Source organism: Stenella coeruleoalba (genome assembly GCF_951394435.1).
Source record: "Stenella coeruleoalba genome assembly, chromosome: 5".
NCBI lineage: Eukaryota > Metazoa > Chordata > Mammalia > Artiodactyla > Delphinidae > Stenella > Stenella coeruleoalba.
Window position 1 is genome coordinate 26,127,035 of NC_137150.1, and position 121,896 is coordinate 26,248,930.

General features: G+C 50.1%; 1 protein-coding gene and 1 pseudogene across 3 annotated transcripts; one reads left to right on the forward strand and one right to left on the reverse strand.

Annotated features, from left to right (window-relative positions):
• Nucleotides 1–30,315: 30,315 nt before the first annotated feature.
• SPSB4 (splA/ryanodine receptor domain and SOCS box containing 4) lies at nucleotides 30,316–113,022 on the reverse strand (the record flags this gene model as incomplete). Of its 2 annotated transcripts, XM_079922487.1 has the most annotated exons (3): nucleotides 112,961–113,022; nucleotides 91,218–92,064; nucleotides 30,316–30,443 (listed from the first exon to the last, which is right to left on the reverse strand). In XM_079922487.1, exons 2-3 carry the CDS (start codon nucleotides 91,909–91,911, stop codon nucleotides 30,316–30,318), a joined length of 822 nt encoding a protein of 273 aa, XP_079778613.1. In that variant the 5' UTR covers nucleotides 91,912–92,064; nucleotides 112,961–113,022. The 2 variants fall into 2 exon arrangements, with proteins under 2 accessions (XP_079778613.1, XP_079778614.1); XM_079922488.1 differs by lacking the exon at nucleotides 112,961–113,022 and having other exon boundaries at nucleotides 91,218–92,612.
• Nucleotides 101,893–102,985, forward strand: LOC307187093 (PDZ and LIM domain protein 1-like; annotated as a pseudogene). Its single transcript has one exon. The product of its transcript is annotated as a PDZ and LIM domain protein 1-like (transcript).
• Nucleotides 113,023–121,896: the final 8,874 nt, after the last annotated feature.

Sequence of the window (121,896 nt, forward strand, 5' to 3'; positions counted from 1 at the left end):
ATGCTGACAACCTCCGCCACCCTCTGGGAGAGTTTTTCATGCCTATTTTGTAGGTGGGACCCTGGGACTCAGAGTGATGAAGTGACTTGCCCAGGGCAGCCAGGGCAGCACAGCTCGAAAAGAATGGGCCTGAGATTGGCCCCTGGGTCTGTCTGACTCCAAACCACTCCTTTTCTCCTGTTCACCAATTATCCGAAGCCGGGATAAGGATCTCCATCACCTGCAGAGCTATTAAGAATTCGGATTCTGGAGCCAAACCCCAGAGATTCGGCTTCAGCTGTTTTAGGCTAGAGCTGGGGAGTCTGTGTTTCCTCAAGGGCACCATGTCTCCCAGGTGATCCTGACACTCAGCAGGCCCAGGACTGGCCCTGCATCAGGTCCCGCTGCCTCTAGGTGATAGAAGCTGCCGCTTCCCCAGTGCAGCAGGGAGGGAAAGCCACTTGGTTGGCCTTGACGAGGCAGCTGCTGCCCTGCACAGGGGTCCGGCCAAGTAGGAAAGAAGTGTACTCAGCAGTAGGCCCAGAAGAGCCTGCTGAAAAGGGCAGGTGCCAGGAGACAGCTGTGTCCCTTTGTTATTCCTCCCCAGTACCGGGCTCAGGGATTGTTGCTTTGAATTCTTTGTGCACTTGACCAAATCTGTCTCTCTTCTTTCTATCCCCCCTACAAAGAGGTGCCAAGTTAAGCTGCTGGGCACAACACTGCCCGTATCAGCCCATTTGAACATTTTCATGGGCTCCTCTGCAACCAGAGGGTCCAGGTGAAGCTCCTGGCCCCCGGGTGGTCTGACCTGACCTCCTGCTCCTGCCTTCTCTCTGGCTGGTCTCCTTCAGGAAGATGCTGGACCCTTTGCTCTGCTTCCCCCTTCTCCCCCTCCCTGGCCTGGAATACCCCCCTAGAGCCCTTCTTCACTCCCCAGATCCCCCTCCAGCTTGAATAACCCCTCCTCCAGGGAGCCCTTCATGACTGCCCTGGCCCATGTTCCTTCCTGGAAGACTTGCTGTCATTTATGCCTCGGATTCTGCTGTGTCCTGTGATCTCTACATGTTTGTGTCCTAACAACACAAGCAGAGGTCACTTATCAAGGTCACTGGCTGGGTCTTGAATGTCTTCTTGACTCTGCACCTGCACTCCCCAGCTGTGCCCCAAGCCTTGGATTTTCCTAACAATCTCCTTTTCCCTCCTTCCCCTGTCCTCAAAACTGACCTTCCCTGTGGCCCTTTACTCTGTCGTAAAATCAATAAGCCAGTTTGTGATAACTCAATCATATATTTAATTTTTTCATTTTATTAGAAGAGCTAAATTTTACAGCACATCTGCCTTTTTCTAGGTTTTTGGCCCCAGTTATTTATTCATCACAAAAACTCCCTGAGGTAGGTGTAGTACCCATTTTATTGATGCGGAAACTAACGCTCGGGAAAGCTAAGCGATGTGCCCAACGTCTCACAGCGAGTGAGAGATGGAGCCCGGGAGGGAGGTCCAGGCAAGGCCTGTTCAATCATTTCCGTAACAGCACAAACTCCTTTACCGCTCTGCAGTGTTAACAAAAGCCGCTAGGTGGCGTCAGAAGGCAGTCTCGAGTTTGGCTGGCCTGCATGGCACGTTGGTGGCATGCCGAACCTGTGGTGCCCACATTTACCACTAGGGGGCAGGAGGGGGGAAAGAAATGGCACATAGGGCCACACGAGGGGCGGCTCAGCCCCTAGACTATAGAACCCCCTTATCAAATGACTAGTGAACCCCATTACCTTAGGACTGGGGAAGGCCACGGAAGCTCATTGATTATTTTAGCTTTTACAAACATTACAAGTTTAAAAATGTGTTAACTGAAATCTTCCTTGCGTATAATTGAAGCACCATAGCCTAAGCAGAACTGTAATCTTTTTTGTTGACTTAAAGGCATCAGCATGGTTGGTAGAAAGAACAGAATTCCATCTCTGCAACTTCCTGGCTTGGCCAACAAAGAGAACCACCATTAATTGTCTCCTGTGTGCCGGGCGCTTTACATGCTTTATCTCATTTCATCTTTACATCTTTGAGGGGTTCTGAGAGGTGAGGTAACTCGCCCAAGTTTACACAGCAGAGCCAGTGGATCCAAGTTCAGAGTTTCTTAAGCTCTCTGAGCCTCAGTCACCTCATCTGTTAAAGGGGTATAATTATAATACCTAGCCCAGTGTTGAATAAGGTAATGTACGTGAAGTGCTTCAGACAGGACAAAGATGTGGAGTGCTAACATGGGTGAAGTAAAAGATGCTGATACCTGAGTGAGGTCTGTCACATAGTGAATTCTAAAATAGGTACCCAAGCACAGTCTCCCTTCTCTAGCACCAATAGCATTAGAAAGTCCAGTGGCAGGTGTTTTCATATCTGATTTACATAAGAAACTGAGGCCAAAAGGGGGATGAGATCTGGCTGAACCCTGTGAACTGGCTGGTGTTCATTCATTCTCATTGATTCACGTACTTGACAAACATTTATTGAATACTTAACACGTATCAGGCCTGTGCTAGGCATGAAGATATTGCCCCAACCTTCAGGTATTCACATTCTAGGGAAATCGGGACTGTGCTCTCATCCCCACTGCATTCTGTGAAGTCACCTCACCCATACATTCACTCATAGACCCACCCACCAATTCACCCATTCAGTCACTCACCCATCCACCAAACTAGCCATCCATCCATCCACCTATCTGCCCACATATTCATCCACCGATCTATCCACCCACTTATCTATCAATTCATCCACTCACCCATCCACCCATCCACCCATCCAAACATCCAACCATGAATGTACCCATTTATCTGTACATCCATCTAAACAACTGTTTAGATGTTCCTTCCTCTGGGTGAAGGAACACCCACTTTAGTGCTCCTACAGTCATTTGTGTTCCCTTTATCACATCACTGATCACTCTGTTGTAATGGTCTATTCTCTAGCCTGTATTCCCTTCTAAACAGCGAGTTCCCTGAGAACAGGAAACCGGAGAAGGGAAACTGTAAGACATTCAGTAAATGCTTGTTAATAAAACAGTGATGTCCAAAGCGGGAGCTGGGCACTCGAGATTTGTCTAAGATGATCCACTGGAATGCAGGAAGACCATTTTAAAACTTCTGTTTGCATTTTAATTTTTAATTAAATAGCAAGAACATAATTAATCCTCTCCTGATATTTGATATCCAGATTGACAGTGGTGTCACTGATGTACTGGGTAGTCCTGCCTCACTCCTAGTAGGTGAAGCATCCTGAGAGGAGGATGGGAGTTTCCACCTGTGGGTGGACTACTGGGAAGCCCTCTCTCTTGTTCGCTAGTTTTCAGGCAATTGCAAATACAGCCATTCTTCAACTGTGGTGTCACTGATGTTCATCTATATAAGCGAGATCTTCAAGTATCAAAATCTTTGTGTGACTTTGTACAAGATATTGAGTGACTAAAAGTTTTGAATTAGTTGGTGGTTAAATATGTTTAATATCATCCCCTGAATTGGATATCAAACGGCAAAACTGGGCTTTATGGTTAGCAAAACAAGGGGGTCAACCAAGAAAAGAGACATGGGATTTGGGACACGGGGGATCCCCCATAGCACAGCAGGGCAGGAGATGTCAGAATAGCTGCTGGGCATCAGGCCTAGAAATCAGCCAGCTCAGATGGAGCTGATGGCTGGAGGACTCTGGGGAAAACGACTTGCTGGCAGGCCTCGTGTTTAGCCAGGATGTGCTCGTTTAAGTACTTCTGAACTGGTTGTTAAATAGTAGCTAACATGAGCCACCCTTCTTCCACCGCCCAGCCTCTTTCCAGCAGCTGGACCTCACCACGATCCAGACCCAGACCCCAGGAGTATGCCTGGCACAACAGGGGACTTCTAGCATCTGCCCCAGGCTTTGGTGGCTAGTGCTTTGTCCACTCTGGTTGCTACCTGCTGTGAACGATCCCCATACACTGAACTAAATTGGCTTCGCTGGTGACTGAATCTTTTCAGCATAATTCTCTGCTCGTTAGAATATCTGATATGAAGGAAAGTTTGGAAACAAAAGTGAGGAGATGATATAGACAAACAGTACAAAGAAAAGAAAGGCAAGTAGAAACTCCAGGACAAACAAAAGGCTTACCAGGAAGATAGTTTGCTCATAGTATATTACAGTAGCTGGCTGAGCCACCGTCAATATTTGCCTTCTCATAATCACGTAAACATTGCTTCCCGATTTTCGGTTTTTAGACTCGGCCTGTAAACAAAGAACAGAAACCTTATTTGTAGTTGTGGAACAGAACAGTAATCGTGAAGAAATAAAGTAAAGCTTACCAGTGCAGGGAGGAAGGAATAGAGAGGGAAATTGATATTTTCATCTCACCAAGGGAAAGTCAAAAGACACTGGGGAAGGATGGTGGTGGGCTTAGCAGTAGAAATACAAAGGTAGTATTTATACTGACAAAGTCATCCAAACAAGGAATGCATATGAGTATCTGAACTCAGATTAATCAGGAAGCTAATAGATAACACCTAAAATTAATAATTCTAGAAAGCATGTTAAAATCACGTTATCTTGAGACACAGAGTGAACCACCAGCAAAGCAGCTGGAAGAATTCGGGGTGGCCCCACTGGGAGCCCGGGAGGGTGACTGGGGCCTTTCCTTACAAGCTCCTCTATGCTCGTTGACTTTTTAACCAACCACGTGCATGTGCTAAAAACTCCAAAGTAAATGGAGGTTTTTTGTGATTAAAATGTACGAGGTGAGGACTGTTTGACAATACTCCATTCCATGGCAGGTCATGAGATCTAAAATTTATTGACAGACAGCTTTGATGAGACATCTGTTGCCATTCAGCCTCTCCCCAAAGAAACTGGGCTTCTCTCCTCTGTTGGACCTCATTGAAGGAGGCCCGAGAGAGGTGACCAGGTGGGGTCCCAGGGCTGGAAGGCTGCCGATGGGGTCAGAAGGGGACTGAGGGTTCTTCAGGTGGGACTCCCAGGTGGGGTGTGGCGGGGAAAGAACCAGACCAGATCCCAGACAGCAGGAGATTGGCCATCCAGGGCCCCCATGCCTCCTGCACATCCCTGACTGGGATGGAGGACAAAGGGATGGTGGGGGAGGGGTCATTCCTGCCCGATGAACTGGGTCTCAGGGCCACTCGCCTGCTGGGCCAGCTGCCCCCAGCCCCTGGGCCATTCTGCATTCCTCCCCGAGGACAGATGGAGGCAGTGTTGGCCGCCAGACACGTGCACAGGTGGGAGGGCGGGTCCCAGGAAGGGTGGCCTGTCCTTCTCATTCTCCTCCTCCCCCTCTGCCCCAATCTGAAGAGCTGAGAATACCGGTCGTCAGGGTACCCTCCTGTCCCTCCTACCACTCCGCTTTCTGCCCACTCCAGACCCCGCCTGGACCCCCAGATTCCTCCCACCTTGCACGGGGCCCTTGATTCCATAACAATGCACCACTCCTCTCCATCAGCCCCCGACTCTCAAGGTCCTGCTCCTCACTGCCCGGATCCTTGCTACTCAAAGCGAGGTTCTTGGACCAGCAGCACGGGCATCACCCGGAAGCTTATTGGAAATGCAGAGTCTTGGGGCTCCACTTCAGACCTCCTGCTTCGGGAGGCGCATTTTAAGAAAACTCCCAAGGAATTCACGTGTGCTTTAAAGTCTGAGAGGCAGTGAGTAGATTACACCATCTGACAAATCAATTTATCCAACACTACTAGTTGACAATAAAAAAAAAATCCTTCCTATGATCCAGGCTGTGTGCTAAGACTTTGCATGTCTTGTCTTTCTTTTTTTTTTGCGGTACGCGGGCCTCTCACTGCTGTGGCCTCTCCCGTTGCGGAGCACAGGCTCCGGACCGGACGCGCAGGCTCAGCGGCCACGCCTCACGGGCCCATTTGAAGCCAGGCAATCTGACTCCAAAAAACTCTGAGGTCTCAAGACAGAGGTCAGCAACTCTGTTATCCATCTTGGGAGGCTTTGTGTTTATTTTAAAAAAGAAAAGCAGGGGAGGGTGTCCAGGAGCGGGGAGGAGCTAGGGACAAAGTGGGAGGGGACTTGGGTTCAAGAACCACTTTTGAAGAGGGTGACTTTGGGCCAGTCACTTAGCCTCCTCTTTGGAGTGAGAATGATAATGACAGTTTCTGCTGCAAGGCGGCTGGCTGGAGGGTGGGGGGTGAGGGGGCGGTATTTGATTATTCAGTGAGAAGGTATGCAAATCCCTTTATAAACAATCTTCCGGGCCAGTGCCAGATGCGGGGGATGTAGAGATGGGCGATGACACCCTGCCCTCTGAGAGTTCAGAGCCCGGGGATGGGAGGGGTCGGGGGACTGATGGATCCGCCCATATTCAATTTCCAACAACGCGGGGAGTGTCTGTTACTACATAGACGCGCGGGGGACTGTGGGGACCAGGGGAGAGATGTGGGATCTGCTATGAGCAAGAGGAAATGCTGCCCTCCTTGAGGTGCCCCCAGGATTGAGTTCGGAAGCAGTCAGGCTGGTGGAGGGAGAGGCACAGGGCCAGGGCTGGGATTCGCGCAGGGCACTGCCCAGCAGCTAGAGGGCAGGAGGGTCTGGGGAAGGCAGTGTCCGCAGCACAGAGCAGGGCGTGAGAGGGCCGGGGATGGGTCTGACAGCCAATGGGCAGTTTCCCTGCCCGACCCGGACAGATTGCCCCAAGGCCCTCCCCCACTGCCAGCCTCATCTGACTTCATGTCTCTTGGCTTCCAGGCTCTTTCTGGCTTCTGACGAAGGCTTCTGATCTTTTCACTGGCAGGAAATTGCTCTCCCCTCTCCCTGCTGCTGGGTTTGGAGACTGTGTTTTGGGCTAGCACCTCAGACCCCCACTGTTCTGCTGCCCAGCTTCCTCCTCAGCTCTCACTCAGGTCTTGGGAAAACCATCCCCTGAGTGTTGCCACTAGCCCACAGTCTGGTTTTGTGCCTCTTCCTCCAGGCAGACACAGCCCTGAGCCAGGGTTCACAGTAAAGCAAAAGGAGTGCGGACTGGACTTCAGTCCCACTTGCCTTTCATTTGGGCCCTTTGTGCAGTGCTCAACCTGCACAACCGTACATGGTGATCCTGATGCTTAAGAAACTGCCCAGCTTTCTGCTCAGACTGGTTTTGGCGGGGGCGGCGGGGGCGCACCGTGGGAACAAAGACAGTGTTGTACTCATCTCTGACAGCCCAGTGTCCAGGAACAGGGCCTGGTGGGATGAGTAGGTGACCTCACACCCATGTCCTCCAGCTCAGCTGTCAAAGTAAGGGCAAGGGAAACCAGGAGCCGCACTGCACAGCTGCATTGCACAGCCTGCCTGATGGGGTCAGGGCTGCACCTTCTGTCTCTACTTCTCCTCAGCTTGGACTCAGGGCACCCTATTTCTGCCCTCCAGTGGGACTCAGTCTAGGCAAAGTATCTGAGGCTAGAGGTGGGAGTAGTCTCTAAAATTCTTTTACCCAAAGGAAGATCTGCTCCCCAAGGAGGGATAAGGGACAGGCCCTGCCATGAGGGAGTTATAACCAGGGTGGGGAGATATCACATTTATCACGAGAACAAATAATGAATAATTCAAAGCCACGTTTCAGGGCCACACTCTGTGGTTCAGGCTTCCCAGACTCCACTAGTGAGCGGATCCACTGAGCTCCTGCTGGGGCCCCTGGGAGTCTGGGGTGAGCCTGTACTGCCTGCTACAAGCTCGAGGGCTCTTTGAAAATTACCTGTTTCATCTTAAAAATTCATGAGGATTTTGCACTCAACTTCTGGGCTTGTTTTAACGTAACGTTGTGTGCTAAACTGCTTTCCAGGAGTAAAACAGAAACTGCAGAAAGATGCCCGCGTTTCCCTGTGACTTCACATCCTGCCAGCACAGTCTCGGAGTGGAGACAGCTGTTGTTTATCCTGCCCTGTCTCCGTCCCTTTCTGGTACTGATAGCTCAGTTTCCCTTAGGGAGAACCATCCCTCTGCACTCTGTCCACAGTCAGACTCTGCCCTCTGTCCCTGGGGTTGGACCCCTAAATCAGGTTACATTCCTCTGAGCCCAGTGTTTGCTCGGGGGTGAACACGTGGCCCAAGTTGAACCAATAAGCATTAGCCTTAGGACTTCAGCTGCTACTACTGGGATGAGAAGGCTTATTCCTGCTAGGATGGCTAAACTGCTGCGAGATAGCCTGGAAGTTTTGGGGCTGCCTAGTAGGAAAAGCTGCCTGGGAATGAATCAATCCAAAGGATAGCAGAGCTGAAACATGGAAAGAGGCAAAGTCCCAACGGGTCATGTAAATCTCTGGATCTAGCTATACCTGAAGCCACTTAATTTTGGGGTTAAACTGGTTTGCATTAGGTTTCTTTCACTTGTAACCAACAGAGTTCTGACTAATTCAACCAGTGGACACATGGCCCAGTTTAGCGGCCCAGTCTTACTGGAAAGAATTTCAGAGCTTTGGCATGGGAACCAGAAGACTGGATTTGGGTCCCAGCTTTCCCACAAACTTGCTGTGATTTTAAGGGTTGGATTAGGTCATCTCCAGGGTTGCTTCCAACTCTAAGATCTTCTGCCTAAAACTCTTGTACAAATTTAATGAAAGGCAAATTTACCCTGGACTTGGGGTGGGATTCCTGGACTGCAAATCTGGAGATCCTCACTGTGTCTGGGTGGGGCTTAGAAATCTGTATTTGTAACGCAATGTCCAGGTGGTTTTGATATGTAACCAGGTTTGGAAACCACTCAGATTCTTAAATTCTTCTTCCTAAAGCAGCAGTTTAAAGGCGCATCGGATAGGAATTTACTGAGCACCTACTATATGTCGGGGCACCTTTTTCTGACAATGGCCTTCTTGCTGGGCGGGGAGGGTACCCTCCATCCTCATGCTGGACTTGGTATAAAATCCTAAAGCTGGCTCTGAGAATGAACAATACATCACTGGTGACACACTTCCTCAGTCATTCAATTGCTTCATAAATGGCATTTAAAACTTTTATTGATGAATAAGCTATTCACTCTCCACTTGGTTCGTTTATAAACAGCAAGAGGTGAACGCATGTATTTATGTCGCTGTTGCTGTTGACGTCTTGTGTAAAACCTTAACAAGACCCGGCCATGACAACCGTTAACTCCCACACTACTTGAATTCAAATGGCTTATTATCAAGATAAACATTTATTCTATGAAGGTATGCAATATGAATGTCATATTTTATACATGGTTACTTGTAACATAGTTCAGCTTGGGGCCAACACCATATTGAATTATTTAAAACCATTTCTCCATGGGTTATTAAAAAGTTCAGTAAAATATATATTAGTGTATAAAATTTTAATGCATAGTTCTCATTGCAGTATTTGCAAGCTCTTGGTCTTTAGAAGAGGAAAGCCAGGGAAGGCGCACTCCACACAGACTGTGTCTTTGAGAAGTTGCTCGACCAGACACAGCCTGTGCTTTGTCTCAGCAGAGACTTTCAGCCCCGTCAGGCTCTTATACAAGTTACAGGTGAGGAGTCCACAATAAGTGGACAGCCATCAACAGTGGCCCCGAGAGGACTTTGGGTCCCCAATTTCAGTGACTTTGACCCTTGCTGACTTGGCTACAGAGAAGTGTCCAGCAATTCTGTTACGTGTGACCCCTATAGCCCCTGGGTCGCTTAGGTGGGCAATGAATCGGGTGTTCCCCGCACTATTGCTGACCTGTTTCGTGAGTGGTCATTTTATCATTTACCTAGAAGGGTTACGTGGGCCTGGAGGACATGATTTTAAAACGTTCTGCCAAGTCAGAGAAGCTGGCCTCAGTCATGTCAAATGTGGGACCTGCTATGGCCAACGTCCCTTCCTTGTGGCCCAGAGCCCCCATATCAGGGCAGTAGACTCTGCTGGCCAATGTCTGGTCACATCAAGGTGGGACGGGGTGACCTTCAGCTTGAGAAAGTCACTGCATTTCTCCGAGCCCCAATTTCTCTAATAAATACCAGGGGCGGTGAGTGTAACACACAAGGCGCTCCCCAAGTGTTCATTCCCACCCACAAAAGTTAATGTTCTTCTCCTGATGTCTGCGTCATCCATGCCTTCTCATTTTTCTTCTTTTTTTAAAATTAAAAAAAATTATTAGAGTATAATTGCTTTACAATATTGTGTTAGCTTCTGCTAGACAACAAAATGAATCAACTATATGTACACATGTATACCCCTTCCCTCTCATTCTTTTTCTTTATCCCCCCCATGGATGGCCATGGATCAGGCTGGACGTGAACTAGATGTTCAGTAAGTAATTGTTCTATGGCAAGAAAATGTGTTGGTTGTTCATTTCTTATATCCTTTTTGCAGCAGGTGACTCTCCAAAGGCGGAGAAGGTAATTTTCCTCTCTTCTCTTGCCTCTCTGAACAGATAAGGGCAGATTGGGTCTGGACTTGTTTACCTCTGGAGATGTTGATGCTTTGGGGTTTCAGAGCCCAGAACAGAAACTGTCAGGAGTCTTAGGTCAGGGTCCCCAGAAGCAGATCCCAAAACAAGGATTTGGGACAATATGGGAAGCGATCCCTGGAGTCACAGGTAAGGGAGTGAAACGGGAGCAGGAAGGAAACCACTTGCCACCGCTGTTCGTCACTGGCCGCCTGGGGGATCGTGGGAAACACAGCTCTGCTTTGTCTGCCCCAGGGGCCAGGGGCTGGCGGACTTATCCCCCAAGTGCTATTCGTCATTGGTTGAAGTTGCTCCCAGGGCATTGGCATCTGGGCACTTCTGGCCTGCACCCTGGGCCCTGCACACTTCTGCAGCTAGAGAAGTCTTCAGGCAGAGTGTCAAGGGCTTTGTAGGAAGATGCCGTCGGCTTCCCCAGAATGGTGAGTTCTAGGGTGACGAGTAGAGCACCTCCAGTGACCCGGCACCCAGAAGACAGTGCCACGTGGAGGGGGTTAAGCTCGGCTCTCTCTGAGCGGGACAGGTAGAGGCTGGAGCCTGGGGTGTGACGTTAGGGGGTGAAGGGGAAGCTGGCGGCGGTGAGTGCATGCTTCACTTTCATGGCAGGTCCTCTGAGGGAAGGCACAGATGCTGGGGACGGGACCCTAGGGTGTGTGACGTTGGGGACCAGCAGTGAACAAATGCTGCCCAAGCTAGGCAGGAGGAGGTGACATCACCCATTTTAAATGGACCACATGCACGATGAGAATCTCAGTGGTGGTTGTGATGACCGGAAGACCAGAGATATTTCCTCAAGTTTTCAGGACTGTGCAAATCCCACTGGCTTCTTGGGTGACCCTGGGGAAGAGAGGGTATCCCCAGTCATGAGTTATGTTGGGCGTCTCACTGTCCTGCTAAGTCGGGGCTGAGAGCCAGATTGAACTTGAATTAAGAGAAAAGAAATCACAGTTGTCCCTCAGTATCTGAGGTGAGTGGAGGGATTATTTCCATGGCCTTCTGCAGATACCAAGATCTGGGGATTCTCAAGTCCCTTATATAAAATGGTATAGCATTTGCATATACCCTACTGCACATCCTCCTGTGTACTTGAAATCATCTCTAGATTACTTATACTACCTAATACAATGTAAATGCTATGTAAATAGTTGCTAGCATGTGGCAAATTCAAGTGTTGCTTTTTGGAACTTTCTGGATTTTTTTTTTTATCTGAATGTTTGCTATCCGTGGTTGGTTGAATCTTCGGATCCGTGGATACCAAGGGCCGACTGTCACGTGGGCTTTGTTGCCCTTGAGTGTTGTGGACCAATGCAAACCTATTTCAGTGGTTGGAGTGAATAAAGGTTTGAAATCAGACAGGAGAGACGCCTGAAAGGTGAGCCCTTGTACTGAAATCCTGTGTGTCCAGCACAAACACAGGGAGAAGCGTCTTTCCTACAGCAAGTGAAAATAGCGTCAAGAATCTGGAACACAGAGCAGAGAATGATTTTTAAGAGACTGAGACCCCCCAAAATGCCTCTTCATCTTTAAAGACTCACAGAGTGTGTTGAGTCACTGAGAAGATGAAGAATAGGACTTGGGTCTTATGACAAAGTCTAGACATTCAGGACTTTAAAACAGACAGGGGACTTCCCTGGTGGCGCAGTGGTTAAGAATCCTCCTGCCAACGCAGGGGACACAGGTTCGAGCCCTGGTCCGGGAAGATTCCACATGCCGCGGAGCAACGAAGCCCATGCGCCACAACTACAGAGCCTGAGCTCTAGAGCCCGCGAGCCACAACTACTGAAGCCCGCGCACCTAGAGCCCGTGCTCCGCAACAAGAGAAGCCACCGCAGTGAGAAGCCTGTGCACCGCAACGAAGAGCAGCCCCTGCTCACTGCAACTAGAGAAAGTCTGCGCGCAGCAACGAAGACCCAACACAGCCAAAAACAAATAAATAAAATAAATTTATAAAAATAAAAAAAAAGGGCAGGACATCGTGTTCCCCAAAGGCAGCCTGTCACTTTGAGAGATGGCACAGGTGGCAAATGGACACGGGTTCAAGAAAGGCTTGGAGGGAGTCACACCTGACTCAGGCAGGTGTGTTACTTGGGGAATTCAAAGACTGGGGCAACTGTGCCTGATGAACGGACTCTTCTGACCTTCCCAAAACCACCATAGCCAGCGAAGCCATAGGGATGGGCAGGCCAGAGTGTGTGGGGTAGCAAACCATTGAGCTATCATTCTACATCCACGACGAAGATCTCAGTGAATACATTGAAAACAAGGTACCAGTAACTCAGACGTCTGCACCTGACAGAATGTACTGTGGTCCCACTTCTGTGGAAGCACACGGCACACTGGAGGGGAAATTAAAAACACCCAGAGTACATCCACCTAACACATGGAACAAACATTGTTAAACTATCGAAGGGACGCCACATTTATTTCTAGCCTGTGTGAGACACTCACATGCCTCAAGCCAGCCCTAAGGTAATAATTCTAACCTTTGAGTGATGGAGGAAGTGTCTTTATGAAATCAGGGTCTGAAAGGCATCCATGATTCCACCAGAAGCACAGGGGCCTCAGCTGCAGGGTGAGGTGAGAAGCAGTAGAGTCGGCAGGGGAGGCCAGGGAACACAGGCAGTTCTGTGTGGCAGGAGGTGCAAGTCGGAAGTTTCAGGACAGGAGTTGGAGACATAAACAAATATCAGATCGCGGTGGTTCCCTATAATTATAATGACCATATATTATTCTTTAAATTGGGACACTTTAAAAAAATTAAACATTTTGTTTTGAGATAATTATAGATTCCCATGCAGTTGTAAGAAATAATACAGAGAGGTCCTGAGTACCCTTTACCCAGTTTCCCCCAATGGTCATGTTTTGCAAAACTATAGTACAATGTCACAGACAGGAGATGGACATTGATACAGTGAAGATACAGAACCTCACCACCAGGATCTCTGCAGCTGCGCCTTTTAGCAACACCCAATTCTCTCCCACCTACTGCCTCTTTAACCCCTGGTAAGCATTTTTCTATGTCTATAATTTTGTCATTTCAAGAGTGCTACATAAATGAAATAATACAGTACTTAACCTTTGGAATAGTTTTTTTCACTCAGCATCATTCTCTAGAGATTCATCCAGGTTGCCACACCTATCAATAGTTCATCCCTTTTTATTGCCGAGTAGTATTCCATGGTGTGGATGTGACACAGATTGTTTAACCACTCACCTGTTGAAGGACATTTGGATTGTTTCCAGGTTTTAATTTTTTGAGGACCCTCCATACTGTTCTCCACAGTGGCTGTACCAATTTACATTCCACTAACGGTGCACAAGCGTTCCCTTTTCTCCACATCCTTGCCAGGGGCGTTGTCCCTAATTTTTATTATATCCATTCTGATAGGTGTGCAGTGATATTTTATTTTGGTTTCAATTTGTACCTCCCTAATGGCTAATGATGCTGAACACCTTTTCATGTGCTTGTTTGCCATTTGTATATCAGTAAAGCGTCTGTTCATGTCTTTTGCCCATTTTCTAACTGCATTGTGGTTTTTTCTTTTAACTTTTGAGTTTGAGTGTTCTTTATATATTCTAAATACTACCAGTCTTGCTGAATATGTGGTTTGCACATATCTCTCTCACCCTGTAGCTTGTCCTTCTATCTTCCTTACCGAGTCTTTCATGGAGCAAAAGTTTCCAATTTTACTTAAATCCAATTTATCATTTTTCCCTTTTATGGATCGTGCTTTTGGTGTCAGGTCTAAGAACGTTTTGCCCAGCCTTAGATCCGAATGAGACACATTGGGAGCAGATAGAAATAACAGGAATAAACCACAACTGCACAGGGCAAATCAGGGTGTCTGGTTACACTGTGTACATGTCGTGATAACTAGCTGTACTTAATCTTGTAGGTAAAGGAAAGTAACAAGATGAGATTTAGGTAGAAATGGATTGGCAGGGCTGAAACTGGAGGAGTGAACCCCTTAAGGAGGAGCTTTTAAAATTCAAAGAACCCAGAAGGTCAGGATGGGAAGAAGCCTCAGAAATCAATCCAGTCTTCTCAATACATGGATGAAGACACTGGGCCACCAGTGACGTGTACCCTCATCAGCAGATTCTTAATCACAAATCATGGAAACCTTCAGTGGAGGAGTTGAGAATTCAGGCCGCTGGGGATCTTGTTAAAATGCACATTTTGATTCAGTAGGTCTGGGGTGGGGCCTGAGAGTCTGCATTTCTAATGCTTTCTCAGGTGATGCCTGTCCTGCTGGTCCACGTAGCAAAGTTTAGAGAACATTAAATAGCTCTCAGAATTACCGGGTGAGCCAGAAAACCAGGGAAAGTGGCTTCAGGTCAGGAATACTGCTCGGATCACACGGGGAAGTAGGAACGGGCACTGCGGGGCCCTGCTGGCACTGAGACCCACACTGCTACCACCCTTGCTGAGTGGATCCCATGGGGACCTGTTTCTTCACATCATGAGCTTCAGAATCACAGGCTGGCATGGGGCATCTGACTGGCAGAGTGGGGTTCAGGCTGGTCTCTTCCTGCAAGGGAAGCTGGGAAAGGGAGCTCCCCTAGTCCAGCTGGCCTAACCCATACAGTGGGGTATCCTCAAGCTCAGTTCAAAGGGGATAGACAGCCAGAAAGAATGACAGTTGTCCACTACATCCCTCTCTTGGGGACAAAGTCTACAGTCTCCTAACAACCAATAAGGTTTAAAGTGATGAAATCTGGGAGGGAGAACACATTCACTCAAGTGTGTGAGGGCCAATAATAACTTTTTATTCCTCTACCTATTAAAGAAATGAGTGGGTATTTGTTGTCTGCTATGAGCAAAGCACTGAGGGGAAAACATCCTGTGTTCATATTTCCATCTCGTCAGGAACTAGGTTCCAGATATCTCTGCAAATTTCTTCAGGCTTATGACTTTACTCTGACCTGCAGAAATCACGGAACGGCCTCTCCTCAGGAAAGAGAAGTTTCCCTGGTATCCATGATGCCTTCGAACCTCCGTTCAGATTTCAATTCATTTGCACTAAATTGTTAAACTCCATTTACTTATTTTACCAGCAGGCTCACGGCACATTCTTCTTCATACAGAGGGGAGAATGGGCTGTCTTTCTGGAACATTCCAAGGCATAGTCGAATGATGACGATCTTATAACAATCAGAGCGAGATATGACACACCACAGATGGAAAAAGCGTCAAGATGTTCAAAGCTCGCAAAGTAACAAACAACGGAAAGGAAGGAAGATAGAAGTTGTATTTGCTAACAGATGGTCAGTATGAAAATCTGCAACCCTAATTCAAATATGCAGATATGTACATTTATGAAGAAAACTGGAAATGGTAACTGAAAGGGTAAGCCTGTAAGATTTTTTCTTCTTATTTAAATCTCGTTGAAAAGATAATTGTCTAAACAACAAAAACAAACCACAATGGCTTTGGGGGGTTATAATATACATATATATAAATAAAATATATGACAACAAAATCAAGAAGGCTAGGATGGGTGAAATGAAAGCATAGATTGTAAGGTTCTTATACAATATGAATAGTGAATAAAACATCTCTTGAAAGTATAACATGATAAGTTAAAGAGGTATAAACCTTAAAGTAAACTACTAACATAACAAAACAAAGAGCTATAGCTTATAAGTCAACAAAGGCAATAAAATGAAGCATAAACAATACTCAGTTCATCCAAAAGAAGGCAGAAAAGGAATCAAAAGGGAACACAGAACAGATGGGACATGAACTCCCGTTTTTTAAAAAATGTATTTCTTTTAGGCAGTATAAAGTTAGGTCTTGCTTTTTTATCCATGTAGAAAAATCCAGGCACAGATGACTTCACTGATGAATTCTACGAAAAATTTAAGGAAGAAATAATAGCATTTCTACACAAACTTTTCTAGAAAATTGAAACGGAGGGAATCCTTTCCAACTCATTCTATGAGGTCAGTATTACTCTGACACCAAAACCAGACAAAAGACATTACAAGAAAAGAAAACCACAGACTATATCCACCACTAGATTGATGCAAAAATTCAAAACAAAATGTTAGCTAATCAAATCCAACAATGTGTTAAAAGGGATTATACATCACTGGTGAGTTTATTCCAGGAGCAGGGTTGGTTTAACATGTGTCAGCTGATCAATACAATTTATCATATTAATGAACTAAAAAAGAAAAACCCTACAATCATCTCAAATATGGAGAAAAACACTTGACAAAATCCAACATCCACTCCAGATAAAAACTCACAGCAAATAGCAGCTCTTCTAAGGGAAACTTCTTCAAATTGTTGAACCACATTTATGAAAAACCTAGAGGTAACATCTTAGTTAAAGGAGAAAGACTGACTACTTAAGGTCAGGAGCAAAACAAGAATGTCTGCTCTCACTACTTCTCTTCAACATTGTACTGGTGGGTCTAGCCAATGAAAATAAGGCAAGGAAAAGAAGTAAAAGACATTCAGGGCTTCCCTGGTGGCGCAGTGGTTGAGAGTCCGCCTGCCGATGCAGGGGACACGGGTTCGTGCCCCGGTCCGGGAAGATCCCACATGCCACGGAGCGGCTGGGCCCGTGAGCCATGGCCACTGAGCCTGCGCGTCCGGAGCCTGTGCTCTGCAACGAGAGAGGCCACAACAGTGAGAGGCCCGTGTACTGCAAAAAAAAAAAAAAAAGAAAGAAAGACATTCAGATTGCTAATAAAGAAGAAGAGCCATCCTTATTTGCAGGCAGCATGATCTCTTATGTAAAAAATCTGATGAAATCTACAAAACAGACACTGGAACTAATAAATGAGTGTAGCAATATTGCAGGATACAAGAACACACACACACACAAATCAACTGTATTTCTATATACTAGCAAACAATGGTCCAAAGTAGGAAATATTGTTTAAAATGTACAACTGCAACAACAAATACTACTTAGAGGTGAATCTCACAAAATTTGTGCAAGACTTATCCACCAAAACTGCTAAGCACTTTTGAGAGAATTTAAAGAAGACCTAAGTAAATAGAGAAATATATGTTTTTCACGAATTGGAAGACTCAATATTGTTGATATCAATTCTTCCCAAATTGATCTATAGATTCAATGCAATCCCTATTGAAATCCAAGCAAATTTTCTTTTGGAGAGAAATTGACAAGCTGATTCTAAAAGGTATGTGGAAGTACAGAAGACTGAGAATAGCCAAAATGAATTTCACGAAGGACAAAGTTGGATGACTAATGCTAACTGATTTCATGACTTATTATAAAGCTGCAGTAGTCAAGAGTATGTATTATTGGCATCAAGACCGACAAATAGATCAATAGAACAGAGTAAAGAGTCCAGAAAAAGTCCACACATATATAGACAACTGAGTTTTTACAAACATGCAAACGCAATTAGGTGGAGAAATGCTAGCCTTTTCAATAAACGGTGCTGGGACATTTGGGTATCTCTATGCAATAGCATGACTTTCATCAATGTCTTACAGAAAACACAAAAATTAACTCAAAGTGGATCAAAATCTCAAAGTAAAACCTAAAACTATAAAACTTCTAGAAGAAAACATAGGAGAAAATCTTTGTGAGCTTGGGTAAAGCAAAGATTTCTTGAATAAGACCCCAAAACACGGTCTATAACAGAACAAATGAATGATTTGGACTTCACTGAAATTAAAGATACCTGCTCTTAAAGGACCCTGCTAAGAGAATGAAAAGACAAGCTACACACTGGGAGAAAATAAAGCCTACATCCGAAAAAGGATATCAGATGCAGAATATGTAAAGAAGTCTCAAAATAAAATAAAACAAACATGCCACTTAAAAATGGACAAAAGATTTAACAGATATTTTAGCAAAGAAGATATATCGGTGGTAAATAAGCATATGAAAATATACTTAACAGCATTAGTCATTAGGATCTGGAAATTAAAACCTCAGTGAAATACCACTTCACACCTAAACTTATAAAAAAGCTGATCCTATCAAATGTTGGCAAGGATGTGAAGGAACTAGAACTCCTACATACTGGGAAAGTAAAATGACACAACTTTGGAAACAATATGGAAATTTCTTAAAAAGTTAAACATACACCTACCATATGATCCAGCATTCTACTCCTAGGTATTTACCCAAGAGAAAAGAAAGCACATGGCCACACATGAATATTCATAGCAGCTCTATTTGTAGTAACCCCAATCTAGAAGCGACTCAAATGTCCATCAGTGGTGAATGGATAAACAAATTGTGGTGTATCTATCCCATGGAATGCTACTCAGCAGTCAAAAGGAAGGAACTATGACAGCACATAAAGATATGGATGTTTTGTAAAATAATTATCCTAAATGAAAGAATCTAGATGAAAAAAAGAGCACATAAAAGTCAAATATGTTCATTAGTGATCAAAAAATGAAAATAACAAGCTATTAAACTCCAAGTTTGGACTCCAGTCAGTGAAGAAAACACTGATGATAGGAAATGATTAGTGACCTGGAGATCAAATGAAGGGATTTTATTTTCATTTTCAAATGTTGATGAGAAATGGCAGGTTGATTTCAACAATCAGAATCCTCTGATTATTAACTCATGTGATCAGATGTAAATGTCCATCCTTCCAAATCAGTTCACCTGCAGAGAATCCGTTCTTTTTATTATTATGGGCAATTTTAAACAATGAATAGAATGAACAGTATAATAAAGTCTCATGTTCCCATTACTCGGCTTCAAAAATTTTCAACTCATCACCTATCTTGTTTCATCTGTATGTCCCCACCCACTCCCTGTGCCTGCAGCCCCCAACATCATGCTCTTTCATCTGGAAATATTTGTTTGTGTTCCTACAAGAAGAGGATTATTTTCAGTCTCTGTTTCAGATTTCTAGTAATTCAGAACAAGTGCTGGCAACTTCATCTGAAAATCTTGGAGGGGTTGGGGAGGAATAATAATCACATTGATTAACCTGCCAAGAGATTTTTCTTTTCTTTTTTTAAAAAATAAATTTATTTATGTATTTATTTATTTATGGCTGCGTTGGGTCTTCGTTGCTGCGTGCAGGCTTTCTTTAGTTGCGTCGAGCAGGGGTTACTCTTCGTTGCGGTGTGCGGGCTTCTCACTGCGGTGCACCTCTTGTTGCAGAGCATGGGCTCTAGGCATGTGGGCCCTGTAGTTGTGGCTCGCGGGCTCTAGAGCGCAGGCTCTGTAGTTGTGGCGCACGGGCTTAGTTGCTCCGCGGCATGTGGGATCATCCCGGACCAGGGGTCGAACCCCTGTCCCTTGCATTGGCAGGCGGATTCTTAACCACTGCGCTTCCAGGGGAGCCCAAGATTTTTCTTACGAAAATTAAAAAATAAAAGATTTATCTTCTCTGTTTACAAAAAAAAGTTGCCTTTTCTGTAGCTAGCAGGCAGTGATGTCCTATTAGACTCTATGTGAAAATCCTAGGAGCTGTTGTGTAATGTGACCATTATCCAGGAAAGGAGTGTGCATTTTTAGATGGAAATGTGAAATTCTAGAATATATTCCCTGTGGTCAATGAGGCTTCTAAGGGCATCCACACTTGCTTTACAGGAGGCTATTTGATATGGGAAATCACCGAACAGATGTTGTGCTCCTGTGAGCTCTTCTGAGACATAAGCTCCCTGGAGATGATTTCAAAAGATAGTGAGAGTCTTTGTTCTTCAAAACCTTCAAATCTCTCAGCCCCCTTTTCTTTTTTCTTTTTCTTTTTTTTTTTTCTGCTGTGGAACCATCTCCCTTCTCAGATGCAATAGCTCTACAGTTGCTGCCAAGGGAAATACTGCATTGAATCCAAAGTATTTCTAGTGGAAAGGAAATAACTTTGAAAACAGAAATATTAGGGATACAGCTTCTTCCCTTTTTTTTTTTTTTTTTTTTTTTGCATTTAGGTATGTTATTCATAAAAGAAGTGCACGAATCCTTAGCACGTAGCTTGACGGGTTTTTACATATGTAGGTATTCATGTAACCGTCACCTGGATACAAATGTGGAACTTTTCTAGGACCCCAGCAAGCTTCCTCATGTATATTACCAAGATCAATAACACACCCCCTGCCCGCTCCAAAGTAACACTCTTCTGACTTTTACAATCAGAGCTCGGTTTTGTCTGTTCTTGAACTCACCTAAATGGAGTTATGTATTCTCTTATGTCTAGCTTGTTATGGTCAACATTGTCATGAGATTCCTTCATACTGTGTGTAGCAGTAGTTCATTCCTCTTCAAAAAAAATTATTATGTACTATTCCATTGTATGACTATTGCCCCAATGTACTTATCTATTCTCCTGTTGATGGGTATTTGGGTTGTTCCCAGTTTGGGCCTGTTAGGAATAGTAATGCACACCCTGGTCAGTTATGTGTATGGTAACCATCTTCCCCCAGACTATGCCCTTGCCTTTTCACTTTCTAATATGTCTTTTGATGATGAAGTTATTAATTTTAATGAAGTTCAATATATTTAGCTTTTTCTTTATGGTTACTGCATTGTGTGTGCTGCAAAGAAGCCTTGCTTACCCCAAGGACATGAAGATTTTTTCCTATGTTTTCTTCTAGAAGATTTTTGTTGTTGTTGTTGTTTTACATTTCGTGTTTAGGTCTATAAGCACTTTCAATTTAATTTTTGTCTGTAACATGAGATGGGGGAAGATTTGTATTTTTCCACCTGGATATACAATTGACACAGCAATACTCGTTGAAAAGACCATCTTTCTCCCACTGAATTCCAGTAACACAATTCATCGACAATGTAGGCGTGGTCTATTCTATTCTATTAGTCTAGTCTAGTCTAGTCTGTTCATTCATCTATTTGTTTATCCATACGTAAATCAAACTATCTTAATTATTATATCTTTATAGTAAGTCTCAGTATCTGGTAATAATAATTTCTCCTACTTTACTTTTCTTTTTTTAGATTGTTTATAATTATTTTAAGTCCTTTATGTTTCCAAATGAATTTAGAATCAACTTGTCAATTTCCACAACACAACTCAGAAAAATTTTATTGTTATTGTATTGACTCTATAGATATTTGGGGGAGAAGTGACATCTTAACAATATTGAACCTTTCAATGGACATGGTATATCTCTCCATTTATTTAGACCTTCTTCAGTGTCTCTGGACAATGTTTTGTAGTTTTCAGTGTAGGGGTCCTGCACATCCTTCATTAGATTTTCTTATTTTTGTTACTATACATGGCACTGTTTTATACTTCATTTTCTAATTGTTGCTAGCACGTAGGCATACAATTCTTAAAAATTGACCTTGCAACAAGTGACCTTTCTAAATTCTTTTATTAATTCTCAAATCTTCTGTAGATTCATTTCTATGTATACAATGATGTCATCTGCAAATAATGTTGGTTTCATTTCTTCTCTTCCAATTTATAATACCTTGTAATTTCTTGTTCTTGTCTTATTGAACTGCCTAGATTTCCAATATAATGTTGCATAGAAATAGTGAGAGTGGGCGATCTTTCTTGTTCGTCAGCTAAGAGGAAAGCATTCAATAATTTATCATTAAATGTGATATTAGCTACAGGTGTTTTGTAGATATCCTTTACTAGATTAAGAATGTTCCCCTCTTCCTAGTTTTCTGAAAGTTTTTTTAAAAATCATAAACGAGTGTTGCAGTTTAGCAAATGCTTTTACCACATCTGAGATGATAATGTTTTTTCTCTTTTACTTGGTCACTATGATGAATTGCATCACTTTTTGATTTTTAAATCAACTCGTGAAACAAACTGACTTTGATCATGATAAACCTCTTTACATACCCCTGGATTTGCTTTGCACTTTCTTTAAGACCTTGCATTTCCATTTTGAGTAGTACCTGGAAACGTTACGTGCATCGTGTGTGCTCAGGAGTGGCATAAACTTCTGATTGTGCCTGGGTCAGACCCTGGGTCATTGCTTCATCCAGGCGTGGTTTCCTCACTCCTGTCTACTCTAAACCTCACTCCTGTATACTCAAACCTCGTCACTCTGCAAGGGGCACTTCAGGAAAAAGACCATTTTAATCTTAGGCCAGTCAAAATGTGTTCACTTTTGGTGGATCAGAATGGCACTGGGGTAATGCCAATCCCAGCAGTCTGGTGGCGTCCTGGAGCTGGCTTGCAACAGCTGATGGTTAAAATTTCAGGAATTTTGAAAGCTTGCTATTGATGACAACAATGATTAAAAATAAATTATATAAACTTGCAATTAAGTAAGTCATATTTTGAAAAGGTAAGAAATACCCTAAACTCATCACTTTTAATTATATTGCTATCATCTTTGTCTTACGGGTAATTTACATTTATTGTATACATATGGTGGAAATACTACAAAGGATTGGCCACTGATCATCTTTCCCCAGCTCTGTATTGATTGCCATCACGTGGGAGCTTGAAATCAGCCGTGGTGCGAGTATCTACACTACGGAGAACAGCAAACACTACAAATCAGGGTTTTTACTTTTTCCCCAGAGAGCTGGTTGTTAAACTTTTGCAAGCCCACCACTGTAGCAACTTCACCATCTGCTCCCTACGTCTTTTCCCTGTTTGGCAACGTCCAGCGTACTCTATATTTACCAGCTTACTTGGTTGTGTACTTTTCCTACTAGAAGATAAATTCCATGAAGGGGGAGAGTTTTGTTTGTTTTCTTCACTATAGTATCCTTAGCACCACCCACAGTGCCCGGCACGTGGCAGGCCTCGATACACAGCTGTTGAATGAATGAACGAATGGATGAGTGAATGAATGGGTGGCGAGTGTCCTCCCATCTACCCCTGCCTAACTCCTGCAGGCGCCCAGTCATCAAGCCCCAAGGATGTGGGCCTTCTGCACTGGCTCTCTCTTCCCCAGCCCCTGCTCCCAAGGGCCCCTGGGACCCACAGCCTTGCCCTGGATTTCCCCACCTCTACTTTCACCTGCGTGCTAAGTGCCCTTCCACAAACCCTCCAGGAAGGCTGTACAAAGACACAAACTAACCCTCAGCATTCCTGCCTCAAGGCTGCTGTGATTCCTGCAACAGCATTTAAGAAGTGTAGTCCAGGCCCTGCACCTGCTGCTTCTTGTTACTCAGAAGGATCTCATTTTGACGGTAGCCTAAGGCTCCTTGGAGATGCTTCAGCCGTTTGCCATCTGATGTTCAAGTGGGAGAGGCAGAGGGGTGGGCTTCAAGAGCACCCCCAACACACACATCTGGAACACATTGGCTTTATCTATTTCACTAAAGTTTTGGATCTTTGCAACTGTGTTTGAAAAAAGAATTTTGCAGGTCTCTAGGATAAAGTATATGGGCTGTTCTCTTGACACCCATAGATCCACATTCTTCCTTCTCTGCCCTGCTCTGTAGGACTTCTAAGGACAACGCCAATCAGGTGCCCTTGCCTGCTGGGCTCCCTGGGGTTTCAACCAATGGGGAGGCATGGATGGAGATGGGAGGAGGGACAAGAGATGGGTCAGAGTATTTATGCCCCGGCTCCCTCCTTGCCAGACTGTGGTTGGCACAGGCTGTGTCCCTCCATCTAAGGCCATAGCTCTCTTACAGCTGCAGGTCCCCTTTTTCCAGTTACTGTTCCCCTCTTTTAGCCCTCTGAACCTAGTGACGTAACAACGTTCCCCTCCCACTGATGCAGGGTGCTGATTCACAATGGTTGGATTCCCCGAGCCCTGCCCACACCTGTGTATGCAGCCCTTTTATTAACTCTCCTCAGCCTCCCTTTTGAGTGTGCTGGCTGTGTCCTGGAACCCCGACCCCTTCCAAGCCCTTATCCCTGAGTGTGCCTTGCAAGCCCTCATTCTGCATCACTGCGCCCTGCCTCCACACAGCTCGTCTTCCATCAGCTGGGCGTTCCCTACCACACTCTGAGCCCTTTCCCACCTCCACGCATTGCTTCTGCTGGGCCTTCTCTCCTCTGGGCCCCTTGTTCACACCGTCAGAAGGCACTGGGCTTTGCGCCCACCAGTTTGCGTGTCAGTCCCTCTGCTGGGGTGTGGGGTACCCCTGGCAGCAGGAGCAAGGCACCCCTTGGGGCTGGCACAAAGCCTGGCACACAGCCAGTTGTTGACTCAAAGTGATGACCGAATGGCAACTTTTTCCTTCAAATGCCAACCCTGTGCAGCAAATCATTAGCATATTATCTCTGCTGGATGGAAAAATCTCCAGGCACGGGGCCAGTATAACTGAGGCCTCTGTGCCAGTTGGAAGAAACGGCACTCACCCTGATTCTCCCACACAGGCTGGTGGGCTGGGCACTCAACCAACGCCAGGGCTCCTCAGGAAAAGAGTCTTATTTGTTGCATAGACAAAGCAGGTAAGGACACGGTCGCCACGCCGGAGTTGGCTTGTCACTGGCTTATTTACACCCAAAACCCATCAAGAAAGTGGAGGGGGCATCATTATTATTGGCCAAATGTATCATCTTCAGTCTGTCCCATACCTTTTATTCTACAGTTATTCTGTTGGATTATGGCAATGCTCTCTGAGAAATTCTCCACACACCTCCAGCCCCACGGGTCAGGAGCGGGTGGGGCTAGAATCAGTCTATCATGAATTGTGCAGCATCAGGGCAGAAGTGGCTGGTCCTTCCTCCCCGGTTCTGGAGAGCAAACAGGTCAACGTCACTAAAGGAAGGAAGAGGATTGGTAAGGACTCCCTGCCTTTGGACTTAATCACATTGGTGACAAGCACCATTCAAAATCTTCTCCTCTTGGAGAATTCTGGGTGGGCTGGGGCAGCTTCCTCTAGTCTATGATATACAGTTGGCCCTTCGTATTCACTACCTCCACATCCTCCGATTCAACCAACCAGGTCGATCTGCGGTTGGTTGAATCAGCGGATGTGGAACCTGTGGATACCGAGGGAACTTGAGCATCTGAGGATTTTGGTATCCCTGGGGCATCCTGGAACCAATCCCTCGTGAATACCGAGGGGCGGCTGTACATTCTAACATCAACCATGTCTTCACCGAGATGACGTAATTCAGCACCTTATCTAGGGGATCTCAACCCTGGCTGCACATTGGACTGACCTGGAGAGCTTTAAAAACTATCAAAGCAGGGACCCCAACCCCCAGAGGTCTTGATTTAATTGGTCTGGGGAAGGACCTGGGCCCTGGGACGTCTTACGAAGTTCCTCAAAGGGATTCTAATGTGCAGCCGGGCTTGCCTAATCATATCATCCAGCTCATTAACGGGAGGACCCAAGAATTCTCGTCTTTGTGCTCGAGTTCACTGTCTAACCACAGGTCATCTTTGGTGTCTGGGCAGAGATCCTGGGTGTCTGTGAGCTCCTTGGACATCAGTGGCTGAGCATGTGAGATATTTCAAAGTCAAGTCCGGAATTAGCAGACTCCCCTCCTGAAGCCTCCCTTGGTGGGGGTATGTATGTGTGTGTGTGTGCGTGTGTGCATGTGTGTGTGTGCGTGTGTGCGCGTGTGCGTGTGTGCGTGTGTGTGTGTTTACCAGTTGATGTATGTCCTGGTAATAGTCCAGAGAGGCGAATGCAGAAGTCATGATCCAGACCCAGACAGTTAACGCCAGGAGGGAGACAGTTAACGCCCAGAGTTAACGCCTGATGTGACTTGAGAGGGGTGGACCCAAGGGTGGGTTACAGAACAGAGGCCCCTTCTCAAGGGGCTGACACTGCTCAGCCTCTGCCAGCATCACCATCAAGGAATGTGTGCTTGGTCTTACTACACCTCCCTAATTTTCAAGAGGAGTCAGAAATCTGGATTTTCTGTTCAGTTACTTGACTTTTCTGAGTTGAGCTCAATTTTATTAAACCACACACACACACACACACACACACACACACTCTCTAAGTAGGACAACAAAACACATCTGCAGACTGGGATGGGACCCAGGCCCCCAGAACTAGAGGGAACAGCAGACCAACTCCTCGTGTTTTGGATTAAAAGTGGAGATTTCCACTCCTTGTCGAGGACCTGAAGAGCAACGCCGCGGAGTCTCCTGTCCATTTGCCGAGGCACACATGTGCCTTCTGTTGCAGCCAGGTCCCGGGGAGCGGGCACAGCTGTCCTGGCACAGACCAGTCGCCACGTAACCGTGCTACTTGCCACCTGCTGCCCTCTTGGCTGTAACATCGTGAGGTGATGCAATCTGCTTCTTGGTGAAAGGCAGCCCCCTAAAGTAGCCAGCGGCACGGCATGAGCGATGGGGAGAAAGCCCGGGAAAGAGGGGCGGCTTTGATCCGGAAGGTGGGAATGTGACATTGGGGTAAAGTGTGAACGGGGGGACTCAGCAGGGCTCAGATCTGTGGGGAACCGAGCTCACCATATGCTCTTCTGCAGACCATTAAAAAGCGATTAGCAGGACTGTTTCAGCTGGTGCCGGTGTCAGCAACCTCAGAGAACATGCCGGGGATGGGAGGGTCTGGGGCTGGGTGACGATGGGCACTGGCCCTGGAGGGTCATGAGGTGTCCAGGATGTCCACCAGGGAAAGGCCATCAGTGTGTGTGTGCGTGTGTGTGTGTGTGTGTGTGTACTGATACACAAGGAACCCTGGACATACGTTGCACACACACAGGCAAACTGAACAGGAGCCTAGGCAGAGTGCAGCGCAGGGCTTCTGACCTCAGCTCAGCTCATCGGGGCACAGAGCTCCCCGATTTGAGCAGGATGGGGCAGCCGGAAGTTCCCCCTACTGAGAGAGCCCCCCACCACTGCCTCTCACATGTTTCGCTCCCTCTTGTTTTTTCAGAACTCGGCATCTCCCCAGAGGCCTTTCTTGATCACCCTCAGTAATGGGGTCCCTCTGCTCCCTGCTCTTAGCCCCTGGCCCAGCTCATTTCTTCCCTCTGACGTCATCTCACAGTTGCATTTTTTTTTTGCGGTACGCGGGCCTCTCACTGTTGTGGCCTCTCCCGTTGCAGAGCACAGGCTCCGGACGCGCAGGCTCAGCAGCCGTGGCTCACGGGCCCAGCCGCTCCGTGGCATGTGGGATCTTCCCGGACCGCGGCATGAACCCGCGTCCCCTGCATCGGCAGACGGACTCTCAACCACTGCACCACCAGGAAAGCCCCTCACAGTTGCTTTTCTTCTGCGTCATCGTCTCCCCCTCAGAACGTGAGCTCCAGAAGGGCAGGGCCACATCTCCCTCTTGTCCCCAGGCAGCGCTGGGTGCATGTAAATGCCCAACAATACCCGCGGAATGGCCAGGGAGTCAGAGGCGTGGTGTCCCGGAGGATCCAGCAGGAATTCCTCTCTGCCCCCAGGATTTTCCTTGCAGGTTTCACGGGCACCCCAGCTATAAAGGGGGTATCTTCTCATTCCCCGCCGCCGCCAGGCCTTCTCTGAGTCCATGTGTGTGGCCCCAGGGCTGTGCGGGAATAATGGGCACAGGTCCTACTGTCCCAAGGCTCACAGCCTACTGAGCAGATGAGGCCACAGGGCAGAGAGGGGCTCCATTCCAAGTGTTTGGGTGAGGGTCCTGGGTGCCAGGAGAGGTGTCATCAGCCCAGGAGGCAGGGAGCTGGCTCTGAGAGCGGGCAGAGTGTGGTGGGTGGTGAGGGAGGGCTTCCTGGAGGAGGGTGGAGTGAGGACCAGGAGGGCACTGCTGGGGGCAGGCAATTGCATAAGCAAGGCGGATGCAGCCAAGCTGGAAAGCTGGCGCTGAAACTGGGACCCTAGGAGTTGGGAGAGGGAGGGTCCCCCTCCACTGGCCACCTGGTCCAGCCCCTACACCGTGTGGAGGAGGAGGTGACTTACCCAAGGTCACAGCATATAGAAAGCTGGGACTCAGACCCAGGCCTCCTGACCCCGAAGCCTGAGCCCGCGCCTATGCAGGAAGCTGCCCTTCTACAGCCCAAACCCGCCTCAGGCTGAGCCCAGTCAGAGGTCGGAGTGGGGGTGGAGGACACAGCTCCTGGGGGCAGTGCAGCATGTCTGGTTCTTTTGGTCTGTTCTCACCAAGGTTGTCTTCCCTTAAAAAGCGGGTGTGAAGAGTGCTTCTTCCTCCAGGAAGCCCTCCCTTCAGGCCCTACCTTGCACAACCCCTCCGTGAGCTCCCTCTCACTTTATTAGGCTGTGCTGTAAACGTCTCTGCTGGGGGTGGGATAGATCTGCTTGAGCTCTGGGTCCTCAGAGGTTGGCACAGTGTGTGTCGGTGGCCTGTACTACTGAGTGAGTACTGCACTAGTCCTGACCTAGACCCCAGCCTGAACTGGCTCCTGACCTCACACGCTCACCCTTCAGCAACTTGCACCGCTTCTTGGTGACACCATGCACTTCCAAAGTCGCATCCAGCCCCACCTCTGGGTCACTTTGTTGGCCCTTAGGGTTTACCCTGCTTGACCCTCTGCCCCTCCAGAGCCACCCTGTGGACATCGCGGCCCTGGCATCAATAATTTGGCCTGTTTTTCCACCATGGAAGCTAGCATTATATGGCCCCAGGCCCATTCTCTCCGCCGGGGCAGGCCTTTGTAAAATGACTAGAGTCTGGGATTACACGGGGACAACCGGACAGAAGAGACGGGAAGTGCCTGGGGAGGGATGCACAGTCCTGCCTTCTGAAGGTTTGGCAGCCAGGTTGATAGAAGACACCCTCCCAGTCCCTTCCCAAAGAGCACTGAACAAACTGAAGGACTGAATGACAAACTTTATTAGAAACGCTCTTCATTCGTCGAATTCACATTAAAGTGGCAGGGGGCAGTGCCGTCTGGGGCTCTGGTGTCCCGCTGCTGTGACAATTTCCAGTTAAAAATCAGTCTGGGCAGAGAGTGTTGGAAACGCGAGAGATGCCTGGTGGTGGCAGCGGCGGCAGCAGCATTGTTCCCGGGGGGAGGACAGGCTGGGGCGGGTGGAGAAGACGCCTCACATCCACCCTTCCAGTTACAAAGCTGCCCCCATGGCCCCAAGCTGATAAATAAACAGCACGTCTCACACACACACACACACACACACACACACACACACACACACACACGTGAAACAGAAACAAACTCGTACAAGTCTCCTCAAGTGAAAAAATAATTCGCTCAAATAAAGCTTTGTGGCAGTCAGGCTGTATCCTGAATGGACGGTTGCCTGGAGACCCTCAGCCCCCCAGGAAGGCTCCCCAGCCCGTGGACATCACCCCCCCGTGGGTGTCACAAGGCCTCCAATTCCCCCGTTAGCACCTTTGGACTAAGTACTGCCCTCACCACACTCTTTTAAAAGGCATCGCTACTTAAAACAATAATAATAAAGGATACACTCATTCCCTGGGGTGAATCTGTCAGACTCAGCTTCCCTGAATAGAGGTGCCCTGGGCATCCAGAGACTGGGGGTCCGGGTGGGGAAGGACGGCGAGTGAGAGGGGAAGTGAACAACGTTCAGAGAGGTAAGCTGGGAGATGTCTCAACACTGCTTTGTCCACTTGCCAATTCCGCAGCTGGGCATCCCTAGGTAACAGTCTCTCAAAGGGGCACAAAGTCCTAAAGTGTCATGACAATCCTGCTGCCCTGGGAAGGCTGGGGACCCAGAGGGGCACGGGCATCAAGCTGCTTTCACCATGCATTATTTAGAGGCAATGTTCTCCCGGAGCTGGCCAATTTTCCCCTGGCCCTGTCTGCAGCGGGGCACACAGCAGAAAGTGTCCTGCCCAAATGTTTTATTCATTCTCTTGAATAAGGAAACAGGCTCTCGGATCAATGCCGGTGGCTGCTTGGCGGCTGTGTCCCGCTCAGCGGGCAGGATCTCCACCCAGCGCAGGCTTCGGGCGCTTTCCGGCTTCCAAGGAGGTGTCTGACTTGGGAGGGCTGCTTCAAGGCAGCAAATACTGTTGGCAACAGACATTTCATTTTCAAAGTTGGGAAGATGTCCTGGCCTTTCAAAGAAGTGAATGTCCTGGGGAACCAGGGTGAAGAGGGAGACTTCTTCCTGATGTACAGTGTGACCGTGAAGCGACAGGCCTGGGTCTGTGGGTGCCTTCCGCTGCCCCTCCATCCCCGGCTCACTGGTACTGCAGATAGTTTTTGAGAGATTGAGGCAGGGGCAGGGAGCCGATGTCCTGTAGGCGCTGGCGGCCCAGGGCCAGGCGGATGCATCTCCGGCACAGGTCCATCAACGGCAGGGGCTCGGCTACAACGAGAGGGAAGAGAGTTAAGTCTCACCAGAGCTGTCCCTACACCTCTCACCCTTACCCAGCCCCTGCTCACCCCCTGCCCGCCTGCTCCTGAGCTGCCCTTCAGGGCCCCAGTTCCTCAGAGAAGCCTTCTCTGGTTATAGTAGCTGAAGGCTTAGAGCAGTGTCTTCCACATTGTGGGATGCAACCAACCCGACTAAAGACGCATGGAATCAATTCATTAGGTGGTGACCAGCGATTAAAGAAAAAAAAAGAAAGAAAAGGAAAGAAAAGAAAAAAGAAGAAACAGAGAGCAATGCCACAGCAAGGGGTGAATACTGCTCCACGAAAGCTCTGTCTCTGATGTAAGTGTTCAGTGTGTCTCCATGTAAAAATTACTTTTCACTGCAGGTCGTGATAAAATGCGAGACGCTGACCTAGGGTGGGTCTGCAGGGGGCTTCCTCTTAGAAACAGGTGAGGTGGCGGGGGCTGTTTGAAATGCCCTTGAACCCTCAAACTTCTCCTCTAGCCTCTTTTGATGGTGAGTGGAGGAATGCATTTTCTTCAAATGTCCAGTTCTAGAAAAAATTCATGAATTAGAATTCATAAGCCATGGAACCTCTGGACATAGGACCGAGGTTTAGTTAGGTTTATTGCAGACATACTTATGAAGCTCTTATTCTCTTCCAGGCTCTCTAATTGGACCCCGGGGATACAGAGAGAACTAAGCCAAGGCCAATGGCAGCCCTGGGTGTGAAGGAAGGCTCGAGGTCTGGAAGTTTAAATATGTGAATAATTGTAGCAGAGCGTAACATACGCAATAATTCTTAAATGCACAAGGACAGAAACTGAGCAGTTTCTATATGGAAGAGTCGTTTGAAAGCTTCCAAGAGAGGATACTGGAAAGGGGTTTTGAAGGGTGAATAGGAGTTTTATGTGATGTGAGGTTGGGGAGGGTGTTCTAGGCAGAGAGAACAGGTAAAAGCATGGAGGCATAAGACAGGACAGGCTGGGAGGTCTGGAGGGAGAGGAATGGTGCTGATCAGCTGGGTCTGGAATGAAGAGGGTGGTGGTCACATGCTGTTTCATGTGGCTTCTGCAGCCCTAGTTTTCCCCAACCCACAGGAACATGCTAGAGGCCTGATGCTGCATCTTAGCACTTGTTTTTTTGTCAACAGAACAAGTGATGTTTTAAAAGCATTCTATAACGTGCTAAGGTACAATAAAACTGTAAGTGGTAAACACTAACACAAGAGTTGTGAGAGGAATAATATCACAAGGGAATGGAAGGAATGGGAAGGTTGTTGAGAGTGTGTTTTATAGGAATTTTCATTTACTGGAGATGCAGAGTTAATGAGGAGAGTCATTAAAATCAAACCCAGACTTGACTGGTGCGTGGGAAGCCATGCATAAGAGCGTACCCAGCCCTCCTTCACGCGAGGCGAGGCTGCATATCCTCGTGGAGTGTTGGTGGTTTTAAACACTCCCACCTCCGTATCCTCTTTTGATCCTCATACAAACCCTTGAAGTTAGCTAGGGAGGCCTGGGCACCCCCTCTTTCCCAGGCCTAGAAAGCAGATTACTCACCCCGAGTCTTGCGGTCACATGGTCACCATGCCTAGGCCAACACCTGACACCCCCCTCGAGGTGTACCCATCTCTCCCCTAGCAATGCCCCTGCACCCAGCTCTTCTCTCACTGTCTCCCACCGGGTTCTCATCCAAGCTTTGCACAGTCCCCCAGATTATGCCTCTGTGAACCCCTTTCCCTGCCTCCCCACCCGAATCTTCCCATCCTTAACATCTTGACCTGCCCACCGCAAGTTCCCATGATCTCCTTTTAGCTCCTATAGCACCAATGCTTGCCGCCTGTGCCACTGGACGTTGGGGAGAAAAAAACCTTTAAAAGCCTTATTTAATGATCAATTGCTACTTATTTACCAGGCAACATGAGAGATGAAATATAATTGTAGCTACTGTTTATTGAAGACATATTATGTGGCCAGGTGCTGTGCTAAGCTCCTTATCTGTACCAACTCATGTGAATGCATGTATCAAACTCATATCACAGTTGCCTCTTAGGGGTGGATGGACCTAGAGTCTGTCATACAGCGTGAAGTAAGTCAGAAAGAGAAAAACAAGTACCGTATGCTAATGCATATATATGGAATCTAAAAAATTGGTACTGATGAACCTAGTGGCAGGACAGGAATAAAGATGCAGACGTAGAGAACGGACTTGAGGACACGGTTGGGGAGGGCAAGGGAAGCTGGGACAAAGTGAGAGATTAACGTTGACATATATACACTACCAAATGTAAAACAGATAGCTAGTGGGAAGCTGCTGCATAGCACAGGGAGATCAGCTCGATGCCTTGTGACGACCTAGAGGGGTGGTAGGGAGGGTAGGAGGGAGGCTCAAGAGGGAGGGGATATGGGGATATATGTATATATATAGCTGATTCACTTTGTTGTATAGCAGAAACTAACACAACATTGTAAAGCAATTATACTCCAATAAAGATGTAAAAAATATAAAAATAAAAAGGTAATACAGTAAAAAAAATTACCTCTTAGGGTAGGAACTATTATTATTACCCCCATTTTAAGGAGGAAGAAACAGAAACACAGAGTGGGTAAGTCACTTGCCCAAGGACACACAGCTGGTAAATGGCAAAGCTGGGAGTTAGACCCAGGCAGCTGGAAACTGGAAACTGTCTTATATTTAACCACATTTATTGAGCATCTGTTCTGTCCCTTTGCTACGTTAGGTTTACAGTTAAGTACCCTACATATGAACAAGTTCTGTTCCGAGAGTGTGTTCATAAGTCCAATTTGATTGTAAGTCCAACAAAGTTAGCCTAGGTACCCAACTAGAACAATCAGCTATATAGTACTGTACTGTAATAGGTTTATAATACTTTTCACACAAATAATACATAAAAAAGAAAAAATAAATAAGCAAACATTTTTAATCTTACAGTATGGTAGCGTGAAAAGCACAGTAGTACAGTACAACAGCTGGGATACAGGGGCTGGCATCGAGTGAACAGGCAAGAAGAGTTACTGATTGGAGGAGGGAGAGGAGGTGGGAGATGGTAGCACTGAAGGATCGTCAGCGATTGGAGACGGAGGGCGAGATGCAATTTCACTCACGCCTGACACTGATGGCACAGGCTCTGGTTCCTCGCCGGATTCAACTCTATCTACCCTCTTGAAAAAACGATCCAGTGATGTCTGGCTAGTAGCTCTTTTTCTCTCGTCATAGATGACACAGTAGCGCTGGATTGCATTCTGAACGGGTGCTGCAACCTCTGTGTACCTTTCTACATTCGGGTCCTGTGCCTCAGAGACTAACAGTGCCTCCTGAAATAAAGAAAATCCCCTGCCATTTTCTGCATGGTGAATCTCTTCGGTTCTTCAGTTACTTCTTCTTCCTCTTGTCTCTCTTAGCCCTTTCTCTGGAATGAAGAGAATTCAAGAAATTCCCGGACAGCTACCATATCTGCACTCACTGCCTTGCCGCTTACTTTTACCTTGTGAAGGTTGTCTCTAGCCTTGAACCGATAAAACCAGCCAAGGCTGGCATTAAAAGATGCACCCTCTGATTCTTCGCCGCGTTTCTTCTTCAAGTCTTTATAAAAGCGTTTAGCTTTCTCCTGAATCAGCATTAAGCTGAGCGGGACTCAACTCTGAGGCTGCTGCTGCATCCGCACGCTGAGAAGTTTTTCACCTCCTCCATCACTTTTCCACACTTCTTCAATATCACTGTCGACATCATCAGCACAGCGGACTTCACATGCTCCATGATCTTGCACTTGTCCTTTAGAATCGTGCCGATGGTTGAACAATTCATGTTATAAGAACGAGCGACGTCTAACCATCTTTTTGCCTCGCTCCGCTCTCTCAGTTATTTTCACTTTTGTTTCCATCGTTATCGCTTGGCGCTTCTTAGCAGTACCAGCTACATCACCACTGCCTTTACGCTTGCTTCCGGACATCCTGGGCTTGAAATAAAGATACTGTACTACTGTACTCTATACGGTACTGTACACAAAAGCACAACCACTTGTAGAGGATGCACGCACGTGACAACGTACGCCAGACACGTGGACTAACTTACGTGACTGGACATGCGAATGAATGTTTGCATCTTTGAAAGTTTGCAACTTGAAGGTTCGTATGTAGGGGACATACTGTATCTCATTTAGAGATGCCTACTTCAGAGAAAAGGAAACTGAGGCTCAGAGGTGAAGGGGCTTGTCCAGAGTCACACAGCCCAAAAGCCTACAGGTGGAGCTTCACGGTGCCTCCCTTAAACACCATGCAATAATGGAAGATCGCTTTAAGGTATGAAGCGAAGGAGAGGGTCACCTGTCTCCCAGGCTCACACAGTCCATAGGCTCTTACTCTGGCTCCGACCGCTTTCCAGTTCACCGGTGCCCACCTCTCCTGCTGTGAGCTCTGCACCCACCTAAATGGTCCGCCCTGCCACCAAGATGCCTTTTCTGCTCTCCTGCCCACCCATTTCAACGTGGACCTGGTCAGCCACTTTCCCTTTCTTCACGGCCATCAGACCCCTCTCCTCTGGCACATCCCAGGGATCTGCAGAAATCTGGAGCCCCTGACTTCCAGCTCTGCCAACTGCAAGTCTGTGCCTCTGTGAAGGTACTCTGAGCGCTTGTTTCTTCACTTGTAAAATGGACCAACAATCCCCAGCCTGGGCCTGTCACAGGGGGATGGCCCAGAAACCATTTGTTAAATGAACGAATTGACTCGCTTCTTTGGGGCGTGTCTTCTACAGCTGTTTCAAGCTATTGAAATAAATTGCTCTTACCTGACAAGGTTGCTGTCTTGAGTTCCCACTCTCCTGTAAACCCTCTGAGAACAGGGCAGGTCTTAATTGACAGGAGGCTTGTGGTGAGGGTTAAACGAGTTAGAGAGTAGAAAGCACTTGGCACAGTGACCAGCACGTAGTAGGTGTCCGACATTCAGCACTTCTAGCTATCTCGTCCCCATCCAGGCATTTGTTTGGTCACCCTTTGTGAGGACGAGCTTGGGTAGGGATGTTAATGAGATGGGGTCTGCTAGGAGGCCAGCAGTTCCTTCTCTGAATGTCGGGAGATGGGCTTGCATTCTGCATCGGGAAAATTTTGAGCTGTTAACGTTTGAGAATCATTGCCAGGGCTTAAGAACTTCTGTAATCACTTTAAAGCTCTAGGCACATACTAGGTCCTCAATGTCCAAAATGCTAAGCCTGGTCAGCAAACTCAATGCCCTGTGTGTTCCCTGCCCAGTTAGGTGCTGAAGAGAAGGAAAGAGCTATGTTTCTATTCATTCCTCTGCAGTCACTGAAATCACTCCAGAGCCCAAACTCCAAAGAAAGTGAGGGAGGGGGGAGGGGCCAGAGTTCAGAGCACACCTTTAGCTCTAAATGTGAAATATAAACCATCTCTCCCGGGGCTTCCCTGGTGGCACAGTGGTTAAGAATCCGCCTGCCAATGCAGGGGACACGGGTATGATCCCTGGTCTGGGAAGATCCCACATGCCGTGGTGCAACTAAGCCCGTGTGCCACAACTACTGAGCCTGCACTCTAGAGCCCACGAGACACAACTACTGAGCCCACGTGCCACAACTACTGAAGCCCGCGTGCCTAGAGCCGGTGCAACAAGAGAAGCTGCCGCCATGAGAAGCCCATGCACCACAACGGAGACCCAATGCAGCCAAAAATAAACAAATAAATTAATAATTTAAAAAAAAAGACCTTGCAATTGTTTAAAAAAAAAAACCTCTCCTAATTTCTGAGGGAACTTTAACTGACGACTTCATAGTAACCCCAAAGTGCACAGAGAAAGTAACTTCCAGAGCTCCAAGGATGCCCCATGTGGCTTGGGCCATCCCCCAACTTGTCTTTCTAACTCCCTTTGGCTTTAGAACTGCCAAGTGTCAAGGTTTAGAAATGATCACCCAGGTGGGAAGAGAAACACAGCATCTTTCAGCCTGGAAGCCATTCTTAGAAATATTTTCCGACAAAGATAAACTTAAAAAGGAATCATTGTTGCAAAAGTGAATATCCAAATAACCAATAAATATATGAAAAAGTGCTCAATTTCAAGAACCATCAGAAAAATGCAAATTAACACCATAATGTGACTCTGCTATATGCCAACAAGAATGGCTAAAATGAAAATAAGACAGTAGCAAGTGCTGGTGAGGATGTGGAGCAACTGGAACTCTCATATGGCTTCGGGTGGGCGTGGAAACTGGCACAACCATTTTGGAAAACTGGGAGCATCTACTAAGACTGAACCTAGGGCACACAGTCTCCCCCTGTTGTACACATGCTCACCAAAATGCACGTACACGGATGCTTAGAGAAGTGCTAAACTGGAAACAAGAATTCTACTCTCCGCCATCAGTGGAATGCACACACAAACTGGGTCTCTTCTGATAGTGGAACACTAATCAGCCGTGAGAATGAAGGAACCACAATTACATGCAAAAAAAAAACATGGATGAATCACTCAAACATAATTTTGAGTGAAAGAAGTACATTTTGTGTAACCTCATCTGTATAGAGTTCAAGAGCAGGGTGGTGAAGTTAGGGTAGTGGTGACATTAGTGGGGAGCAGTGATTGGGGGGTGGGTATCGTTCTGCTCCTTGATTTGAGCTCTGGCAATACCAGTGTGGTCAGTTTGTAAAAATCATCAGGCTTAATCACCTGAGATTTGTACACTTTCAGCATATATGTTATACTTCAAAAACAAGTTTACATTAAAAAAAAATCAGTCACTGACTGAGTTAGGAGGGCCCTGGCTCCCTGGTGGGTGGGTGTGGATATGACACAAGCCAGGCACCTTCCCACCTGTCCCAACAGGCAAAGTGGGGGGAAGGGACTAGTTTGGAATCCCAGCTTCTGCTCCCAGGGAATTCCCTGGTGGTCCAGTGGTTAAGACTCCATGCTTCCACTGCAGGGGGGCCGGGTTTGATTCCTGGTTGGGGAACTAAGATCCCGCATGCCGCGTGGCAAGGCCAAAAGAAAAAGGAATGCAGTAAACATTTATTAAAAGAAAACTATCCAGCTTCTGCTCCCACCACCAGTGGGCCAGACAGCTGGCTCACCTTCACAGAGCCACATTTTTCTCATCTGTAAAATGGGGGCATCAACACCTCCATCCATGCCTTGTGACAACGGTATGACACAACACGCTCCTTGTTCCAAAGGCGTTCTCTCTACAGTATGTCTTATTCCAGGCCATCAGCCCCAGAGGTACCTTTAAAAAATAGTAATACTTTACTTATTGTGGTCCTAAAAATGTCCCGGTACATCATCCTAATTGACAACAGTGCTCAGCTCTTGATGAAGACTTACTGGAGCTAGGGCTGGATGTCTTGTTCTGTGCTAAAAATATCACAAGGCAATCATTTCCAAAGTTCTCCAGGAAGCTGAATTTTCCATAGTTCTCCACCACTCGCCTCCTACATGACCCTCAGTAAGCCACAGAACTGCCCAGGGACTCTGTTTTGCTGTCAATAAAATGGGGGTGTTAGCTCATCTGGTTTTGATGGTCTATGTCTATGATGAAAGAGTGGAGAGCTAGGCACTTCGTGCCTTAAGCTTCTTCTCTGGGCCCCTTTAAGTCTCCTCTGCTGATGGTGAGGAGATACCAAGACACGAGTCATCACCCTACCCCCATTCCTGCATTTATATTTTGAAAAAAAAAGATCAACATTTTTAAGGTCAAGAGGTGAAATTCTTTTGGAACAGTTTAGACAATGGTCAGCAGATAGGGGAAGCTTTCAGTGACAGCCCTGAACTTAAGTAGACATGGTTTTTGGGGGAAAAAAAGGAGAAGACATGCATGTGGGCAAGCACACAGACTCTACGTGTCAGACACTGTGCTAATCACTTTCTGCAGACCATGGTTTTGGTGTCCAAAGACTCAGAGTATTGTCTGCACGCCTCTGGGCCTCCCCTCATGCTATTGCTTCAGCTAGAACATCCTCCCCTGTACTGCCTGTCAGAAGCCTGTCTCCTCTTTCAGGACCCAAATCAAGAGTCATCTCCTCCCCAATGACATGGCTCCCCCACCTTCTGGGTCTGCACCTGTCAAGTGTCAACCCACTTAGCTAACTACACAAATGGGCAAATGTGTCATTACCTGCTCACTTCTAAAATACGCCATACCTCTACCAATTGGCCCTATCATGGCCAACAGAGACCTCAGCTCACATCTAGAAAGCCCCTGGAATCTGGAGGTTTCTGTTAGCAAGCTTTACTGTTGCCACAACAAAAAGGGTATGACTACAGCTGGGACAAAAGCAGCATCTTCAGACGAACTTGGTTCCAGCAAGCATCATGGGCACAGACGGAAGTGCCCGAGGGGCTGGCCTGTCCACCAGCTCCCCGACACAGTACTAGACAGCAAGGTATTCTCACCTAAAGACTCTGCGCTGCTCCCAGGCAAAGGGGAGCTACGTGGCTGTGGAGTGAACAGCAGCTGCATTTTTAGATGTGTTCAGTGGCTCTAAAAGAAGAGCCTCTACCCACCCAGCCTGAAAGTTACTTAAGGAGTTATTCCAGCAAAATGAAAAAGGAATCCAAGAAACAGGATGGCACAAGCTTCCAGGAAAAGGGGGGAGTAAATGGAACACAGAAGCAAAGGAAGGTAGAGTGAGTGATACGAAGGTCCATTAGATGGTGATGCTTGGAAGATCCTCCTTCCAGTGGCCGTCGTGTCTCTAAAGTGCCACACCCACAAAGCTCTGTGCCTCCTGACCTCTGACCCCAGCCCTTGGCTTCCCCACCCTCAGCGCTCCCACTGTGCCCTCTGGCAGTGCCACTCCACACAGAAAACTGCAACCCAACTTCTTTTCTGAGAGCTCCCTCCACCTCCCGCCTTAACTGAACCCAGCTTCCTCTCCCAGGACACCACTGCCCTTCAGCCTTCCCTGGGCGTTGCTGGTGTCTCAGGGCCAGGAGGTGGGCAGGACCCCTCGCTCCTTTGCCACATACAAAGCTCTGCAGCCTCCATCTGCTATGAGAAGTCCCAGCTCCTCCGTGGCTCACACCACTTGGCCGGGTCCTCTTCTGGTCCTTGTCAGGGCTCTGGCTTGGCCTCCCCGGTCCCTTCTCAACCCACGCCTGCCACCTCCCCGGTGACAGAATCCTCCACAGGCACGACCCTCTCATCACGCAGCCTCCTGGGGCTGGAGGCCACGCCCATTCACCCAGCTACCCACATCCTGGGCCACAGCACGGACTGCAGCATTGCTCCTAAATGCCCCTTCTAGGACCCCAGGGATGCTGAATCAGCCACCACCACTTTGACCATTACTTCCTGCTCTCTTTTGCTCAGCCCATCAGCATTGCCTTTCTTCACCTCCCTCCTCACCCAGCTGACCAGTTCGCTGTTCTCAGGGACAAAGCATACGGGGGCAAGGCAGGCAGGACGGTGCGGGGGGCTGGTGAGTAGCTGTGGGGATACCAGGTTGGGGGCTGGACAATGAATTGGGGACAAGAAGCCTCTGGCATTCAGATCATCTGTGTTCAGTGCCACTTCAGAGCTTCTTCTCCCCAACCCGGCCTCACCCTAGTACAAGGTCAAGGCCAGTCTGTTTCAGCAGCAGCTGGCAGCCCTGGGCTCTGGCCGGCCTCGGCCACCGTCTGGCAGAGTGGCCTCCCCAACCTCCTTGGGGCCTCAGACTCTACCAGTGCGGCAAGTGGCTTGGCAAGGAGGCTGGGGGTCCTTTCTACCAGCTGACACTTGACAGAAGTCACGTTTAATCCTGGCAGTGGAAGGACTCTGACTGCACCCAATCAAATCAGGTTTCAACACACAAGAAAAAGTGAATGGCAAGGCCAGGGATGCCTGTGAAATACATGTTAGATCATGAGCCTTGGTAATCCAGGGCCGTGGCTCCCAAGGTGCTGGCACAAGCCCGGCAGGCTTCCTGGGGGAGGTGGTGCTGAGCCAGGTCCAGGGGGCTAGCTGGTTACAATCTGCTATTATATCAAAAGCAAGGCTGGCTGCTCAAAGGCTGCCCTCAGCTTTACCAGGTGAGGCTCATTTTAGCCACAGCATTGTCAAAAGAACGAGGGATCCGGTGACCTGAATGCCCTGTCCGAGGGCCTTCCATCCACCAGTGCTCTCTGCCCCGCTGGCCGAGATCTCGGCAGGGCTGGAGCTGCCTGTCCGCCCACCTTGCAGCCATGCCTGGCCCTGCTGAAGCCAGGGGGGTGTTACCTGTTGCCCTCTCCCAGCTCTGAGGCTGAATGAATGGCTCCAGGTGGGCACTGGGGACTCCCCTCCTGGGGTGGTTTGTGGCCTTGGCCCCTGTGGGGCCTTCTCAACCTCCAAGCAGATGCAGCCTGGAGGAACCTCTGTGTGCTTGGGTTGGGAAGGAGTGGGGAGAGGGAAGAGGGTCCCATCACCTGCCCAGCCTCTGAGAGCCTGGCTGGGGTGTAGGGAGCTGTGCTGGATAGGACTCCGAGCTCAGCCTCCACCCTAGTACAAGGCCAAGGCCAGTCTGTTTCAGCAGCAAACTTGAACCATGTAAGATGATTGGTGCATTCTGCGGATGGAAAAATCAAGGCACGAAGAACATCACTGTTTTGATTAAAGGCTTCTCAAGAAGGGTTTGGAGGGGTATCAGAGTTCTAATGTCATTCTGGGGACTCTGACGATAAAGTCTTGTCTAACTTGTGACGCTCATCACATATGCGTGTATTCATCAGACTTCTACTTACAAACGTGCTTTGCAGGTCCTGAGCAGACAGCCTGGCCCACAGAGGCTCACGGGGCTACAGACAGGACAGGGAGACTGAAAAAAGCACAGAGGGGTCTGTGCTTAAGAGAAGGAATTGTAGGGGGAGCTGAGGGAGCCAGGAAGAGGGGCACCTAACCCAGCCAGAGGGTGTCCAGGACGGCTTCCTGGAGGAGACTGCAGCTAAGAGAAGTTTTAGAGGATGAATAAGAGTTATCTCTGCTGAGGGCTGAGAAGGATGTCTGTTGGCTCTGAAGGCGTATCTCTAAGATGCATTCAAAGAAATCTCTTTTGTGTAACATTGGGAAAAGTTCACAGTTTTCCCAGAAGACACTTTGAGGAAACAATAATCAATTGTTGGAGAAAATCTAGTCTGTCAAAAAAAAAAAAAAAAGTCAGTGCAGACTGTGGGCTCCCACAGGCAGGGACTGGCTCTTGTCCTCGCTGCCCAGCCCCGGGGCTCAGCTTTGGACATCGTGGGTGCTGGGCCAGTGGGAGGGTATCTGGGGGAGGGGAGAGAGCTGCAGTGAGCCTTCACCTCTACAAAGCAAACTATAGCCCAGCTCTTCTGGTGCAGGGAATGAATGTTAAAAGTAGTCCTTTCCTACTGCCCTAAGTCAGCTAAAGAACCCTCCAGAAGGCTCCTGCAGGCTGACAGAATTAGCAACACACTGTGCCGGCTCCGCGGGTCTGCTGGAGGGATGCTCCTAACTCAGCTGAAAAACTTCCCAGAAAATCTGACTGTTTTCAATTTGGAGCCCGCTCCAGGGAGCTCCACAATGGCTGGACACCCTGGCCCTGGCCGAGGACAGCCTCAGTGGGGGAGGGCCTGGCTGGCGTGTACCCTGCACCACGGACCATCCCAACACCCCTAGAAGTTATCTCTGCTGCTGCAGCCATGGGAACAACCTTGTTGCCCCTACAGACACTGAAAGAAGCATGTCCAAGATAGGGAGACCAGGGAGGGGAGTAGCATCCTTCAGAGACAGTTGGTACTCATCCCATCCAGGGTAAGGTTGGGGCCCTCAGGGATGGGACCCCCATTCCTCATGGTGTGTCCCCTTCTAAAGAAGAAAAATGAGCGTGGGGATAGCCAGCTGGAGAGCAGGACTTACTTAAAGCCATGGGAATGAACACAGTGTGGTATTGGGAAAGGAAGAGGCAAACTCGAAAGTTCGAGAACTAAACTAAGCAAGGCGTTATTTAGACACATACTATAGGTGTCTAAAAAGTCTGCAAGGAACAGGAAACACAGAATTCAGAGGAGTGGTTGCCTTGAGGAAGAGGGGATGGGGGCTGGCAAGGCTAGACCATGGAGGCACAGAAGCGCCCGGTTGTCAATTTTCGAGTCCTTGGGCTAGACGACGGATTCATGGTGGCATTAAATTAGTAAGAAATAAATATAGGAATCAGCAAAGCAGAATAAAAGAGGGCTATGCACGGGACCAATGATGACAGTGTATTACAACCAACGATTCTGTTTAATCCAATTCTGTGTATCAGTTAAAAACAAAAAAAGAGAAAGGGCAAAAGCGAATGAGAAGAGTCATGAGTTGGCCTTAATCTGGCTCAAATGAGAGCTTGGCTAGAAGATGAATTACAGTTAAATTCTAGTTAATGGGTAGTAACGCTCTTGTCTGTTGTGAACTTAGCATAGCCGCGGGGAAGGCGTCACTGGGAAGCAGAAGCACAGGCCTGGGGTGAGAAGGCATAGAGCCAGTTCTGGTCTCACAGGGCAGCTGCTTCCTCTGTAGCAGGGGGCCAAGCCCCGTCTCACCGGGAGCTGGGGCAGGACGAGACGGGGGCAGAGGACAGGTACCCGGCGTAGGCCCTGGCACACGTGGGCCATCGTCAAATGACAGCTATTTTGTTTTCAGAGCAGCTAGTCCTTTAGGACAAAGTGCAAAAAAAAAGAGGCAGCTGGTGTGGTGAGCTGAGGACCTGACGCCCTGTGTGGGATGCTGCAGGTCGACAACCACAGATAATTCCCACCAGAGGTCTGAGCAGGCCAGGAACTGGGGCCCAACCCCAGCCCTGTGGGACCCTGATCCAGCCCTATCCCTCAGCCTCTTCTCCTTTGGGGGATGTTCCTTCCAATCTTTCCCCAGAAGCAGAAGCACGAGGACACTCATGAGTGCTGGTAGATTTTCAAAGCCCGTCTTGGTGTTCTGGGCTCTTTGGCTGGCTTGCTGGCGATGATGATGATAATGATGTGAACAGTCATGGCAAGGACTTACCTAGCACTTCCCGTGTCGTGAGATGTTCTAAGCAGTTTATGTCTTACTGTACTTATACTTCACTATGACCCGATGAGGTATTACTATCATGAAAGCCCATTTATGGACTGAGGAAACCAAGGCACAGAGTGACTCACCGAAAGCCACAGTTAAGTAGTGAAAAATGGGACTGGAATTCAGGCAGTGTGGTTTGGGGTGTATTCTGTTGCCAAACTCTCCTGGGAAGGTAGGGTGACAGTCCCTGCAAAGGAAATGCAGCCCTACTGATTCTGTCACTCAGTGACAGGTGCCCGCATGCCCCGGACCCCAACTCCACGTGGTAGTGCTAGATCACTGTCTGTGCACTAGAGGCCCCTGAATGGACTGGAGGGGGGCCCCTGACCCAACAAAGCCCAGCCCTGGCTGGCAGGTAAGCCATGAGGTGGCCTCGAGGAAGGACCCTGCCTATGGGGATAGTTACTAACGGGTTGTTCAATCCACCTGGTTCTGTCTGGGATTTGGCCTGAAGACCAAATCTTCAGGAGAGGAGAGGAGAAGGAAGCAGGTGCAGACCACGTGAAGGGGTCTTCTCCTCTGCAGGGCTGGAGACCATCAGAATCACCCATCCCTTCCTGGAGCAGCCCTGGGGCTGTGTTCCTTGCAACCACTAAGGCCAACTGGCACAGTTGACTCTTGTTTTCTAGCAAATCGCCAAGGTCAGGCCAACTTCCACTTGGGAAACGGCATCACTTTAGCCTCTTGCTAAACAGCACCGGCCCCAGGGGTTTAATATGAAGGCCTTCTAATGGATTTATTGTGTTTATTTGACCTTTCCCAGTGTGAGCCCAGAAACAGGCCCAGAGGAGGGTGGCAGAAGCTTGTTTTTCTTAAGCTAAAGGAAAACTGATGAGTAAACTGAATTCTTGGTTGGAGTCTGCTGAGTTTTCTCACCCTGGCTCCCCGCCTCCCTTAGTTACAAGATCCAGTTAGACTCAGGAGGAACCCGTGTTTACGGGATAGCTCTGGAAGAGGAAAACTGTGTCTACTAAGAAGTGGTCAATGATGAGATCTGCAGATAAATATTTTCAGTGTGTCAAGAGCCCTGATAAGGGATAATCGTTAGTATATTTAGCAATGACTGCTCTATTTCCACTTCTAGTCTCAAGGCAAATGATTTCTTGTTTTAAAATAACTTTTCAAACAGTTCATGATCAGTGCATGAATGAAACCACTTCTAGTATCACAAGTATGGTTGGGTTTTTGACCAGAGGCTGCAAACTCCAGTGCCTAGGGGCCAGGCAGGTACCCTAAGTGACCAGTGCAGAGCAGACGAAAGCAGCGGGCAGGGGGAGAGTGGTGGGGTCCACGGACGCCGGAGACACACGCCAGGGGTCATCACTCAGCTCTGGCCTCAGCTCCAAGCAGGAATGTGGGCCCCTGTTACCAGATTCCCTGCCCTTTCCACAAAAGCCAAGAATTCAGATTTTTTTATGTGACGTTTCTGAGTTACTTTAATTTGGCATGGCCAAACGAAATATTGACATTTCTAGGCCCAGACACAGCCCTGGGCTGACAGTGTCACCTCTACTCAGAGTGAAGCTTATCTACCACCTTGCTGGGAAGTCGGAACCAGCCCACCCCACACGGGGGGCAGCCCATGCCCCATGAACTGCCAGGAGGTCTGATCCAACCACACAGGCACAAACTCCAGGGGATCCACGAGTTTGCCCCCCGTCCTTCCACAGCCATAATATCCACAACTGCATGTGAAAACCAGAGCTTCACAAAAACCCATTTTCTCCCTTTGGTCTCCGCGTGGATCCCGAGAGTCCAGATTGAGCAAATGTCACTCGCCCGGTCACCAGACACACCCACTCCTTCCCCCCACCAGCTCTCCGTGAGTGTGCAGGGGTGAGGACACTGGAGGAGAGGGCACCGCAGAGCTCCCCACGGGGGGACGGTAGTGGCACAACCGCCTCTGCGGCAAATGCGGAGTTCGCCCGGGCGGGTGCTGTGTGAGCACTGCCCTTGGGCAGCTGCTCAGTTCTCACAGCGCCTCTGCGCAGGCCCCGTGTGCCCTCACTTTAGAGACAAGCAGGCTCGGGCACGGAGAGGGGCTTCCGAGAAATGGCACCGCCGTGGGCTCCAGAGTCTGTTCCTCACAAGACACCTCTCAACACCCAGAACTTTTCTGTATTTGGTGTAAGGTGCCTATAACATCTATCTTCCCATAAAATCAGGTATCTTCTTATTTCTTATTTTACTCTGGACAAGGGGTGGCGGCTGGTAGAGGTTTATGGACAAAAACATATTAGCAGAGAAAAATGACAGACAAAAGCAACTTTTTTGATCGTGGGAGTTAAGAAAATGCAGAAAAATCCCTTAGTTCAGGATGTGGCAAAACCAGTTTCCTAAAGGAATGCAGCTTGAGAATCCCCTTGACCTTGGATAACAGTAATAATAACCGACTAATACCGTATTATATACTTGCAAGTTGCTGGGAGAGTAGATCTTAAATGTTCCCACCACAAATAAGAAATGGTGATTATGTGAGATGACAGAGGTGTCGGCTGACACTACGGTGGCAATCATTTTGTGATATATAAGTGTATCAGATCAACACGTTTTGTCCCTTAAACTGACACAAGGTTATATGTCAACTGTATTTCAATAAAGCTGCAGAAATAAAAGGCTTATTTCCCAATTGAAATAACAATACTAATAACCTAAGGCAAGTAGCAGCTGCTCTCTGCTGAACCCTGCCTCTGGGCCAAGACTGGCCCGGCCACAGGGGGCTGAGATGCATCATCTCACCGGGCCAGCACAGTGAGTGCAGACACAGCACCATGTCCCGTGTTATTTCGCAGTGAGGAACTCAAGCATCGAGGCTGGGCTGCTGGCACAATACTACATAGAGGGTGAGGGGCGGGCAGACCCAATGTGTATTCGCTATGTTTTTACCACCAGGAGTCCCATATTTCTTGAGGATCCGCTGTGTGCCAGGCCAGGTGCTGGGGAATCACAAAAGTCAGACACCCGCAATTTGAGAAGCACACAGCTTCCTGAGGGGCCTGGGAGGCGAAGGGTGCTTCCCCCCGTGCCATGCTCAGCGTGACTAAGTTCACCCCTCGGGTATTCCTGCATGCACATAGTTGCCCTGTTGATGGAAGTCTGGTGACAACTTCCTTGCACGGAATTTTATTTTCTAATTGGGGTGAAGTTTGCATAACATAAAAGGGACTGTTTTAAAATGCGTGATTCAGCGGCATCTGGCACATTCACAGTGTTGGGCAACCATCACCTCTGTCAAGCTCCAAACCATTCTCATCACCCACAAAGGAAACCCTGTATCCATTCAGCAGTTCCTCCCCATTCCTTCAGCAACGGCTAATCTGCTTTCTATCTCTAGGAACGGATCTATTCCGGATATGCCATATAAATGGGGTCATACAATACACGACCTTTGCATCTGGCCTTCTTCACTCAGCATGTCTTCGAGGTTCATCTGTGCTGTAGCATGTATCAGAATTTCGTTTCTTTTAATGGCTAAGTAATACTCCATTGTATCGATATACCCCATTTTGTTTATCCTTTCAGCCACCGAGGGACATTTTGGGGTGTATTCCCCTTTTGGCTATTGTGATTAGTGCTTCTATGAATATTAGTGTATAAGTATCTGTTTGAGAACCTGTTTTCATTTCTCTCGGGTATACACTTAGGAGTGGAATTGCTGGGTCATGTCGATTCCATGTTTAATTTTTTGAGGAACCTGCCAGACTGTTTTCCACAGCAGCTGCATCATTGTACATTCCCACCTGCAATCTGTCCATACACTCGCCATTTCTTATTTTCAAATACTTGACTTTAGTTGGATAAGACTCTTGAAGTGAGAGACAGAAGACACAGGTCTGGCTCTGCCACAAGTTCGTTGTGATAGTAATAACATATATATTGATTAATAATAATAATGACAGTTAGCATTTCTAGTGAGTTTACTGCACCAGGCACTGTTTTAAGAACTTCCATAAATTAACTTATTTAATCCCCACAACCATCAACATATTTCTTTACAGATGAGGAAAGTGAGTCACGGGGCGGGGGGGTCATAATTGGCCAAGGTCACACAGCTAGTGGTCTGGGATTCCAACCCAGGCAGTCTTAACCCAGGTCTAAGGGGCACACATGGCAACAGTTCTCAGCCTGTGTGACGAGGAAGGGCAGGTCTCTTTGCCAGAGTAGGAGAACCCCTTTGCCAGATGAAATTTTATGTAAAACCCCAGTCTATTTAGCAGATAGAAGGGAAGCTGCTGGAAGGATGGGGTCCCAGTTTCCCACCTTAAGGTGGGGCCTTGGGGACTTCGGAGGAAGAGGGTTTTGGAACCCTCTAGCAAATTCCACGATTCTGAGTGAGATACTGAGAAGTGAGTGAGAAGACAACATCTCGGACTCTTGACCAATGGCAGGCAAGGGCACAGGCTTTTGCTTTTAAATTTAATGTGTGAGAACAATACCTTAGATTTACAAAGCATGTTGTCTTTTCCAAGGACCTGCACGAACATCCTATTTGCTGTCAGAGTGAACCATTCCAAAACACATTCAAGGATTTATGAGGTCCTAAAGAACCTCTGTTGACTAGAACACAGTACTCAGGAACGAGGGAGATGCGCTGATTTCAACCACGTGCCAACTGGAGCAGCTCCACTGTTTTCCTGCTTTTATTTCAGCTCTTGTGGGGCCTCTTTCCTGCCTCGTCCGTCCAACCTAGGGACCCAGAATCACCACCAATGTCTGTGCACTTACTATGTGCTGGGCCTGTGCTCAGAACTTCTTTTTTTTTTTTAAATAAATTTATTTATTTTATTATTTTATTTTATTTATTTACTGTTTCTGGCTGCGTTGGGTCTTTGTTGCTGCTTCGTTGCTTTTCTCTAGTTGCAGTGCACGGGCTTCTCACTGCGGTGGCTCCTCTTGTTGTGGAGCACGGGCTCTAGGCATGCGGGCTTCAGTAGTTGTGGCACATGGGCTCAGTAGTTGTGGCTCGAGGGCGCTAGAGTGCAGGCTCAGTAGTTGTGGCGCACAGGCTTAGTTGCTCTGCGGCATGTGGGATCTTCCCAGACCAGGGCTCGAACCCGTGTCCCCTGCATTGGCAGGCGGATTCTTAACCACTGCGCCACCATGGAAGCCCACGTGCTCAGAACTTCTGACACATCATCTCCCTTCATCCTCACTACAACCCCTTGAGGGAGGTGAGACAGATCTGTGGTCCCTTAGCCAAAACCCTGGGGCAGACTGTTTGGGAATTCAGAGTTCCAGAGTTGAGTAACTAGGTTGCATATGCCACGTGTCGCCTAACATCCCAGGGGTCTGGGGCAGCGTCTGCAATCACACACATTGATATTTCTATAGCGAAACCTATGAATATTCACACTGAGTGAAATAAGAAACGACTCAAAACAGCCTCACACCAGTTCAGGTTGACCTGGCTGTCAAAGGAGTTTGCCCCAAACTTAGGAAAGAAGTTTTGATTTTCAGAACGTAGTCTTGTGCTAACATCTTCATCTGACAAAGAAATGAGGCTCTAAGAGGTGGAGTGGTTTGCCTAGTGAGGGTAACGCAACAGGTGGGTCCTGGAGGTAGGATTCAAGCCAGAAGTCTGCCTTGAGAGCCCATGTCTAAACATGGGAAAAGAGCACAGATATCTGGGAGAAGCAACAGAGGGTTCGAATCCCTGCTCTGCCACTTCGGAGCTGTGGGATCCGGCTTCCCCCTGGGATCCTCGGCTTCTGTAGAGGTTGTTAGGACTATTCTCAAATGTTCCAGCTCTCACCCTCCGGGCACAAAATCACCTTGCCCTTTCCTACTCACCGAAGTTAGGTGCCACCATAAGTCTTGCCTTGGCCAATGAGTGGAAGTGTGGTGTGTCACTTCCACCTGGAAGCTTTAGCAGCAAGCTGGTCAGGGCATTGCTGCCTTCTCTTTTCCATTAGTGACCATTAGGATCTGCTTCTAGTGACCCCGGACCTGAAGTGAGGACACAAACCTTGCAGAACAGAGCCTCCAGGGGACTAGTGATGAGCATGTACCAAGGGCAAAGACAAATCTTGGTGGTTTGAAGTCAGTGTGACTTGGGGCTTGTCTATTACTGCAGCAAGACCTGGCCCATCCTGACTGATACAGGCTCCTTCTCTATAAAGTAACTGGGGTGAAGACTGAATTAAGTGGCACATGTAAAGTTCCAGGAGAGTGCCCGACCAATGACATTAGTTGATTCCCTTTCCCATGCTCAGCCTGAATTCCCCAGCTGTAAAGAAGGGTGGGGGAGGGAGAGTGGAGGAAGGCGGTAATAGTTACCTTGCTCTGTTTAAATAACTGAAACTACTGTTAACCCACGAGGTATTCATGGGAAGGATTTTGTGGATGTTTACCAATGTATTGAGTCATAGGCGTCCCTCATCCCACCCTGGCATTGACGGAGAGGCTGGGTGGAGGTGCAGGGAGGTTGGGGACAGAATGTCAGCCCCGAGACAAACAGCTGCGCAAGGACTTCAGCTTCCTGATGGAAGTGACAGCTGTGGACCAAATAACCCCAAAGGCGGGACTGCAAAGGGCCCGCTTGTGTCAGGAGGAGGTTAGGAGGGCCAGGCAGCCTGCTGACAGCTGCTGAGCACGGGGGAGGCACCACTTCCTCCGAGAGGGGCGCCAGATGCAGGGAGCGAGGCTGCGTGGAGGATATTCTCCGTGATGAGAATGCGCAGTTGCCAGGGGACTTGCATTAAGACCCCATTTAGCAACACCGATTAAGGAGCTATAAATAGCACCTGAGCTCTTTCACAGGCCATAAAACATACTTCCCCGCATCGTTGCCAGCCAGCAGCCTGCCCTGCTTAATTGGGGCTCAGAATAAAATACCTGGGATGCCACTTCTGGGTGGAAGGCCCGTGTTGTCTTAGGGACCAGCTGCTGGGCTAGGGATGGGGCAGAGGCTGGACACAGGGCTGCTGCCGCAAAGGTGGGAAGAAAGAGGAGAGAGGAAGGGGAGGGGAGAGCACACGTCTGAAGGTGACTGTGGAAGTCTGGAGCCACACCACAAGAGGCGGTGCTACGTCAGCTGACGGCCTGCAATGCCCACCCAAAACAGCAGCCGCGCCCCTCACCTCTGCCAACTGCTGGTCTGACAAATGAGGACCACCGAGGCAGGGAAGTGGGCCTGGTTGTCCCCGGGTCGATGTGAGGGCAGAAGACTAGCGTTTCGGTCCTATCTCAGTCACTGGACAGCTGAGAGATCTGGGTGGGGGGCTCCCCACTTTCTCTGGGTCTCTGGTCTTTTCCACTGCAACACGAGGGCGGCACGAGAGGTCTCTAAACTCTAGGTGCTCAGCCTGGGGCGCTACCTCGGAACTCCCACCAGCGTCAAGAAGAAGGAAGAAGCCCATCGTGTGCTGAGTCACCTCCAAGGTCCATGAAGCAGAGAAAGAAGGGTGTGGGACTTCCTGGTGGTGCAGTGGTTAAGAATCCAGCTGCTAATGCAGGGGACGCAGGTTCGAGCCCTGGTCCGGGAGGATCCCACATGCTGCGGAGCAACTAAGCCTGTGCACCACAACTACTGAGCCCGTGCGCCACAACTACTGAAGCCCTAGAGCTTCTACTATGCGCCTAGAGCCCATGCTCTGCAACAAGAAGCCCATGCACTGTAATAAAGAGTAGCCCCCGCTCGCCACAACTAGAGAAAGCCTGTGCGCAGCAACCAAAATTTAATTAATTTTTAAAAACAGAAGAAAGAAGGGTGCGTGTCAGCAGGGAGGGGAATACTGCTGTTTGTGTATTTTCGAAAAGTATCTTAGAAGAAAACAGGAGACTCTGACAGCACTCGTTGCTTCTGGGGAGGGTGGCTGGAAACGGGTAGGCAGGGAACTTATAACTGTTATTTTAAATAAACCTTATGAATGCATTTAGTGTAAATAAAATCTAAATTTAAAAACTACGAGACTTCAGAAGGCCCAGGTTTTAATGAAGGAATAAATGACAAACTAGACCAGTGGGGTCTCTTTCCATGAACTAGTCTCTTCGCTGCTACTCTCTGCTTCACGTGCTCCTCAACTTGGCTGTGTGTTTTAAGCCTCCGTGCCTTTGCACATGCTGCGCCCACCCCCGAAATGCCTTTCTCAGCAGGGCCCAGGTCTGATTCTAGGGTGTATTGGGACCTGGCACAGAGTGCCACCCAGCACAACACTCTGGGTCTCTGAGGACTCACGCACACACGCAGAGCATTCATTTCCGATGATCCCCTTGTGGTTTATATGCAGAAAATCAAGTCTCTGCTCTCACACCACCTCCTCCCTTGGCCTCATCTGAATGTGCTGGGAAAGTTAATTTGTAACATTGGCCCGAGCAAAATACAATTAGGAAGGGATGCCCTGTAGCAACAAGTACTTGCAATAGAGGTACCAGCAATGCCACGGTGAGGGGCCTGACTGAGGAAAACTGATTTTGTGATTATTCATGGCAAAGATGTCGTCTGGGCCTTCACCTCGGCTGCCTTCCTGCTTGCCAGCTCAGGAATCCCATGGTAACGAGGCACCCCTGGAGAAGGGGCTGCCAGGCGGAGTGTCTTGGCTCTGCAATTTAACTGGCTGGAGGAACTCAGCAAGGCCCTGACCCTCACTCGTCCCATCCACTGCCTGGGGGGCTTGGACCAGGGTCCCTCTGACCCTCTCTGGTTCCCATCTATACCTTGGAGGGGGCTTGGACCAGGTCCCTAAAGCCCTCCCTATTTGGAACTCTATCTGGAATTTTAAACCTCTGCCAAGCAGGGCAGAACAGTGAGAGAAGCCCACTCTAGATAAGTAATATCTCGCAGTGAACATCAGAGACAAGAGGAGGGGGTGTAAGGAAGCCCCAGTAGTTACAGGAAGATATTCACATGCAAGGCACACGCCCATGTGTAAACCCCGAACCCTAAGAATGGAAGTCATCATTTTGTTTTGTTTTGTTTTGTTTTTTTGCGGTACGCGGGCGTCTCACTGCTGTGGCCTCTCCCATTGCGGAGCACAGGCTCCAGACGTGCAGGCTCAGCGGCCATGGCTCACGGGCCCAGCTGCTCCGCGGCATGTGGGATCTTCCCGGACCGGGGCACGAACCCGTGTCCCTTGCATCGGCAGGCGGACGCTCAACCACTGCGCCACCAGGGAAGCCCGGAAGTCACCATTGAAATGTGTCCTCAGCACGACTGTCCTCTGTGGATGGTAGCATGGGAGGACAGGATACGGTTGCTACCAAATGAAACTTCCCAGGGGCAATGAAGTGACGCTATCAGAAGGATGGCCTTATCCCCCTGATTTAACTGAAAGATCAATCATTTATAAACTTCCATTCTACTAACCCTTATGTTAGTTACTAATGGATTCCTGATGGTTTTGCCTCCAGCATCCTCTGCTTCCTTTTTTAGTAAAACATCTTTGGATTCCCTTGTGGAGTGTGTTTGTTTCGAGACTTTGCCCCCTCCCACCTTCAGGGGTGGAGCCTGTGACAGGGGCTGAGCCAGTCAGCACATTCCAATCCAGTGGCCACGGTGACTGGTTGAGGGGGGGGCGGGGGGCGGGGAATGTGACCCAAATTGGACCAATCAGAATGCATTCCAGGACCTGTGCTAGGCAAAGCTAGCGCAAGCATGCTGGCTCCTGCTGGATAAGGAGGGAAGTTCCTGCAGTCATTCTGGGATGCTAGAAAGAAGACCCCAACCATGGGGCCTCCGTCCAGAATGTGTGTGTGTTGGAGGCGCTTAGGGATGGTGCTCTGTGGGATGGGAGATCTAGGGATCAGTGTGGAATCACTGCCTTTACTTAGATTGTGTCTTTTCATGTAGGTTGAGAGTATGAGGACCTAAAGCCCCATAAGACACCCCTAAGGCACCACTAGGCTTGAAGGAAGAAAGGCTGAGAAATAGAGAGAAACCAGATCTAGATCCTGGCAACGGTGTCTGAACCCTGGATACAGGTGAAGTTGAACCAAAATTTACCCCAGAACTAAAAAGCACATACATTCCCTTTATCAACGTAAGGCAGTTCGGGTCAGGTTTCCGGTTCCTTACAAGTGAATACACTAATAACCTCCCCCACTGTGCTAAGTCTTCGCTAGATCCTGAACTTAAATTCTTGGACTACAATCAGAGGTCATTCCTGTTGGAAACACCCTAGTGTGTGGAAGAGGATCTCTGGTCCCCTGAAGAAAGGCAGGGGGCAAGAACTGACCTTAAGCGCCTGGAGTCTGAGAGAATCCCAGAGAAAGAGTGAGAACCCACAGTGGGCCAAGCCGCCCACTTGCAGAAGGTGCTACCTTCACACAGTGGCCTGAGGGCTCCGGAAAGCCCTACTTGCCCAACCCCACTTCCCCCTGTGGTGTCTCAAAATCTACCTGCATAAATTTCCCAAGTTCAATGCAACACAAGAGAGACAACGAAGAGTCAGGGAATGTCTGTTAGAAGGGATCTCCAGGAAGAATACCAGTCCATGCCGGAGCTGCACAATCAAGGATCTGCTGTCCAGAGAGTGGAAGCGGCTGGCTCAGGGCCAGCAGGGTGGGTCTAGGGCAGGGCACAGACTGGAGCCCCTGCGCTCTCACTTCCAACACAGAGTCCCTCCCACTGGCTGCAGTTGCTGTCTGGTTGTCTTTTTTTCTTTTTAACATCTTTATTGGAGTACAATTGCATTACAATGGTGTGTTAGTTTCTGCTCTATAACAAAGTGAATCAGTTATACATATACATATGTCCCCATATCTCTTCCCTCTTGCGTCTCCTTCCCTCCCACCCTCCCTATCCCAACCCTCTAGGTGGTCACAAAGCACCGAGCTGATCTCCCTGTGCTATGCGGCTGCTTCCCACTAGCTATCTATTTTACATTTGGTAGTGTATATATGTCCGTGCCACTCTCTCACTTTGTCCCAGCTTACCCTGGTTAAGTCTTTGCTCTTCTCTTTTAAATCTCTCTCCCCTGTTATGTATACAAAGACTCTGCCACCAGGTGGCAATATGGAGTTACCGCATTCGGTGTGGAATTCAGTGGGCCTCATAGATTTGCTTTTACATAAAACTATCTTTATTCATCTCAAAAGATAATTGGCATAGGAAGCTATGATTAATTTGAATAAAACCTCGAGGACAAACCAGAAGATTATAATAGGGTTACACACATTGTCTCTTCTTTACTAATTACTTGCCTCTTTCTAACACTGCTGAGGGAGGGAGTGGAGAGAAGCTAGGCTTTGAAGTCAGACTGGCCTGGCTGTGAAACCCAGCTCTGCTTAGCTGTGTCTTAGCTGTATGTGTCTTAGCTGTAGGTCTTAGCTGTATGTCTTCGAAAGTCACTCCTCTTTGAGCTCCACACGTCCATCCATCTGTAACAATGGGTTCACTACTACTCTGGACAAGGCTGCCGTGAAGGAGAACTTCCTTGTGGCATCCCCAGGGCTAGCGTCCAGCAGGTGCCGATTAGGTCTCAGCTGAAGCAATGAATTCCGCATCTACTGAAGTGTTTGGCGTAATACAGCAAGTACTCTATAAATGACACTTATCAGAGGTAGAAGGGAAGCAGTTCTACCAGTGAAATTACAGGCCATGGGCAGTTAAAAAAAAAAAAGGTAGGGGGGTTTGTAGGGGATGTGAGAACTCAGCGGAGGCCAGAAATCACAGTGTGTCCTGGCTGCCCACGAGCTTACTGCATAAGGTTGATGCTTTTCAACCTCAGTGCACATCATCCCCCCTCACCGTGCACCTCGGCTCTGAAACCCCTCTAGAATCCTCTCTACCTCGAGAGGAGGGTCTGCAGGACAATTTCCATTCAACTCTCTCCGTGAGCTCCCTGACCTCACCTGTGGGCAGGGGGCTAACGGTCCCCAAAGCATGGTGTTAAAGAAGATTCTCGGGGAGCAGGGTCTCCTCATCTAACACCGGCTCGAGGGCTGGGTTCCCAGGCTCAGGGCCTCATTCTCTCCCTCTGCAAAACCTGCAGCTGGCTTGGCTGGTGCCCACGTCCCCTCCAGAGGGAACACCCCTCGCCCTCGAGCTGACTGGCCTTCCCAGGGGCACAGGATTCACGTGACTTCAAACCTTCTCAACTCTAAAGGAGCAAATGATGTGACACTTTATTTTTCCCAAGTTGAACAGGCAGAGCCAGCACCTCATAAAGTGATCGGGAAAATATTTGGCTGGTTTTGTAAGCCGGGGCCACAAAGGCTCACTTGTGATGGGTGGCCCTGCCCAGGTCTGGGCAGCGAGGTCCGCAGACGACCACTGCCCGCTTGACACCAGCCACCTGCGTGCAGGCCACGAGGCCTGGCAGCCTCTCAGCCCCGCCAGGCCATCTCCTCCCACCTCCCACACCCTTCCAGACCCTGAGCTGCCAAAAACAACACCAGACATCGGCCCTGCAGGGGGGATTCTCGGGGTGGGGGGGGGCAGGGAGGCCCTCAAAGAAGCTTCTGCAGACTGGTCAGTGGCAGCCACCCAGGAGAGGTCTGCAGTGTGTCTGGGTCATGGTCTGGCCCCAGGAGGGCTCCCCTTAAGGAATCCACCCTCAGGCCTCCCAGCCTCCCTGCCTTTGCTCCCGCCATCCCCCCTGCCTGGACCACATCTCCCTGTCCTCTCCACCCACCCCTCCCCAGCCCTGCAGAACATCCTCCATCCTATCATCTGGGCCCACAGGGACTGTTCCTCTGCACGAGCTGACAGGACTCACTGCCTGTGCCTCTCATGAGATAATGAATCTCACCCTTCTTGGGGTGCCTCTTATTACTTAATGGTGGGATTATTTATTTCACTGACACCTCATTTATTTGAAACTTAGGGAAAGAGCTTTTTCAACATCAGTGAATTTTTCTGACAAGTTATCCTTGTAAGTACCAACTTACTTTCAGCTTGATCTCTTTGGGTGGGAGTTTTTCTAAAATGCATTATGCCTTCATTTTTTTTTTAATTTTATCTTTTCCATTTTACTGAGATATAATTGATACATGACACTGTATAAGTTTAAGGTGTACCACAATAATTTGATATATGAATATACAGCAAAAGGGTATTATGTCCTCCTCTTAAATGAATTATCCCTGGATGGAATGGAATCCATTTTTCAGGATGCAGAATTACAAAAGAAAATGCCACCTCTGGTGCCGTGACCTTGCTCTGTTCGGCTCCCGAGTTGGGGGCTGTGTGCCCCTTTGCTGACTGGCCCCAGATGGCGATGCTTTGGGAGCTCATGCTTGCTGTTGCTGTTCTGTGTCCCTCCACGTGGGTAGGTGGTCCACGCTGCGGGGGATGAAGTTGGTGTGTTTGCCTCTGGCCTCACCTACCCCCTACGCTCCCATCTGCTGTTTCTATTCTGTGAAGGGAGGGGGACGCAGATAACAAAGCGTGTGTCAATGCCAGTAGGATGTAGATGAACAGCAAACAGTATCTGAGAAGGGTTCCATTCAAGGCCCCAAGTGAGCCTTCCCGTTCGCTCTCAGGGTCGGGGTTGTGTAGAGCTGAGGGTGCCACATAAGGGCACTGTTCCTACGCTGATGCGTCCGTGGGGTGACGAGTGGGATCCCCTGTGCCCATACAGAGCCTGACCCAGGGCAGCTCAGAGACAGCACCCAGCTGACTTGCTCTGGGATGTGTGACCTGGATGGGGCTCATCCCAGAGCTCCATCATCAGCTCTTGCTTTAGAATCAATTGCATCCTAAAAGGGCAGCTGGGCCTGCAGGTGGAGCTGGCTCAGCCTCATCACGGGCTCCCAGGGGCCGTGGCTTCAGGTCGCTGGCGGCTGCCGTCTCCAAAGGGTGTGGCTTTGGGTCGGGTAAAGATTTCTAAAGCCTTGTTGCAAACAATCGCTGCATCTGATCTGTGGTTCTTGGGAAGACAGAGATGTCCAACAACTTTATGCAGCACGCAAGACAGGCATGGCCACTTAGGAACCATCTGGTTTCTTGAAGTTACCACAGCTGGTTCGGGCTGCAGTAACTCCTCTTTTAAGCCCTGGGAACAGAGGGGCTGGACAAGGCGCAAGCTGGGTGCAGTGACTACACTGCACTGTCAGGATCCAGGGACGGGGGAAGAAAGGGCCTAGGAGGGCCCTGGAGACCCCAGGTCGGGTGTGCAGGCAGAGATGTGGCCTCTCTCCTCCAGGTAGGGTGGCCCTGCTGCCCTGAAGTTGCTGAGCTCTGCCGGGCAGCGTGCTCCTCCCTGGCGATGATGCTTTCCTCGAGCGGTTACTTTGACCACGAGGCATCTCGAAGGTACCACTTGGCCGCCTGGCCTTGGGCACTGTTAGTGAGCTTGTAATCTCGCCCATACCCCAAATTATCCTCACTCAAAATTCTTATATACACAAAGCTTTACTTCCTGCTTGCTTCCTTCGACCATTTTTTTTTTTTTTTTTTTTGGCTGCACTGCCCAGCATGCAGGATCTTAGTTCCCCGACCAGGGATTGAACCCACGCCCCCTGCAGTGGAAGCATGGATTCTTAACCACTGGACTTCCAGGGAAGTCCCAACTTCCTTTAATCTTTGTGAGACCCTGCCTGCCCCCCACTGCCAGCTTTGTTTCCTGCCATGCTCCATGTGTGCCACCTGCCATCTCCATTCCTAAACTGTACCAGGCTCCTTCCTGCCTCAGGGCCTTTGCACACGCTGCTCCCTCTGCCTGGAACACCCTTTTCTTCACTCTCACCCCATAGCAGACACTTTACTAGTTTGTTAATTTTTCCTCTGAGCTTACAGGGTCCCTAGATTGGCCTTCTCTGATGCCCAAGACAGACCAGGCCCCTCACACACTCTCTCAGCACCCTCTGCTTCCCCAGTGTGACGCCTAACACGATAGGAACCACAGGATAATCTCTGTACTTGGCTGTGACACGTCTCCCTGTGGACTTGTAAGTTCCATGGGACGGGGTCCCCGGCTGCCTGTTCATGGCCTTATCTCCAGCACCGAGCACAGGGCCTGGCATATAGTTCACAGTCAGTACATACTTGCTATTAATCAATGCCCACACCCTTCACTCCAACTCGAGCCATGCCAGGCTGCCCCCAGAACCCAAGCCCTCTCATAACTCTAATTTCTTGCTCTTTCTGCCTGGATACACCTTTCTTGCCTAAGTAATTCCTGCTCTTTGATGAAGGAATGAATAAATCAATGAAAGCATGAACCAATAAACAAACTGTCAGAATGTCAGAGAACTTATAATTCTCTGAGGCCCTCCCCTGCACGACTGAAAAGGCACCGAATGTGTGGCAAGAGAAGTATTCATAGAGGAAAAGGCCCTTGAGTGGGAGTACTGCCCACAGCAAAGCTCAATGAACGCACAAGCATCCTTCTAAAATGTTTCTGGGAAATCCTAAAGTCTCTGGTGAGCAAGGGCTGGTGAGCGGAAACGAATAGTGCGGAACCTACTCTGATGAATTTGAGATGGGCATGCGTCATCAGTGCATCTTGAACTGAGGGTGCTGTCTGTTGTTCAGCTTAAGGAAGGGGAAAACATTCATAAGGTGGAAAGAGCCTAGGCGTCTGTCATCTGGAGAACATTATGCAGGTAGTGATAAGAGCTACCTGGCAGTGATCACGTCAGCATGCCAGCGCTGTGCTAGGCAGTTTGTATGCCTTATGTTATCGAATCCTCAAGAGAACTGTGAAAGGTGGGAGTTATATCCGTGTTGCAGATGAGAAGATGGAGGTTCGGAGGGGTTGAGTAACTTGGCCGAGGTTACAGAACTCGCTGAGGCAGAGGTGGGCTTGACCCCGAACAGCTGGACTCCCAAGTCTCTGCCCCGGCTACAGAGCGAGGTGCTGACCAGGGGTCTCCGGGCAGGCGTCCCCCAAGCTGAAGGCGAAGTGCTGCCATGGAAACAAGGTTCCCAGCTTCCGGCCCTGCCAGGTCTGTTTCCCAAGTCTTTAACCAGGTCTCCCCCAGCCTCCCAGCCTGGGGGTCTGCAGTGGCCAGGGAGGAGGGGAAGGGCAGCCCTCAGACCACTCGGGCCAGGCCACTAGGGCACATGGGGCCAGCCTGTGGTGGCGTGGTGGTGGCAGTTTCCAAGGGGATAGCAGCTGGGCTCTAAGGCCCCCGTCCTTCTCCACAGGGACCTCGTCCATTGCCGGCCTTGGACAATCTGGGGGGCGTGGTTAAGGGCAGCCCCATTCACCTCCCACCTGTCCTTCCATGACTGCAGAGCTGCAGGTCCCATAAAGCCCGTCCTCGGCCTCCTGGAAGTTACATCCCCGCGTGGTCACCATGTATCTCCACCACCAGAGGAGCAGCTAGTTGGCTTGGGCCCTGGAAACGGGGGGGCTCTGAGCCGTTCACAGGAACTCCTTGTCAGGTTCATGCAAGAAGCATTGCCCAGAGAGCTACTGTGTGGTTAACTGTCTGGGCACCGAGGGCGCCCTTGCCTCCTCTCTCTAGGCTCCAGGCTCAGGCCCAGGGCAACCAAGTCCTGGGAGGCAGGGTGTCCCCTCGACAGGCTCTAGTCCCCTCCATCCCTCTGCACCTGTCCAAGCCATCCGGAGGCACCATTCCTGAGCAAATGGAGACCTGTGTTGAGCAGATGAGGCTTTACCCTCTGTGCTAGTTAGCTAGGACTGCCGCTACAAAGTGCCACGGAGATGTATTGTCTCACAGTTCCGGAGGCAGGAAGTCCACAATCCAGGTGTCAGCAGGGTTGGTTCCTTCGGAGGCTGAGAGACAGAGTCTGTTCCAGGCCTCTCCCCTAGCTTCTGGTGGTGTGCCGGCTATCTCTGGTGGTCCTTGGCTTGTAGACACATCCCACTGATCTCTGCCTTCATGTTCACGTGGCATTTTCCCAGCAGCTGTGTCTCTGTGTCCAAATTTCCCCTTTTTATAAGGACACCGGTCGTATTAGATTAGGGCCCACTCTCATGACCCCATCTTAACTTATTACATCTTATTTCCAAGTGAGGTCACCTTCTGAGGTACTGGGAGTTAGGACTTCAACATATGAATTTTAGGGGCACACAGTTCAACCCATAACACCCTGTTTACTTTATGCAAGGGGAGGCCAGGGTGATAGGGAAGAATGATGCAGCCCAGTAGCTGACTATAGCGTAGCCGGGTTGACAAGAGCCCCCAGAACACCACTGGAGAGCCACGAAAGAAAGGGAGACGTTTTGCGCAGAAGGTAGCACAGGGTGGGCAGAGCCACGGCAGCCAGGGCAGGGGGCCACGTGGCTGCCGCAGGGCCATGACATCCACTGCAGCAGACCCGTGGCTGCCCAATCAGGCCAGGGCAAGACGAGTCAAGGCAACGCTGCAGCACATGTCTGAGGGCTGCACAGTCTACGACAGCGCCGAACAGAGGGGATTCTCAGGAGGTGAACGTAAGCCATGTTGGCCTTTAGGTCAGGGGGCCCCAAGGGGCCGGACAACCTCGGCACCAGCCTATTCTGATGCCCCAATCTCTTGTTCTCAACTAAATCTGAGTTCACGATAAAATGCCTTCCCGACGGGACTCACGACCGAGCTCACTTAACATAAATTCCCTCTAAGGAAGTGGTGCCCACCCCCCAACCCCTGGCCCGGGGCCTGAGACTCTGCGAGGCACTAACCAAATGTCTGAAGCTTCCAAATATACATGTTAGCTTAATTAATTAGAGAATCCTTTCCTGGAAAATCAGCTGGCACTCAGTATCAGCAATCTCAAAAACGAGCCATTCTTTTTACTCCTAACCATCTACCACGCTGATAGAAATAAAAAGGACAGCAAGCAGAAGCAGAAGCCTTCACTGAAGCATTATGTGCAAAAGGGAAAAACTGGAAACAACCTCAATGTACAGAAGTGAGGATGGGTAATTACATGACGACATAACCTAATGGTGACGTATTATTTAGTCATTAACAATTAAATGATCCCACCAACACCACCACTGCTTAGCACTCTCCTAGAAGTACGGCCAAATAATTAGTAAGAGAAAGAAAGAAAAATTGTCATTATCTGCAGACAATATGCTTGTCTACCTAGAATACCCAAGGGGATCAGAAGGGAACCTACTAGAGAAATACGAATTCAGTGAAGCCGAAAATCACGAGTAATCAAAAATCAGCAGCTTCCCACTAGACAGAACCAGCCAGGAAATAGAACGGAAGATAGGATTCCTTCCATGATAACTACAAAAAAGATGAAATACCTAGGGCTAAACACAACAAGATACGTGTAAGACTTGTAAGAATAAAAATTTAAGTCAGACTAAAGGACATGAAAGAAAACTTGAATAAATGGAAAGGCATTTTATGTTTGCAGAGGAGTACTTAATAACTCAAAAACACCAATTATCCCCTAAAATAATCTAAAATGCAGTATGATCTCGATTAAAATACCTTCAGGTTTTGGGGGACCTTACCAAAATGATTAACTAAGGTTTGCCCGGAAAAGTAAACACAAAAGAAGAAACAGAAAAACCCTAAAATAAAGAATAATGAGGGAGGAGCGGTCCTACGGGCTATTAAAAGATTTTTAATCATAGCGCTACAGTAATTAAAACCATGTGGTCCTGGTGAAGGCCTAGACGGATGGATCGATGGAATGCTGCATTTCTCCAAGAATCGGCAAAAAGCTGCTGCTCCTAAGAAAGTGGTCTGGTGGAGAAGGAAAGGCACGGGGAGCCAGACAGACCTGGGCTGTCCTCCCAGCCTGTGTGGCCTTGGACGTCTGCGGCTTCTGTTCTGAGCCTGTTTTGGTCTCATGTGAGTATCGTGAGAATTTAAGAAGGTTATGTATGTAAAGTGCTCAGAACAGGGTCTCAAATGTACTCACTGAAAGGTCACTATGACTATCAATAATTTATTATCAATATTATTTTTATTTTAAAATTAATTTAGGACTTCCCTGGTAGTGCAGTGGTTAAGAATGCACCTGCCAATGCAAGGGACACCGGTTCGAGCCCTGGTCCAGGAAGATCCCACATGCTGCGCAGCAGCTAAGCCCGTGCGCCACAACCACTGAGCCTGTGCTCCAGAGCCCGCAAGCCACAAATACTGGGCCTGTGTGCCACAACTACTGAAGCCCGTGCACCCTAGAGCCCACGTGCTGCAACTACTGAGCCTGCGTGCTGCAACTACTGAAGCCCACGTGCCTAGAGCCTGTGCTCCGCAACAAGAGAAGCCATCGCAGTAAGAAGCCCGTGCACCGCAACGAAGAACAGCCCCTGCTCGCCACAACTAGAGAAAGCCCGCGCGCAGCAACGACGACCCAATGCAGCCAAAGAAAAAAAGTAAAATTAATTTAACTATGAATATTACCACCCTGCCACCCAATCAGAGGCCCCCTGGCCTTGTGTTCTGTGGCACCAGCCACACCCCAGCTCCCCATCTGGTCCTCCCTCCCTAACAGAGCTGCCTGCAGATCCCCGACCCATCCCTCTTCGCCTAACAGAGAGAGGCCAGTCCCCGTCCTTCATGGGAGACAAGCAGAAAGTCCAAATAAAGAGACCTTAAGAGATGCTCCCAAGAAAGGATCAAGACTTTGGGAAATGTGAGTCTTCCGAGAGATGGTGGTCAGCCTCGGAAACACACTCTCTTCTTGTTTAAAAGCCTTGGTCGTGGGCCCAGGACGGTATCATTGAAGCTCTTCCCCTTCTCAGGGTGGGTGAGGGTGGCAGCAGCGGAAGAGATGGAGGAATCGGCATCGTGGGCCCAGGAGTCGACGAAGGCCCTGGCCTGACTTCAAGGAAGGCCTGTGTTAGGGCAGGGGGGTCACTGGGTCACACAGGTGCTGGGAGCTAGCGATGGAGAGTCCCCCCTGCAGGCTGAGTGGTCTGGCCTTGTTCTGGCCACCAACACAGACTTTCAAGAGAGAATGGAACAAAGAGAAATGGTATTTCAGGGTGATAAGCTGGAAGCCATGTACCAAAGACACCAGGTTGAGGACAGGGGACCCAGAGACAGGAAGGTCAGCCAGGACACTGATGCAGCTGACCAGGAGAGAGGGGAAAAGACAATGGGCCTGGTTCAACCATGGGGCATGTCAGGCACAAGGCTCTGGACCACAAGTTTTTCAAGGGCCTTAAAAAATGTTTGAGGACTAGGGTGAATGTATTGATTCAAAAGCTACTGAAAGAAAATTAAAATTAATACATGTTAATTAAATACTTACCAAAAAAAAGCATTGTGTCAAGAAGTCAAGTGCAACTCAGCTGACAGTTACACCTTCGTTATATTTAATGTAGGATGTTGTGCATTTTTAACATGTTTCTTATGATGATGTTACCACCTGTGTAAGCAGCACAAGCTGGAAATGATAGATAATACCGAGCAGGGAATTAGAAACCCAAATGCCCTCCACAGTCTAGGAAATCTGGTATAGTGCAATAGGACGGAACCCATCAGGGAGTTCTATAAAGTCCTGCTCTTAGGCCTTGGAAGTAAATCTGGCTGGCAGGACATATTATTCTGTGACAATAATATTCTGTGACAATATTATTCTGTGACATAATATTCTGTGGAAGAGAGTCACAAGCTCCCTGGCACTGGAAAATGAGAGCCGCCTGCTCAGTTAGCTAAGACTAACAGAGACCACATCAAAAGAAGTATGAGGTTAGGGCTTCCCTGGTGGCGCAGTGGTTGGGAGTCCGCCTGCCGATGCAGGGGATACGGGTTCATGCCCCGGTCCGGGAGGATCCCACATGCCGCGGAGCGGCTGGGCCCGTGAGCCATGGCCGCTGAGCCTGCGCGTCCGGAGCCTGTGCTCCGCCACGGGAGAGGCCACAGCAGTGAGAGGCCCGCATACCGCAAAAAAAAAAAAAAAAAAAAAAAAGAAGTATGAGGTCCAAATGAAAGGAGGCGAGGTCCCAATGTAACTTGGGTTGGAGAGGCCCTGACTATGCGTCATACCATCTACCTCCTTTGGTCACTAAACTCACTTGCTGTCTTATTAACCTATTTAGCTGCTTCCACCTCTGGCCCTGGGTGGTCATCACATCCTAGGTTTTCCTCTTCCAGAGGAAAGCACATAAGAAGCTTCTGACTGAGGCAGAAGATGCCTCCAGTTCTTCTGCCTTGGCTGTTATTTCTGCCCCGTCGATGCTCTTCTTATAGATGCCTGAATCCAGGCGCAGACTCAGCCCAGACTTGCTTGCAAGGGTCTCCTGGCTGCCCACCAGTTTGAACTCAAGATCTCTAATGATGCTACATCTGCTCCCTGGTCCTTCCTCATCCTGTGAGAGTCCCTGTGCCCACAGTACCAGCCCTGGGTTACGCACCCACCCCCCGGCCCCGCCCAGCCTTCTAAGCCGAACGCACCGGGGCAGATTACCTAAAATGTTCCAGGGGGACAGGGCACCGAGGGTTCCATGCCGTTCCAGCATGCCAGGTCCCAGCTGCTTCCCAGGAAGTCTGGGTAGGCACGGGCCCTCCCCAGTCACTCCCCTCACAGAGAAGTGAAAATTCCCTCCTTCCTCCTGATGTCTGGGGCCTGGCAGTCAACAGAGCCAGATGACATTAGGATTTATATGAGTTTTGACAACATCAAGTCCCAGCAAAGTCTCAGGGGAGCCTGGAAGGGAGCAGCTGGGGGAGCGAGGAATGAAAAAGTCTGTTCTGAGCCCCAGGACAGCCTCTTCCATTATGCATTTGTATTCATCCTGTAGCCATGGTGCTCCAGGCAGGGGCCCAAATAATACAGAGGACACAGCTGTTGAGGAGCTTACAGTCTCAAACTTTCCGCCTCAGAGTCGCCCGGAAATCCCTTCCTGAACATGCCCTCTGCAGTCTCAGCCGTGGAGCAGGCCCCTCCCGGGGCACTGCAGGGGCTGCAGCCTTGCCCCCACACCTAGCATCCCTCCGTGCGGCGGTCCCCGCCTGCCCGGGCCTCCCGTCCCCACTGCCACGTCCAGGCGGGCCCAAGACAGGGGCCGGGAGCGCTCTTCAAGTGGGCACAGGCAGGTCACGCCCTGTCGGGGAGCAACTATATATAGTTAGATAGCCAAGGCTTTATCTGACACACTTTCTCATAAAGTGCTTCCCTGGTGCCCTGTGAGGATGCTGCTAGATCCCCCCTGTTCTCTGAGAAGGAAAGCGCAGCTGCAGAGAAAAGGTGTCGGGCTGGGGGACGAGAGAGTCACAGGCAGGAGGGCGGGGGCACCACCAGGAGGGGAGTGTCCTTACTGCAGCTACTGCCGTGGGCTCCGGGGGCATAGCCACACTCAGGGTGACCCCACCTGAGGGGCGAGGGAACTGGGGCGTTCACAACCCCCCTCTAGAGAGTGACTGCAGCTGCTCCAGGGCAGTGGGTGGCCCAGCCGGGGCCCACGGCCAGAGGAAGGTTTCAGAGCTGGGGAGGCACAGAGGTCAGGCCACGGGGTGCGGAGAGTCGGCCGAGAGGGATGGGGCCTCCTCCAGTCTCAGCCCTACCAGGCGAGTGGTTTCCACGTGTTTGTTGCAGGACTTTTGAGGTGGGCTAAACAAAAGGCCAGGGGCAAGCACAAGATCCAACCCGTGCTCTCCTCAGGCCGACTCAAAAATTGCCTCCTCCGAGAAGCCTGCCCTGCTCTGCTCGCCCTTCCCTGGGCTCAGGGCACAGAGTGTGTGCAAGGAGCAGCTGTGCAGCTCCACCGCCTCCGAGGAGGCTCCCCGAATCCGGGCACAGACTCAGCCCACACTTGCTTGCAAGGGTCTCCTGGCTGCCCACCAGTTTGAACGCAAGATCTCTAATAATGCCACATCTGCTCTGGCACTGTGGGCAGAGGGACTCTCACAAGATGAGGAAGGGCCAGGGAGCAGCTGGGCGGCTCCACTGCCCCACCGGCCACGTTGGCCTGGGGAGGGCCAGCAGAGTCACTCCTCGGGATGCCCTGTGGGAGCCAGCACAGACCTGCCCAGGGCCAGAGCGCAAATTCCGTGATTCACCAAGTTCCCAAGCACCTACTGTGTGCAGCGCCGCGGTGGAGAGAGGGGTGGACGGCGCCCAGTCAGCGTGGGGACGCCCGGGCGGGACCACAGGGGCTGCCGGTGGGAGGCACGGGAGGAGGGGGAAGATGGGCACGAGCTGTGTCAGCTGCAGAGGGTGCCCACTGGACTCCAACGGGCCCCGGGCAGCCAGGCTGCTGCCCTAGAAACAGCATGAGCACGCCCAGCTACCAGTAACTAAAGGGAACCGGGCCAGGCCGGGTGGCATCTGTTCAACGTCCACGGCATGCCGGACACTTGGCTGCCTTTTTCTATCGACGCCACCACACTAAAGCCCCCAGACAGCCCGGGGGGGAGGTGCCGCTACCGCCCCCACTTCCCAGAAGAGGAAACTGAGGCCCAGAGCATGGCCAAGACTGCCCAAGGTCTCCCAGGAGGCTTACGTGGTATGAGGGGAAGGGGCTGTTTGGCCCGAGTTCAGCAAGGCGTGGCCCAGGCTCTGGATGGCCGAGGAAGGAGGCACATGGCTCTTCACACCCAGCTGGTAAGAAGGACCCTCGGCTCCTGTCTGGGCCCTGCTGCAGAGGTTGAGTGGCTTCGTGAAAATGTGTATGTGTGTGATCGATGTGTGTGGGAGGAGGGGGGAGGGGAGGGCGCAGCTGGGCCTGGCAGCTGGCACACAGCTCTCCTCCAGCACTGCAGGGCAGCAAGGTGGCTCTGGAGATCCGGAAGCTTCCCCAGCTGTGACTAATCCACTGGGGCCTCGAGCGCAGGTTAACCTCTCTGGGCCTCCTCTTTGTCACCTAAGATGGAACCTTCTGATGAATTAAATTACACCTCAGTTAGTGAAGCAGAATAAGCATGTTTTGGGAATGAGAGAGACTGTGGTTTGGATCCTGGCTCCGCCACTTATTGGCTGGGTGACCTTGGGCGAGTTAAGTGACCTCTCTGAGCCCAATTACCTCATTTACAAAGTAGAAAAGGAAGTAACATCTGCTCGGCAGATTGCTGGGAAGACTTACAATATGAAAAGTGCTTACCACGATATATGGCACGACTACATATTTTATTATTGTTGCTGTTGTCATTATGTCCAGCTGGCATTTTTAGCTTTAAGTTCCAAGAAGCCTTGATTTCTCCCTACAGACTCTGTTATGAAAACGAACGGCTTCATCTCCCTGCATGACCTCTGCACATGTTCCCGCATCCGCGGGGCTGCCCGGCCTCCTGACCTCCTCTCCCGCCTCTGAGTGGGGGTCCTGGCACCTTTCATCTCCAGGCAGGTCAGGCTCAGCACCCCACGCCACCCCTCTGCTCAGAGCCACAGTGCGGCCCACAGCCCCTGCTGAGCAGGGCCGAGGGAGGGAGACAGAGTAGCAAGAGGCCAAGCCCGAGCAACAGTCTGTCCTGGAAATAGCTCGGCCAAGTTGCTTTACCTCTCTGAGCCTCTTAATACAGGGAGAGTAGCCCCTCCCTGCCGTGGAGCAGGGGTGAAGGAGTTGACGAGATAGCCAGTGTACGCTGGCACAGGGAGGGGCTCCCTCCGGGTGGAGGGGGCACTGTCTCCTCTCTCTCCCCGACTTGGGTCAGTGCGGGGCTGGGTCAGCAAGTCAGCAAGCTTGGGAGGCCACCGGAGATGCTGCGAACCCCACAGCAGGGGACTGAGCCCCCTTGCCAGCCATTCCTCCAGAGGACCAACTCGTGGGCAACGCATGGCAAAGCCAGCAGCTGCCTGGGCCGCTCCAGCAGCGTCTTGCTGCGTCGCAGCCTCAGGCCTCACTCCTGCTGCACAGGGGCCCACAGCGGTGCTAACTGTAATGGTGATGAAGGCCTTCAGTGCAGTGTGTCCTAATCACCCCTCCGTGACGGTCGAGAACGGAAGATGTGGTTAGTGAGGGAGCAGGGCTTGGCTGGGCACAGGTTGATTTCCCCCGGAAGGCTTCCTTTTGTCTGCCCGTAATGATATCATCTACTATTTATCCAGTCCCGTTTTGCACCACATACTTTACTTCCAGTTCGTGAACGAGGCTAAGAATCAAGGCCCCCGCCCCACCTTGCAGAAAAAGAAGCTGCAGCTCAAAGCGGTGAGATACCCTGCAACAGGGCTCCCAGCTGGGGACAGAGGAAGCTGAGATGTGAACCCTGCTCAGCTTGACTCAAAGCCACCCCAGGCTCCTCCACCCCGCACTGCTAACTCTGGGTTCACGGCTTCTTGCAAAGTGTGTTTCCTGCTGGGTCGGACGACACATTGCCCACTAAGACAAGCAGCAGCTGGGTGGGCCGGCTCCAGTGAAGGCCAGTTTTGCTGAACTAGCCCTACCTCTGCAGCTGCTTTTCAAAAGGAAGTTTTCCAACAAAAGGAGGTTGCCCTGCCCTGTCACTACTGCTGTAGGTTTCAGCCTGTGTCCCCTGGCCTTTCCGCATGAACCTGGGCCCCTGGCACTACCTGCGGTGGGCACTGCCATGGGAGCTTGTCCCAAGCAGAGCTGGCGTCCACGTTCTCAAGGGCAGGCAGCACCTGCTCTGTTTAATTAAGTCGTTTGTCAGCGTTAACAGGCCGTGGCAGAAAGATCAGAGAAGCAGGAGTCTGGGGTCTGCACTGGAGCCCTGGCTCTGTCACTAACATGCAGGGGAGAGCTGAGCACCTCCCTTAAAACTCTCTGAACCCCAGGCTTCTCACTTGCCAGATGGAGCTAAGTATGTCCTGTCTTATTGCTCAGGACATTCTGGAGGGTCAAAAACCATAGGAAGTGGATTTAAAAGTTGAAAAGCCCCTGTAAGAGGCATACGCTTGCTGAGACAATAATTTCTATCATTAATAACAACGCTTGTTTATGGTCCTCTTACTCTATGCCATTTATTATTAGAGACTTTACATGCACCATCTCACATAATCTCCACAACAGCCCCCAGGAGGTAGTTATGGTTTTCATCCCTGTTTTACAGAAGGAGAAATTGAGACTTGGTTTCTAAGCATTACGGTGTCCCAGGGCTTGGTCCTGAGACCTCTTCTCTTTAGTAGCTACATCCATTACCCCAGGGATTTCACACTGTGTCATGGTTACAAAAACCATCTATATGCTGGACCTCTCCCCTGCACTCCATATCCAACTGCCTATACAGCACCTCTTCTTGGATGCCCTGTGGGCATCTCAACCCTTATATGTCCCAGGTCCAGCTCCTGACAACCCCCCCACCAACCTTCAGTCCTGCCCATCTTGGATAAAGGCACCTTCATCCTTCTAGTTGCCTGGGCCCCAAACCTGGGAATCATCCTTGACTCTTTTTTTTTTTTTTTTAAAGTGTTTTCAGCCATTCTCTAATGTGGTTTAATTAATTTATTTATTTTTGCTGTGTTGGGTCTTCGTTTCTTTGCGAGGGCTTTCTCCAGCTGTGGCAAGCGGGGGCCACTCTTCATCGCGGTGCACGGGCCTCTCACTATCGCGGCCTCTCTTGTTGCGGAGCACAGGCTCCAGATACGCAGGCTCAGTAGTTGTGGCTCACGGGCCCAGTTGCTCCGCGGCATGTGGGATCTTCCCAGACCAGGGCTTGAACCCGTGTCCCCTGCATTGGCAGGCAGATTCTCAAACCACTGCGCCACCAGGGAAGCCCCCATCCTTGACTCTTTGACTTTTCTCTTGCTCTCAAAAAGAGAAAGTGTTGGTCCCACTTTCAGAATACATCCAGCATCAGCTACCTTTCGTCACCTACACCATTACCATCCTGATCCAAGCCACTAGCATCTCTCATTTGTATTGAAACAGCCTCCTAACTGGCCTCCCTGCTTTTACCCTCACCCCTCCCCCCAAAAAACTTATTCCCAAGACTGCAATTAACGTGATGGCTGAAACCTAAGGCAAATCAGGTCACTCCTCTTCCCCAAACTCTGTAGTGACTCCCCATCTCGTTCAGAGAGAAAACTGAAGGTCATACTTGGTCTGCCTCCCCCCACCGCCTGGTTCCTCTCTGGCCTCACCCCCTGTGCCTCTTCCCTTCACCTTTCAGTTCCAGCACACGTGACCATGTGACTCAGGGCCTTTGCACCTGCTGTTACTTCTGCCTGGAGAGCTCTTCCCAGATACACCCGCATGGCTCATTCCCGCTCCTCTTTCAAGTTCTTTGCTCAAATGTCACTTTCTCAACAAGGCCTTCCTCAGCCACCTTATTTAAAAATCGCAAACTCCAACTTCCCCCAATACACTCTAGCTCCGTCCCTGCTTTATTTTTCTCCATAGCACGTATCACCAGCGAACAGTTTACTATTCACTGATGGGCTGATTGTCTATCTCCACCTACTAAAATATACGCTTCATAAGGACAGGGAGTTTTGTCTGTTTTGTCCCTGCAGTTCTGTATCCCCAGTGCATGCGATAGCAGGAGGTGCTCAATTAATATGTGCAGAATGAGTTTTTAAAAAATTACTTGCCCGGGGTCGCATGGTAGTAGAACTGGGGTCTAAATTCTGGGCTGACCATGTATATTCCCAATGTGGGAGGCAGTGGAGCGGGGAGGGGAGAGAGGGAGAGAGAGAGAGAGAGAGGTGTTCTGCTTAGTATTCCCCTCAATTTATAAACAGACTAGAAGGGCAGAAGGAGCAGAAAAAAGGGGTGGGTGGCCAGCATCACCCAAGACTGGTGTTCCTGAATGTCCCCGTCCCTCCCACAGTAGATATACCTACATGTCACTTGCTGCTTTGAAGAAACAAAAAGAGCAGTTCCAAGCAGGCTCTAAAGTGACTCCCCAGGTCACCCAGCTGATTAGTGGCAGAGCAATCAACATCCACAAACTCTGAAAAGATTTCTGTGAACTCCCTGAAAATTGGTTTTTTCAAAGATAACTGGCTTTTGACAAATTCCCTACAGAATAAGGTAAGGGCTTCTGTCCAAGTGCATTCATCATCTCATCTGGTTCCTGACCCTGAGGCCACTGGCACACACAGAAAGTCTGTGTGAAAGTCTGCATAAAGAATTCATTGCAGTCGGGCTTCCCTGCTGGCGCAGTGGTTGAGAGTCCGCCTGCCGATGCAGGGGATGCGGGTTCGTGCCCCGGTCCGGGAAGATCCCACATGCCGCGGAGCGGCTGGGCCCGTGAGCCATGGCCGCTGAGCCTGCACGTCCGGAGCCTGTGCTCCACAGCGGGAGAGGCCGCAACAGTGAGAGGCTCGCGTACCGCAAAAAAAAAAAAAAGAATTCATTGCAGTCGAAGAAAATGATAGGGTCAGTTGTTAGAAACACCCCATGTGCTCACCGTCCTACTCTGCCTCCCTGCCCCCACCCCGTCTTTCACACTCCACACCTTTGCTCCAGCAGCCCCCATGGCCTACCTTGCTCCTCAGGCTCTACCCAACCTGGCAGAAGTCCCTTCCTCTGCACAGCCCTCCCTGATTGGATATCTGTGTCCCCTGTGTGCCCTCTGTCCCTGTCTGAGGACTGTGGGAACCTGGGGCTCCTACTCGACTGTTCTACTCTTGCTGGACATACGGACTGGACCATGTCAGCCCCTCTTTGCAGCTGCAAGGCCCCAGCCCAGGTCTGGCCTGCTGGGGGAGGTAGAGAAGGCTCAGCCAGTGTTTGGACAGTGCCTACTGACCGGCTGGGCGAAGAGAGGATTGGTCCCACACTCCCTTTCCTTGAGGACCAGTAACCTCTAGCTGGGGTTGGCCCCACTCTTGGGGGATGTGGGTGGCCCCATAAACAGGATCGAGGTCGCCAGGAAGGGCTCCTGGGTGGACCGACGGGTGCCTGAAATCCCCCTGAGTGTCTCATCCAGTCTCGAAGGAAGCACGTTGCAGAATGGTCCCATTTGTGGACTTCTTTTTTTAGTTTATTCAGTAAATTTATTGAGTAGATGGAATAAGCATAAAGAGAACAAGATAGGAATCTGGAAATCAGTATTTGGATACGGACACAGATGCACTTGTGTATGCCTAGAACACATCTGAGATGCTCTACAAGAAAGTGGTCAGGGTTTCCCTGGTGGCGCAGTGGTTGAGAGTCCGCCTGCCGATGCAGGGGACGCGGGTTCGTGCCCCGGTCCGGGGGGATCCCACATGCCGCGGAGCGGCTGGGCCCATGAGCCATGGCTGCTGAGCCTGCGCGTCCGGAGCCTGTGCTCCGCAACGGGAGAGGCCACAACAGTGAGAGGCCCGCGTGCCAAAAAAAAAAAAGAAAGTGGTCAGAGTGGACCTGTCTTAGTTGGGGTTCCCCTGAGATGAGGCTTTGGGTGCCGGTAGTTTTGGGGGGAGGCAATCTCAGGAAATAAAAATGAGGGAGAGGGGAGAGTGAAACAGGAAAGGGAGGAAGACTAGAGAGGGTGTGTTAATGAGTGGACATAGCCGGGGGCTCGTGCTCGGACCCTCTGAGCGGCTGTGTAGAATGCACCTCAGGGCTGTCCCACTGGAGGCTGGGGACACTGAGCCCTGTGCTCCCAGTGGTTGAGGGGTGCCCTCAAGGTTGTACCTGTGTCCTGCGGAGTGGCCACCTGCAGCTCCAGGGAGAGCAGAGGGCATGGACGCTGCCCTTCCGGAAGCACCAGGCCTGGGACTGCCCGCCACTGTGGGGTGGAGGGGATGGGGGGTGGGCTCCCCAGGAATCAAATGGGAAATGGGGATGGTTAGAAAGCGTTAGACTTTCCACAGTTCTATCCTTCTGTAAGTGTTGATTTGGAAAGGACATTAAGCACAAAGAAGCAGGAAATTCACCTCTTCTCCTGGAGCCACCTAGATACCGTGTGTGGAGCACAGCCTTGCAGCGTTATTTTTTATAGTGTGTGTCAATGCGGTCCCTGTACTTTGTGCCGTCTTTGTGTGTCCCCGTGTAGCACGGGTGACGCCTCCCCTTGGAGCTGGTGCTAACAGCTCAGCTGTCCAGGGGAGGGGGATGGGCGGCCGCCGGCCCACTTCCAAGCCAGGCTTGGGAAGGAGTTTGAGGTCCAGATGGAACTCAGAGGGGAGGGCGGCCCCCCACCCCATGGCACAGAGTGGATTTATCGCTGACACCGCAGCCTCCGTCCCAGCTATTAAACACGGTGCGGCCCAAGGGGCCAGCAGGGCCTTAAATCTCTGCCCTGGGGTCACTTCCATTTTCCTGCTCACTGAGCACGACCAAACTTTTGCTTCCTAAAGAAAAGTCTATCCTTTAAGGTTGTAAGCGCAGAAGTGTCCCAGCACCCGGATCCCCGCCACAGACAAGGCAGGGACTCCTCAAGGAGGTGGCTGGAGACACTCACCACCCCGCTCCTCCCGCCGCCAGGTGGCAGGTGGGCTTGGCACTCGGCTCTGGGCCCAGGTCCAGCTCTGCTGCCCCCAGCCAGCCCAGGCAAGCCCCTTCGCCTCTGGAGCCTCTGCTTCCTTGCCTGGAAAATGGGTACGTCACACCTGCTCCCCAGGACAATTTGAGGATCAAACAAGGACATGGATGTGAAGCAGCTGCGACAGTGCCTGACATTGTTGGGACACCAAAACTGGGGGCCTCAAGAGCACACCCTGGACTTTTCGCCTCCTGCTGGGTCCCTCCCCTGGGTCCCTCCCCTGGGCCCACCTCCCTACGTGGCCTACCTTCCTCCACCATCTGCTCGCGTCCTGTCTGCCCCCGCCCCGTCCACAATCCCACCCCCCCCACTCTGCTAACACGGAATCTTCTGGACACCTGGCTTTCACATGCTCTTCCAGCCCCTCCCTCGCCTCCCACTGTCTACCTGCGGATCTCAACTCCGAGGGAGCGAGCTGCACGCCTGCTGCCCCACCACCGTCCACACTGCCTGCCACGGGAGTCCCACGAGGACAGCCCTTCTTCGAGACAGGCCCAGAGAGCTCGTGCTCCGAGCAAGGGTCAGGCGACTTGCAGGCGAATTGGACTACAAGGGCTCAGAAGCCCTGGTCCTCTGTGTCGCATGGCACCTCCGGGGCAGCTGTCCCTGAAGCTCTGGGCAACCTCCACGCCCAGCCCTTCCCCCCTTAAACCCAAGGCTTGCTCCTGTTCAGGACCAACGTTCCCACGTAAGACAGCACGGGCTGTGGGTCAGCTGACCCGGGAGGTCAAAGCTCAGTTTCATTTTTCACCAGCTGTGTGACCCTGGGCAAGTCCCTAGGCCTCACTTTCCCCAGGAGGAACGTCACTAGCAGCCTAGCTGTCTAGTGCTCTTAGGAGGAAAAGATGCTGATAACAGAGCCTGGGACACGGTCTCATTATTATAATTGTCACCATAGTGCTGGCTTGTTGAGTGTGTCCTACGTGTCACTTTACAGCTATTCTATTACTAATCCTCACTCTGCAAGGCAGGTCCTATTAGCCTTGTTCTACAAATGAGAAAACTAAGACCCAAAGGAGGAATTTACCCAGAATCCTAGCCCACACCTGCCTGGTCACAAAGACTGTGCTCTTCAGAGCCGTTACCTCTTACATGCACATACCGTGTGCCAGATGTGTAAGCCCTTTACGTGTATATTATGACACGTATGGGCCTTACAACAGCCCTTTAAGGTAGGTACTACTATTATCATCATCGCCATTTCACAGATAAGGAGACAAAGGAACTGAGAGGTTAAGTTATCATACACAAGGTTACACAAGGTTAAGTAACATATACCAGCAGCAAAGCCAGAATTGGAACCCAGGCAGTTTGAGGCCAGAGCCTGTGCTCCTAACTGCTACCCTCTGTGTCTCTTCCCTGCTTTGCCTTCCTTTGTTACATGTGATCCTTCCAGCAACCCCTGAAGACAGGTAGTATTAACCCCATTTCACAGCTGAGGAAACTGAGGCTCTGACACACAGCAGGTGTGAAATTAAACCAGGAGACAATGCATTTCCAGCTGTGAAATAAAATGGCTCAGAACTTTCCTCAAATTCTTTCTCTATTATGACCTTCTGGAAAAGCTCTCACTGGGGGATGAGGCTGCAGTTACCTTAGTGACACTGTATTCCTTTCTTGTCCTCCAAGTCCATGCTCTAATGGCACGGCCCACTCTGCAGACTCTAGGCTTGCTGAAGCGCAATGGATGCCTTAAGGACGCTGTAGATCAGACACAAGATCAGACTGCAAAGCACCAAGAAACCCTTCACCCGGAATTCTGCTCAGCTCCGGGGCTTTGGAGAGCGGCTGGCCGTGTGCCTGGCTCTGTTTGCAGGAATTGCACCAAACACCTTGGGAATCCCTGGGGAGAGGACCTCCTGGCGGCAGACCAGCAAGACAAACACTGGGATGCATCTTGTCGGCTCCATGCCCACAAGGAAGGGAGACATCATTAATCGAGCAGTGTTCTTTCCCACAGAGGCAAGGTAGGACCTCTGGATCCTTTGCAGAACAATGTTCTAGTCAGCACTTATTGATCAGAACTACATTTCTCAGCTTCCTTGCAGCTAAGAGTGGTATGTGATGTTTTAACCACTGAGCTATAAGCAGAAGCAGAGTAGGGTATTTCTGAGACATCCTTTTTTTTTTTTTTTTTTTTTTTTTTTTGCGGTATGCGGGCCTCTCACTGTTGTGGCCTCTCCCCTTGCGGAGCACAGGCTCTGGACGCACAGGCCCAGCAGCCATGGCTCACGGGCCCAGCCGCTCCGCGGCACGTGGGATCCTCCCGGACCGGGGCACGAACCCGCGTCCCCTGCATCGGCAGGCGGACTCTCAACCACTGCGCCACCAGGGAAGCCCCTGAGACATCCTTTTAAAGAGAGACAGTGTGCCCTCCAGCTCTTTTTCCATCCTACTTCCTGGAATGTAGGTGTCAAGGCTGGAGGTGTGGCAGCCATTTGAGACCATGAGGTACCTTAGAGAACGAAAATCACAAGCCGGGAAGGTAGAGCAGCAGGCAGGTGGAGCCTGAGGCACTGATCACCTCCTGGAGCCCCACAATATCCTTGGATTGCCTGTTTCCAGAATTCTCTTAAGTGAGAGAGAAATGAACCTCTACTCGATTTTAAGCCTATTATTAGAGATTTGGGGTTGCACACAATCAAACCTAATTCATACTGATATACCTCTAACCCTCAATCATCCTCCAGGTGTACTTCTGGCATGCTCTCCAATTTGCGGGCCCCTGAATCTATCAAGCTGCTTTGCACCCCGAGCCAGTACGTGCTGCATGCCGTTCTTCTGTCTGAAACACACTGCCCCCCTCCTCTAGTTGGCAAACTCCAACTCATCCTTCAAGACAGCTCAAGTGCTCCTCCTAGAGAAGCTGTCCTGGCTTCCCAGGTTATAGTGCATCCACCTTCTGAGTTCTTATGGTGCTCTGGGTCCCCTGCTCACCCTGTCCTGTAATTATCTATAGCTGTCTCGGGGGGCTCCTGGTAGCAAGGCAATGTCCAAGCGTCCCCATGGGCCCAGGCAAGGAAGCACAGTGAAAGGCTGTAGACAGAATGAACAGTGTCTGAATGAGTGCCTGGAGGGTCAGACAGGCTCTGCTACACAAGCTCCAGCAGTGGCTCTAGCCAGGGAAGACTTCCTGGAGGAGGAGGCAGACAGTGGCACAGAGCATACTAGCTCAGGCTATTGGGCCAGGCTACTGCCTGTGGCACAGAAAGCAGACACCACAAACCCTCAAGAGATCTTTATATATGGCTTAATGGAATGTCTCCAAGACAGTCTCTTAAGCGTCTCTGTGAGGTCACGGCCCCCAGCTGCTGCCAGGCCTGGATCACCAATTGGTAGTGATTGACAGGGCAGCTGCCTAAAGAATCTCCAAGGCCCCAGGTCAGGCGGGGGAGGGGTCAGGCATTGTTGGAAGCTGAGCCTACTCTGTGCTGGCGTTGTACAGCCATCTGGTTTGGGTCAGAGGTCTCCAGGGACAGGTTTGATTTATAGGCCGGTGCAGCCGCCCGGGGGGCATGGAGGGAGGGCACAGGGAGGCCAGGACGGGGTGGGGGGGGTGGGGAGGGGGAGGGAAGGGCCAGGCAGGGTCCCCCTCAGAGGCTGAGCGAGCACCGTGCTTCTGCTCTCAGCCTCGAGCACCTCAGGTTGCTTTTAAGAGAGAAACATCGCAAAAGAAAGTATTGGAAGAGCCAAGAAGTCTTTACTGTGTGCCCATTGTCTACTCAGGGCTGTATCTCAGGCTGTTCCTATCTGGGAGAGGAAGGGAATCCACGTGAGCGCCATCCAGGGCAGCCCCCCTCCAGCGCTGAGCTGGGCTTGCCAAGCTGACAGGTTCCCTGACCCCTCTCTGCCACCCTCCAGCACGGCCATCGTTAGCCGCCCTTTGCAGGTGATGACACCAAAGGGAAAGCACAGAGAGGCCGCAGCCCGGAATGGCGAGCTAGGATTCAAACCCGGGCTTTCTGCCTGACTTCCCTCTACTCTGCAGGGCCCCCAGAGGATTCCGGGGTTCAGAGGAGGAGAGGTAAGCGGCGGGCCGGAGTCTAAGGAAGACGAGCCATGGAGAGAGGCGTCGGAGGGCTGGTCACTAAGAATGCGGTCGTGCCTTCAACTTTGCTGAGTTGTAAAGCCCCGCACACCCTCCATCCACCCAAGTGCGCTCCAGCAGCACAGAGCAGAGCTGTCAGTATGGACTGAGGTCACTGGGGAGCACTTTACAAACGAAGTTGGCATCTCTCTGAGCCTTGAGAAAGGACAGCTCTGGGCAGATGGAGATGGAGAAGATGGCATCCAGGCAGGAGGCACAGCACAGGCAAAAGCGGAGGTGAAATCTGCCTGGTGAGATGTGAATGCTGGCCTGAGCACTGGGGGCCCGCTCTTGTGACAGAAGTGCTAAGAAGCCGGCTCTGGTGAGGGAGGCCACATACAAGGTCCATCTCCTTGGGTCTGCCCCGAGAAAGGGGCGCAACTAAGAGCCCTCACTTCCCAGGGCAGAGTCAGCTGTGCTCTCAGAAGGCCGAGAACATGGGGCCCATGCAGGGCTGATGCCTTTCCCATGTCCTCTGCTGGACACGTTCTGGGATCGAGAGAGGCACCACCAGGGTCCTACCGGGGCTGGTGAGGGTGGGTAGCGTGGGGACAGCAGTGACTGTCTCCTCAGAAACCACGGAGCACAGTTCCCCTGGGCCCCTCCATGTACCTGGCACCCCACCACTCCAGTTCCTTGGATATGTGAGGTGCTCCCACTGTCTAGTGAGGGCACCTGGGGCTCAGAGGGGTTCTGTAGCTGGCCCAGGTCACACAGCTCTGCAAAACCTGGCCCTAAGCCCACACCTAGAGAAGTTCAGATCATCACGCTGAGGCTAAACAATGAGAGCAGGGAGCATTTCAGGTGTTGAAAAACCTCACTGTGATCAGACGGAAGATACCAGAGGCAAGAAGGAAACTTTCAGGACATTTGAACCTGAAATGGGAATCAGACAGACTAGGGTCCACATTCCAGTTCTGACCCTGTGACCACTTGGCCTCTCACAGCCTCAGTTTCCCTATCCATGAAATGGGGATGTTAACATGACTCACCAAAAAGGATTGAATGGAATTGCATATATATAAAGCATTTAGTTTGGGGCAGGGAAGTGTTTAGCAAACGGTTACTTTGACGTATCTTCACAGCCACTTCTGCGGGGAAGCCCACCAGGCATATGGCGGGACAGGTGGCTCTGGTGGGCTTCAACTCCCCTTTCCATGTTCTGCGTGTCTTGGTAGGGACTTCATGAAAAGCCAGAGCCAAACCTGAGCCATGAACCCATGCAGGGCTGGGGTGCAGCAGGCAATCCATCATCCACAGTCAGCCAGTCGAGTCACCTCCCAGCGAGGAATGCAGATGAAAGCCCATTTCATCATGAAACTAGACACCAGGCTACTTCCTGCCAAGGGCACCCCTTGCGAGATGCCAGAAAAGCCCCGCTCTGGCCTTTGACCTCTGCCCTTGGTTTGTTTATACACGGCGGGGCTGGGGTCAGAAAATGACAACCAGACCCGGGCAGACACACACATGTGTCAGGGACAAGGAAAGTGTTGGACAACTCCCGGGGCATGAGTACATGCCGGCGAAGGGCCACCAGGTCAGGAGGAAGGAGGAAAGAGCCAGGGGCCCCCGCATGGTGGCCACCAGTGCCGTTCTGTTCAGCTGCAGTGGGACAGAATGGACGGAAGCCGCCTGCGTGCTCAGGGCTGCAGGGACATGGGAAGAACACACCCACCCCTTCTCCAAAGAGCCTACTGCCCAGATGGACAGAGAGGACAGACACCCCAGAACCTTAAAATCACCACTGAGGGCAGTTATGATTACAAGTCAAAACGGACACTCAACCGGGCCTCGTGAAGCAGTCTCTACCGCGATCCGGGCCACCATTTACAAAGGGCTCTCAAGGGTCTGGTTCTATTTCATCTCCGTAACAAGCCTCTTTCTCATTCCTCCCCTTTCACCCACAAGGAGGTGGAGGCTCCGCGGGCTCAGGGATGCTCCCAGGGACACAGACTAGCGAGGGGTTTCCGCTGCTCCCCCAACCTGCGCTGGGTGTACCGGAGCTCTTGCTTCTCTGGTGCAGCTGCCCCTCCCCCCCACCAGGGCTCCTGACCCCTGCTGTCCCCCAGGCCCTCCTCCTCGCATTCCTGGCATACCTCCTGTCCTTGCCCCCTCCTGGCTCTCCCCACCCAGTTCTCCAAGTATTCCTGGTAGTGTTGCTGCCCAACTCTCCCTGGGCAGGCACCTGTGCTGAATCGTCTTCCTGACCCTCCATCCTGGAGCTGGGCCCTAGAATAACTAACTCATGGGAGAGCTGAACCTCCTTGCAGCCCCAGATGGAAATAGCCCCATGACGGCAACAGTGGCCAACGCCCTTTCCGTGAGGCTCCCCAGTCCTCCCAGTGGCTCTAAAGCAGCACTGTCCACTAGAGTTTGGGGCGATGACGGAAATGTTCTACACCTGCCCTGCCCGATATGGTAGCCACCAGCCACATGTGGCTATGGAGTACTCGAAGGTGGCTACGCAACTGAAAAACTGGATTTTTTTTTTTTTTGCGGTACGCGGGCCTCTCACTGCCGTGGCCTCTCCCGTTGTGGAGCACAGGCTCTGGACGCGCAGGCTCAGCGGCCATGGCTCATGGGCCCAGCCGCTCCGTGGCATGTGGGATCTTCCCAGACCGGGGCACGAACCCGTGTCCCCTGCATCGGCAGGCGGACTCTCAACCACTGCGCCACCAGGGAAGCCCGAAAAGCTGGATTCTTTATTTTATTTTCATTAAACTTAAATGTAAGTAGCCACACGTGGCTAGTGGCTACTGTATTGCACAGCACAGCTGTATAAAGTCTGTCATCCAAAAGATCAGACGTGCAGACAGCCTCTGGATGTTAGATACCGATGAGTAATGGACTCTTCCAGGCTATCTTGTCTAATCCCTTCTTTCCTGTGATGGAGAAACAGAGGCACAGAGAGGGGAGGTGATTCGCCCAAGGTCACACAGCCATTGCCAAGCTGGAGGGGCCCAGCCAGGTTTCCTGGCTCCTAGTGCAGAGCTCCTTCCAGGACCTATCCCCTCCACCTTTTCCAAGCACCTCCCGACAACTAGTACCTGTAAACCTGGGACATCTCTGCTTAGCCACCAGCACCCCCCCTCACTACATGACCCTGCACCCCTACTCACTCCAGCAGCCTCCTTCCAGCCAGGCATCTCAAGGAGCTGACTTCCAGCCAGTGCTGCGTTGATGGCATGATCAACTGGGAAGCTTATAATACACACACACACTTTCCAGGGTCCACGGATTCAGAGACAGCCAGAACCTGTGTTTCTCCCACTCTCCCTGAGGGTCGCTGAGGTCCAGGTAAGTGTGCCAAGTGACCAGCTCCAGGATTCCCCACAACTAAGGGAACCAGCAGGTGGGACCTGACCCAGAGGCACCAATCAGAGGGCTGGTGGGAACCTCTGTCTGCACCTGAGAAGCGCTGGCCCATCAGAAACGCTCAGGACTTTAAACCAAGACCTGGGAAAATAACGTGTCAGCTAACAGGGAGGCGGAAGCGGTCAGGGACCAAGGAGGGGTCAGGGTCCTGGTGAGCTATCCCCAAGAGATACCCAAATTATGAGGGAATAGAGATGACACAGGAGAGGCGGGGCACAGGTGGACGGGAGGGGGTCTGGGGCAGACGTGCAGTGGAGGCAGCAGTGGGGTGCCTGAGAGCATCCCATTCCTGGACCCGCCCACTACACATGCAACCTTACGCCCACCCCTTCCCTCAGGCAACTTGGATCTCCTGGGGTCTGGATTTCCAAGGGAGCCTCAACTAAACGTCCCTCCCCTTTTCTCGATGCTTGGCCCCTGGGTGAGCTTTGTGAGTGGCCCCGGGCTGTGATTCTGGCCCCTCACCCCAGAGGGAGCCACCCTCAGGGGGAAGACCGGGATCCCACATGGCACCCCCAGCAGGGCCCAGACAACGAGCAGAGGGCTACTGTCCACCTCAGCAAGCACTAGGGCAAAACCGCCCTCACCCTGGGACACCATCGTGGATGCATTTTGAGGGAGAGACCTCAACCAATGGGACAAGATCTGGAATGCCGCTGTGGCTCCGAATGGATTGACTCAAATGGATCCAAATGGGTCGACGCTTCTACTTAAAGGACGACCATGTCTCTGCTGGCAGCTCTGGCCCTCAGTGCTCCCTGGTGAGGTCATGGGCCTTGGAGGTGTGAGAGATGGGGACCTCAGGTGCCTCGTCAAGTGGGGCCCCAGGATGGGGCAGCCTGTACCCGTTGGGGTTCCCAGCAGGCAGGTCACGAAGCGGGGCTCGCAGCTCTATTTATAGAAAGCAGCTGCTGCTGAGGAGGAAGAACTGGGGAGAACCGGCTCGGCAGTGTTTTCCAAGCTCACCCTGTCTCGGCTTAATTTCATCCCAAGCAAATAAATCATTAGGGAGGCACCGAGTCCAGGGAGATCCGATGAAGCAGGGCCATTAAACGGCACAGCCTTAACGTGAATTATGGACGGCCTCAGACAAGCAGCCTTATTAGTGTCTGGGTTAGGCCATAACTCATGCTAACCGCCCCCTGGTCTTAACCAAGTGAGGAGACGGGGAGAATCAGCCGGCTCCCTGGCCGCAGGCATAGCCCAGCAGGCTGTCTGCTCTCCCAGCGGTTCGAACACCCTCCTGCAAATGTGCTTTGCTCTGTGCCTTGCCTTCCCGGCAACACCCACTCCCACGGGCAGGGGTGAGGACAGATGATCTGGCTGTGCGGTATTTAAGGGTGCTCACAGGCTGTGGCAGTGGGAGCCGCCGGCACCATCGCGTCGGGGAGCCCTTCTGCGGAGCGCAGGACAGCCGAGGCCTGGGACCACCCACAGAGCCACGGCAGACTCACATGACCCCGAGCGGCACGGAGGTGAGAGGCGTGGGTTCAAGGTTGCCGGATGGCTGCCTGCCAAGCTCCTGCCATGAGCGGGCTCTTCATCCCCCCTCAGCCTCAGTCTCCTCACGAGTGACGTGGGAGAGCAGTGCCTTGTCATCCGTGGATGGAACGAGATAACACGCACAGAACGCTCACGGGCGTTTGCACGGGGCTGTGGCAGTTTAAATCAGATGGCATGGCGCACGTGCCGTGCTGAGCTGTGCCTGGCCTCTTGTTAAGTGCTCACGCGATGACTGTTTTAACACGGAGCTGTTTCTATTTGCGGTAATCCCTTCCCAAACGAAGTCGCCCTCGCGGGAAATTCATGCATAAGAGTATGGATTCACTTGGCGATGAGCCGTCCTGGAGGCCTTGCCCTGTGCCCCTCCCAGCGGCACCCAGGCCAGTCCCACCGACGCCCGTCGGCAGGGGTGAGAACGAATGGTCTGGCTGTGCTGTATTTCAGGGTGTTTCCATGCAGTGGCAGCTGCTGATACCGGCTTCGGGAAACCCTTCTGCTGAACAGACTGCCTGATGCCTCAACAGGCTGCATCATCAGCGTCGTTAGGAGCTTGTCAGAAATGCAGTCTGGGGCCCTACCCAGACCTGCTGAGTCAGAACCTGCTTTTAACAAGATCCCCAGCGGACGTGAGCGGCACGTGAAAGTTTGAGGTGCGCAGCCGACTACAAGTCTATGGCGAAGTCCCAGCATCACACCCACTGTACAGGACGGAGAAGTTAGGAAACCTATGCCCGGGTCATCCAGGTAGTAAATGGAGAGATCAGTTATGTCTGGTCCTGCCGGCGCTGAAACCCCTAGTTCTGTGGTCTGAGCAGGAGGGGGTTATCTGACATGTGGGAGGCACTGAGAGGCCACGGAGGGTCTTCCTATGTGTGGATGTGGGAGTGGGGAGCACCTCTTCTAAATTGCACCCAAGCTCCAAAGGCCCTTCCACCCTCACCCATCATTCTCCTCCTGAACTCCTACGTCCTTCTTCACCTATGTCGGGCTTTTCAATATGGACTCATAAACGGCACTGAATGCTTACTCTCTTGTTTCTGGCAAGGTGCACTGTCAAGGAGGGATTGGAGGCCTGGGTTTTAGTCTGGTTCTGCCGCTCATTAGCGGGTGACCTCGGGCCAGTCCTCCCAGCTCTCTAGTCCACTCAGCTCCCACCTGTAACATGTGGGTCTTGCACAGGCTGCTGAATGGCCCGTTCCAGCCCTAAAGCCTGGGGCCTGTCTTCAAGCCCTGCTAGTCCCAGAAAGGTGGAGACCGGCCGTCTCCTCCTCACTCCCTTTCCTCCATGGTCCAGTAGCGGCCAGCCCGCAGCCAGGCCTAGCAACCATCTGTTCAGAGGCAGATGCTGGTCTTCAGGCCCACCACCTCACAGCCCATCCCCGCTGAACACACGTGCGGGCACAGCTGGCGAGGACACCACTTGTTTGGACATCCGTGCTGAACACATGCTCACCAGGCAAGTCACCCGCGGGAGCTACAGAGCGCTTGAGCCAGACATTTAGCTGGAAGCCTTTAAGGCTGCTCGCAGGGAAGGCTGAGCACTCCCAGCTCACCTGTGACGAGCTCACAGTGGCCTCTGGACCTCAGGTGGCATTTCCTTCATGTATCCTAAAGAGAAAAGAGTCCAAAACCTCCCCAGACCAATGTATTCCCTTGTGTGGGATCCCTCAGAGCTCACAGTGTGGACCCAAATTGAATAACAATAATTATTTCCACATCTAATAACACTAAGTAACTTTAACAGCCTACGAGAGCTATAATAGTTACAACCGGCAATTTTTAAACCTACCTTTTTCAGTACCTTCTATGTGCCCGGCACCAGCCTAGTCACTTGCCATATATGACCCACGATCCCGATGGATCGTGACAAAGTCAATTTCTACTACTATTACAGATGAGGAAACCGGCTCAGGGGTGAAGTGACTCGCTCAAGGTCACAGCTAACGAGCAGCCAAGTCAGGACTGGGCCCGGGGCTGGGAGATCCCTGAGCCGCAGTTCTTCCCATGACACCAGGCTGTGAGCCTCTGAGAAAGACGGCAGCAGCTCTGCGGTGGCCCACGGTGACACCTGTCCCAAACGGGCCTGCGTTTCAAAGCTCCCTTCTGCAGGCAGGACTTCCTGGACTGAACCTACTCATGACTGTGTTAATTGTGGGGAAAAAAGCCCTCAAAGCAGGGCCACAGCGTCTGAGTGAAACCTTTTTTCAGCTGAAAGTCTGTTCCTTTTTAGTGGGAAACAAAGGGTAGGGGCCAGTTTCTGAATGCTGAGATCCTGAATTGAATTGCTGGGCCATCATGCAGCCTCTGCTTGGCCCGGGTGTGGGGACAGATGTGCTGTGCACGGTGCACAATGAGGGGTGGAAGTGGGTCACTCCGGGGTCAGGCTTCAAGGGGGTGACAGCTCAGAGCCAGCCTCACTTCGTTCCAGGCAACTATGACTCCAGTCGCGCTGCGATGGAGAAAACATGCACTTATTGAGCACCTACTATATACTCCGCTATGAGGGTGGCTGAGGCGGCTAGGATGCAGTCCCGCCTCAGAGAACTGCCACTCTCAGCAGCAGCAGCAATAACAAAAGAGCGAAACACACCTCTTATGAACGTGCTCTGTGCAAGTAAGGGGTCCAGGGGTCTCACTGTGCTGACACACACCCCGTGTAAGGACTGACTGAATTATATATCTCAAATGATCGTGGTCCAACAATGAGTCTGAAGCCGTCTTAACTGCAAATTAATGTGATTGTGCCGTATTTTAAATCAGAAACCAAATCTTTCACAAGCATTCATCGGGTGCCCAAGACGAGCGCAGCACTGGACACAGCACAATCAATGATGCAGGCTAAGTGTGTGATATCAACAGCTCCCCTCCACCCTGCACCTAACGTGAGTCACATGCTGGACCACGCTGCGTTTCTGCATCTATCTTAATACTCACCAACCCTGCAAGGTACATATAATTATTCCCACTGCACAGATGGCAAAACAAAGGCTTGAGGATGTCAATTAGCCAGCAGGGGGCAGAAATAAAATTCAAATCAGGACCAAAAGTTTATTCTCAAAGACTGGAAACTGCCTAAAGGTCCAAAAATAAGGGTCTGGATAATCCAATTATGACACAGCCACACCATGGAAACCCATGCAGCTGTTAATAAGGAATGAGGCAGCTCTACGTTAATCATATGAAACGATCACCAAGATCTATTAAGGCAGAAAACGAGGTGCAGAGCGGTGTTCACAGTACAATCACATTTGTGTGAAACTTCTCTGTCATAAGATTCTGGAAGGACATAGGAGAAAGTGATCCTGGTGGTCACCAGCAGGAAGAGAGGCTGGGGAGCTTCGGGGTGGAGGTATTTCACCAGGCACGCTTTGGTAGCGTTGAAATTTGTTGCCACATGCATCCTTTACCTTTCAAAAGTATTTTAAAGTCCCCAGTGTGCCCGCTTCCCCACACATGCCTCCTGGCTGACCATCTGTGCCCTGGGGAGCTTCACACCCACCCAAGAAGGCACACACATGTGGAAAAGTGAGTGACTGGGGCAAAGCGGGGATTGGGGAGGGGGGGATGGGAGGAGGACTCAGCCTTGAATTGGGGATGCAGGGGACAGAGCCCTGGGTTGAGGGCTGTGGTGAGCTGGAGTCAGGGCAATGATAGGGTGCGGGGCAAAGGGGAGACCAGGCCTGGACCTGGCTCAGGAGGGGGAAAGAGCAGAGTCCAGAGGATGGTGCCACCCAGGAGACACAGGGGAGCTGGGCGGGAAGGTCGTGAGTGCAGCGCACACAGCTCTGGCAAGGGGACGGGGTCCTCGCAGCCATCCCGGTAGAAAACTCTCTGCCCTTCATCAGTACCAGAAGCCTTGGCTGGACGCCAGCCTCCTCTGCTGAGCTGATGTACCAATAAATGCTTGTTGGCAGATCAATTAAACCATCTAGGAATGACGTCTGGAACGACAGTTTCCCTGGCTCGAAGCAGGTGGACAAGGCTTCCCTGCCCGCTGGGCCTGAGATCCTGGGGTACCCGCTCCCCATCCCCGCTTAGTCAGCCCTGGGCTCGGACACCTGCTCTTTGGAATCGGCGGGCACAGTGGAGGCAGCAGGGCCGGCCCAGGTAGCAGGAGGCACGGCAATGGTCCCGACGACCTGGGTTTCAGGGCAGCTCTGCCACTGGCTATAAGATGGGTTTAATAACAATGACGTTGCCTCAAGGTTTATTGCGTGGGCTGAAAAAAAAAGAAAATGAGTAAAACACTTGGCCCAGGGCACAGAACTTGGGTAGAATCCCCCAAATGTATAATTATTATGACCCTCAAATCAAAGCTGCTCTGTCTGGGGTCCCCTCTCCTCTTCCTGTGTCACTCGCGTACTACCCACTACCACAAGAACTCCAAGACAGGAGACAAAGCCGTTCTGTCAGCCCTCCTGGCCGCCAGCATGTGGAACGAGGTGCCAGGGGCTGGAGGGCAATTCCAGAAACCAGCCCGGAGCAGATTCCAAAGGCCTGGCCCACCCCACGGGCCACCCTCACGGCAGTTGGGACATTTTCAGTGACATTCTCCTGTTAGCGACCGAAGGATGCCTGATTCACAGCCACCGCTGGGGCTGTTTACATGCAACTAGGTTTTCAGAACGCCCCGTGGAGTGCTGTGCTCAGTCAAGAGCTTGGTGGGCTGGAGGTGAAACCGGGGGGAGGGACAGCATCTCAGGGCCTCCTCCAAACTCACCGCTGAAGGAAAGGGTCCAGTCCTTTGCTGAGTGGCCACCCAGCCAGGTGGAGCAGCCTCTCCTATTCCTTCTCTTCCTGCCTTGTCTGTAAACGTCTCCACAAGGGACCACTAAGCCAGTGTGCCTCAGTTTGATCCAGTTATTAGCTGTGTGACCTTGAGCAAATTACTCAAGCTCTCTGGGCTTCAATTTCTTCATCGGAAAATGAAGATGCTAATAAAGGTATTAGCTCAAAGAGTTGTTACAAGGATTAAACGAATTAAAATTTGTAAAGTGCTTAGAATCTAGCCCAGCACAGACTAAGTATCAGAGAAGTGTCGTTAGCGTGGCGCTGTGATTGCTGTTATTATTTGACCCTGGACCCAGTCATCCGGAGCCAGCTGGCCTGTCTGCCTGGCCTCGGTTCTGCACTTCCCAGCTCACTCGGATGGCAGAGCCCCTGGGCATCCTGCAGCTCTCTACTGTAAACCCCCCAAGACGCTGAGCTGTTTCGTTCCATGGTGTAGCCGAAGAACACATTTGTAATAGGAAAGATGCACTTCCAGGAGCTCTTGTCCTCCAGAAACCCATACTTCAGAGTGACAGACAGTTAGCTCTTCCTAAGTCTTGCTTTCATAGTCATAAAAATCAAAAATTGAGAAAATCATGCCCATTAACTTCCTTCCTACACATTAGAAGGGAAGTCTCTTATTGAGGCCACTTTTGTTTTTATCCAGAGGTGAAGCCCCGGACCTGGCCCAGCTCACCTAGTTAGTCAAAGCAGCGAGCACCAGTCGCTGTGGCCCTGCTCTGTGCTGGCGAGCTTTATCACGCCTGTTTTACAAAGGAGAACACTGCGGTCCAGAGCGAGGAGGTAATCATCGTCCAGGGCCTCCTGGTGAGTCCTGGGACCAAACTCTAACCCCATCTGTTCTACCCCCCATGGCCTTGTGGGGAAGCAACCCCAGAGAGCGGCCCTGCTTTTCTGCCCTAGAGCCTGTCTCTAACTGTGGTCACCTAACCCCCTTGTTGGGTCTGAATTTGGGGACCCACCTTCGTGGCCACAACCAATTGGCTCATAATTCTTTTCATGCACAGAATTCCACCTTGGGTCACCCTACCTGCCCCAGAGACTCCCTAGGGCCAAAGCCTTCTCGGTGTCCAGGGATCCGCTGGACTGCAGCCCAGGTCACTAGCTACAGGCATCACACAGTCCCTTCCCAGCCAGCCCGTCAGACTCCCCTCAGCCTGTTCTTTGGTGGCTCACCCTGTAGTCAGGGCTTGTTCAAAAAAGCTGAGCTCCCCCTTTCTGCAGTCACACCCTGCCCAAGATAGGGAACATCACTCCTATCTGGAGAAGGGGCCAGCACCATAGCACTCAAGCCTAATCCTGTCACCCAACAGGAGATGCCACAGGCTCGCATCGTATGACATCCTGGCCTGGTCTCCCCTTGCCTCCTGGATGGGCTTTCTAGCCTCCGCCAACCTGAAAAAGTCACTGCCAACAGGGAGGATAGAATGCTCCAAGTTTTAGTCTCACCAAGCAGCTCCAGCCCCCGGAAGAATCCAAGAGCTCAGAATGCTCTGATCACGACCGTCCTCTCCCACCCAGCCTCCACCCCCCGCAGCACAGCAAGCGGAACACCACGGCTTGAATACCCTTGATCCTATCCTTCATGGCTGCAACCTGGTTAGCACCTTAGTTTTGTGCCAGTAAACGAATCAACAGTCCCAAGTGTGAATCAATCCCCAAGAGGAAGCCCACCTTGGGGCCCAATGGTTGGCTCAGGTAATTCCTCTGGGTATCAGTGCCAGCCTTTAATCCCAGCTGCCATAGTATTGGTGCCGTCACACAAGACCTCACAGCAGCTATGAAAGGGACCTGACACTGTCCCATTTTACAGCTGAGTAAAACGAGCCCTAAAGCCTTAGAGTGACTCACCAAAGACACAAAAGCACTGAGCATTGGGGATGCAGTGGGAAATGAGGCATGTCAGATCCCAGAGCCTGGGTACACCAAGGCCATCCTTGTAGTCCAGTGATCAGCTCTGGCAAGTAGATTTTCCAATTCCATTTAAAGAGAGTATTTGTTGTTGCTGTTGGTTTTCTAAGCACTGGGGTTTGCCTGGTCATCATGTCTTTGAGGGTTCTCAACATTCTCCACAAGGCACTGCGGTGACTAAACTAGCCCGATTCAGGACACACTCATCCTCTCTTTACTTAACCAGTTAATCAGAGAAAACAGGCCACTCTGCCATTCAATGGCAACCTGAGTCCAACAACCACGGAAATGAAATAGGAGCAAAAGCATCGCCAATTGTACCACAGAGTGGAGCACACCAGCCACTTTCTGGTGGTCTGTCGCCCTTGAAAATGGTCAACCCACGCTAACCTGAGTCAATGTCAATTTTTACTTGATTAAAATCTTGTTCTTAACCTCTTTTCTGGAGTGTCATGTCACTCTCAGCCCCTCAGCCAAAGGGGGGAGCATGGGGAAAGAGTGGGCTTCGGAGGCTGACCGACCTGGGGAGGTTCGGGCTCTGGTTCTCCATAGCTCTGCTCTTGAGTTTCTCTTCTCTGAAGAGGGGCAATTATATCTCTCATTTAAAATGAGTAAGCTAGGGGCTTCCCTGGTGGCGCAGTGGTTGAGGGTCCGCCTGCCAATGCAGGGGAGGTGGGTTTGTGCCCCTGTCCGGGAGGATCCCACATGCCGCGGAGCGGCTGGGCCCGTGAGCCATGGCCGCTGGGCCTGCGCGTCCGGGGCCTGTGCTCCGCGGCGGGAGAGGCCACAGCAGTGAGAGGCCCGCGTGCCGCAAAAAAATAAAATAAAATAAAATGAATAAGCTGGAATTCTGGCTTTAAGCGCCCAGCACTGGGAGTTTCGTCAGGGGTGTGGCAGGAAGCCTGTTTGGATGAGGTGTGTACAAGCTCACAGGTGACTGACTCCAGGCCCCACTCGGCTGGGATTCAACACGGGACAGGCGACCACATGCACCTCTGTCCAGAGGCCACCCTGCCTCCCTAAGTGACTCCCTCCCAAAACCAAGAACTATTTTCGTTACTAGGATTTTTAAGCTGCCTCACAGGATGGTTGTGTCTATTAAATGAGAGGAGGCCTTAGAGTTGCCAGCAGTCAAACACAGCGGCCTGTGGGCTTCTGTGCAACCTGCGAGGGTGTTTTGTGTGTCCACACGGTGTCTTAAGCCGCTGCCAACGTTAAAAATTGGAATCGTTCACACAAAATCTAGATTTCTAGGTCCTCTTGAAAGAAACCAGAAGATTCCACAACTTGCGGCTCTCATTCCCATGAGGCAATAATCAGCCAGATGCCCCCTTTAACAGAGAGCTCAGCGGGAAGACCTAGATTTGAGTGTTCAGCCCCTGCATACAGTAGGTGTTCAATAAATGATAGTTATCACTACTTATTATTTATCAGTAACTCGAGTGCATGGGATTCAAGTGCAGGGACTGTGTCTTCTACTTGTCACTCTCCTCCCACTGTGAACTTGAAGCCAGAAACACGGGAGACATCGTTTTGCACAACCCTTACAGCGACTGAAACGTTCGTAATTTTAGCATCAACACCCAAATCACTTATTAGGCGCCAGTTCTAAGCACTGTCCTAAGCACGTCACATATATTATTATCTTATTTGATTTCTCACAACAACCCGGAGCTAGATTACTATCATTGAGCCACTTTCGCAGAAAGGGAAACCGAGGCACACGCCAAGATCACCCAGCAAGCAGAAAAGAGTCAAGGTCCAAACCCAGGAGCCTGGCCTCGGAGTCCACGTCCTCACCACGAGTTCAGGATTATCCCAAGTGCTGATGGAGGATGGGGCCTCAGAAGGATGCTTTCCCCCGTCTCCCCGCCCCCCCAGTTCTGCCTGGGACAGGCAGCCTCTGGACCCACCCCTGCCCACCCCTTCCCCCCTCAGCAGGCTGCACTTACGGTCAAGGCCATTGATGTAGCGCATGGTGACTTCACAGTGGCCCCACACGGCACTCACCACCGGGTAAAGCTTCTTGCCCTTGAGGCCACGGAAGGCCACGCCCAGGTACTGGCCGTCCACGACGAAGCTGAGTGTGCCCTCGTCCATGTCCAGCACCACGAGCAGCGAGTCGGGCAGCGCGAAGGCCTCATCGGGCCCCAGGAAGGCGGGGTAGGCCACGCCGGGTCGGTTCTTGCCGTCGTGGTAGAGGCGGCTGCGGCCCAGGTCCCAGCCCCAGGACTCGGCGTCGCTGCCCACCAGCGCCGTGTAGCCCACCGAGTGCAGCGGGGCCCGCGCCGTGGCCACGCCCACCACAGCGTGTGTGCCCCGCTGCCGCGCCGGCCAGTGGATCTGCCAGGCGTGCAGGCCGCGGGCGTGGCCCACCTTGCCGCGGATGCCGTCCGTGCTCTGCGCCACCGGGTGCCGGTGGAAGGTGAGCCGGTCGTCATCCTTGACGAAGACGTTGAGCGAGCGGTCCTCGGGGTTCCACGCGTGGCGCAGCTGCACCGCCAGCCCCGCTGCCGGCATGTCCAGCAGCTGGTCCAGCCGCGCCGGCCGCCCCGGCTCCGCTCCCCGCAGCTCGCGCTTGGCCGGCCGCAGCGCCGGCTCTCGCACCTCCACCGACTTGAGGCTCCCCGAGAGCTTCTGGCCCATGGCTCGCTGCCGGGACGGGGCCGCTGCGGGCCACCGCTACCTCGTGGGAGCTTCCGGTCCCCGCAGCCAGGGATGGGCCACGGGGCTGGAAACCAGGCTTCCGGACCGTACACGTCCACAGCCTCTGCGGGGCTGGGGCAGGGGCCCAAGCTCCTGGAAGGAAGCAAAGGACGCGGGTTATTACAGCAGCCTCGACAGCCACTTATGCCCATGCCTTGGCTGGGCCCTGGGCGTGCATTAATAACAGTAACTAATGAATCGAATGATATCTGGCACTTATCTAGAACTTGCCATATGCCAGACACTGTTTTAAGTGATTCATATTTATTAGCTCATTTAATCCTTAAGACCTCCCTATAAGACATTCATTATCATTCCCATTTTATAGATGAGAAAAGTAAAGAGTATAGAGGAGATAAGTAATTAACCAACGTCCTACGGTTAAGAAGGGGTTGAGCCCAGATTCACACAGGCCGTCTGGCTTCAGAGTCTGTGTTCAGCTCTTAGAGTAGTCACAGGCAATTTTATTTTAGAAATAAGGACTGAGCCCAGAGAAGTTGTGATTTGCTCAAGATCACAGAACATAGAGAACCCCAATGCATTTGGTCCCAAGAAACAAGCCCTATGCCAAGGTTGGGGGGGACAAAGTGCCCAAGACAGGGGGTCAAAGATGTTTAGGGTGTGGCCCATTGGTTCCCATCCCTGGCTGCCCTGGGGAGCTTAAACAGCATTTAAAGTGCAGCCAGGCTTGAGAAGCCAGACACTGAGCAAGGAGCCACCAAGGTCACCCAGGGACGTGGACATGGACATAAGATAACCATCTGAGGATGGGGTGGGGTCTCCATGGGAAGGTGAGTTGGAGGCAGGGGGATGAGAGAGTTGATGCCCCGACTCTGGAGCCAGCGAGAAGTATATGCAAATCCCTCTCTCCATCGCTTAGCTGTGTGTCCACAGGAAGGACTCTTTGCCTCTCTAAGACTCCAGTTTCCTCATTTGTTGAATGGGGGTAACATGCTCCCTCCAGGTGGTGTGGGAAGCTAAGAGACAATATCAAAAGTCAAGCCTGAGATTCTGCGGGCAGCTTTTCCTCTCTGGCTCTATCTTCTGGGCATCCTGCATATACACCTTCCCTTTGGATGGGCTAGCTCTTTCTTTAGGCATATAAACATAGTTAACAGCATTGACCCTGGGCAACCTCCGCTGAGACAAGATCCTGGTTTTCAGGACTTGGCCACCATCACTAAGAGACTAGCCAGAATCCAGGGTACTTGCGCTGTTTGGATGGGCCCCGGGTGTGGGAAGAGATGGAGAGCTGAGCCCTGCAACCTGTCCAGAGCAGAGGTGTGTGTCCTCCCCTCCCTGGTCTGAGAGCTCCTAGGCTTTCCTTGAGATAGATCAGGAGGCAGATGTTTTTCATGCCCCGCTCTGCCTGGCCATGACCTCCCACCCAAACAGTGGCACAGTCCCAGCCAAAGTGCCATGCGGCACAGGCAGCAATAATATGCATTGCTTTTTTAACCCTCCAATTTTATTCTCGACTCCCATTTTCTTTCCTTTCTACGGTCAGACCCCAGCTTCAGCTCATGCTGACCCTATCCAGAGAGTTCTGGCTAATGTTTCAGGAAATACCAGAATACATAAAAATGTACAACACTAGACAGTTCTAAGAGAGCAGAATAGTTACTCCTTTTCATATCCAAAATCACCCAAAATAAAGGAGAGAAAGAGAAAGAGGAATGCAAATTTTGTCTTCAGCAAAACTAGAACACATTTGTAATCCAACCACAACTTATAAAGAGAGGCTGCCAAAAAAATGGTCAAGCGTTGCCAAAACCACTGAAGATCAAACGAGGTGTGAGAAAACACCTACAGAAGACACCTGTGGCTGCAGATCTCAGTTGAAGATGGCAGAGCCAGCCAGTAGCTGGCACTCCCTGAAGGAGAAGACCAACGATTCCTAATCGGGAACAATGGGAACAGGGTATGCGGTCTAGCAGTGGGAGCTGCCTCTGACACTGTGGGGAAAGAGGAGGGCAGGGCTAACAGAGAAAACTTTACAGGTCTGCCATCTTCACAGGAAGCAGTGTGCTGCTGAGGCTGAGCGGGAGAAGGGCCTGAACTGGGGGAAGCCCAGGGCTGCAGATCTCTGCTGACTGGGTAGAAGCTAAAAGAAATCACAGCCACGGTCCTGTGAACAGAGTTACCAGGAACCAGGGAGCAATCCTGCTCTCCTAAAATACCTCCTGGCATCTCCTCTACATGCATCCCTTGCAAAATGCTGATTCAGGAAAGTCCGCCTCTTCTAACTAGGAACCAGCACATGATGTAGTCAAAGATGCTGGAAAAGAAACAGAGGAGGAACAGAACAGGGAAAAATATGGTAAGCCAAGAAAACTCACCGTAAGAAAAAGCTGTCACAAAGCAGATAAAAATTGGGAGCAAATTTGTAAACTAATTTTGTGATCACTTATTTGAGAAGGGAGACAACTAGTACAGCCTAAAAAAAAAAAGATTAAATACATTTTTACATAGTTACAAAGGCAACCTCCAGAAGAACTCCAGAAGAATAAAATACAGATCTTCCAAACTGTCAAAAAGAACACAAAATAAAACACCATACTGAAAGATTTTGCTTTAAGAAGCAATAGAGACCAAGAACCAAGATGGCGGAGTAGAAGGACGTGCTCTCACTCCCTCTTGCGAGAGCACCAGAATCACAACTAGCTGCTGGACAATCATCAACAGGAAGACACTGGAACTCACCAAAATAGATACCCCATATCCAAAGACAAAGGAGAAGCCGCAGTGAGATGGTAGGAGGGGTGCAACCACACTAAAATCAAATCCCATAACTGCTGGGTGGGTGACTCACAGAATGGAGAACACTTATACTACATAAGTCCACCCACTGGAGTGAAGGTTCTCAGCCTCACGTCAGGCTTCCCAACCTGGGGGTCCGGCAACGGGAGGAGGAATTCCTAGAGAATCAGACTTTGAAGGCTAGTGGGATTTGATTGCAGGACATTGATAGGACTGAGGGAACAGAGACTCCACTCTTGCAGGGCACACACAAAGTAGTGTGTGCATCAGGAACCAGGGGAAGGAGCAGGGAGACTGAACCAGACCTACCTGCTAGTGTTGGAGGGTCTCCTGCAGAGGCGGGGGGTGGCTGTGGCTCACAGTGGGGACAAGGACACTGCCAGCAGAAGTTCCGGAAGTACTCTTGGCATGAGCCCTCCCAGAGTTTGCCATCAGCCCCACCAAAGAGCCCAGGTAGGCTCCAGTGTTGGGTTCCCTCAGGCCAAACAATCAACTGGGAGGGAACCCAGCCCCACCCATCAGCAGTCAAGCGGATTAAAGTTTTACTGAGCTCTGCTCAAGACAGCAACAGTCAGCTCTACCCACCACCAGTCCCTCCCATCAGGAAAACTGCACAAGCTCTTAGATAGCCTCATCCACCAGAGGGAAGACAGCAGAAGCAAGAAGAACTACAATACTGCAGACTGTGGAACAAAAACCACATTCACAGAAAGATAGACAAGATGAAAAGGCAGAGGGCTATGTACCAGATGAAGGAACAAGATAAAACCCCAGAAAAACAACTAAATGAAGTGGAGATAGGCAACCTTCCAGAAAAAGAATTCAGAATAATGATAGTGAAGATGATCCAGGACCTCAGAAAAAGAATGGAGGCAAAGATCGAGAAGATGCAAGAAATGTTTAACAAAGACCTAGAAGAATTAAAGAACAAACAAACAGAGATGAACAATACAATAACTGAAATGAAAACTACACTAGAAGGAATCAATAGCAGAATAACTGAGGCAGAAGAATGGATAAGTGACCTGGAAGACAGAATGGTGGAATTCAAGGCTGCAGAACAGAATAAAGAAAAAAGGATGCAAAGAAATGAAGACAGTCTAAGAGACCTCTGGGACAACATTAAATGCAACAACATTTGCATTATAGGGGTCCCAGAAGGAGAAGAGAGAGAGAAAGGATCCGAGAAAATATTTGAAGAGATTATAGTTGAAAACTTCCCTAACATGGGAAAGGAAATAGCCACCCAAGTCCAGGAAGCACAGCGAGTCCCATACAGGATAAACCCAAGGAGAAACACGCCGCGACACATAGTAATCAAATTGGCAAAAATTAAAGACAAAGAAAAATTATTGAAAGCAGCAAGGCAAAACTGACAAATAACATACAAGGGAACTCCCATAGGGTTAACAGCTGATTTCTCAGCAGAAACTCTATAAGCCAGAAGGAAGTGGCATGATATACTTAAAATGATGAAAGGGAAGAACCTACAACCAAGATTACTCTACCCAGCAAGGATCTCATTCAGATTCGATGGAGAAATCAAAAGCTTCACAGACAAGCAAAAGCTAAGAGAATTCAGCACCACCAAACCAGCTCTATAACAAATGCTAAAGGAACTTCTCTAAGTGGGAAACACAAGAAAAGAAAAGGACCTACAAAAACAAACTCAAAACAAATAAGAAAATAGTCATAGGAACATACATATCGATAATTACCTTAAACGTGAATGGACTAAATGCTCCAACCAAAAGACACAAGTTTGCTGAATGGATACAAAAACAAGACCCATATACATGCTGTCTACAAGGGACCCACTTCAGACGTAGGGACACATACAGACTGAAAGTGAGGGGATGGAAAAAGATATTCCATGCAAATGCAAATCAAAAGAAAGCTGGAGTAGCAATACTCATATCAGATAAAATAGACTTTAAAATAAAGAATGTTACAAGAGACAAGGAAGGACACTACATAATGATCAAGGAATCAAACCAAGAAGAAGATATAACAATTATAAATATATATGCACCCAACATAGGAGCACCTCAATACATAAGGCAACTGCTAACAGCTCTAAAAGAGGAAATCGACAGTAACACTATACTAGTGGGGGACTTTAACACCTCACTTACACCAATGGACAGATCATCCAAAATGAAAATCAATAAGGAAACAGAAGCTTTAAATGACACAATAGACCAGATAGATTTAATTGATATTTATAGGACATTCCATCCAAAAACAGCTTACACTTTCTTCTCAAGTGCGAATGGAACATTCTCCAGGATACATCACATCTTGGGTCACAAATAAAGCCTCAGTAAATTTGAGAAAATTGAAATCATATCAAGCATCTTTTCTGACCACAACGCTATGAGATTAAAAATAAATTACAGGAAAAAAAACGTAAAAAACACAAAAACATGGAGGCGAAACAATACGTTACTAAATAATCAAGAGGTCACTGAAGAAATCAAAGAGGAAATCAAGAAATACCTAGAGACAAATGACAATGAAAACACGATGATCCAAACCTATGGGATGCAGCAAAAGCAGTTTTAAGAGGGAAGTTTATAGCTATACAAGCCTACCTCAAGAAACAAGAAAAATCTCAAATAAACAATCTAACCTTACACCTTAAGGAACTAGAGAAAGAAGAACAAACAAAACCCAAAGTTAGCAGAAGGAAAGAAATCATAAAGATCAGAGCAGAAATAAATGAAATAGAAACAAAGAAAACAATAGCATAGATCAATAAAACTAAAAGCTGGTTCTTTGAGAAGATAAACAAAATTGACAAATCATTAGCCAGACCCATCAAGAAAAAGAGGGAGAGGACTCAAATCAATAAAATTAGAAAAGAAACAGGAGAAGTTACAACAGACACCGCAGATATACAAAGCATCCTAAGAGACTACTACAAGCAACTCTATGCCAATAAAATGGACAACCTGGAAGAAATGGACAAATTCTTAGAAAGGTATAACCTTCCAAGACTGAACCAGGAAGAAAGAGAAAATGTGAACAGACCAATCACAAGTAATGAGATTGAAATTGTGATTAAAAATCTTCCAACAAATAAAATTCCAGGACCAGATGGCTTCACAGGTGAATTCTATCAAACATTTAGAGAAGATCTAAAACCCATCCTTCGCAAATGCTTCCAAAAAATTGCAGAGGAAGGAACACTCCCAAACTCATTCTATGAGGCCACCATCACCCTGATACCAAAACCAGACAAAGATACTACAAAAAAAGAAAATTACAGACCAATATCACTGATGAATATAGATGCAAAAATCCTTAACAAAATACTAGCAAACAGAATCCAACAATGCTTTAAAAGGATCATACACCATGATCAAGTGGGATTTATCTCAGGGATGCAAGGATTCTTCAATGTATGCAAATCAATCAATGTGATGCACCATATTAACAAACTCAAGAAGAAAAACCAAATGATCATCTCAATAGATGCAGAAAAAGCTTTTGACAAAATTCAACACCCATTTATGATAAAAACTCTCCAGAAAATGGGCAGAGAGGGAACCTACCTCAACATAACAAAGGCCATATACGACAAATCCACAGCAAACCTCAGCCTCAATGGTGAAAACCTGAAAGCATTTCCTCTAAGATCAGGAACAAGACAAAGATGTCCACTCTCACCACTATTATTCAACATAGTTTTGGAAGTTTTAGCCACGGCAATCAGAGAAGCTAAAGAAATAAAAGGAATACAAATTGGAAAAGAAGAAGTAAAACTGTCACTGTTTGCAGATGACATGATGCTATACATAGAGAATCCTAAAAATGCCACCAAAAAACTACTAGAGCTAATCAATGAATTTGGTAAAGTAGCAGGATACAAAATTAATGCACAGAAATCTCTTGCATTCCTATACACTAATGATGAAAAATCTTAAAGAGAAATTAAGGAAACACTCCGATTTACCATTGCAACAAAAAGAATAAAATACCTAGGAATAAACCTACCTAGGAACACAAAAAACCTGTATGCAGAAAACTATAAGACACTGATGAAAGAAATTAAAGATGATACCAACAGATGGAGAGATATACCAGGTTCTTCGATTGGAAAAATCAATATTGTGAAAATGACTCTACTACCCAAAGCAATCTACAGATTCAGTGCAATCCTTATCAAATTACCAATGGCATTTTTTACGGAACTAGAACAACCATCTTAAAATTTGTATGAAGACACAAAAGACCCTGAATAGCCAAAGCAGTCTTGAGGGAAAAAAACGGAGCTGGAGGAATCAGACTCCCTGACTTCAGACTATACTACAAAGCTACAGTAATCAAGACAATATGGTACTGGCACAAAAACAGAAACATAGATCAATGGAACAAGATAGAAAGCCCAGAGATAAACCCATGTACCTATGGTCAATTAATCTATGACAAAGGAGGCGAGGATATACAATGGAGAAAAGACAGTCTCTTCAATAAGTGGTGCTGGGAAAACTGGACAGCTACATGTAAAAGAATGAAATTAGAATACTCCCTAACACCATACACAAAAATAAACTCAAAATGGATTCAAGACCTAAATTTAAGACCGGACACTATAAAACTCTTAGATGAAAACATAGGAAGAACACTCTTTGACATAAATCACAGCAAGATCTTTTTTGATCCACCTCCTAGAGTAATGGAAATAAAAACAAAAATAAACAAATGGGACCTAATGAAACTTAAAAGCTTTTGAACAGCAAAGGAGACCATAAACAAGACGAAAAGACAACCCTCAGAATCGGAGAAAATATTTGCAAACGAGTCAACGGACAAAGGATTAAACTCCAAAATATATAAACAGCTCATGCAGCTCAATATTAAAGAAACAAACCACCCAATCCAAAAATGGGCAGAAGACCTAAATAGACATTTCTCCAAAGAAGACATACAGATGGCCAAGAAGCTGCTCAACCTCACTAATTATTAGAGAAATGCAAATCAAACCTACAATGAGGTATCACCTCACACCAGCCAGAATAGGCATCATCAGAAAATCTACAAACAACAAATGCTGGAGAGGGTGTGGAGAAAAGGGAACCCTCTTTCACTGTTGGTGGGAATGTAAATTGGTGCAGCCACTATGGAGAACAGTATGGAGGTTCCTTAAAAAACTAAAAATAGAATTACCATATGACCCAGCAATCCCACTACTGGGCATATACCCAGAGAAAACCATAATTCAAAAAGACACATGAGGGGCTTCCCTGGTGGCGCAGTGGTTGAGAGTCCGTCTGCCTATGCAGGGGACACAGGTTTGTGCCCTGGACCGGGAAGATCCCACATGCCGCAGAGCGCTGGGCCCATGAGCCATGGCTGCTCAGCCTGCACGTCCGGAGCCTGTGCTCCGCAACGGGAAAGGCCACAACAGTGAGAGGCCCACGTACCACAAAAAAAAAAAAAAAAAAAAGACACATGCATACCAATGTTCATTGCAGTACTATTTACAATAGCCAGGTCATGGAAGCAACCTAAATGCCCATCGACAGACGAATGGATAAAGAAGTTGTGGTACATATATACAATGGAATATTACTCAGCCATAAAAAGGAATGAAATTGGGTCATTTGTTGAGACGTGGATGGATCTAGAGACTGTCATACAGAGTGAAGTAAGTCAGAAAGAGAAAAACAAATATCGTATATTAATGCATGTATGTGGAACCTAGAAAAATGATACTGGTGAACCGGTTTGCAGGGCAGAAATAGAGACACAGATGTAGAGAACAAACGTATGGACACCAAGGGGGGAAAGCGGCGGGGGGGGTGGGGGGAGTGTGATGAATTGGGAGATTGGGATTGACATGTATACACTAATGTGTATAAAATTGATGACTAATAAGAACCTGCTGTATTAAAAAATAGATAAAATAAAATTTAAAAATTAATAAAAAAAGAAGCAATAGGAACAAAAACACAGAGACATAAAATATGATAGTAAAATTATGACCAAAATACTAGCTATGGGGCTTCCCTGGTGGCGCAGTGGTTGGGAGTCTGCCTGCCGATGCAGGGGACACGGGTTCATGCCCCGGTCCGGGAGGATCCCACATGCCGCGGAGCGGCTGTGCCCATGAGCCATGGCCGCTGAGCCTGCGCGTCCGGAGCATGTGCTCCGCAACGGGAGAAGCCACAACAGTGAGAGGCCCGCGTATTGCAAAAAAAAAAAAAATACTAGCTATGTTAATGATTGGCCATAGTGAACTACTAAAAAGAAAAGATTGTAAGGTTGGGGAACAAGACAAAACTCCCACCGTATGGCATATTTAAGAGATATTCCCAAAGCAAAGTAATTGAACAATGTTGAAAAATAGGAAAGGTAAATGTATATCAAGTAAGGGCTACATCAAACTAAGCAGGTACAGTAACCTTAATATGAGGCAAGTAAGGTTGAATTCAGGGCAAACGATATTAAGTGAGACAAAGAACACTTTATAACAATAAAGAATATAATCCACAATTGAAGATTGAACACACCAAATAACAGCACCAAAATTCAAAGCAAAAGCTACAGGAAATACAAGAAAGGTCAGACAGACACACAGTAGAGGCAGATGATTTTTAATTCACCTCTTTCAGCTCATGACAGATCAATGGACCAAATTAAGTAAAGACACAGAAAAACCAAAATTGCATAAGTAATGACATTTAATTGATGTATACGTATTTCTAAAAATTGCCCATATATTAGGCCACAAATAAAACCTCACCAAAAAAGCAGACATAATACAGAACCTGGTAACACAGAAGAAAAACTAGAAATTAATCACAAAGTTATGGATCACAAAATCCTACCACCTGGATGTTTTTGAAAACTCTCTTTTAAACAACTCGGATCAAAAAAGAGACCTATATAGAAATTGTACAGTATCTAGAAAACAAGAATATCAAAAAACATTCCATATATTGGAACCTGTGGGATCCCATTCAGGTAGAGCCCAGAGGAAGTCATGGCTGGTGTACTTATATTAGTAAATGAAAAAGAGTGAAAATATACAAATTAAGCATTATAAATAGAAAAATGAAAGATCTAATCAGCACAGCTGTCGGGGAGCCCAACGCGCCACTCCGCGTCCTGCCCCATCTGTCCCCTGGAGTCGCCGCCCGCCATCACCGCGCCATGACCACCCAGCAACTAGTCCGCCATGGCCCGGGACCGTGGGGCTTCTGCCTTGTGGGGGGCAAGGACTTCGAGCAGCCTCTCACCATCTCCCGGGTCACTCCCGGAAGCAAGGCTGCTATAGCTAATTTATTATGTGCTGGAGATGTAATCACAGCCATCGACGCACTTGGAAGCTCAGGAGAAAATCAAGGGCTGCACAGACAACTTGACTCTCACAGTAACCAGATCTGAACAGAAAATCTGGTCGCTTCTGGTGACAGAGGAAGGGAAACATTATCCATACAAGATGAACTTAGCCTCTGAACCGCAAGAGGTCCTACACATAGGAAGCACCCACAACCAGAGCGCCCTGCCCCTTACCGCCTCACCTGCCTCCACTTCTGCTCCAGGGTCATCACAAACCAGTACAACAACCCAGCTGGCCTCTACTCCTCTGAAAACATCTCCAACTTCAACAGTGCCTTGGAGTCAAAGACGGCAGCCAGTGGGCAGGAGACGAATGGCAGAGCGTTAGACCATTCTCAGCTTCCAAGCAGACTCGTCATTGATAAAGAATCTGAAGTTTACAAGATGCCGCAGGAGAAACGAGAGTTAAATGAGCCTCCAAAACAGTCCACTTCACTCCTGGTTTTGCAGGAAATCCTGGAGTCTGAGGAGAGAGGGGATCCCCACCGTCCCTCAGGATTCAGGAGAGTTAAGGCTCCAGTCACCAAAGTGGCTGCATAGATTGGAAATGCCCAGAAGCTGCCCATGTGTGACAAATGTGGCACCAGCACCGTCGGCATGTTTGTGAAGCGGCGGGACCGTCACCGCCACCCTGAGTGTTATGTGTGCATCGACTGTGGCAACAACCTGAAACAGAAGGGCCATTTCTTTGTGGAGGATCAGATCTACTGTGAAAAGCACACCCGGGAGCGGGTCACTCCACCCGAGGGCTATGATGTGATCACTGTGTTCCCTAAGTGAGCAGGCAGCCCTGCACCCAACACTGTTCTCCAGCGAGCCCCTGCTGCATCTTGTCCTCTGAAAGCTCTGGCCTCTCTTTTCTTGAAAGTTCTCGCTTACTTTGGTTTTATCCCTGCTCGTTAGCTAACTGACTCACGCTGGCTGCGTGATGCCCGCTTTTATAATGAACGGAAGATGGTTTTGTTCAGGGTCCCGTTACCAGCATCACTGTGTCTTCTCTTCTCCTCCATTCATCTCTGCTGCAAATGGGCATCAGCCAAATTTGAACCAAACTGAATTTAATATGTCTGACAATGATTTTTTTACTCAATAAATTAATAGACTTCAAAACAACAAAAAAAAGATCTAATCAAAAAACAGAACAGGGCCTCTCACGGTTGCCGACTGTAAGCAGCTCTGTGGCCCACACGGGACATTTCTTAGGGAAATTGCTTTATCCTTGTGCACACCATGCCAACTTTGGAGCTGTTGAAAGACACCTTTAACATATTTGAAAGCAACGGCCAAGCAGCAGCCCCAGAGGAGACCATGCTGGGTCATGGAGGGCACGGTGCTTTCCTTGCTGGCCTCGAGGCCTCTGCCCCATCAGTGGCAGGCGGGGGCCTCAGAAGCTGCCCACCCTGGCGATGGTGGAGTGGACACACAGCAGCCCTTTGCTACTCCCCCCAAGACAGGACCCAGAGTGAAGTGCTCATGTCCATTAATGGCCATCCACTAAGGAAAATTAGTGACGGCACAATATAACGAAGGGCAGGGTTTGAATCCCTTCCTGTCCATTGGGCCCTGGCAAGGGCTTACCCTCTCTGAGACTCATCTGAAAAGTGCTCTATGTGCTAAGCTTGCCTGTCTTTGCAAGGACCAGGGGAGACATCTGTAAAGTCTGAAATGGCACAGGGCACCTGGGAGGCACCCAGTAAATGTTAAGTGCTCCTTTAAACTGTGTATGTCCTGCGACATTGCCATTTCACCACCTGAATGCATCCTAAAGAAACACCAGGGCGTGCACTAGGATTCAGCTACAGAAGCAAAGGGCAGGGTGGTTCATAGAACCAAAATGTGGAGATTAATGTAAATGCTCACAATAGGGGGCTATAACTTTTTCATGGGGTCCCCAGCTTCCATCCAGATCTACTCTGCCCGTACCTCCCCTGCACCCAGCTGGGATGTTGCCTCTGCAGTCCTCGCCCCAGAGAAGGTCCAGCTCCTACGGTCTCCTGCAGCTGTGACTGAACTAACAAATGAATAAAAGACGGGCTAAGTAACTCGGTTTTATTCCCCATGGAACCTGTCAAAGGCAGTGGTCAGGATCAGAAGCCAGAGCTGGGAGACAGGAAGTTACTAATGCAGATTCCCAATTCCTAAACCGGGGTCACAGGTCTATCTTCATGTCTTTGTCCAGGCAGTTGGGACCCCCAGTCCTTCCTTCCTCACCTCCCCAATCCAGCCTGAGAGCCCCACCTCCTCCAGGAAGCCTGCCCTGATCCCCCCAGGGCCTCTAGGTGCCTGCCCCACACTTCTGTCACCCCTGAGCCAGCCACAACTTTCTGGTCCACTGATCTGTGTTTTTCTACCTTGAGGGGCATTCCTCTGGGGACAGGAAGCTCTCCCCTGGGCTTCTTCACCAACTCCCATCCAACCCCACCTAGCACATACACAAACAAGCACTGTGCTTTGGAAGACAGGGAGGAATACATGTATGGGTGTGAAGAGGAGATTCTGGGCTTCAGCAAGTTCTCACGTTCTGCTCTCTCTAGAGGATTCAGCAGGGAAAGGGCCGGGGCTGGAGTCAGGAGATGAGAGCACGGGGCCTCGTTCTCCATTAACACAGTCACTGCCTCTGAGCCGCTGACACTGGGCTGTATCCAGTCTGCCCCTTGTTATACACTGCTGTGCAGCCTTCCTGCTCCCAGCCTCATTTATTCTTTCAACAAACACTTGGTGGATGGCTGTCATGTGCCAGGCTCTGTGAGGCTGAGAGCTAGGGACACGCAGCAGTGGCCAAGTCAGGCTCAGCCCCTGCCCTCTCTCTCCAGACAGAGGAAGCGGGTACTGGTCACCTTTCTCCTCTTGTCTCCACCATAGCTCGTGGCGCTGGGCCAGGCACAGAGGAGATACCACAGAGTCTAAGTTCCTGGTAGGAATAACACTGTCTCTCAACCCAGCAAGCAGACAGCATACTGAACGATGCCTCCATCACATTTCCTCAAACCAAACTTAATTTCTTAGGCCATGCTTGGATGGGGATGCTTAATGACATTATCCGGAAGGATCCGCCCCAGGGCTTCAGTGATGGCTGCGCGAGAAAACAAAAACTCAGATTGCCGATTGCCCTTCCCAGGACCCTGGCGGGTATTGCAACCTGACAGGGGAAATGAGGAGACGCGAAGCGTGGGTGTCGCACTTCTTAAGGAGCCTCAACGGTTTGCAAGGTGTGGCGCTCAGTCTTCAGAGGCCCAGGACCCCAAATCCCATTCTCGAAGTCTTGTCTGCTGGACTCAGCCAGGCATGGGGTCTGCCGGGAGACAGGACTGCCGCAGGACTGATAACGACTGGGTTAAATGCCCTCCCCTCAATGCGGCCTATGGCTTTGGACTTGCTGGGGTAGGGGTTGGGGGCAGATTTCATGCCTTCATTTAACCAGCAGTAACGATGCCTCCCTGGGGATCTGAGGCTACAGGAAAGTGTAAGACCCTATCACTTCCCTCCTGAGAGAGCTCACGCCAAAGGGGTCAGACCCAGTGACAGGTCTGAATAATGACAAGGACTGTAAAAAGCAGTGCACTTTGATACCACTTGAATTCCTATAACAGACTGCATATTGGTTTCAAATATATACGACACCACTTGTAAAAATGCAAAGCTGATCTAATTCACGCTCCCTGCTTAAAATCCTCCACAGGCTCTCCACAGCTTTCAGGATAAAGTACAAACTCCTAACCCTAACCCTCCCCAAATGCTCCCTGATGCTTTCCTGACCCACCTCCCTCTGTGAAGCCCTTCATGGCGTCCCCACTAACCTGCGTGTCCTGACCCTCTGCTGCCTTCACCCCTTCCCCTTCCCTTGCACGCCCCTCCACATACACGCACCTGGGCAATTCATGCTACTCGGGTATCAGTGCCCCTGGGGAGCTCCCCATCCCGTGCCCTCAGAGCCCCTGCACCTGTCTCCATCACAGACTTATCACGAGGGGCCCTAACGTCTCCTCAGCTGCCTCCCTCCCACCAGACGGGAGACAATGCAAGAGCAGGGGCTGGGTCTCCTCACCGGAGTCCCCAGGACTCTGCAGGGCTCTGGCTCAGAGAAAATGGTGGATGCACAAGCACGAGCAAAGAAATAAAAGCAACCTGCCACTTTAGAAAGAACCTCCACCGAGGCATGACTGGGAGAGCGGAGCTCCCCGGGCTCCGGCAAGCCGTTTACATTTTCAGCCCTCAATTTTCACCTCTGTGCAATGGTGCCAACGGTACCCACTTGGACCTGGTTAGGCTGGGATGTTTCTAAGATTTTCTTAGTACAAATATAAAGTACAGAGGCTACTCTATTAAAAGATGCTGATTCAGAATGAACCTCCCAATGGTGAATGAGCTAAAGAACCTCCAAGCTTTCATTCACAGGCGTCCAGTAACTTTTCTCTCTGTACACGTGCATGGAGCTCATGCGACACTGGGCTGGGCAGGCCCTTTCTTCCCAGGAGAGCCATCTGTGCAGCTCCAGGTGGAACCATCTCACACCCATCTTCCTGGACTGTGAATCAATGAGGTTTCCCCATGCCTCTCCTTCTTGTGGGGTTTCCATGGGAATCTTCCCACGGGTGACCGAGCCAGGAGCCCCCAGGGCGGAAGCTCAGGCTGTCAGCCAGCAGGGAACGCAGGGGATGGGATGAAGGAGGTTTGCCGGGCGGTGACCAAGCCAGCGTGCCCTGCCAGGTCATTTGAAAGAGACAAACCTCCAAGGCAGGAAGGCCAGATGCCCTATTTCCACGTGCATTCCTGGCGGGTCTGGTCATCGCTCCAGCTGCCCCTGTGCCCTAAGCACACGTGGGTAAAGTTCTGCAGGACAGCTGGCCTCTGTGAGACCCAGCATGGCTCAGGCTGGAGCAGAGCTAGGAGAAAGGGGACAGGGTGGGTGCTGCATAACGGGACGCTCTTGGATCAACTTCTATGACGAAAACACAATGATCTTCATGTCTGGCCCATCATTTATCTCATGAGCCGAACATTGCCCACTTAGCATAACTGGTTGTCTGAAAACTCGGGATGCCTGAATGAAAAGGGAAACTCAGGCTTGGTCTAGGAGATCATAGTAGGAAGCTGCTGGGATTTCTGAAGTTCCCTCTGTTAAGCTTCAGCTGTCTCTGGGAGCACTTTTGAGATACGGGGGTGGGGGGGCATTGTTGGAGACGAAGAGGGGATGGAGAGGAAGTGGGGAGACAGGGAGACCCTGAGAGAGAGAAGAGAGGGAGGGAGCCCCAGGGAGCAGAGAGCCACTCTGGCCCCGGGAATCTGTGTGACATGTGCATCTCACAGAATGTGGCTGACAGGTGAGAGGTCTCTGTGGACTCAGCCCCACGAGTTTCTGGAGAAGTCAGAGCTCCAGGCTCACTCATAAGTGACTTTTCACAGCACTGGAAGCCAGGTGGGGTACTTGGGAACTGCTCTGGGCCTCTCCCTCTGCACACACCAGCACATGGAGGTGTAGAGCTCGGGGCAGTCTCCTGCCACCTCTCGGCCCTGAGGTCCACCTGCTGGCCTCGTAAATGGGGCACACCCACTGCCGCATCTTCAGCGTCTGCTGCGCCCTCTCCGCATGCATCTTCTCTTACGACTGGCAGTTCCAGCCCTCTGTGGATCCTCCCAAACTGAGTCTCCAGCCCCGCTTTCTCTCCTCAGCACCAGATCCACCTATCCCAAGGCCTCTGGCCACCCCAGACTAGGGGCTCCTTCAAATGACCTTGTAAAGCCAGCTGGTCTCTTTCCCCTAGGACACGCCCACCCACTCTAGATATCAGACCTGGGGTTTCGGGGGCCACTGGCACCTCAGAATCTACATGCCCAGGACTGAAAGCAGCCTCTTCCCTCTCCGGCAAACCAGGTTCTTCTCTCGTCCCCATTTCTGCCACGGATCCCCCTGTCTCCCGGTCTCCCTCAATGCCTTCAGCTCTCCCTCAATTCACATCTTGCCTGGATTACTAAATGGTCTCCCAGTGGGGCTCCCGGACTCCAGTCTGTGGCTCCCAAGCCACCCTCCATGCTGCCACAGGGTAAATCTGACCAAGGCACACACACACCTTTTGTTCAACTCTCCAGGTGGCTTCTCCAGGGAGAAGCCACACCCCTTAGCTTGGCATGTAAGAGTCCTTAAGATCTGTTCTTGCTTACTTCTCCCACGTCTAGTCTCCCAGCACGGCCCCCATCAGACCAGTCATAGCAGACTCTCCTGAGAGACCACGTCCTGCCCATACCTTGGCCTCCGGGGGCCTTCCCACCTTCCCTTGCCCAGCTGACAGTCATTCATTCTCCTCCCACCCGCAAGCGGGACCGGGCACCCTCTGTGGTGTCCCTCCCTCTCCCTTCGGCCTCGTCCTGCATCCACAGCTGTCTTCTGCACCCCGTGCTACATTTCTTCTGGGTGCGAGGCCGGCACCCAGCCAGCCTCTATCTCCTACCAGCACCATACAGGCATCTGCTACCTCGGTCTGCATTAGAAAGCACTTCGCAGACTGAAGAAGAAACTTCCACTCCACACCTCTCGTATAGTCTGCATTTTTAACAACAAACATTTTTCTTTCGTAACTTTTCTTTCATAGCATTTTAAATGGGGGTTAACTCAATATGTGTAGCAAAAAATCACATGCAATCAACACCGCCCTGGAAAGTTCTTCTGAAGAAGGTTCATGATACCCAATTTGGGAACCTACCATTCCTCTTTCCCAAGGGGTTCAGCACAGACAACTGTTTTTCCTCCAGCTTCAGAACCGATACAGCCAGTGAGACTTATTTAGGGACCACGTTTTATTTAAAATATTTTATTTAAAATGGGGACTTCCCTGATGGTCCAGTGGTTAAGACTCTGCACTTCCACTGCAGGGGGCATGGGTTCGTTCCCTGGTCGGGGAACTAAGATCCCACATGCCGCGCGGCATGGCCCAAAAATAATAATAATAACAAAATAAAATGTGTTGCTGTTTTATTTAATTTTTTTGTTGTTGATCTTTCTTGCCAAGTATGTTTGGTTATGTTCACATACGTTAAGTGCATGTATTTATGTACTTATTTTTTTTAACTGACTCAGGCAGAGACTTCTGGTAGCTTTGCTCCGGGTACCTTCACACCCCCTGATTTTCTGCACCGAGTGGCCTGTTCTACCTGCCGGGCTGCCTGAGACCCTTCATTCCTGTACCAATAGAGGAGGGGCCTTTCAAGAACCTGGCAATGTTACCACAGGTCAGGCAACTCGGGGAGAATCAATTAGCCCCCATATGGTGAATGGCACTAGGTCTTTTCCCAGAGGGATGGGGAACGCTGCACTGGCCCAGGTCTTGGCCACTTTCTGGGGTAGAAGCGAAGCCTCCCAAGGACAGGCCTGTCTAAACGAGGAGAAGGAGCCAGTCTTAAAAAAGCCAAGGGAAAAAGTCCTTGGAGTGTTGGCGCGAAACCAAAAAGGCCGGGGGGTGGAGGGTAATGAGAGAGGCAAACAGTGAGAAAGGGGTGAAGGGAGCAGTAACCAGACCCGGAGGGCCCTGGGGGCACCTACATTTTACACCCTGGCAACCTCGAGGACGTTCTAAGACTGGGAGAGATTTGATCTATTATATACTTTTAAAAGATGTTTCTGATAAATTATTATTATTTGCTAATCTGATATGTGAAAAATTGTATCTTATTGGAGTTTTAACTTACATTTTTCTTACTGAGTGAGGTAGGGCAGCTTGTCTTATGTTTGCTATTTCAATTTTATTTTGTGCATGTGAACTGTTAATGGTCTTTGTCTGTTTTTGCCCTTTTTCTTCTTGACTTGAGAACATTTTTACACATTAAAGAGATGAGCCCTTTGTGACAGGAGTGACGATTCTCTCCCCAGTTTGTCATATGTCTTTTGTCATATGTCTTTTAACTGTTTCTGGTGATGTCCCTGTAGATTTTCTTTTTATATAATTCAGTTTATCAGTCTCTGAAATAAAATAGAAATACAGACTGGAGAGATATTTGAGTGGAATGGCCAGCAAGTTGAATTTTGTTTGCTGTTTGTCAAAAATGGCTTAAGTTCCTTTTATTAGTACTTTTAAAGGAGGTTTAAAAAATGGAATCAATCAGAGGGTATGTATCTCAAGAGGATTCTGCCCTTGTGTCAAGCATGTTCATATCATGCTACTGACTTTCTACAAACTCCATTAAAGTTTGGAGTTTGACTTTCTACAAACTCCATTAATCAGTAGCACTTTTTGAAAAATGAAGGTGTGGGAGATGAGGGATTCCCCCATCAGCCTCAGTGACAGAGGCTTCAGGAGTTTGTTGGAGGATAGAGCCACCAAGGTGGGAAAACAGAGGGAGAGACAGGAGAGGGGAGAGACGTAGTGCACTGATGCTTCTTCCCTCGGTGCGATGACCTCCTGGAAGGGGGGACGGGCAGTTCCTGGATTCTCCTTTTAATAGCGTTTCTCTGAGGCTCAGGCACGCCTTCCTGATTTATGCTCATCGATTGCAGGGGGACAGAAGGTGCATGGAGGAGGGAGGCTCAGATTCCTAGAGAGGAGAGAACTCCTACCTTCACCCCCCAAACTCCCCCAGGAGGAGGATGGGGCAGACGAGGAAACTGAGCTGGGAGAGATGAGAGTACTTGCCCAAGGTCACACCGCTGGTGTGGAGGCGGAATTCGAACTCAAGCCTTACTCCAGAGCCCAGAGCTCCCCACCTCCTAGCGCTGGCGGCCCAGAAGTGCCCTCCTCTCCTTTCCAGTCCGCAACAGCCCACGCTCCGCCATCCGGGAGGCAGGAGCAGCCACTCCCCCTCGCTTCTCCCGCCAGGGAGAGGTCCTGGGCTCGCGTCCCCTCCTGGCTCCGAGCCCGTGGCGCGTCTTGCGCTACCCGGGCGGACACATTCACCGCGCTCCAAGCTATGGCCTCCTCCCTCCTTCCCAGACCCCACCCCCACCCCCTGCCCGTGACTCACGAAGCACGCGACCCCCTCCCTTCCTAAGCATCGCCAAGTTTGTCTCCAAGCAAGGCCAGGAACTGGCCCCAAGCAGCGCCCGGACCGGGCGACAAGCCTCACTATCCAGCGTCAAGAGTAAACGATAACAGCCACCAGTTCACGAGCGCCCACTGCGTGCCGGGCGCTTGATTTCCACCGCTCTGAACACGCCCCACCAACAACCCAGATGAACGGACCCCTGGAAATTACTGTCCCCAATACATACACGAGAGAGCTGTTGCAGCTCTGGAAAGTTGGATAACACGCTTGGGCTCACACAGCTAATAATAATGCTGGCTAACATTTGATCGAGTATCTCCTATGTGCCAGGCACAGGTCCACGTACATTACGAGGACCACCCCATAGATCCTACCAATAGCCCTATTAAAAGGGCACCATTATCATCCCCATCCTATGGATGAGGAAATCGAGGTTTGGCGCCTTGCCCAAGGTCACCCAGCCAGTGAATGACAGATCATGGACCCAACCCAGGCAGGGTGACTGGGGGGAAGGGGGTAGTTTTTTGTGGTGTCTCCATTACGCAGAAAAGCAGCGGGCTTCGAACCTATGGCACCAGGGGCCAGCCCTCAACGCCCCATGGCTGCGCGCAAACCAACCAGGTCGGACTGCCACCGCCCGCAGAGAGGAATTCCCGAGGACCTGGACGGGACCCACGCCAGGAGCGTCGGCTGTGGCGAGTGCCGGCCCGCACGAGGTCCGCGCGGCCAGATTTCGGCTCCCGCGTGCCCCTCACCAGAAGATGGAGAATACTCACCATAAAAGAGAGGGCAAGCGCCTGCCCTGGAGGAATCGCCAGCGCTGGCAGGTCCTGGACTGCCGGGAGAGGCGGCTGCCGCCGCTGCCGCCCACTCAGGGGCGCCCGAGCGACCCCGAAGATGCCGGCTGGCTCCCCGGGGCCAGGGGCGCGTCCTCACGGCCCGTGCCCAGGAGCAGCGCCCCCTCTGCCCAGCAGGGTGGCCTGGAGTTGGAGCGTTCTTGGGAAGTTGGCGCTCCGGCGCGGCGGGAGGGCGCAGGAGGCCGGGTGGGAGTGGGGAAGCGCCTTTCTGCGCGGATCCCGGGGGCGCGCCAAGGCCCGCGCTCCAGCGGTTCCTAAGCTCCGCGCCAGACCCGGAGGGCGGCGAGTCCCGAGCTCGGGGCGCACGGGCCGCGCCTCGGCCTCCGGCCCCTGGCGCGCCCAGCGACTTCCCCCGCGCCCTGGGCGCACGCACTGGTGGTTGGAGCTGGGGCCCGGGCCCGGGCTACGGTGCACTCATCGCCCTCCCCAGAGGCTGGGCGCCTTTGTGCGCGGGGCGCGTCGGCCGCCGCGGCCAGCTCTGGATGCTGCAGCCGCCGCCGCCTCCCCCTCTTCCTCCGCCGCCGCCCGCTCCCCGCCTTCCCGGCCGGCCCGGAGGCTGCAGCTGAAAGCCGATCCGGCTGAGCTCATCCCTGAAGGCCACTAATCCAATAGCCGCGGAAGGCGCGGCCGCCGGGAACGCCCCTTCCCCCACCATCCCGCGCCCCGGCCCGTCCCAGCTCGGGCCGCTGCCGGCGCCGCCACCTTCCCGAGGCCACCAGCTGGCGGGAGAGGGAAGTGGAGCCCGCGGCCGCGTCCCCGTGCCGAGTCGGCGCGGTCGCCATTCACCAGCCCGCTAGCCCGCGCACTCCCTCACTCACGCACTCATTCATGAGCGCCCCTCCCTATTCATTCAAGAGCTTCGGGAGCGCCGGGGTGGGTACCCCTGAGCTGGAGGGGACACACACAGTCACTCGGCAGCTTTGCTGTCTTTACCTAATGCATGTGGGAAATAGCCGCCGGGGAAAGGGCATGGTTTAATAACCTCTTCCTCAGACACGTGGCTACACTTAATTTTTTCAACTCATCTTCTAAAGTCCAATTTCATACCGCACCTGCTTCACGGAGCCTTCCCCGCCCACCCAAGGCGCAAGTAGGTGGGTCTCTCTACTCTGCCTGCTACCAGCGCTGAAGGTGGGCAGCCTCTTTGCCAGCAGGCGCAGAGAGATAAGGAAGAGGGCGTGGCCAGAGCGGAGGCCGAGCGAGTGCTTGTAGCATCAGTGCTTCCTTGGGGATATTGAAAGTTACTGGTCTGGGTGCCTTCGTCTCTGCTCCCAGAGTTGACCTCAGTTCATTCCACAGTCATTTGGTCTGACCCCAGCCCTCTCTGTGCCAGGTATCAAAGAGCCTCGATGCAGAGCGCCCATTCATCTGGGACACAGACAAGCAAAGACAATCCAACCTAGTGCGAGAAATGTTTTGATGGCGGCTCTGGGGCTCCTTTCCCAGACTGGGAAGGGCAGTCTGGAATTAGCTCCTGGAGGCAGAGGGATGGGATGGTCACCTGGCTAGGTTCCTATCACAGCACAGAGCCTATGGTATGACTGGAATGTAAACAATAAGGTAAGATGTAGCTGGAGGGATGGACAGTGGCTAGGGTCTTGGGGGCTATCCAAAGAGTTTGACCGTTCCCCCAAGGTTAGTTGAGGCCTTTAAGCAGGGTAATATTTTGTCAGATTTGCATTCTATAAAGATCCCTCAGTAGCAGAGTGGGTGGATGGAATAAATCAGCTTGGAAGCTACTGAAATAGTCCAAGCAAAAGATGATGCCTCATAAACCAGGGTAGCCGTGGTGGGATGGCCAAAGGGTGTATTGATCAAGTATTTGTTGCACTTATCCTGTTGTTCTGTCGTTGCCTGTTTGTATGTCTGTCTCCCTCCTAAGGCTGTGAACCCCCTCAAAGGGCAAGAATACATTTTATACATCTCTGGATTCCCTGTACCCAGCACAGAACAGACATTGAGTAAATGTGATTTGAACTGATCCGAGTGACAGTTCTGATGTACATTCACACTTACTGTATTTTGGGGGTCTCCACAGCAGGCCTTTCTATCCCCCACATTAGGAAACTCTTGGAGCACCTACTCTGCAAGTTACTGAGGGGGCTATGGACACAGGTGGGGGGCAAGAAAAGAAAATCTGGGGAAAAAAGATATAGAAGCAAAGGGGAATTGAAAGAAGACTTTCAGTGGCTTCTCCACCTGAACCTAATCTGGCTGACAGGGTGGAGGAAGAGGATGCCATCACTTGCCCTCTTTGCTGGAAACATGACAACAGCTTCAAGGACAAGATGGGGAAGGAGAAATAGCCACAATTTGAGAAACTAACTTCCCTCTCCCTTGGGGGCTCCAGATAGGTTCACCATACTGACCCTTCCAAATATGCCTTAGGCCCAAAGGAGTGGCCACAAGAGCCCCCCAAGTGTCCCTGCAGGCCCTAAAATACTCCAGCCCCTGGATACCAGGTGAAGCAATTTGTCATTTTGGTAGAAACCAGAATAACCTGGCTATTAAAACTCTTCACATTGAGGTAAGCCGCCTCTAAGATGTCTCCAGCAGTCTCTGCCTCTTGGTTTCACACCCTTGTGTAACCCCTCTGCTTAGGTGTGGGCTGGCCTCATGGACTTGCTTCTCACCAAGAGAATAATGTGGAAGTGATGAACTGATTCACTTTGTTATAAAGCAGAAACTAACACACCATTGTAAAGCAATTATACTCCAATAAAGATGTTAAAAAAATAATAGTAGTAATGTGGAAGTGATGGATGACCCATCCAAGATTAGGTTATAAAAAGACTGTGGCTTCTACTTTGAGCATTCTCTCTCTCTCTCTCTCTGTCTCTCTCTCTCTCTGTCTCTCTCTAACTGTCTTTTGAATTAGCTCTCTGGGAGAAGCCAGCTGCTATATGTGGAAGCAGCCTTGTGGAGAGGCCCATGTGGTGGGGACAGAGGCCTGCCAACAACTCACTTCAACTTCTAAGTGAACGAACTTAGGAGCAGATCTCACCCCCCAGTCCCAGCTGAGCCTTCATATGAGACTGCAGCCCTTGTCTGACACCTTGACCGCAAGTTCATGACAAACGTTGAATCAGAGACATTCAGCTGCACTGTGTCCAGATTCCTGACCACAGAAACTGTAAGAGAATAAATGTTTATTGTATTAAGCTGCTCATTTGGGGGGTAATTTCTTGTGCAGCAATAGATAACTCATGCAAGACGTTCTTAACTGTCCAAGGTTGATTCAAAAAATAAACCCTCAAAGAACTAGCCAGTCTCACTCCAAAGGAAACACAATATTTCATGGGTATGGCCAGGCAGCCTTTGGGTTTAATTTCAGTTCAGACTCTTTGGGTCTTAGCTTTCTCATTGTAAATGGGGACAGAAGGATTTCCTGTGTATGGTTATGTGTTGTAGCACGTTACATACATAGTAGCTGCTCAGTAAGTCTTTTTCTTCTACTTCTGAGCAGGAGGTGAAGACCTGCAGCATTCTTGGGATTTCTCGGGCTAAGGCAAAGTCATGCCTAGAGCAGAAGGTCCACTGGGGGGCTGCTACAGTCAGGGGTCCAGAACCTCTGTTTGTAATGCAAAGCTGTGAACCCCACCATTTGCTTGCCTCTTCTCCCAAGCGGCTTAGAATCTACTTACCAGGTTTCAGCAACCTTGGTCTCCTTCTCAGTCTTCCAAAAGTATCAACTGTAGTTTAATAGAAGGTGAGGAAAAACCGTCAGTACTGAGAAATTCTGGCGCTTGAGGCTTGCTCCGAGGAGATGCATGCCAGGGAGGAGAAGGCTGGTGTGTGCTGTCGGCACATCTTCTGCCCTCCCTCAGAGGAAACCCCATTTGAGCCCAGCCTGCAGTGTGGGGTTGCCCATGAGGGGCCCTCCTCTCTGGTCCTCTCTACAGCTCACTCACCACCATCTCTATCCCCAACTGCTGCAGCGCCTCCTTACTTCTGCTCCACAGCTAGAGCTGGCTTCTCAAAGTGAAAGTCAGCCCTGCCGCCCCCTTCAGAGGATGGCCCACAGGGTGGTTTTCCCACTTCTTAGCTGAATCTGGCTCCTGCGTGCTAGTCTCACTTTCCTGCACCCTTGCTCTGGGCCAGGCCACCTCTGAGCAACTCCAGGGAACCAAGCTTCCTCCCTGACACCAGCCTTCACACACCGACCTTTCTCCCTGGCACAGACTTTGCCCAGGTAACTCCAATTCTCTGCCTGTATGCATGCCCTCTCCTCCAGGAAGCCTTCCTGAAAGCCTAGTCTCAGTGTACCCCCTCCTGTGTGTGCCCTCTGGCCTGTGCCCTCTCTCAGGGCCCCAATTCCACTGTTGCTGCTGCCTCTTTTCTTGCCATCCTCCCCTCCCACAAGATGTGAGCACTTCCAGGGCTGAGCTGTCTTTTTCTTCTTTACAGCTTTTGCACTCCCACCTCCATTTCCAACTCACTGATTTCTCTAAGCCCTATAGCCCTCCCAGCAGCCACAGGTGGGTTAGGGAGCCCAACAGCAGCTTGTTGTCTTACCTCTGTCACAGCACATCGCAAACCCTTCGGGAACTGTCAGACTCCGGCAGCAGACAGCGGCTCTCTTAAGGGCACGACTGTGTCTGCTTCACCTCAGTGCTCCTGGCACCCAACCTAGGGCCAGGTACGCAGTAGACAGCCAATAAAAGGTCATGGAATAAATGACTGAAGTCATGGCAGAAGGAAGGAAAGACAAAGGTTGGGAGGAAGAAAATCTATCTCCATTACCCCCTCCCTCCCTCCCTTAAACTATGCATGGCCCTTACATAGTTATGTATTTATTCATAATATAGTAAACACCTATGAGTCCACCATCCAACCCAAGGCACCTACGTCTCCCATGTGCTCCTTTTCTAGCCCATCATTTTGCCTCCCCATCACGTAAAACCACTCTCCTGATGGTTAAGATTTATCATTTCCTTAGATTATTTTTTTCAAATATCTATACAGTTGACCCTTGAACAACCCCAGGAAATGGGGGTGCCAATCCCCACGCAGTTTAAAATCCTTATATAACTTTATAGTTGGCCCTCTGACCCTCTGTATCCGAGGTTCTACACCCAGGGATTCAACCAACCACAGATTGTGTAGAACCATGGGACATATTTCTTGAAAGCCATCCGTGTGTAAGTAGACTCGTGTGGTTCAAACCCAAGGGTCAACTGTGTGTGTGTTTTTGCATGTGTGTATATACACACACACACACATATATATACACAATATATATATGCTTAAACATTATTTTATTTAGTTTTACTTGTTTTTTAAACTTTATTAAAAGATGTTATACTGTATGTAGTTTTCTAGGACTTGCTGTTTGGACTCAACAAGATTCATCCATATTGACGCATGCAACTGTAGCTCATTCATTTTCATGGCTAAATAGCTTATTGGGTGAACAAACACAATGTTAAAAAATTATTCCTGACATTTGTTAAAGATGGTAAGGAGGGCTTCCCTGGTGGCGCAGTGGTTGAGAGTCCGCCTGCCAATGCAGGGGACGCGGGTTCGTGCCCCGGTCCGGGAGGATCCCACGTGCCGCGGAGCGGCTGGGCCCGTGAGCCATGGCCGCTGAGCCTGCGCGTCCAGAGCCTGTGCTCCGCGGCGGGAGAGGCCGCAACGGTGAGAGGCCCGCGTACCTCAAAAAAAAAAAAAAAAAAAAAACGATGATAAGGAAAACTCTTCCATGGGGGCGGGGTGGGGAGGTACAGGGGAGAGTGATCAGGTTCAACTCTGAATACAACAAAGACAAGTGGGGATTTATAGCCAAGGAGCAAGGTTGGGGGTCAGGGGATGGAAAATTACTAAGAGCAAACACAGGGTTAAGGAGGATTCTTGCTAGACTGACTCAACAGGGTCCTTACTGAAGGCAGGCCAGCATGAGGGATGAGAGATTTGATCAGATGTTGAGGGTGGTCAGATACCAAAGTGTGGGAGAGTTTTTGCTAAACTGACTTAGCAGGATTCCTACTCAAACTGGATTCTAGGGGAATAGAGAGGGAAGCCCAAGGTCAGGCCTGGATGAGCAGAGGAAACATTAAAGTTTGGTCAAAAGAAAAAGTCTTTGCCAGCAGTTTATTTTTCCATGGTCCTTTCAAGGAGTGTTGGGATTGATTCTAGTTTGGGGCTATTATGAACAGTGCTGCTATGAACATTCTTGAACAGGTTCCCTACTGCATCTGTGCTAATGTTTTCTTGGGCCTATTCGTAGGAGTGGACTTGTTGATTCACTGTCTAGCCTGGGTCAGCCTATCCAAAGCTATGCTAAAAACTGTTTCAATCCTCCACATCAAATGTCATCAGGGAGATGCAAATCAAAACAAGATACCACTACGCACCTGTTAGAATGGGCAAAATCCAGAATACTGACAGCATCAAACACTGATGAGGATGTGGAGCAACAGGAACTCTCATCCATTGCTGGTGGGAATGCAAAATTGTGCAGCCACTTTGGAAGACAGTTTGGCAGACTCCTAGAGGAGTTGAAAACCTATGTTTACACAAAAACCTGCACATGGATGTTTATAGCAGCTTTATTCATAAGTGCCCAAATTTGGAAGCAACCAAGATGTCCTTTGTAGGTGAACGGATAAATAAACTGTGTACATCCATACAATATTATTCAGGACTAAAAAGAAATGAACTCTCGGGCTTCCCCGGTGACGCAGTGGTTGAGAGTCCGCCTGCCGATGCAGGAGACGCGGGTTCGTGCTCCGGTCCAGGAAGATCCCACATGCCGCGGAGCGGCTGGGCCCGTGAGCCATGGCCGCTGAGCCTGCGCATCCGGAGCCTGTGCTCCGCAACGGGAGAGGCCGCAACAGTGAGAGGCCCATGTACCGCAAAAAAAAAAAAAAAAAGAAATGAACTCTCAAGCCTTGAAAAGACATGGAGGAAACTTAAATGTATGTTTCTTACTAAGTGAAAGAAGCCAATCTAAAAAGGCTCATATAGTATGATTCCAACTATATGACACTCTGGAAAAGGCAAAGAAGTATGGAGACAGTAGGAAGATCGTTGGTTGCCAAGGGTTAGGAGGGAGGAAGGGATGAATAGCTGGAGCACAGACTTTTACAGCAGTGAAACTACTCTGTGTGATGCTATAATGGTGGATACAGGTCGTTAGACATTTGTTGAAACCCACAGCATGTACACCAAGAGCGACCCTAAGACAAACTATGGACTTTGACTGCTAATGATGTGTCAGTGCAGGTTCATCAATTGTAACAAATGTATCACTCTGGTGGGGGATGCCGATTATGGGGGAGGCTGTGCATGTGTCAGAGCAGGAGGTGTATGGGAACTCTCTGTACCTTCCACTCAGTTGTGCTGTGTCCCTAAAACTACTCCAAAAATGAAGTCTATTTAAAAAAAAAAAAACAAAAAAAACTGTTTCAGTACAGCTACGAAACATGGAGGGTTAAAGGCACCAAAAATAATTTTCATCATTCAAAGGACACAAAAATGATTGACCCAGGGATCCCCAACACTATTTCCTTGGAATCATTTGCATACAAATGATTTGCATACAAACATAGCTGCAGAGCCCAGGTTATTCCATTCCCCTTCCTGTTGCCCTTTACTTCCTAGATGAGCAGAGCTACTGGCGCCCTGAGGTCTGAGCACCCCGGGAGGACTCTGGAATACACCCGAGTTAGCCTGTAGTAAGAAAGAAGACAGGTGAGACTCAGTGACAGAGACCCCAAATTCATCCAGTGAACACTGAACTTGATGCAGGACAAGATATTAAGGATACACACACACACACCTACACCCAGAGTCCTGGAGAGTTCTGTGGTCATAAAACACCTTGGTACAGTGGGATGGGGTGGCGGGACGGAGGGCAGAACACGGCAGGGTCACACCACAGAACTTTTAGCCTTTAATGGATTTCTATAAGCCTCATTTTTCTCATATAAAATGGGAGAGATACTATCTAGCACATAGAGTTGTACGGATTAAAGGAAGTGATGTCTATAAGGGCTTGGCCAATGTTTGTTCTTCAAATTGTGACCTTGCACAAGTTACCAAATGTCTGGGAAGCTCAGTTTCCAATCTGTGAACTAATAAATGTACCTTTCTCTAGTGGCATTTGTCACATTGGGACCCTGAGCGGCTGAACCGCCTTTCTAAGCCGGAGGAATTCCCCTCTGCATGCATCCAGGTAGGAAGCAGAGTCGCTTCCTGCTGATGGACAAAAATCCCAGCGCCCAGTCATGGCTCTCAAATCTCCTGCAAACCCTCTTTGCATTTTATTTTTGGTAAAATCAAACAAATAAAACCCCTTCATGGGACTTCCCTGGTGGTGCAGTGGCTAAGAATCCGCCTGCCAATGCAGGAGACACGGGTTCGAGCCCTGGTCCGGGAAGATCCCACATGCCGCGGAGCAGCTAAGCCTGTGTGCCACAGCTACTGAGCCTGTGCTCTAGAGCCTGCAAGACATAACTAATGAGCCCACGTGCCACAACTACTGAAGCCCATGTGCCTAGAGCCCATGCATCACAACTAAGAGTAGCCCCCGCTCGCTGCAACTAGAGAAAGCACACACACAGCAGCAAAGACCCAAGGCAGCCAAAAATAAATAAATAAATTTATAAAAACAAAAACAAAAGCCCCTTCATGTCCTAGCCTCCCTTTCCCTGGATGGGGGTGTGATCTGGATTCTACCAGACAAATACACCAGTCAGATTCAGAAGTTCGCTACTGCAGGAAATTCTCTAGGACTACGGCGTTAGTTCTGGCTGGTACTTCTGGGGAAGTAGAGGCAACTCTTTTCTGGGATCAGGGTAAGAGTGGCAGCTTCCTCATCTCAGCTGTGGCAGAAGCTCCCTTACCAGGCCTGTTCTGCAGTGTAGACAGAAGTATTTTCCAGAAAGCTCGGTCCAGAGCCTAATTTTCAACAATCTGAATGATTCCACAAGCTATTTAATCTGTTTTACTAAGTCCCACCTGCATGAAGTAGGTGACGTGGATTCTATTGTTGACAACTAAGAACCCCTTCTGTTGCCCTCCCTTTTCCAGTCTTCCTGACGGCTTGGCCAATCAGAACCTCCCTCCTGGGTTTTCAAAGCTGGAATCAGCTATTCCAAAAAAGCAAACATGGTGGAGAATTCATTCTTTGTTTTTGTTTGTTTTTGTTTTTTGCGGTACGCGGGCCTCTCACTGTTGTGGCCTCTCCCGTTGCGGAGCACAGGCTCCGGACGCGCAGGCTCAGCGGCCATGGCTCACGGGCCCAGCCGCTCCTCGGCATGTAGGATCTTCCCGGACCGGAGCACGAACCCGCGTCCCCTGCATCGGCAGGCGGACTCTCAACCACTGCACCACCAGGGAAGCCCGAGAATTCATTCTGATGGAGGCATTGGCAGCAGCAACATCCAGATCCCAGGGATGCCATTAGCACTGGTACCCACTCCCGTGTCCAGTGATCAGTGCTGGGAATGGCAGCTCAGTAGTTTGGGTTTGGGGTGTGATTCCAGCTGTATTCCTGCTGCCCGGCATTTGCTGTTGATTTTATTGTTGTTGCTGCTCCTGCCTGTTCTTTTTCTGGATCTTGCTCTCCAGCCTTCCCAGGCATTCTGTGATTTCCCAATTTCCCTTCTTTTTAAATCTAGTCATACAGTGAATTACAGTGATTGAGTTTTGAATGTGGAACTAACTTTGCATTCCTGGAATAAATCCCACTTGGCCACGACATATTATCCTTTTAATACACTGTTGGATTCCACTAGCATATATGTTCATGAGGAATACAGTCTGTGCTTTTCTTTTCTTGTAATGTCTTTTGCCTGGCTTTGGCACCAAACTAATGCTGGCTTTCAAGAATGAGTTAACAATATTCCTTTTTCTTCTAAGAAAAAAGAAGAGTTTATATAGAATTGGTATTATTTCCTCCTTAAATGTTTCATAGAATTCACCAGTGAAGTGATCTGGCCCTGGAGTTTTCCTTTTTTTATTTTATTACTATTATTATTTTTTG